At 34.6% G+C, this 119,179-nt stretch overlaps 4 protein-coding genes and 4 long non-coding RNA genes across 16 annotated transcripts; 3 read left to right on the forward strand and 5 right to left on the reverse strand.

Annotated features, from left to right (window-relative positions):
- The first annotated feature begins 984 nt into the window (after positions 1-984).
- On the forward strand, positions 985-7,834 carry LOC106064958 (uncharacterized). The gene is made up of 2 exons (XR_001217270.2): positions 985-1,101; positions 5,778-7,834. It is a non-coding gene; the product is annotated as an uncharacterized LOC106064958 (long non-coding RNA).
- Positions 7,835-8,721: 887 nt separating this feature from the next.
- On the reverse strand, positions 8,722-19,464 carry LOC129926542 (uncharacterized). Its single transcript, XR_008778251.1, has 4 exons — positions 19,333-19,464; positions 18,162-18,566; positions 12,104-12,265; positions 8,722-8,972 (listed from the first exon to the last, which is right to left on the reverse strand). It is a non-coding gene; the product is annotated as an uncharacterized LOC129926542 (long non-coding RNA).
- Positions 19,465-22,092: 2,628 nt separating this feature from the next.
- On the reverse strand, positions 22,093-38,877 carry LOC106064957 (RNA exonuclease 1 homolog). Of its 2 annotated transcripts, none has more exons than XM_056030144.1 (15): positions 38,622-38,877; positions 35,013-37,210; positions 34,722-34,802; positions 33,260-33,397; positions 32,485-32,799; positions 32,174-32,305; positions 30,515-30,785; positions 29,670-29,810; positions 28,809-28,901; positions 28,604-28,677; positions 27,800-27,904; positions 27,289-27,404; positions 26,641-26,779; positions 26,021-26,141; positions 22,093-24,385 (listed from the first exon to the last, which is right to left on the reverse strand). In XM_056030144.1, exons 1-15 carry the CDS (start codon positions 38,746-38,748, stop codon positions 24,288-24,290), a joined length of 4,149 nt encoding a protein of 1,382 aa, XP_055886119.1. In that variant the 5' UTR covers positions 38,749-38,877; the 3' UTR covers positions 22,093-24,287. The 2 variants fall into 2 exon arrangements, with proteins under 2 accessions (XP_055886119.1, XP_013079082.2); XM_013223628.2 differs by having other exon boundaries at positions 28,788-28,901.
- A 7,739-nt stretch (positions 38,878-46,616) lies between these two features.
- LOC106050390 (DEP domain-containing mTOR-interacting protein-like) lies at positions 46,617-67,578 on the reverse strand. Of its 2 annotated transcripts, none has more exons than XM_013205349.2 (9): positions 67,290-67,578; positions 60,217-60,395; positions 55,214-55,334; positions 53,519-53,694; positions 52,721-52,912; positions 49,444-49,581; positions 48,392-48,462; positions 47,943-48,047; positions 46,617-47,317 (listed from the first exon to the last, which is right to left on the reverse strand). In XM_013205349.2, the coding sequence occupies exons 1-9, from the start codon at positions 67,355-67,357 to the stop codon at positions 47,180-47,182; spliced, it is 1,188 nt and encodes a 395-aa protein (XP_013060803.2). In that variant the 5' UTR covers positions 67,358-67,578; the 3' UTR covers positions 46,617-47,179. The 2 variants fall into 2 exon arrangements, with proteins under 2 accessions (XP_013060803.2, XP_013060802.2); XM_013205348.2 differs by having other exon boundaries at positions 49,444-49,584; positions 67,290-67,577.
- Positions 67,579-74,588: 7,010 nt separating this feature from the next.
- On the forward strand, positions 74,589-90,087 carry LOC106068218 (uncharacterized). The gene is made up of 3 exons (XM_013227521.2): positions 74,589-76,794; positions 84,871-85,115; positions 85,330-90,087. The coding sequence occupies exons 1-3, from the start codon at positions 74,642-74,644 to the stop codon at positions 86,379-86,381; spliced, it is 3,450 nt and encodes a 1,149-aa protein (XP_013082975.2). The 5' UTR covers positions 74,589-74,641; the 3' UTR covers positions 86,382-90,087.
- A 949-nt stretch (positions 90,088-91,036) lies between these two features.
- LOC106068219 (uncharacterized) lies at positions 91,037-102,715 on the reverse strand. 7 transcript variants are annotated; one of them, XR_008777965.1, is made up of 5 exons: positions 95,571-95,619; positions 93,933-94,036; positions 93,638-93,840; positions 92,904-92,996; positions 91,037-91,150 (listed from the first exon to the last, which is right to left on the reverse strand). XR_008777965.1 is itself a non-coding variant. In XM_056029728.1 (4 exons), the coding sequence occupies exons 1-3, from the start codon at positions 102,490-102,492 to the stop codon at positions 92,912-92,914; spliced, it is 303 nt and encodes a 100-aa protein (XP_055885703.1). In that variant the 5' UTR covers positions 102,493-102,507; the 3' UTR covers positions 91,037-91,150; positions 92,904-92,911. The 7 variants fall into 7 exon arrangements, 2 of the variants coding, with proteins under 2 accessions (XP_055885703.1, XP_055885704.1); XR_001217863.2 differs by lacking the exons at positions 93,933-94,036; positions 95,571-95,619 and adding an exon at positions 102,553-102,715; XR_008777964.1 differs by lacking the exon at positions 93,933-94,036 and having other exon boundaries at positions 95,571-96,397.
- Positions 102,716-108,311: 5,596 nt separating this feature from the next.
- On the reverse strand, positions 108,312-110,791 carry LOC106068217 (uncharacterized). Its single transcript, XR_008777968.1, has 3 exons — positions 110,698-110,791; positions 109,355-109,444; positions 108,312-108,532 (listed from the first exon to the last, which is right to left on the reverse strand). It is a non-coding gene; the product is annotated as an uncharacterized LOC106068217 (long non-coding RNA).
- Positions 110,792-115,703: 4,912 nt separating this feature from the next.
- LOC129926357 (uncharacterized) lies at positions 115,704-117,295 on the forward strand. Its single transcript, XR_008777969.1, has 2 exons — positions 115,704-116,104; positions 116,767-117,295. It is a non-coding gene; the product is annotated as an uncharacterized LOC129926357 (long non-coding RNA).
- The last annotated feature ends 1,884 nt before the right edge of the window (positions 117,296-119,179 follow it).

Raw genomic sequence — 119,179 nt, forward strand, 5'->3', positions numbered from 1 at the left:
GGTCGTCTCCCATGCGGAATGGTAATTAGTGCTTCTATACTGTCAACACCGACCTCCAGCAGAACATTGTTAATGTAGTCTTGCCAGTGTATGCCCATTATGGAACGAAGGCATCTTTGGTGGAAACTTTCGAGGAGACTTAAATGCCTTCAACAAATCACCCAGGTCTCAGAGTCGTACAAAAATGTGGTGAGAACCATTGCTTTATAAACATTGGTTCTTGTTGCTAGATGAAGAGACCTATTCCATATTACAGATTTAGGCGACTAACATCGCTGTTGGCCTTTGTGAGACGGTTGTCTGTTTCTCTGGACAGTGACGCATCGTTGGACACTGTGCTTCCCTGCTAGGTAAAGCGGTCAACAACATCAAGGAGATAGTCATTCAAATTGATTTGTGGCGCTGGGTTAGTTCCGATTAGGGACCTCTGAAGCATGACCGTTTTTTTTAGGTTGATGGACAAACCAAACGAGGCAGTAGCCTCAGGAAATTCCCGGACGGCACGTTGAAGACCCTGTTCGTCGTGTGCCAGTATTTACAATAAAGGTCTAGATATTTATCGCCGAAACGTCCCGGCGCCAAAACGACCAATGCGCCAAAACGGCGTCGACCAAACGTACCGCTTCAGTCCTCGGCTTAATTTACGTGTGAACAGATTAAATTTTCGTATTTATCGTCCTCGGCAAGTCATTGTCAGTGAGTCAGTCATCCGGGCTAGGAATTCGTGTTGTAGAAAATAGTTTGGCTATGGTACATTTGTCGACTTTTAAATGGATTTGGGACTTTGGGCGCCCGCCAGAACATTTTAAGAAAAACAGGGCAGGGGGTCGAAGGCGGGACTTTTTCACCAAAATCGGATGTCTTCTTATTTTACGCAATGTATAAACTCTGAGACTGATCCGCCTGTGTGTTTCTTTAAAGATTGGAAAAGCCAGCGTACTGGAAAGATCCGGAAATAAAACAAAAAAACTTGCAACTAGTTTGCATCGTTTTAAATGATCTTGAAAGTAAAAATAAATAAATAAATAAATAATCAAATAAACACGTGACGTCATTAACCTGTGTATAAGAAGGAAGCTTGCATTTTCATCTGTTGTGGAGGTAAATATGAATACTATTATTCATTCATGAATAGTATCTAGATTTATATATCTATATCTAGCATCTTTTTCTACTAGATCTAGATCTATCACATAACTGATTTCGTAAATCATATAGAGATCTAGTTCTAGATTCTATATCTTTTATCTAGAGTATTAGATTCTAGATATAGATTAGATCTAGCAGGCTCAGTGTGCTTTGTGCTTGACATATCAAAGCCTATCAGTGAGTCTCAGATTGGGATGGGGTATCCCGGGAGAAGGTTTTCGTGCTGCCACTTGGTAATCAGGAGATTTATCTAGGTAGCCAAGTAGGACACACATGCGTTACTATTCAAACCTCATCTATGCTGTGAGCTTTTCTAAGCAGTGACCTCTTACCTGCAATTACCTCCTTTAAGCAGTCACCTCTTTGTTGCAATTACATCCTTTTTTAAGCAGTGACTCTTCCCTGCAATTATCTCATTTAAGCAGTCACCTCTTTGTTGCAATTACATCCTTTTTTAAGCAGTGACCTCTTACCTGCAATTACCTCCTTTAAGCAGTCACCTCTTTGTTGCAATTACATCCTTTTTTAAGCAGTGACTCTTCCCTGCAATTATCTCATTTAAGCAGTCACCTCTTTGTTGCAATTATATCCTTTTTTAAGCAGTGACCTCTTACCTGCAATTACCTCCTTTAAGTAGTGACATCTTCTTTGCAGTGACATTTTCTTTGCATGACCTCTTCCAAGCAGTCGCATCTTCTTTGCAGTGACCTTTTCCAAACAATGACCCCTTCTTTGCAGTGATATTATCCAAGCAGTGACCTCGTCCAAACAGTGACCTCTTTCAAGCAATGACCTCTTCTTTGCATTGACCTCTCCCAAGCAGTAACCTAAGCATATACCAGAATGAGTCCTAGAACGAACGAGTTCTGGATATTTATTTTGGCGACATGGAGATAGAATCCTACACTATTTGTGTCAATCGCTTTGCAGCATACAAGTCCTGGTTTTGCTCCCTGCATTTTCCCTTCTTTTGATGCAACACAAAAACATGTCCGATGTGCCGCTACCAGCTTGGAAGCCAAACTGACTTTCAGAAAGCACACTGCCTACTATGGAGTCAGTCTGTCAGGAGTAATCTGGCAAGGATATATTTGCTATATATTATAACACACCAACTAGGCCCGTTGATTTCTTCTTAGGCTTTCAATGGTTTATTATGTCAGTAGCATTCCTTCTCTTTTCGCCCTCTCTGGAACCTCTTTTAGTTTTTTTCACCCTGCGCATTATAATGTTCTCTGATATAGACTTTTGACTTGATTTGGAAAGACCCTCTTCATAAAGCCCCCTCCCACGACACACACACGCACACATGCTTTTGGCCCGTGAAATTTTAGTCAAACTTTCCCTTAGACGTTCCACCAACCCACGCACTCCCGCCCACAACAAAAAAGTTAGTCCTACGTACAATCTTTACTTCAGCTTCTCAATCCAATATTTAATAGAAACACTCAACAGTATCCCCCCCCCCCCCGCAAACTCCGAACACACAAACACACACCTGCTTTCTCAATTTCGGCCCTTTTTTTAAATTAACTTTTTGAAGAGAAGGTATTTTGGTAATAACAGACGAGAAACAACTACACACATATTATATATATATATATCGTTATAACTCTGCCATGCACATCGCCATCCAGGCCAATTTAGGATTTTATTTTAAAAATTTGCTATTGTCTTTTAACATCACAACATTTCACCACAAAGGTTACAGTGGTACTTAATGGGAAGTATTTCACTGTTTACACTTGTGCGTTATGTTCCGTAACTGTGGAACTAGCTTAACTAGTTGTTATACTTGTGACTGCTGTCAAATTACAATCAGTCACCATCGACATGTGATTACACTTGTTTAGTTCCAAAAAAAAAAATAAAAAATTTCACAAATGGATGTTTACCCCAAAAATAAGAAAGTTCAGTAGCAAAGTTTTTTAAAGTGTGGAAATACAGCTTCTGGCAACCATTGAACTCCCGCGGAAGTACTGCCTGGAAGTTCTCTTTCAGTTCATAATTTGCATGGAGCTGAATCAGTATTTTCGCTAAAAAGTAACATACTGGTATTGGAAACTGGTTCTTACGTCTTAAAATGTGCTTTTATAAATTCTATAATTAAGGAATCTAAATAACTCTTTAACCATTTCACTAGAATTCCCCTTTCAGCAAACGAAATTAACAAAACCTGTTTTCACTTGCTTGCCTGGCGAAATGCGAAAGTTTTGTTTGAAAAGGTTTAACATGCACTTACATTTCATTTGCAAACAACCCATTGCAATGGCTGCCATGAAAAACATCAAATCTGTCTTCCATTCTTCATTAGAAGTATTAGCAACAAGGTCACTGTCAATGTCCTTCAAGGAACATAACAATTTCTTCCTTAAGATTTTATATTCTTCTCATTACCTTGACCAAGCTAAGCTAGCGAATACATCGGAATATTTTGTTTCTAAATCTTAAAGTACTTTTCGAAACTGCCTGTGGTTATGACCCCTAGCTCTGATATCTTTCGTCGCTACGGAGAATTTATCAATAGTATGATGATAATTTATGCAGCTTTATGCAAACTTTCCTGTTTATAGTTAATGGTTGGAATATTCTTTAAAAGAAAAAAAAAATTCAGTTGTTCTCAGTTAAAGATCGATCTCCATCAGTTGTTACACTTGCTAGACTCTATCTTGTTCCAAGCATACCCAACACTCAACACAGTTCTTCTTAGCTTTGAATAAATACTGGCCTGAGATTGTGTCTTCAACTGAGTGTATTGAAGTATAGTCAATTAGCTTAATTTTCGTTTACTTGAGGCTGATTATAATAAGACCGTTTTAATAATTTATATAGATATTTAGAATTATTTTTAATATATTGGCATTTTAATATGTATTTTAATATGTATATACTGTGGGGGCACACCTTATTTCTGTAGGTGTCCGCGGGCCTCATAAAACACTCCGGCGGGACGCATGTGGCCCGCAGGCCGTAATTTGCCCACAAACACAAACACTCTATAACCCCCCCCCCCCTTTTTGTCAGGACGTTGCACCCTCCCCCCATCCAGGGGAGACCCAAAAGTTTGAGAAACGCTGCATTAAAAGTACAGATGATCAATAATGCAAAACGGACTAATAGTACGCCAATACGGCATACTCTTTTTTATATTAAAATACTAAAAAGAAATTTAAATATTGTTAGGCTATATATTGTTGTAACTCCAGTGGCGGACTGAAGGGTTAATGTGTGTGCGGCCTACTGATACACACGACTCAGGCCAATCACATGGTGAACGGGTCAACGGCTGTCGATGGCCAAGGGACAGTACTGCTAATTCACGCAAATATGACCCATGTTGTGGTCATGTGATCGAGAGCCTTCACGGACTAGTGACATTGTGTTTAAAAGGACAGTTGAGTCCAGAACAGCAAGGCAGTAAGGACTTGTGGTACCTTTGAGTCCTCGAAAATGTAGCTGTACGAGCTATAGAGACTAGTAATGTTTAGTTAGGTAGTTCTGTTAAGTACAAGAAAGCATTTGAATTTGATGTAGCTAAATGTGTTGAAATGGCTGTCGATGTATTTGTAATTAAACCGCCACTTTGTTACTTGAAGCTCTTGTTGTCAAGTTGATGTTTTAGTTGTGCTGTTGTGTTGTTAAGTAGTGTTTGCAGAAGGCCTGATTGAGAAGATCGTAACAATATCATTAAATATTAAAAAGATCTAAAATTAAATATTTATAAAACGGATACCATTTTAAACTGATTTTACTACGAAAAGAACTCAAAAACAAAAATGAACTTAATCTACATCTCGACTCTATAATCTAAACTAACAGCCATTTAAAATAAAAAGGCAAATGTTTTTAAGTTAAAATTGAATTTTTATTTACTTGATCTAGACTACTTACATGGCGGGCTATCACTCGCGCACCGCTTTTAAATCTTCCAAAAAAACTTCTTATTGTACGAATGTCCTTTTTTTCTCCAAAGTCCTCTGGGAATAAAAGTAAAGTTTCCCTTTTAAGGGCCTTGTGGTCTATAGGGCAGATGATGTAAAGGTCATCAGTGTCTGTGGCCCATATAAAATATTTAATGGAGTAGTAATTAGAACTCATATAAAATATTTAATGGAGTAGTAATTAGAACTCATATAAAATATTTAATGGAGTAGTAATTAGAACTCATATAAAATATTTAATGGAGTAGTAATTAGAACTCATATAAAATATTTAATGGAGTAGTAATTAGAACTCATATAAAATATTTAATGGAGTAGTAATTAGAACTCATATAAAATATTTAATGGAGTAGTAATTAGAACTCATATAAAATATTTAATGGAGTAGTAATTAGAACTCATATAAAATATTTAATGGAGTAGTAATTAGAACTCATATAAAATATTTAATGGAGTAGTAATTAGAACTCATATAAAATAGTTCAGTTTTTTTTTATTATCATTACGTCCTGCGTGTATCCATTGTCAATCTAGTCATGCTTGTTAATTCTAAGTGTCAAGCAAATCCAGAGATCTGAATGAATTAAAAGTCTTGACCTAACATTATATTTGACCTATTCCTTCACATTTAATAGATTAAATATATTTTCTAAAAAATAAAACCTTTTTTGTTTATGTTTGTTTCAGGTGCTTTAACGACCAAGTTTTTATATTCCAGACACTTCCCTAACATTTCATCATGGCTAAGTTTCAGCATGGCATCTTCGGTTGCTTCGACAACTGCTGTATCTGTCTGATTGCTTACTTTGTGCCTTGCTACATCTTTGGAAGAAACGCCGGAGCTGTGGGTGAATCCTGTTTCTTATATGGCCTGGTCTTCACTGTGCCCATCTTGGGCGTCCTTTTCCATTGGTCCATCCGTAGTAAAATTCGATCTTCACGGAACATAGACGGCAATTGCATAAAAGACATGTTGGCCGTCTGCCTCTGTCCTTGTTGTGCACTGATCCAAGAAGCTCAAGAGGTCAATGCTCCACGAACTCAATCTATGGCAAGATCATAAGAAAGTCATTACAGTGTCTGCCCTCCAAAAAGTAAATTATTTTTCTTGCTCGCCAAGAGAAAGGAAATGTAACATTTAATGGTAAACATTTTTTTCGTATGAACATCTCTCTACATGTAGGCCTATAAATATATAGAGAACTTTTATCAGCCGCATAGGTTTTTGTTTGATCTAAATCTCTACGTGATAGACTGTGTGGGACAGTAATAAGAATAGTTCTGTGCAGCTATTCGTATATCTTGGAAATATTTTTGCAGCTTATTTTTCAGCGTATTCATTTTTAGATGAGTCGGTCACGTCTTCAACCCAACCTGTTTCTTTGTGGTTTACATACTTGTTGACGCAAAGAAATAAGATCCGTGTTGCTGCAGAACGTCTAGAGCTGATGAACTAAAGTAAACTAAATAAACTAAAGCAGTTCAATGATAGAGGAGTGTGATCTCCGTGTCATTAGGAAATCTCAACGTGATCTCCACCCCAACATGAAACCTCCGTGTGATGCTGAAATTATGCTGAAATTATGTGACTCCAAGCAAATAAAAAGTCTGTTTTGATGATATCCCGTGATCCCCATGTAAATATGAACTCTTCATTTAATCTGACGTGATTCCCATGCTAATATGAAATCTTCATTTAATCTGACGTGATCCCCATGCCAATATGAAATCTTCATTTAATTTAACGTGATCTTTATGACAATATGAAATCTTCATTTAATCCCACGTGATCTCCATACCAATATGATATTGCCTTTTTATCTCACGTGATTTCCACGCCATTAAATCCATGTGATTATGAAATCACGTGATCTCCATGCCATTTTGAAATTTTCATGTAATGATGAAATCGTATGATATCCATGTCGCTTTGAAAAGTCTATGTGATCAACATGTGATGATGACACCTTCATGGGATACCACTCCCAATTGTATAGTCCAGCCGAGCTAGCTCCCTTTTGTAAATCGTTTTTGTCTTATTGTTTTCGAAATCAAAGCGCTGCAAGACCTCTAGCTAGTCCGAACAAGACCTCTATCTAGTCTGTACCAGAACTCTATCTAGTCTGCACAAGAACTCTATCTAGTCTGTACCAGAACTCTATCTAGTCTGTACCAGAACTCTATCTAGTCTGTACAAGAACTCTATCTAGTCTGTACCAGAACTCTATCTAGTCTGTACCAGAACTCTATCTAGTCTGTACCAGAACTCTATCTAGTCTGTACAAGAACTCTATCTAGTCTGTACCAGAACTCTATCTAGTCTGTACCAGAACTCTATCTAGTCTGTACAAGAACTCTATCTAGTCTGTACCAGAACTCTATCTAGTCTGTACAAGAACTCTATCTAGTCTGTACCAGAACTCTATCTAGTCTGTACCAGAACTCTATCTAGTCTGTACCAGAACTCTATCTAGTCTGTACCAGAACCTTGCAAACTTTACTTGAATGTGATTGTGTCTCTACATTCCCACCGTTTAAAGTGTATGCACTAATGCCTTATATGCAGGAAACTAGGAAATGCATCTGTCATGGAATTTTGTACTAATATTATTTTACTATTTATTACATGTATATACAAATAATGCGGTCTGATTTTATAACATCATGCGGTCTGATTTTATAACATCATGAATTGACATCAATACAAATCATTTTTATTTTAATAAAACTCTTTGCACAATGTCTGATTTTGAGTGTCTTTTACATTAAAAATTAAATATTACGCAAAATGCAGGGGCACCCAAAGAGGTCAAGCCCCTCGGGCCCCAAACGATTGAAAAAAAAACTAGCTACGCCCCTGCAAAATGTTAAGGAGATCATTGGCCATGTTTAACATAGATGTAAATCCAATTCACTAGATCAGTAATACCCAAACTAACGCCCGCAGGTCGCATCCAACTAGTACAGAATATTTCTAACAGCTGACACTTGCGGTAATACTGAGCTCGTCTAGTTTGGCCTTCCATGTTATGATTGGATGTGCGCTTACAAACATCACGTTCTATGAGTTTCTATCTATAATAATGCATTCACGCTTGTTTGTTATGCCTGTGTACATATTATTAAAACTTGTAGATCTGTTTCTATATCTACTATTCTCTTATACACACAAAAAGCTTAAAAAATGACTTTACTCTTTTGAGATTGCATTTACTATTATGTTGTTCTGTTTCTCATAAGCAGGTCTTTCATCATTAATAACCAAAAAATAATGAAATGCCATCGGCTTCATGATATCTGGAGGCGCGGTGGCTGAGTGGTACAGCGCTTAGCTTCCGAACGTGGGGTCCCGGGTTAGAATCCTAGTGAAGAATGGGATTTTTTATTTCGGGATCTTTAGGGCGCCTCTTAGTCCACCAAGCTTTACGTTGTGGACAAGTGCAGGCGGTTGGTCGTTGTGCTGGCCACATGACACCCTCGTTAACCGTGAGCCACAGAAACAGACGACCTTTACATCGTCTGCTCTATAAATTGCAAGGTCGGAAAGGGAAACTGTACTTTTTCCTTTGTAAAGCCGCCACAAGTTAGACATAAGATGATAACAAAAATGTAAAGGAATGTTTGAACTAGATTTTAAAGTTTATATACATTTTGTTTTTATTTTGCAACCTTCGCTTTATGTCTAATGACACCGAAAGATTTGTATAAAAATTCAGACCAAAGCAGTCAAAGTGAAGTGGAACACAATGGTAGATGTGGTAGAGGGCGAGTACTGGGTTGACTGGTGATGTTCAGGTTGAAGAATCACACTTCACGATGACACTTATCTGAGCTAAAGATCCATGAATTGTTCTTGCTTATCATGTTGTTGTTTTTTTCGATCTAGAAAAAAAAAGCATTTGAAAAGTAAAGCAACATACGAACGAGTCATACTTACAAAAGTGTATGTAATAATAAGAAGAAAAAGAAGAAGAGGAAGAAACACTCCAAGGAAAAGTCCCGGCTTTGGCCGATGGGGGCAACATTGACATGTCTCAAAGCAGGTCATCTCTACCCTGAAACAGAACGCTTTGTTACGGCAATATAGGACAGAGTAATTAGGACAAAAAAATTACGAGAAGCGTATCCTAAAACTCAATATTGTTGACATATGTCGAAAATATGGAAATGTGGGTGAGTCAATCGAACACATAATGGCAGGATGTTCAGCCTTATCAGAATTTGCCTACCTAGGTCGCCATAACCAAGTTGAAAAGTTAATACGCCAACTCTTGGCTTTGACACATAATTTGATCGGTAAGTATAGTTATCATTACAAATAGTAGCCACAAGAGGTTCTCGAGTCTACTGATCATATTCTGTACTGGGATATGCCTATTTTGACCGACAAAACGGTAGATTTTAAACGCCCCGATCTTGTGTTCGTTGATAAAAAAGAAAAAAAAAGCAGCTACCATTTTTGACATCGCCGTACCACTACCTCATAATTTAAGAAAAAACTGAAATGGAAAGACAACGAAAATATGGAAACCTTGCTTGGGGATTAAGCGTTTATGGAAGTTATCTAAAACAACAATATACCCCATTGTTATATCAACCGAGGGATACTAACAACTGACCTCACAGATACCTTCAAAGCCCTTAACATTCTTAGGAACATTCTCGTTGCCTGTTAGAGGTCGGTACTGCTGCAGACCTGCCACATCACCAGAAGACTCCTCAGTGGAAACTGATAAAGGGAGACTACAATTAATTTAGTTTCTCTTTAACGAAGCTCGACCCTGGCAGAGCCAGAGAATGAATACTCGTTCGTTTCTAACATAATAACAATAATTTCCAGAAGCTTATCTTAAAATTCAATTTTGTTGACAAATGTCGAAAGTTCCGAAGGCGAGTGAGACCATTTGTTTTAGTAGGCCTGAACACTGACCTGCAACGTCACAATCTGTGGGCAGTTTAGACCAATAGCTTGTTGCCCCGTCTTAAGACCCGGTCTAAACTGCCCATAGGCTGTGACGTTGCAGGTCTGTGTTCATGAATTCTATAACGATTGGTCTCGATTGAACACATAATGGCAGAATGTTCAGCTTTATCAGAATTTGCCAACCTAGGTCGCCATAATCAAGTTGCAAAACTAATACACCAACACCTGGCTCTGAGATATAATATTGATCAATAAGAACACTCCTCTTTATTACTAATACACGCCACAAGAGGTTTTCGAGTCAACCAATCACTTTTTTTATTGGGATGGGCCTATTCTGACTGACAAAGTGGTGGATTTTTAATCGCCCTGATCTGCTGTTGATTGACAAATAAAGAAAAAAAAACGCTACCACGAGTGGCATCAACGTATCACTATCCCATAGATAATATGAGGAAAACTGAAATGGAAACAAACAAAGAAAATATGGGAAACGTTTCAAACTAAGCTTGGAGATTGAACAGTTATAGAAGTCGTCTAAAATAACAATATACCCTGTTGTTCTATCAACCGAGGGGATAATGACAACTAACCTCACAGACACCTCCAAGGCCCATAACAATCCTAAGAAGATTCTTTTTGCCTATCAGAGGGCGGTACTACTGCAGACCTGCCACATCCCAAAATTTATCAGTGGACACTGTTAAAGGAACTTCAATGAATTTTGTTTCTCTCTAACGAAGCTCGACCCTGGCATGTGGTCCCTTCAAGAGATAGCTAAGACAAATAAATCATCAGAAAATGGCCTAGACAAGAATCGCAAAGCGAAGGCTAGAACAGCAAAGTATCCGGTAATACCAAACAATATCTAAAGAACAGCAAAGTATCCGGTAATACCAAACAATATCTAAAGAACAGCCAAAGTATCCGGTAATACCAAACAATATCTAAAGAACAGCAAAGTATCCGGTAATACCAAACAATATCTAAAGAACAGCAAAGTATCCGGTAATACCAAACAATATCTAAAGAACAGCAAAGTATCCGGTAATACCAAACAATATCTAAAGAACAGCAAAGTATCCGGTAATACCAAACAATATCTAAAGAACAGCAAAGTATCCGGTAATACCAAACAATATCTAAAGAACAGCAAAGTATCCGGTAATACCAAACAATATCTAAAGAACAGCCAAAGTATCCGGTAATACCAAACAATATCTAAAGAACAGCAAAGTATCCGGTAATACCAAACAATATCTAAAGAACAGCCAAAGTATCCGGTAATACCAAACAATATCTAAAGAACAGCCAAAGAAGACAATGAAGACTGCAGGACCACATCGCAGGTACAGTGAAAAATATTACCATCAGACACTTATCATCAGCCTGTGTGCTTTATTTGCAATACTGTCAAACCAGCGTATGAAGGCAACATGATGTCATAAAATTTCGCATAAGACTTTTCAATTGATTAACATTGAGACACCTCCCTATATTTGAAAGTGTAAAATTCGTATTCAAAATAAAGTTGAATTATTTATATATCCCAACGTCTTCATTACAGTGATAATGGTATTTCAGTTGACTGGTCTCCACAGAATGGCACTTGTTCAAACACGTTGGAAAAGCATTGGTTCAAGTGACATGCAAACACTGTTAGTAGAAGATGACGTAGGTGTATGGAAACACTGTTAGTAGAAGATGACTTAGATGTATGTATATACTGTTAGTAGAAGATGACTTAGATGCATGGGCTTATAGAAAATGACTTAGGTGTTTGAAAATGCTTTTAGCAGAAGATGACTTAAATGCATGGAAATACTTTTAGAAAAGAAGACTTAGGTACATAGATGATATTGTAAGATTGTCAATTTACATTTTTACTCTTGAGACTTAAAAAGCAAAGGAAAAAATTCTTGGTGTGTTGGAATGTTAGCTAAAGACAGTATTTTTTTTTTTTTTTGAAATTATAGTATGCGCTCAAGAAAGTAAAATGCAAGTTAAATTTTTACAGATATTTTTGTTTATAAATTTTAAAAGATGATTTCTGCCACATACGATGACAATCACATAATAATAGACTTACCTTATTTTCACAAATTTTATTTGTTTGTCAGTTTTGACGAAACTTCTCCCTCTGGATGCCACAATATTATGTGAATTCTAATTTGACGCTACTCTTAAGGGCTGTTCAATAATTGCTTGTGGAGACAAGACAGGAGACTGACGTTGATGTGAGCTTTGTTGCCTTGGAGAGGTGAAACACAAATATTAAGGAGAAACATTTACAAATAACAGAAATTAAATTTATTTTTATTTTTTTTTGACTTTTTTTATGCTTAGAAAATTAGATTTTCCATTTTAGTGACTGATCTAATGGTAATCATCCTATTGAAACGAAACTAGTAAAATAAACAAAAATACTTTCTAAAAAAGAACAAAGTTTATATGGAATGAAATAGCATCGATTATTTTGGAATCAATCATGTAATTAATTTAATCGATACAGGCTAATAACAATTTGTGCGATTGAAAAAAAATGAAATTGTTTTGTTTAGTGCACCTTTCATACTTATAGCATGGTGCGTTATGGCCTCATCACTTTTGTGGACCAGTTTGGGGGGTAGGGGGGGCGGAGAAGGTTTCCGTGCCGCTTTTTCAAAAGCTATTTAAAAATAAAAAGGAGCTCGAGTCTGAATTCGAAGTCTTGAGCCTCCATGGTGGAATGCCAACTTGTTAACCACTGAGCTATTCAAGTACTTTTAAAAATTTAAGGTTGGTGTGTCGTGGGTTTCACAGAATGCCACAAAGTCGTGTCCTACAAGACATTCTGCATTGTGATTTAACAGAAGGCTAGAAAGCCGCTGGTCGCCAACTTTTAAGGTAGACTAATGTATGCGAACGAGACACGACGCTATTCAAAATCGGTTGGGGAAAAGAGGCACTGGATAGATCCACATGGAGAGCATAAATTTGTCTGGATCAGTCATGTAATTAAATTTGTAATAGAATTACACCAACAACAATACATTTGTGCGATAGAAATACTTTTACCAATTGTTTTCTTAGCGCTATTTAAAGGCTTGTAGCAGATTTATTGTTGTTGGTCTAGATCTATTACATATTTAATTACATGACTGATCCAACTAATTGATACTACACTAATATAAGTTTTTTTTTTTTTCAAAACTTATATCAACTCACTCTGTCTTCTGTTTGGTACAATGTTTGTACATGTTATGCCTCCAAATTCCCATTCTAGGATCAAGTTGAAACTTTACACAATTATTCATTGTCCCTAGCAACACGTGGATTATTTTATCGATTGGTCTTAATTAATTAATTTTGTGTAGAAAATTAGGTCGTCGCCTAAAAATTTGAAACTAACAATAGATAAAACTTTCTATTTTCATAAGCACTTGTCTAGCTCAGAGGCTAGCATGTTAGCCTTTCGTCAAGGATATTAAAGTCCCCGAGTTTAAATTCAAGTCGAGCAGCCTTATTACAAAGCTTATATCAACTCATTCTGTCTGATAAAAAGTTTGTACACATTATTTCTCCCACACCCAGTCTTGGATCAAGTTGAAACTCTGCACAATGATTTTTTATACCTGACAAAACAAGAATCAACGCAAAAAAAAAAAAAAATAACCAATGAGTTAATTGCTAATTAATTAAGGGAAACAAATCGTTCTTGACTGGTGAGGCGGTATTGATTGAATTATTCCCCTTTATACGTTGTCGCTTAAAAGTTTGAAACTAACAATAGTTAGCTACGAACGCTTTGTAAGCACTTCGCTAGCACAGTGATTAGTGAGTTCTAATTCAAGACATTGTTTAAATGTGTAGAATTAAAGGACGTGTAGGAAACATTGTTTAAATGTGTAGAATTAAAGGACGTGTAGGAAACATTGTTTAAATGTGTAGAATTACAGAACGTGTAGAAGACATTGTTTAAATGTGTAGAATTACAGGACTTGTAGAAGACATTGTTTAAATGTGTAGAATTACAGGACGTGTAGAAGACATTGTTTAAATGTGTAGAATTACAGGACATGTAGGAAACATTGTTTAAATGTGTAGAATTACAGGACATGTAGAAGACATTGTTTAAATGTGTAGAATTACAGGACGTGTAGGAAACATTGTTTAAATGTGTAGAATTACAGGACGTGTAGAAGACATTGTTTAAATGTGTAGAATTACAGGACGTGTAGGAAACATTGTTTAAATGTGTAGAATTACAGGACATGTAGAAGACATTTTTTAAATGTGTAGAATTAAAGGACATGTAGTCATGGTTCAGGGTCAGTCCTAGCGATTGCGGGGCCCTATGTGAAACGGTTTGAGCTGGGCTTAATCTGGGTAGTGATTATAAAAATAAGTGAAAATTAAGATTTTTAAAATTAGAAAATAAATTCCTCTTTGTATTTCATTCATTCTTTACAAAATACAAAATCACGATCAAAATAAATTTACTTTTTTAGCCTTGCGTGTAGCGAGCCATACAGTATATCATCGAAATTCTGTTTCCTGCACAGAACACGCTCAATAACAAGAATGGCTAAATTGTGCAATCTATCTTCGTGAATTGTTGACCTCAATTAATTCTTGATTAGTTTGAAGCGCGAGAAGCTTCTTTCACCAGATGCCACAGTGACGGGTATTGTTAAAAATATTGTGAGTACAACAAAGTAGTTTGGGAAAGAAGTGTATCTTTCATTAGTGGGCAGATGGGGTTATGGCGGTATTTGGTATTCGGTAAAATATGCCTTAAAGATTAAAGATTCCATTACGTCTGCGTATTCTCGGCCACATATATCTGCTGACTGGTCTGCTGATGACGGCTCTTGGAGATGAAAAGAAACCCAAACAGATTGTGATTTGATTTCCGCTATTCAAATTTCGGCTTCAAAATTCTGTTGAAGCAATTTATCCTGTAGACATCTTCAGCATTTTCAGGTGTGAAGTTTTCTAAAGATTTATTATACTGCCTTTTTCTTTGACGTTTGGCTGGAACGATTTCAACAACTTCCATGTTTTTAGGCAATTCTTTTGCTGTAACAAGAATCTGAGCACAAGTCATCAAGTTGTAAGAATACATTGCAGTGCTCAAATCTACTGTTTCACCTTGCAGTTCTTTACTCAGAAAATTGACTTGGAAGAGCACAAACGACACAAATAATTTGTACTGCTGTAATATTTCATACAGTGTTTCTGCTTCACTTTTAATTATCGCATCATTAGTCTCTTCAGCTAAACCAAGTAGTACGTCACAAACTGGAGGCATTTGATAACGAAGTGCTTTGAAACTATCTATTCAACATTCCCACAGAGAATTTACAGACAGAATATAAAAATCCTTTCTAAATAATGACCATCTCTTTGTAGATGCTGAAAAAAAACAGTGTACAAGCGTTTGTATAGTTCCAAAAAATAAATTATTAATGCATCAGATCATGTTTTGACTGCTAGCACCGGATTGTAATTAGGACAAGCAGCACATGGAGTAAAAATGCTCTGCTGTTAATATTTAAAAGCCTTTTTTTGAACTCCAGAATGGACGCCTTTCATATTCGCACCATTATCATAACTTTTTCCACGAATATTTTCAACACCGGGTATATTAATTCAAGCTTCTCCAGCTCATTCACTAGTACATCGCACAAGTCCAGTCCAGTAGTACTTCTCCAGCTCATTCACTAGTACATCGCACAAGTCCAGTCCAGTAGTACTTCTCCAGCTCATTCACTAGTACATCGCACAAGTCCAGTCCAGTAGTACTTCTCCAGCTCATTCACTAGTACATCGCACAAGTCCAGTCCAGTAGTACTTCTCCAGCTCATTCACTAGTACATCGCACAAGTCCAGTCCAGTAGTACTTCTCCAGCTCATTCACTAGTACATCGCACAGGTCCAGTCCAGTAGTACTTCTACAGCTCATTCACTAGTACATCGCACAAGTCCAGTCCAGTAGTACTTCTCCAGCTCATTCACTAGTACATCGCACAAGTCCAGTCCAGTAGTACTTCTCCAGCTGATTCACTAGTACATCGCACAAGTCCAGTCCAGTAGTACTTCTCCAGCTCATTCACTAGTACATCGCACAGGTCCAGTCCAGTAGTACTTCTCCAGCTCATTCGCTAGTACATCGCACAGGTCCAGTCCAGTAGTACTTCTACAGCTGATTCACTAGTACATCGCACAGGTCCAGTCCAGTAGTACTTCTCCAGCTCATTCACTAGTACATCGCACAGGTCCAGTCCAGTAGTACTTCTCCAGCTGATTCACTAGTACATCGCACAAGTCCAGTCCAGTAGTACTTCTACAGCTGATTCACTAGTACATCGCACAAGTCCAGTCCAGTAGTACTTCTCCAGCTCATTCACTAGTACATCGCACAGGTCCAGTCCAGTAGTACTTCTCCAGCTCATTCACTAGTACATCGCACAGGTCCAGTCCAGTAGTACTTCTCCAGCTCATTCACTAGTACATCGCACAAGTCCAGTCCAGTAGTACTTCTCCAGCTCATTCACTAGTACATCGCACAAGTCCAGTCCAGTAGTACTTCTCCAGCTCATTCACTAGTACATCGCACAAGTCCAGTCTAGTAGTACTTCTCCAGCTCATTCACTAGTACATCGCACAAGTCCAGTCCAGTAGTACTTCTCCAGCTCATTCACTAGTACATCGCACAAGTCAAGTCCAGTAGTACTTCTCCAGCTGATTCACTAGTACATCGCACAAGTCCAGTCCAGTAGTACTTCTCCAGCTCATTCACTAGTACATCGCACAAGTCCAGTCCAGTAGTACTTCTCCAGCTCATTCACTAGTACATCGCACAAGTCCAGTCCAGTAGTACTTCTCCAGCTCATTCACTAGTACATCGCACAAGTCAAGTCCAGTAGTACTTCTCCAGCTCATTCACTAGTACATCGCACAAGTCCAGTCCAGTAGTACTTCTCCAGCTCATTCACTAGTACATCGCACAAGTCCAGTAGTTTCCACAGGAACAAAACGTTGATGTACAACCACATAGGCCTACTCTTTCTGTTAAGGTGTAATGGTTTAATTAAATAATTTACACCTAGAGTAAGAGCGGGGCCTATGAAAGTACGGGGCCCCTCTGCGGTCGTATATGTTGCATTGGCCTAAGGCCGGCCCTGTCATGGTTTTCATTCTAGTTAGATTATACTATAAATTAAATTGAATTTTTTTATGGAACCTCTGGATGGAATTGAATTGCTTAGGTGCACAACGTGATAATTGTTGAGCGCCTGAGACACTATTTAGGCTTACATTTTATGCATAAATATAGGTACACTAACATTACCTACAGCCGTTGATTTGTTTCCAGAATTTATATTGTTTATTATTTGGTACAATTTAAAATCTTATAGAACAGACACAACACGTATTTCACAAAAAGAAGGCCAGTTTCACTAAATCAAGGTTAGTTTCACTAAATCAAGGCCAGTTTCACTAAATCAAGGTTAGTTTCACAAAATCAAGGCCAGTTTCACTAAATCATGGTTAGTTTCACTAAATCAAGGCCAGTTTCACTAAATCAAGGCCAGTTTCACTAAATCAAGGCCAGTTTAATTAAATCAAAGCCAGTTTAATTAAATCAAAGCCAGTTTCACTAAATCAAAGCCAGTTTCACTAAATCAAAGCCAGTTTCACTAAATCAAGGCCAGTTTCACTAAATCAAAGCCAGTTTCACTAAATCAAGACTAGTTTAACTAAATTAAGGCTAGTTTCACTAAATTAAGGCTAGTTTCACTAGACTAAGGCTAGTTTCAAATGCCAAGCTCCGTACATCCACAGCCACGCTATTTCTTTTTGCCAATAAATGTGACTATAACTTGCAGTGTATCTCCACCCAACACGCGTACTTCAGAGAAGCTCCACCAAAACCTAAGGTTTTTGTTATATACGATAACGTGAAATCAACCCATGAAATCAACTGGGGAAATCAACCCATAAAATTAACCCCTGAAATAAACCCATGAAATCAATGCCTGATAATAAGCACGTGAAATTTACCCAAGAAATCAGCCCGTGAAATCAACCCGGAAAATCAATCCATGAACTGAACCCATGAACTGAACCCATGAACTGAACCTGTGAGAACTGCTACTCACTTTTGTAAGGATGGTGAGCTACGATTGCTATGCTTTGAGTCCTTGAGTTCATTCGCCGATTGGATAATCACACAAAAAGGACATATAAGAGATAAAATCAGATCACACAGAATATTTCCATCGATGTTTCTAGAGTGTCTGACTAAGCTGCGGATGTACGCAATAGATAATAAGCCGCAAGGCTGGAAGCACAGAATGAGGGCACAAATGCAGCAGTTCTCGCCAACAGATTCTGCGTTTCTTCCATGCACGTAAAATGGGCAACAGTAGCCTAGTAAACAGATTCCACAGTTGTCGAAACAGCCCAGCAGACTATGGTTGAATCCCCCCATGACAGTTTACGATGTTAGTATTAGGCACGTGAGGAATAAAAGACCGTTGACTAGCGGCAATTAAGACTTCTGCCTGAAAAAGAAAATTAGAAGGAAGTTACTTTTAAATTAAAATTGATAATGGGGAATTAGTTTCCATTACTTTGTTTACTTCTAATGACATTAAACGAATTAAACTCCATGTCTATGCAATTATTCTCGGATCATTTAATGAATGGCTCTGTCCTCTTTATATTTCTTTTCGTTAATGAACTTCTGTAAACATATGAAAAGGCTGTATGTGACGTTTTGGCGCAGCCGTTTTAGCTCCGGTCGTTTTGGCGCTGACCGTTTAGGCGCGAGAAGTTTTGATGATAATTGAAAAACAACAACACTGTTTTCTCTATACTACATCTATAAATAGCACCTATAAATCTCACCCCACCACAACCCCACTCCTATATAAAATAGTTTTAATAAAGGTTAACAATGGTGCAATATGTCGCTGAGAGGCCAAAAGCCATGGGTGTAGCCAGGATTTTTTTTCGACCCCCCCCCCCCGCACGCCATGTATATATATAATAAATTGTTATAATCTAATTGTTAAAAGTGTAATTTAATATAGATCTATTATCTAGCTCTAGTTTACATTCGGAATATACAAAATCGTTCATTAAAGTAATCTTCATTGGATTATCTATTGATTTAGATCTAGATCTATAGGCTATAGGCTATATGCCCTACTATATAGATTCTAGATCTAATTAAATGTACTTGGTCATGCGATAGATTACAACAAATTGCCTATTAAGTAGTCCTACGGTGAAAAGAAAACTCTACTGTAGTTAAGAATTACCCACTTCTTATAAGCTGCTTAACTGAAACAAAGTCTGGAATGATAATTGTATTTACTAATGATGTAATGAATAGTTTGGTCATTATATAAAGTGATGTCTCTAGGGATGAAGCTTTGAATGTAAATATAATAAAAGACGCCTCGTTCGTAAACACACATTTTAGGTGCATTCGTGCACATTTTTAAAAAGGCTATTTTAAAAAATTTAAAGTGTGTCTTTATTTGAAAAGGTCCAGCAGACTCTATGCAAATGTAACTTAAAGAAAGATTTAATGCAGGCATGTCAAACTTATTATTGGCCGCATAAAAACTTACAATGACCCGAAAGGCCGCAGTCAAAAATTGGATGCAAACATGGCCACTAGTTTTATGTAAATTAGAAACAATACAATAGAATATAATAATTAATGGTATACCTGTCCTATATTTATTATTTTTATTTTGTTCACTGGAAATTACTATCACTACGCATTATCTGCGTTGTCCTGATGCTTGACATCTTTTCTGGGATACAAGTTTATTAATGTCAGGTTGAAGTTTGTTGGCCCCTGACACTATGATTGCTGATGACAACTTTGATTTCGAACGGTGAGGTGTTTTTGTAGCTTTCATTATAGAAAAGAACTGTTCACAGTCACAGTGCTTGCAAACAGCTAGAATTCTGGCTGCGAATTTCCGAAATTTAAAGCCGTTCAGGTAAATAACTGTAAAACTTTGGTACAGCCACTTCTATATACTTTGCTTTCAATAAAGAATCTGACTGCAATTCTATCAGCTCTAGTTGCACATTACCAGCAGCATTTTCAGAAGCAAATGATAATGGAGATAAAATCAACGAAAATTCTTGCTCGTATGAAACGAAGTCACGAAAACGGTCATTGAAAAGCATCTACTAACGTTTCCAGGTGTAGGACATATTTACCAAATGTTGCAGTTTTTAGTTCCTGACACGTTGAGAAGTGAACAAGGTTTTTCTCTTCATATTTGGTTTATCCACAGTTGTAGGCCTAACTTTGCTTGAAGCACTTCACATCATTACACGCAGTTGTGACAATTTTGTCTTTACTTTGAAGTTTCAAATGTAAGTCTTGCAGGTGAACAGTGAGATCAACTTCAGATGCCAAATCCTGAACCCATTCGTCAGTTTGGAAATGTTCAACAGGTTCACCTTTCATGTTCAGAAATGATACAAATTCCTCACGCAGTGCAAAAAATCTCAATACTTTACGACAGGAGAGCCAGCGGACTTCTGTGTAGAAGGGAAGACAATCAAATTCGTGTCCAATGTCATCCAGAAACATTGAAAATTGGCGATGATTTAAGCCACGGGCACGAATAACATTGAAAACGTCTGAAACTGGTCTTTGCACATGTTGAAACTGTAATTGCTTTGCACTTAATGCTTCTAGGTGAATGATGCACTGAAAATGAGCAAATTTAAAATTGACATCAGTCTCTCTTATTTTCGCAAGTATCTTTGCACCAACACCATTTCTAACCCAAATCATGGTTGGTGCACCATCCGTTGTTAAACTAGCTAGCTTTACCAGAGGTAAATTGTACTGCAATATCACCTCCTGTCATTTCTTAAAAACATCCTTTGCTTGTTATGCATAAAACAGAGCTCAAGTAGTTCCTCATGTATCTCAAAATTCCAGTCACGGGTTCTTATGAATAGAGACAAAACTGTGTTACACCCTTTACATCAATTGACTCATCGAGAGCCAATGAAAAGAATTCAAAATCATCTATTTTGTTCTTTAATTGTTTACGCAAGCTGACTGACATATCACTTATTTCATCTCCCAGTATGTTCCTAGTTAATGTTATTTCTTTGAATGCTTTCACCTTTTCTGGACAAATTACTTCGGCAGCTTTAACGACACACTCCCTATAAAATCACCATCACTAAATTATTTGTGACAAATGTAAGTCTAACTCTTAACAAATTGGTTATTTATAACGAGATATTAACAATTAATACTAATTTAAAAGTCAACAAATCAACCCTAAACTTAAAAGATAACTTGAAAATTAATAAATAAACGAAATTTTCGCGAAATTATTTGCTTTTAAAAAATCTGATAGTTTAAGAATAGTTATTAAGTTCAACGAAGTTGATTGTTAGCCTACTTTTTTTTTATTTTTGCAGTAAATATTTTACCTGAAAAGTAGTGGTGACTGTGAACGCTATGTTTGACATGCCAGATGCAAGTGTATGGTTATCTGGACAAATAGAAAACTAAGAAGCTTATCTATCTTCAAGATCCTCCTGTAAGGATGGCTGCCTGGTTGGTGATTTCATTTTTGGTCACTTCATCCCCAATTAAATTTCGTTTTGTATCCTATCATAATCAGTATTTTTTGGTTAATCCACATTTTTTTTGTTTGGTCCACAGATCACAAATAACTTGTACCAGGTTTTTCTAAGTAATTTTTGTTTATCGATTTATATTTTAGCTAATTAAAAAAAAATTTGACATTTAGTGCTATCATGAATTAGAAGCTGAAACGAATCAGAAAAAAAAATCATTTTGTATATTTGTTATTCTTGATTCTCCTGAGTCTACATAGGATGCGTGGAATGATTTGTTTGAAGTCTTAGGTTCTATCTAGATAGATTTATGCTTGAGATACGAATGCTCCTAAAGTTTACCATATTCGCCAAGCTGTCTTACTAGTCATCTTTAAGTTGACATTCTGGATTAAACTAGAGAAAACAAGTTCCTTTAAAAAAAGAAATTCATTATTTTTCCCCAAGACTTGACAAATGACAGAAGAAAACTCCATAGACCAGGACAGTACAACAGAAATGGAATTTAAAAAAAAAAAGGGTTTTTAATGTCATCTATTTATTAGAAAAATGCAAACACGTATAACAATTATGTTAATTGACTGAGGTCATAAGTACTTTAATTGACATGACGTCTCCCAGCACTCACTTGGTCACAGAGTTACACATCAAACTATTTACAACTTTTTGTACACCACTGTTTCTTCTCATCAACAGTACAAATAAAAACTAGCCGACACATTAATCTATGAGAATAGTGTACATTACACTGATGAACGGGTTACTCATTTATTGAATTATGTTTCTTGAATGCCAATCGATTTTCTTATTCAATAGTACGAGTGTAAACTATGGCAATGTCCAATTCAGACATGAAAAAGAATAAAACTGAAGTCTAAACATAAATAAAAGATTAGAAAAATGACAACATAGTCCTCATTATCTGTCCCTTGACAATTCGTGTAAGTAATTCCCTCCCTTTTCCCCTGTCAACATGCCGAAGTGATGATAGGTAGATGCTATGCATGTAGACTAGCTCAAAGAACTACAGCTCAAGTTAGGATTCTAAACAGTCAATGAACTTTTACATCCTGTCTTAAGTTATGATTCTAAACAGTCAATGAACTTTTTCATCCTGTCTCAAGTTATGATTCTAAACAGTCAATGAACTTTAACATCCTGTCTTAAGTTATGATTCTAAACAGTCAATGAACTTTTTCATCCAGTCTCAAGAAATGATTCTAAACAGTCAATGAACTTTTTCATCCAGTCTCAAGAAATTATTCTAAACAGTCAATGAACTTTTTCATCCAGTCTCAAGTTATGATTCTAAACAGTCAATGAACTTTTTCATCCAGTCTCAAGTTATGATTCTAAACAGTCAATGAACTAGTTCATCCAGTCTCAAGTTATGATTCTAAACAGTCAATGAACTTTTTCATCCAGTCTCAAGTTATGATTCTAAACAGTCAATGAACTTTTTCATCCAGTCTCAAGAAATGATTCTAAACAGTCAATGAACTAGTTCATCCAGTCTCAAGTTATGATTCTAAACAGTCAATGAACTAGTTCATCCAGTCTCAAGAAATGATTCTAAACAGTCAATGAACTTTTTCATCCAGTCTCAATCTGTTCACCAACTTTTATGACACTTTAGTGACTGACAGCAAAGAAAACCAGCTTTACACTTTGTCATTTTCATTCTTATAACAAACCAACAGCTTGAAACTAAGGAAGTGCAAGAGAAATACAAACAAACAAAAAAGTTCTTGACACAATAAATACTATACATTTGTTGTTGTTTTTGCACCAAATTCTTTTTTTTTTAGTAATATTGTAGCTGGACATTTGAACAAAGAATTAAATTAACAAGTCTAGCAATACGCATCAAATTTCAAAGAAACTATTACATCTGTAAAATTGTATAAATAGCTCCAAGCCAATAATATCATTGGCTTACCTACCTCAAAACAATTTTATCCGACACAGCTATAGCCATTTCAACAAATATACATACACAGTATCAAATGGTTTCTTTCTTAACACACACTCCATATTTCCAAGGAACACAGCTATTGATAAATTAATGATGGTTATCTACAGAAGTCTAATACATGAAGCTCACTGAAAATGTACATTTATTGTTCTGTCAAGAGATTTGTACACTGAACATTTCAAAGAAAAACACAAGTATATACAAAATGAAAGCTTGGTACACTAGCATTAAGAACAATGGACAGATCAAAGGAAATACTGAGTAACATAACAACCAATAGTGTTGCAGTTAATGGGATATGCTATTTCATTTCTTAAATGTTTGACTGAAAATGGAAACAAATAATTTTTAACTGCTACTCTGAACCATGGGATTACAACTCTACAAGGGGGGTGTGGTGAGAATGTCTTCTGCATAACAAAGCTGAGGTCTTTGAGAACATAGTTGAACAAAGCCATACAATCATTTTATTATTTGGGTTCTCAAGGGGATTTTGACATACATTTAGAAACAAACTTAGAAATTTAAAAATAATTTGTTCCCATGTTTTTCATTTATTAGACAATGGAATTTTACAACTTTGTCTTTTCCCATACAATCCACAGGACGATACAAAAGTATCACAAAAGAAAAAGTGATAGTTCAGTACTAGAACTTTACTCTTGTAAGTTCAGATTCTTCTGATTTCTCTCTTTGCATCTTCCTTCACTTTGTGTTGCATCAACTGCATACATGCTGCAGCATCCTCTTTACTGTCATGGCCACCAGCTTTATTAACAAATGAAAAATGATAAGCATTAAATGACAAACTTTCATTACAGACAACAGCAAGTTTAAAGGAAAGGGCTTTCAGAAAATAATTGTAAAAAAAATTATTCAATTGCGAGTAGCTAGGCAAGAAAATATTTTGCAAAACATGCAAACATCAAAGTTAACAAATGAACTCTAGCAATGTCTGTCTTGCTTTAGCAAGTATTAGTTTGTGCACACACACATTTATTTCACATGCAAGTCCACAAAAGAAAACAAGATGGCCACTGCATTTCAGTTGTACAAGTATCACAACTTTACCCAATATGAGACCATTATTATCATATACAGGCTATTAGATTATTGAGGAATGCAGTATTTCCCATGGCTACGCAGCCCCAGCTGTGACCTACATTTTTGCCACACCCAGGACAAGCATAATCATTGTCCGCAGGTGGTCAATTTAGATTTTCTTTTTGCCGCCTGCGTCTGTCCTCGGCAGCGGATTTCCTTTTGGTCTCTAATGTGTATCCTGCGGCCTTCGTGAGTGACCTCCAGCTGTCTCATTCTGAGGCTGCCCGCAACCAGGTGCTCTCTTCTATGTCAGCTAAGGAAAGTTGACACCTAAGCTGGTCTTTGAAGCGTTTTCGTGGGGCGCCTCTGTTACGTCGACCACCTTTCAGCTCACCAAAAAAGACTGCCTTTGGCATACGTTCGTCTCCCATACGGGATACGTGCCCTGCCCAGCGTAACTGTCGGACCATAAGAAGTTCCTCTCTACTGTCCATACTGGCGTTCACAAGGACATTGCTGTTTGTAGTGCGGTCTTGCCACCGTATGTCCATGATGGAGCGCAAGCATCTTTGGTGAAAGCACTCAAGAAGTCTTAGTTGTTTTCTGTATAGTGTCCATGTCTCGGAGCCATATAGAAGGGTTGAGAGAACCACCGCCTGGTAGACAATGATTTTTGTAGGCGGAGCTATTTGTTTCGCCAAACTCTCGCATGAAGGCGTCCAAAAGCGCTACTGGCCCTGGCCAGATGGTTACCAACTTCCCTTGAAAGTGAGGCATCATTTGGAGCAATGCTGGGTCAAATGAGGCAGCGATTGCACAAAGGCATCTACATCCGGTTTCATTCAGACAGCAATGTGTTCAATCTTCAATGTCTACTATCCCATACAAAAACAAAGGAGATGGTCATAACGGAGCTTCTCTATGCCGATGATTGCGCCCTGCTAGCTCACAATGAACATGATCTCCAGAACACTGTAAAGGAATTTGCATATGCTGCCGCCTCTTTTGGTTTATCTATAAACCTCGGGAAAACAGAAGTCACCCAATAAAACATACTCAGCCCCAAGGATCACCATAAACGGACAGCCCCTTAACGTGGTAGACCACTTCACATATCTAGGTAGTATAGTGTCCAAAAAAAATATTTCTGCTTTATATATTAGATATAGATATATATATTATTTTTTTATGTTTATGATTTGAAGAGGGACCATAATTAGCCTTTGCACCTATATATGAAGAAATAGATTTGCAATAGTGCTATTGTTTTTAAACATTTAAACAAGAAGACAGCAGAACAAAAACAGTGTGGAAATGACTAGACTGTATGTAAGATAAGATATGGATTGTAATACAAACCATCGTCTTGGATGATCTTTTGCAAAATGTCAACCATAAGATTCCTAAGTGCACGCTTGTAAGGAAGTCCCAAACGATGTGGAAACACTAGAGATGTATCAACAACAGTACTGTGTATCAACTGTGGAGTAGAGTATTCCAAGACATAAAATAAAAGAAATGCTTTTAAAGTCAGTTATTAAGTAATGCACATTTGAGACCAAAAGGAAATCTGCTGAAGAACTTAAATAGGCTTTGTCTGTGTCAGATATGGTAAAATAAAGTGCTTGATTTGTGTAGCCACATTAAAAATGGCACTCAGCCTTAATCTTTGGACTTGAAGACAAGCCCTATAGATTAGAATATGTCTACTTTTTTTGTTTTATAATAGGAATTGTTACTAGCCTGAAAATGCAAACATTTTTATCTTTTAGGGGTGGAAGCTAAATAGACAGTTTCTGAGTCTTTAGCTTCAAAATTCTTTAACATAGGCCTGAGGTCTCTGACCTGTTTTAAAATTGAATTTTTAAACCACCTTGTCTAAGAAAAAAGTCATAATGAAATACAACCATGATAAAATATATAAATCTATAAAGAAACATTGTATTTATTGCAACAAGAGTTAAACAAAATCCTCACACCTTTAAAGCGACCAGATCACTCTCCAAACTGTGTCCAATGAGTATAGTCTTATCTGATATCAAGCTAAGCATGACAGCCTGGACACCTCTCAAATTAGTTGTGACACCTTTCATGTTTGCCTCAGTAATACCACTAAATCTGTGAATACAATTTTGTTAACCCTTTACAGTTTTTTTCCACAGAAATATTTTGTTTTATTGTTTAGTTTTTAAATAACTATCAATAGCTTCACACAAATATCATTTCAACAAAATGAAATGCTACACACTTGATTTCTTAACATTAATAATAATATTAACACCTTTAGAAAAATCCTGACGAACTCTCAATAAGGGAGATCCTTTTTTTTTTCAAGTTACTGAAATGATTATTACCATGAAAAGCCAATACAATGACTAAAACACAAAATATCATTTGTATTTAAATTATGTTATAGCTTAAGATATATAGTACTAGTGAACTTTTTTTAAATCCAGCTATTAGCTCTTGAAATGAATTCAGAACCATATTTTTTTAAATGTTTAATTTGGTCTCGATTTTAGTTGAGGTTGGAAGAGGTACATTTTATTATAATTTGCACCACTGGATTTTTTTTCTCATTTGCCCTCCATCAAGAAAAACCAATTGAAAAGAACGTTGCTAATCACCTGGTATTATAATCAATGACATCTGTATCAGGTTTGACAAGGCTCTCGTACACAGTGTTGCAATCCTCACCAACAACAGTGACTCTGGCCAGTTCTAGACCTGCTTTAGTGTAGACCTGCATATAGAAAAAAAGGTTATGTGAACTATCAACATTCTAACACATGACACTAGCATGTATAAATAACAAACTATATACATCTTTATGGATACCACTATATGTAAGATATTTAATATTTAAATATATATGTGTATGTAATTCTTATCAGCATTTTATGACAAATTTTGTTGACTAAAATTATGAATAAAAACTTTACATTTTGTAAAGTATTATAATGTTTATAAGATAATATATATTATTTAGTTCATGTTCTTATTAGATAAGAGTTAACAGTTAAAATGTGTATCTATTTCGAAGTTTAAAAGATGTATTATGCCAATGTTATAACAAGTAAATAGAATGTATACTAAGGTAAAAAAAATATTTAGGAAGGACCTCATTGCTTTTCTTACCATCTCACAGTCAAGAGAATACACTTTGTAGTCGTTATCAGGTGATGGTAGTGTCTTCATATAGCCAGACAGGTTTTCAGTCTTGTTTCTTTCATTGACGTGAAACTAAAGAAAGACAAAAAAGGAAACATATAGTTTTTGCTTATAATGAGAACATTAAGCAGTGAGTAAAGATTTACAACAGATACCAGTTTTTTTTTTAAATAATAAAATAAGATAAAAAATTAGGTAGATAAAAAGTGAGTTTTATAACATTTTTTTTTAAAGAACCGAAAAATGAAGTAGTTACTCTTAGTATAAATGATTATTTTAATTAAATAAAATAAAATGTTGCTACTACTAATTTTATTAACTCTAAGCATATTTATTTAACTTTTTGCACCTTTTTTTATATTTAAATTACTAAATATTTATAAATAAAATATAAATAGTACAAGTTTTATGTTGAAACAAATGATACATACATTTTGAGTCTTTTGATTTCAATCAAACATTATTTAATTAACTTTATTGAATATATTTACAATAATAACTGCGACATATGTGGATGGGAGAGTCTCTCCAAAATAAGGCTTTCCAGTCACATGAAAAAGTGTTTTATGAGATGAGCGATAGACTTTACGAATAAAGGAGGCCTACATAATAACTTTGTACATTAAAAAGTAATATGTGCCATTCAAAGTTTACTTAAATGCTCCAAAACAAATATAGTGAGTTAACAGAAACAACCTGGTTACAAAAGTAAGTGCACACAAGCAGCATTGGTCTGTAAGTCATTTAGTCAAGTACACAAAAAAATCTAACCTCGGCCACTTGACATCCTTGGGTGCCAGCTCTTTCACTACAACAAGAATAACGAGATTCCAGTGATCCTGCAACTGGTAGGGAAAGATCAAAACAAGCTCATAATGTAGCAGATAGATAACCTAGATAACAGAATAGTTAATACAAAGGTGAAAGAAATGAATGCAATGAGGGATAGACTTACTTTTCATTTTATAAGCACTACCGTAGTGATATATACACTTTTCTACAGATGCTGGGCTTCCATCTTTGTTGACATAATATCTCTTCCCACAGCGTCTGCAAGTTCTTTCATTATCTAGTGTTTCAAGGAGAGAGAAAACAGTTGTGATGAATTCAATGTGAGAAGAATGAAACTGATTGAATGAATCACTAAGTTTCATTGTTCAAAAATGTATCTTTACTAAAGCCTTTATCAACTGGGTATGTTCAGTTTTTTAAATACTTATGATTTATGTCTTGAAAATTCTTCTGTCTCTCCCCCACCCACTCTTGATAATGCACATTAATTTGTATCAATTTTTATAGCATTGATCTGTTTCTTGAAAAAGAATGAAAACTACTCTCTAACTAATCATTCCAAAAGCTACTAAATTGGATAAACCTAGACTTCAAATAAAAAAAAACAAGCAACACTTTTGAGCTTTGATAAAATAGAGCTATTAGTCGACTTGTAAGCGGAAAAAGGATTTATTTTAAAAAGAATATTTTCAAAGTTTCTTATTATATCAAGTAGATATTAGTGTATAATAAATATATGAAATTTTCAACAAAAAACCCCCCGCAATATTTAGTTAATGTCATTCTAGAAAAAAGAAATCTCTCTCTGTGTCACATATATCACCTTCACCTATATATATATATATAGGTAGAGGTGATATGATGCTACATGAATTTCTGATACAAGATTATGGCATACATCTATTGTAACCTTTCTATTAAAAAAAAAACAACCCCCCCCCCCCCCCCAAAAAAAAAAAAAATCTAATTTACTGCAAAAGCTGAGTATTGAGTAATGCGACTGATTTTGACAAATGTATAAAGAAATTAAAAGAAGTTAAATTACCTTTCAATAAGCTGTCCTTTGCATCTTCCTTATAAAAAATCACTTTATTGTTTCCATTTGAAGAAGGTCTAGGATATCCATTGGCTCTAAGCTGATCTTCAGTCAAAATGTATTTCACTAGACGTTCATATAATCCTTTGCCTGTTAGATTTCAAATGTGTTGTTGTTGTACCAATAGACATTTCAAATTAGCACTAGATAAAACAATATAACAATAACAATAAAACAGCTGTATATTTTACCTTTATGTGTTACAGGTATTCAATAGTTTTGATAGGGGATGACTAGTCACACTTAGTTCTGACTTCCTAACTATCTAAATCAGTTTTGACTTCCTATCTAAGTCAGTTTTGACTTCCTAACTATCTAAATCAGTTTTGACTTCCTATCTAAATCAGTTTTGACTTCCTAACTATCTAAATCAGTTTTGACTTTCTAACTATCTAAATCAGTTTTGACTTTCTAACTATCTAAATCAGTTTTGACTTCTTAACCATCTGACCCAAGTTTTACTTCCTAACCATCTGATTCAGTTTGACTTTCTAACTATTCGAGTCAATTTTGATTTCCAGCAGATTCAGTTTTGACAGCTGAACTATTTGACTACTTCAAAAGCCCATACAAAAAACTATTATAATATAATAACTATGATAGTGCTTATATTCCTGCCCACCATATCTAGCTTGACAGAAGCATAAAGCAGACTAGGTCAATCTTTCAATTTCAAGTTTTTAACATTTTTGTTTTTCTTACTATCAATATTGTTATGCAAGAATGAAAAGATTTAAAATCATATTTTACAAGACTAACTTACAAAAGCTAATAATCTATAGTTTTTTTTTTACCAGTAATATTTATTGGTAAATTTTTCCCTGGGACACCAGATCGATTTAAAGTAAAGCTGGTTTTGGCTGCATGAGATCCTCCAAGTGTGGCTGCATGGGACTGAGACATATGTGATGGCTGCGATGTAAGCCCAGGACAATGTTTCTTAGAGGATGAAGGTTGAGACTCAGAGGCTTTCTCCCTGATTTTTTTAACAGCATTTACCAAGAGGCGAATATAAATATTTTTATTGCAAGCTCTTTCATAAACAGTCCCTTCTTCCTCTTGGGCCTGTAGAAAAAAAGTTGGAATTTCAGATTAATTTTTTGTTTACAATACTACTATTTAATTCACACTTTTGGAATGGAAACCCTCTGGGTGGATGGACATGATTCTTCAAAACAGCTCTAACGATTTTCCTAGAAATTTTACTTTTGATTTATATTGTTGGGAAAAGAATTACTAGTTCGTTGGCCGCACTGGGAAAATTATAGTTTGACCATTATAATTTTTCAAAGTATAAAAGGAAACAATTTAAATTTGGCTACAAAACTAGAAAATCTTTATGTCTTCTGGTATTTCCGCTAGGTAACATTCATTAGTCGGAGGTGTTGTGGTTGAGCAGTAAAGTGCTTGGCTTCTGAACCAGGGGTCCTGGGTTCAAATCCAAGTGAAGACTGGAATTTTTAATTTTGAGATCTTTGGGTGCCTCTGAATCCATCTGGCTCTAATGGGTACCCGACATTAAACGGGGAAAAGTTAAGGCGATTGGTAGTTGTGCTGACCACATGACATGCTCGTTAACTGTGGGCCACAGAAACAGATGACCTTTACATCACAGCCCTATAGATCACAAAGTCTGAAAGGGGAACATTTAACATTCATTTGTTAAAACACCCTCTATAAGATAAATAAAGGAAGTATTGTCTTTTTTTAAAAGAAGTGTGTTTTATGTTTTTCTTGTTGGTCTTCCATACAATTTGTGGTGGGGCAGGCTGAAGGTATAAAATATGTTTACATGCTTTTGATGTTTCATCAAAATTGAAGATTATTACATCCTAGCCCAAACATCCAACAGAAAGGTGGAAATGGCACCAAGCAGGGTTTAAATCCGGAACCACCAAGATGACAGTCTAGAGTGCATACCACAAGACACCATCACTTTAGTAGTTTGTGTGAAATTGGGGTTATACTATGAAGCAAGGTGTCAACCCTCCACCCACAAAGTGATAAAATGAATGGCTTAAAATCAATTTTAAAAAGTGTTCATAAATAACCAAGAAATTAATACAATAAAGTTGTCACAAGCTACAAAGGCACTAAATAGTCAGACTGACCTTAAACTTTGTTTATTAAAAAATAAAAATTGCAGCAAGAATGATGCCATTTACTAGCAATACTTAAGTAATAAAAGTAGCTTTTTATGTCACATACTGTGTCTACAAATATCAAAGTTACACAAAACTTGTGAAGCATTCTTTAAAAAGATATCAATTATTTATTATTAATTAATACCAGTAAGATTTAGCGAATCTATTTCATGTGAAATCAAAGATATAAATATTCTTGTTGGATTTCTTTTAATTAGAGTGTTTGTATTTTCCATTCAATTCTTGTTTTTTTGTGCTGTATAAAATTACAGACTGTTTAGCGCTATCCCAACACAACACAGCAATTACCTTTTGAAATGCTGTTTCTTCTGAACTGAATTTCAGATATTCTTCTATGACAATATTGAGATAACGTTGACGTATGTTGCTAGGAACTTTGTCTCCAAATGAGGTAGGAATAATGGGACGTTTTAAATTAGTCTGAAAAATCAAATTAATAAGATCTTAATTACTTTTACTAAGAATTTACAATGAACATTATACAGTAGCATTAAGTACTACAAAAAAAATTTCACATTATTTTTTAATCAAAACATTATGGGCTACTGATGTTTAATCTTTTAATAGATGTAAATAATTAACGACAAGACATTTCTTACCATTGTTGGTTCATGTGCTTTGCGCTTCTCAGTCTTGGAAGCTGTGCTTGCTATTGTAACAAGCCTGCCTCCAGAAATTTCACAATTTCCGGGTGTATCACTTTTTCTCTTCTTGGAGTAGAAAGAATTGGGGGAGTAGACACTACTACCTGGTCGTGTTGTACCCAATTTGACTGGCGTCGCAGGCTTGGGAATGTGAGCTTCTCTCTTCTTAGAAGCAGCTAAAGCACTGTCAGCAGAAGATGTCAGCAGTGAAGGACTAGAGTTTGATTTATTTTCAGAAAGTTTGTAGCTTTTACCAGTTAAGTCTGATGGCTAGATATGCAAAAATAATAAAAATACAAAATGAGACATAAATACAAACACCTAGTTTTCTATAAAGATGCAAAGTAAAATAATTAATTCAAAAATCTGAATAAAACTATGAATAACAGAAAAAAGTAGAAAATGGTCTTAATATCTATTGGATTTGACAGACTACATAGATTATACACAAAATAATGTCTTTTTTTTTCAATATTTTTTTTTAAACCATGAATCTTTCAATACTAAATTACACTGTCAAAAATAATGAAGTAAATATTTCTATCATTAATACACTATATACAAGGTTTAAAAAAAAAAGTTAAATTTAGGTACAATTATTCCAGCAGCTAAAAGGGGCAATGAAAAAGACATTCATAAAATAATCACTGACAGTGTTCAACAGACTAGGCCTACAAAATGAACTGATCTACTATATTTTGCTCAGAAAGTTGTATGAACACAGACATACCAGTTCAGATTCTCTCCCTTCTCTAGCAGCAGCTTTTAGCAAAGCTCTTTTCTGCATCTCAACAATACGATTATGCATGACTTCAGCAGGACTCATTCTTGGTCTCATCTGTGCTGGGGCTGTTATTGGCTTTCGTATCTTAAAAAGTACAAATATAAAATGTTTCTAAATAAGTGAAGGTCCATAAATCAAGTGACCTACTGTTGACAATAACTTTAGTGAATAAAATGTATTGCGTTGCGACTCTGCATGGGGTAATTTACTTGAAATCAATGAATACATATATCCATTGACCCTAATCATGCATCTTCTCTCCACCTCCTTAGTTCCATGGCTAACTTTCCATTGCCCTTCTTCCCACCATTACTTGAAACATTTCCAGTTTCTTTCATAACATCAATGATTAAAAAATGTATAGACTTTGTTTTTAATGACCTGGTCTTATAATTATTATCACTTCTGTTAAACATAAAACATAATGCCCTATAGTTTTGTTGTCATGAAAAATATTTTTAATCCTTTTTTTTCTATTCGTATTGAGTCCTATAGATGAAAATCCCTTAAGCCAATACTAATAATATGAAAAGAAAAACTGATACAATAGCTTTACATCAACATCTGAATAAATCAATCTAAGTTAATAAATGTTGACATTCATTTTCACTCTCTGACATATAAAACATATTGAAAATATCACAACTGGAGATTTTCACAATAAATATTTTATTCTTAACCATGTTAATAAGGACACTCTATAAATATAGGTCACTGTTGCCAACGAAAGAATAGAAATAACTTTGTGCTACATACACAAGAGCTTAGAAATAAAAGTGCAAAAAAATTATTGTCTATGTCACGTAACATAAAGCAGCTGTCGCATTAAGTTTAGTTTTAGATTGTATTTATGCAGGTCATGGTTATATGTTGTTGAGTAACGACAGGTTTATTTAAAAGGATGATTGTTTTTCCATAAGCTCTAAAAATAGTTTGGACGTTACTAGAAAAACTGGCAAAAGTATTTAAAGAAGGGATATGTTCAGTTTAAGAGGGTGACGACTAGAGAAAATGAATTTAAATTAAATTGTATCATATATTTATGTTGTGTGTATATTATTAAAGTGATTCCTAGTTCCAGAATTAAAGCTTTTATCATATCTCCGGCATCACAAAATAGTTTGAGAATTCAGAAATTGTCTAAAGGAGAGATCTATATAAAATTATAGCATCAGAGACATAGTGTCTGATCAACATAAGCTCATTATAAAATCAATACATCGTTGTCATCTGGCACTTAAACATATATCGTCACAGTATACCTTATGATAAATTACATAGCTAATAAACACTTTCTGTACATACATACTACAGATACATCAAATATAGCTAGCTATTTATAGTTCCTGCAATAGATGAAAATCTCTTTAAAGAATGAAAAGACAATTTTAAAATGAAAAGTGTTTACTTTATTAGCAGCACTATGTGCCATCCTCTTCTTGCCAAGAGTAGCTAGGATGTTTTCAGGTTCTTCAAAACTTGTCTGAGTCTGAAAAACAAGTATATAGTTTCAGTAAGATTAATGTTCAAAGTTTGACAAAGTCACAAGCAAAACGATATAATTAAATTAAGAAAACTGTTGTTTTTTGGTTTAACACCATATAAAGAATAATCCAAAGTAGACTAATACCAAAATAAATATGTTGTGACAACTAGAAACAACTGTAATTCAAATGCAATGTAAAATCACATTTCTCACCTTTAATTTTTTAGATTGTTCAGGAGTTAGTTTGGCCAATTTAGCCTTTGCTGCTAACTGTCTCTCAGTTTCCTGAAAAATCCTGAGACATTCATCAAATGTATCTGAATCTGATAACATATCAACCTCATCAGAAAAAGAAAAATGTTTTTCTTCCATTGGCTGCTCCTCAGCCTCAGACTCACTGAGCTCATACACTTCTGGCTCTTTAGCAGGCATCTCAATAATTTGAACATCTGAATCATATCCATCATTTTCCTCATAGTTTCCAGGATCAACTTTTACATGTTGAGTTTTCTCTTTGGAGGATTTTCCATTCAGGCTTGTTTTAGAGCTGCTTTTAATACTTTTATTATGACTTTCAAAATTTGTTTTAGATTTTGAATTTTTATTTACAGATGAGGTGAAGCTACCATTTGTATGAAGATTGTTTTTCTCTGCCTTTATAACTATGTCTGGCTTTTTCTTTTTTTCACCACTGTGACTTACAGACTTGATCAAATTTCTGTCTTTGTGCAACATTTGATGAACACTTACAAGACTTTCTTTAGATTCTTTCTTAACTATTACATCTGATAAATTACTTTTAGGGCTCAAATCATTTTTAGAACTTTTACTATCACTTGAATTACTTTTAGATTTAGATGATGTCAAATTAGATGAACTCATAGTAGTCTTAATTTCACTACTGGAGGTTTCCGTTTTAGACTTTTCTTGCTGTTTTAATTTCACTTTATTTTCAAAAGATTTGTGTCTGTGATCATTCTGTACAGATACCACCCCATTCTGAAGTGAAGGATTGTCTGACTTGCTAACTGATGCTGTTGAAGAGGATGTCTTTGATGATACTTTACCTGAGTAGTCTGAATGTCTTGACTTTGAACTGTGCTTGTTTTCCTTTTCTGAATTGGAGCTACCCGCTCTCTCCGTGTGTTTTAAGGACTTGTGAGAACTGTCTTTTGACGAACTTTTCTTTTTGCTGCTAGTTGATGAGGGTTCTTTTTTATCTTTAGCTGAATGTGATAATTTAGAATTCGATGTACTACTGTCAACATGGGTGGAGGAAGTCTTTGATGAACTAGACTTAGAAGATGACTTTGAGGAGTGCACATGTGCTTTAGAATCAGGCTTAGAAAAGTCTGATTGATTCTTACTATCAGAATTTTTAGATCTGGAAGAACTTTTGCTAAAAGACTTTGAATGAGAATGTGAACTTTCTGATATTGAGCGGCTGGTAGAATGTTTTTTTCTAGAAGATTCTGATTTGTGAGTACTTGAGTTTGATGAGTGCGAACGATGAATATGAACTTTAGATTGGCTAACATCAGATGTTTTAGATGTGCTGTCAGGACTGTAAGGGTGCTTGGTAGAGGTGTTCACAATTTTGTCAGATTCTGAGGACTTTTTGGGGCTGGCTTCACCTGAAAGCCGAGCCAATTTACTAGTTATCTGGGATGATGGTGTGAGAAGAGATGCAAAGTCCATAAGCTTATCTTCTATACTGGCAGTTTGTTTGTCATTTCTACAGCTCACATCTTCATCAGAGTCAGTTAAATCATCATCATGCCATGATTCTTTGCATTTACCTGACTCCTCAGTGCATTCTTCTTCACTAAAATTAGCCTCAGGCAGAGTTTCTACATCTTTAGACTGCACCTGCTTCACAAATATTTGGTTTGTGTCTCCTTTGTCTGCTTCACCGCTGCTGTCCTCACCACTAGAAACTACTTGGGCAACAAAAGCAAAATTTTTTACAGGATCATATTCAATTGTTCGGCTAGGCCTTTTATCTGATATATTTTTTGGAGTTGGATTATATGATGGAACAGATACGCTTGCCGCTGACTGAAAGTGTAACTTGGGAGTTGGCACATAGCTAGGTAATGAGTCTGCACCATACACTGGCTTTGGCTTTGGGAGACCAGATATTTTTGGCAATGAAGCCAAATTTAATGGATCATCCAATGATTCTGGCAAGCTTTGATCTGAGTTTGTAAAATTGGGAATAGTGCAAGAATCACCAGTTGAATTTGATGCTGTTTTGTAGATTTCCACAGGTCCTGCTGGTTCACTGGGAGCCAATGTACTGTATTTTGCCACATCTGGCTGGGCATATGTACTTTGAAATAAACCCTGATTATATGTTGATGTATGTTGATACGGTTTTGAACCTGTAGTTGAGTAGCTTGGGCCATTTTCTGTTTTCAAATTAAAGAGAAAAGATACATAAAGTGACACATATATAAAATATACAAATACATATATATACTAATAAAACAATAAATACAACAGCACTTATAACTTGTAATTTTGCTATTTAATAACATCAAACAAATTTGATTGTTGGTTATTTATAATACACTTTAGAACCTCTGTGAAAATTACATCAACATAAATAATGTAATAAAAGGCTCTGGGTTAGTTTTCCTGAAAACTGAACAGGATAATCTCTGCCTGGATCTGTGGTACATAGTATGCACTCAGAACTGTCCTGTCAAGGGTTTCATGTTTGAACCCTGTGGTCATTTTGCATTAGGTTTGTGCTACATAATAATTTTCCTATAATTTCATAAAATAGCTAAAAAGACAAACTAGTCTAAAACGTTTTACACAGGTAAGTCTTAATGTTCTTCTATAATTTGCCTGTAGTGTGTCTGAGCATGATGAGCAAAGTTCCTAATCTTAGGTGACATTAGGACCATGAACTAAAAAGTCCTTCAGGCCATACGTTTTAAGGATAAATAATAGGCATACCTAGAAGAGATTAATGCATGAAGCTTGGCAAGTGATCTCTAAGAGACATATAGAATGTCTCTTAGGTACAAAGACATTTTACTTAAAATTTATCATTTATTGAACTGTTGACAAAGTGAGGCTACTTTATAATTGATTCTTGTACTCACAGGGAGCCAGTGGAATGTACAAAGGAAAGCAGCAGCACAAATATGTACTGAAAAGGCCTCCTTTTAAAAAGGAAACACTGATGTTAGTCATACCGATTGCATATGTGCGACCACAACATAAGCTCATTCAACTTATATTTATATTATAGTCTAGGCCTAGGCACTCTAGGTACTCAGTATTAATATTATTAAGATTACTTTAGACACTTTAGTCTTACTCTAAGTCTGACTCTGACTTAGTTCTAAGATACTTTTAAAGAGTTAAATTTATATAAAGAGTCTTTTACTACTTTTAGTTTTAAGAGAGGACAGTCAATAAATGAGTCATGATACTATGATAATGATAGGATCTAGATCTAAACTTAGAAATCTAGATTCTAGACTAGATCTATATTTTTATATTTTATAACTACTAAACTAGTGCGTGGCTAGTATAAGTTAGGCTAATAAAAAATATAAGAATGGTTATACTATATATTTATTAAGTTATAGTAGTATAGATTACCTAGATTAGATTATTAATAAATATTATTTTAATACTACTTAGACTACTATTAACTAAGCCTAAGGTTTCTAGCTCATATCATTCTACGGGGGCACGTCAGCCGTCACAGTGACAATCTCTCACAATCACATAGATCTACATGTCTACATCATACTACATCATACATGTCATGATGATACATTACATTTACTATTTACATACCTGCTTTGCCAGCAACTTTTTCATCTAATTTTATTGAATGGCGAAAATGACAGTAAGGTCTTTCACAAAGGCCGCTAAGAAAAAAAGGACAATTTACAGCTCTAAAATATCCAGATGTAGGGAACATTATATGGTCTTTTTAAAATTTTAAAATATTGTAATTGCGTTCTGCTCTTAATAACATTTTAATTTTTCTTTTTTTTTTTGTTTACATCAGTAATTCGCCATCTTTGAAGACAGAAATACCCAACTAAACTTATTGTACAGCAAAAAAATACCCAGATTTCTTTTATAGTCCATACTTTTTCTTGGCATTTAGATCTAGATCTATGGGAAAGGACCAATGGCGAACGCTTTTGTGCCAGTTTTTAGTTTAGAATTTATAACTCCGCAATGGTTCAACTTATTAAAAAAATGAAAACATCTGCGGACTCCTCAGCTATTGGGCGATAAAACTAAATTTGACTCTTTTTTCCATATCAGCTATTAAATTTATTATTTAAGTCAACTTTCGGTAGGGGTCGGACCTAATCAGCGAACGCAATTTTCGCGGGAGTCATAATGAGCGAAAGGCCGTAAAAAATAGCGAAATAGCATGTTAAAATATAGGAAATTATGCTTCAAATAGTTCTCTCATCTAACTTCTTCCATGAAGCATTATAACCATTGTCCTCCTTGTGGCATTAGGCCTAAATTTGTTTTCACTTTTCTCGTGCTCCACATCTTCTTTCTCTGCTTGTAACTGATGTCTATATATAGCCTACGAAACTTGCGATCAATTTTTTTTTTTAAAAGAAAGAAAGAAAGTACAAAATTCTATCTCGCCACCTTCCTATAGGCTAGTCCACGTCGTACTACTCTCCATTTCATAAACTCTCGTTACTGCAACTATTTTTTTTAAAGAACTTATGTTCAGTGCACTTAATCACAATCAACTCGATCTCCCCCCCCCCCACACACACACGCTGATTGACCCAAAGACAGATCCCGAATGCGATGGATTTATGATGCATGGAGACAGATCTACAACAGCTTGGGTTTCGGGCATGGAGACGAAAGGCTCAGGAGAGGTCTTGTATATTATATGATAATTCTTATATTTATTACTAAATATATATTTCGCGTTTTTTCCGATCCTGTAATCGAATATTTTCTCCTGGAAAACTCTTGGAAATCTCCTGAAATCCTAATCTCCGAATGTGGAGGAACCCGTGAAAATGAATTCTGCACTTCTTTTAAACATTTATACACATATTAATATCATTAATTAGTAACAAGATGTTAACCAGCCAGTTCAAAAAAAAAAAGAGGTCCCCCCCCCCCCGGATAAGCGCTGCTAACATCAACTGAAGCGTCATTTCACCTTTACTGGCATAGGGGAAAGTAACTGCCAGCATAAATGACCTCAGAGACTGTTGGAGAGCTGCGAGTCAAACATTTTAGACGGAAAGAAAATGCGGGAAAATATGCTGGTCGCAACTGGGCGTAGTCATGTGAAACATGTAGGCTACTGCACTCATCCTTAATCTCCGAAATCGAAGACATTGGGTTAAGGTTAAAAATAGGCCTATTATTTTAATATTTCAGTTTACAAACAATAACAATAGATAAGATAAAAAGAAAAACAGATTAAATCAGTAACTAAATTATTATTAATGGCTTTTTAAGAGGGGTTTCGCTGAATAGGTTTTCAGTTAAAAAGGTCATTTTGAGCGAACACCCCATAATATTTTTTTTTCAAAGGAATGAATAGCCTTAGCTATTCTAGCTAACTATTTACTCATCGATTTAGAAGCATAATATGCATTTTTTTTTCGGCCGATGTCCATTGGTGCTTTAAAATCGCCTAAAGTTCGGATCTACTCTCGTTTATCCGGAAACGTTTTGATAATGAAATTTCCATACATGTCAACTTTGACCTTCAGCTATGCTTTATTGTATTAGGGAAAACGAAAGTAAATATGTGGGAAATGTAGAAAAATGAAGTCTTCGTAATACCATTTTATTAGTTCTGCAGTTACTTTTGAAATAAATAAGAATTGATAAAAATTACGTGGAAGTGTTCGCTCTATATGCCATTTCGCTGATGGGCCTTTCCTTATAGTATTTATTTAATTGCGCAAAAACAAAGTTTCTTTTGCTGGAAAGTACTTTCATATAGTCTTTTAAATAAAACCAACCATTCATATTAGATCTCAATTTACCAGAATATTGATACCCGGTCAATGCTTGAAACTACACAGATCTTATTGAAAATACCAAGACCTAGATCTAGTATCGAAAGCACTTTTTAGCGTAGAACAGGGGTGGGCAAATTACGGCCCGCGGGCCACATGCGGCCCGCCGAAGTGTTTTATGCGGCCCGCCGACACCTATACAAATTAGGTGTGCCCACAGTATATACATATAAAAATGCAAATATTAAAAATAATATCTATATAAGTTATTGAAACTGTCTCATTATAAAAGTTTTAAGTAAACGAAGATTATGCTTGTTGGCTATACATCAAATCACTCGATTCAAGACACAATCTCTGAGTGTTGGGTAGGCTTGGAACAAGATGGCAAGTGTAACAACTGATGGAGCTCGATCTTTGACTGAGAAAAATATTTTTGTATTAATTAAAAAATATCCCAACCATAAACTCTAAACAGGAAAGTTTGCACAAAGAGGCATAAAATGTTAACAATACACATGAACCAAACATTCATAATAATCAAACTTAGTAGAGCTAGGGGGTGTTAACGACAGGGAGTTCCGATTTATGAACAAAATAATCTAATGTATCTGCTAGCTTAGCACAGGCAAGGCAAATGAGATATAAAATCTCAAGGAAGAAATTGTTATGTTACTTGACTGACATTAACTGTGACTTTGTTACCAATATTTCTAATGAAGAGTGGAAGACAGATTTCATGTTTTCTATCATTACAATTGGTTGTTTACATATGAAATATAAATGCATGTTAAATCTTTTCAAACAAGGCTTTCCCATTTCTACAAGCAAGCAAAAGAAAATAGTTTTTGTCATTTTCTTTTGCTGAAAGATAAAAATATTACTAGTGAAATAATTAAAAGTATAACACTTATTAAGATTCCTTAATTGTGCAATTTATAATAGCAAGTTTTAAGACGTCAAGAACCAGTCTTCAATACCATCAGCTCACCATTTATCCCAGAAGCTGATTCAGCTCCAGAGGACATAACTCCAAGCAAAGAGAAGTTCCAGTCAGTACTACCACGGAGTGGTATGGGTACCAGAAGCTGTATTTCCACACTTAAAAAAAACTTTGCTGCTGTTCACACTATTTGGGTACACATAACATCTGTTCTTCTTCTTCTTCGTTCTCATTTTACATGTTGGAGATTTCAGATCAGTAATTCTATATCTGAGATGAACCACGCAATGTTTTTTGGGATTAGGCAGTTCTCCGAGTAGTCTTTGGAGAGTCTTTTTCGGGTCTCTTGATTTAGTATGCACCATTGAAGAACATGGTCAGCATTCTCTGGTGATGCTCCACAAGGGCAGGTTTCGCTCGTCCCGACATTCAACTTCCGGAACATATATTATTGTCTCATTCAGAGAGCAAACAGTTATTTGTGAAAACTAAACAAGTATAATCACTGGTCAATGTTAACTGACTGTAATTTGACAGCTGTCACATGTTTAGCAACTAGTAAGCTAGTTTCACAGTTCCGGAACATTATGCACGAGTGTAAAAAGTAAAATACTGCACATTAAGTACAACTGTATATTTGTGGGGATATTGTGATATAAAAAGACAACAGCAATTTTAAAAGAATCGTAAAATTTGTTTCAAAAATTGCAAACTCTTGTTGTAATTTTTCAACGTAGAGTGTGAAAAAAAAAAGAAAGAAAGAAACGTGACGTGTAAATAGGAATTTAAAAATATTCTAAACACTTATCTAGCGTATCTTTCTAAGATATATTAATATCTGCGGCCCGCCATTCCCAAACTTTTTTTAATGCGGCCTTCGATACAAAAAGGTTGCCCACCCCTGGCGTAGAATATCCAGATCGAAATAGAGTTTTGAGCACATCCAAGTGTGTTTCGCAGTTTTTGACATGAACTACCAATTAATATGTATAGATACAGGTCTAGCGAAATAAGAAAGCAATAATCGTTGCTAGACAAAGTATTATCTTATCTTATATATTACAGACGTTACTTCAAAAAAGAAGATAATTACGTCCTAGGCATTTCATGTGTCAATCTAGTCATGCATGTTAATCAATGACTTTTACTCTGCTAAGTCGTTGGTTTTCCTGGCTGATTCAGTCAAACCATTCCATTCTCTAATGGCACTAGGGAAGAAGATCTTCGAAGCACTAGTACGAATTTTTTTCTGGCGTATGGAATAACAAATGTGCCTTTATCTTTGTGTCTTTCTGAGTATTTTATTAGGTTTTGTTTTTCTATTTATAAGTTATGATTTAATGTTTTATGTATTATAGCTACTTTACTTTTTATTCTTCTGTTCTGAAGTGTCTTTAAGTTTAGTTACTCTAATCAAATTAGAATATTCGTTTGTTATAAATCTCACTGCTCTATTTTGTATTTGTTCTAGTTTCTTTATGTTTTCTTGAGTTGAGGGATACCAAACAGCGGGTGCATATTCTAATATTTGCCTAACTTAAGTTAAATAGCATTTTAATTTTATGTTTTTGTTTGATTTGTAAAAAATAATTTTATTAATAGACCCTAATGCATCGTTCTGCTTGATTTTGTAATAATTTCATCAATATGGGGGATTCCATGATAACTTTTTATTTATTATTACAACTAGATATTTTTTAGTTTTTAGTCTATTTGACTGGTTTACCATACATAACGTAAGTAGTTTTTATTTGCTTTAGTTTTCATTATTTTATTTATTTTTTTTTACTTTTCATTCGGTTGTTATATTTCCTATTTATATGTGCGCATTGAAATTATCTTACCATTTATTTAATGCCTGTCCTTCTTCCTTCTTCCTTTTTTAAATAGAGGCTTCCTTTTGGCGAAAACCAACAAATTATTTTGTCAAAATCTCAAAATCCTAAAACCTTCTAATGCTACCTATGTATAAAATAAAACCTTCTAATGCTACCTATGTATAAAATAAAGCCTTCTAATGCTCATTCTCATTGGCCTCCTTCAGTCGTAGAACGACTATGGTTCATCTCGCACACTTCCTCTTGTGGCTGCGGAGCCCTATTTCGTAGAGACCCTCCCGTCCACAAATAGTGCAGGTTAAGGTGGCTTTTGCTTCGGTGGTAGAGGAGCTGGCCATTTTTCGCATTGTCCGTTTTTCTTTCAGGGCTGAAACCCATGTTCTTTCGCTATCCATAGCTTTCTTGGTCACTGTCTCTCTCCATCTCGTGCGGTCTAGAGCTATGTCTTCCCAATGGTCAGTATTGATGTTCACTGATTTGAGGTCCCGTTTTATTACATCTATGTAACAGAGGGGAGGTCGACCAGTTTTTTTTTTGAGCCAGTCGCGAGTTGTCCGTAGAGGATGACTTTTGGGATGCGTTTGTCCTCCATCCGGCGAACATGTCCAAGCCAGCGCAAGCGGCGTTGTCTGAGGGCTGTAAAGATGCTGGGAATACCTGTTCGTGCAAGGATCTCAGTATTGCACACTTTTTCTTTACAAGTGATTTTCAAGATCCTACGGAGACATCGCTACCTATGTATAATGCTACCTATGTATAAAACCTTTCATTGCTACTTGTGTAAGAACATACAGTAGGCCCCTACCTGTTCATTCAATTATTCCTTCTTACCCCCCCCCCCTCCCCACAACATTTCAGTACGTTGGGATATCACACGACCGGCATAAGAGGATGATAAGGACGTTGTTTTTTTTTTTAGTCGTTTCTTCCAACCAGCAAAAACATACCCAGATTTCTTGTAACCATTCTTCACTGGCATATTATCCATCTGTCGTACCTTTTTTTTTTCGAGCATCAGTTGTATGTGTGTGTGTTTGTTTTGTTAGCAAATGTGAACGCACCTTGGTTTCTATATTGCCTATTGTTTCGTGTCTATAGTGGAACAACAGACAAAGCTAAGAACGTTATTAGACCCACCAGAGGAGCCAAAAACATACGAGAATGCAAAAACCAGGATTTGTGAATGGATCAAGTCCAGATTGTACGATAGCTGTCACCATTGTAGCACGGGACGGGAAGTCTGGAAGGTTCTCAAACGCCCAAAAAAAAGGAAGGACGAATGGTGGCAGATAGACGGAAAGAATCAGGCAATTTTGGTACGCTTTCGCACGGGACACTGTCCTATAGGAGCCTACTTCGCTAGGGTCCGAGAGAACCACGATCCCAGATATCGACTCTGTCACACGGAAGACGAGACAGTAGACCACATCCTCAACAACTGCAAGATGCTCAGAAACACACTTGAAGATACGACTAGTCTTGGAACAGAAATAACTGGTGCATGCGGGGGTCTAGCCCTGTACTTAGACAGGCAAACCCCACAGAACACTACCTGAGATGAACTCCATTTGGTAGCAAGGCCAGAAACTCTGCTGTTAGACGTAGTGCCTTTAAGCTCCCATACAGGTCAAGTGACTCTGCAGACAAACTATCCTGCAGCTCTTGGAGCTGCGGACACTCCTGCAAGATATGCGCCACTGTTTCCACCGACTCTCCACTGTGTTGGCAACGGGTATCAAAATTTGACCGGAACCGGGCACAATAAACATCAACAGGGCAGTGCCCCGTTCTACACTGCGCAATAATGGATTGTTCCGAAGTTTTAAGCTTCCACCATGGATCGTCGCGGTCCGGGCGACGCAAATGCTGCCAACTCCATGGGCTTTGTTGGCGCCATCCCAGGATTTCAACCACTTTCATGTACCCACTCTCGGATTAATGTCGTAGCTTGGTTAAACGTACTTGGGGCCTCGAAAGTGGGCACGACCAGCGCTCCTTCTCGTGCTTGAGCATCATTACCCCCCTACGCCGCAGTGCGAGGGCACCCACTGCATAAAGATGACAGCTCCAATAAATAGGCGGATGTTATTTGCGGCGCCACGAAAGTGGTGCTATACTAAAACTAATTGGGAAGGATATGAGACAGCTGTCGACAATGCCCTTGAAAAAAATTCATGTACAGTCTAGCTCTGTCGACCTTGTATACCTTCAAATAACAGCAGCTATCCTGGGAATGGCTTAAAAGGTTATTCCTCGAACTTACCCTTGTAAATGGTGGATCAACAGTCCTGTCTGTCGGATAAAATTCTTTCCGATGGTTCACGGAATAAGGACACATTTGGCACCGATTCCCTACTGGACTTTCTTCAAAGTGAAACAGTTAGTTTACCTTCCCGTAAAAACTAAATTGATTTCAAAAAGTTTGTTCATTTTGTTTTTGTTGAAGAGTTCGCTCTCATGTCACGCGCACTTCCTACACAGAAATAGTTTCAGAGAGATGAAACAAAATGAACTGTGCACTATATCCTGTATCAGTTTATGGAGTTACACTTTGTATTTCATAATTATGTTTATTTTAGTCATAATTTTGCTTAATCCGAAATGGGTCCAGTCACAATCTTTTCGGACTATCGGGACTCCACTGTACTTTTCCTCCTATGGTAGGCAAAAAATATTAAAACCCTACCAATAAAGCATTCAATGTTAACAAGCAAATTCTTTAATGTTTTTTTTTCTAAAAAAAATTATCTTTTTTGTGTGTAAAGTCGTGGTTCAAGCTAGAAAGGAGTTGAAGTTACCAATGCAAACCTAATGCACACATTCAGCAGTCTAAGTAAATCTAATGATAATCAACAAAATGCAGACAAGGAGAGAGATCCGAATCAATTTTTTTTGGCAGAGAGAAAGAGATAGAATTTTATTTTTTCATGTGTTTATAACGTGAATACTTAGGAAACAATCATTAACGCTTTATACATAATTATATATACCAATGTTTAATATAAATAAACAATTACATCTTAAGTATTGCGCTCAAAATGGTTCGAAATGTATTTAAAATCAAACGTATTCACACTTCAAAAGAATTGAGTATTATGGATAATAAAATGAAGATGACATAAAACTACATATGAGATTGTAACACGAATAAATAAAAGCAATTACAGGCACCCAAATAATGTTCACGTTCAATAACAGCTTACAAAAATGTAGAAACGAATTTGACTAACTTTCTATCAAATTACAGGATGAAACACTTAGTTCTAAACTTTAGGCCTACTTAATCATTCTAGAATAGAACTGGACCATAGACTTATATATACTATATAAGTCTATGAGCTGGACCTATATCTAAATACAATTTATCTAAAAACTATCTTCTGAAGAAAAAAAAACGTAGAGGGAGGGGACGGTAGCCTACTAGTGTGTAAGCAAGTTCTACTGTATTTATCCTGACATTCAGTTTAGGAATTTTAAATGCATTCAGTGAGTGAAATCTAACATTACAAAAAAATCACGTGAAAGACTTAGTTTAGTACCTAAAACGCCACAAGATACATATACATATATATCTATATAAAGAATGTATTTGTTTGCATGTCACATCCGTTGGGCATCACTTCTGTACACTAAAACTGTGACATTGATTTGTGTTTGCTGAGCTATAAGTTGACCAACTTGACGATGGTCCATTCGAAGAACATTCTGACCATTAACAGTTGAAATAAATTGTCGAACCTGTTGTGTTGTGTTTTTTTTTTGCAAAAGAACAAAAAATATATAATTATTATTCTGTGGTTTAATAATTATTAGTCAAGGAGAAAAAAAAACGTCCCATCAGCTTCGTGACTTGCAGAAATTAATATGTAGGTAAAAAAAAAAGTAAGTTTCCTTTCAGATCTTACGATCTATAGGGCAGATGATGTTAAGGCCATCTGTTTCCATGGCCTACGAATAACGAGGATGTCATGTGGCCAGCACAACGACCGATCGCCTTCACTTTTCCCAAACTAATGTCAGGTACCCATTAAAGCTGGGTGGACTAAGAGGCGCCCTAAAGATATAGGAAATATAGTTTATCATAATAATAGTAATAATAATAGTAATAAGTATTGTCTTCGATTCTGAAGATTAAGGATAAGTGAATTATCACTTAAAAATACTCAATGTAGGCTGGAGACGATACAAGCGCATATGACCAAAAGAAAGCTTAAATCAAAATATAGCGACAATATAGTTCTATGTATATAGGAAATTAAGTCATTTTAGTAGTAGCCTAATTTTATTTATAAAAAATCTTATCATATAAATTTTAGATTTAAAATTTAGATTATCACTTAATATGAATAATATCAATAAGCACCTTCATGCCAGCTACTGCTGCTGGTCCAAGTGGATCGACGGTCTGGACATAGCAAGGAGAAGATCCTCTCAGAACAAAACCAAACCCCATTTCATCACACTGAATCTGAATATGAGATAATATATGATAAGATAATATATAAAAACGTAAATATATGTACAGATATAGACTAAAATGTATCTGCGATACTGAAAAGTGCACTTATTAAAAGCATTTTAAATACAAAGCTTATCAATATTTTCGTATTCTGTTTACCGACTACACCTTAAATGCCTTTTATGAAAATCCTCCAAAATTTAGAAATGCTTTACAGAAATAATTTTTTCTACCAAATTAAATTCCTCCATTTTACCAATGGGGAATACGATTATCTATGAAATAACATTCTATCGTTAGGAAACCCCATTACTAATAAATATCAGTGTTGGTATTTTGATTGAACTATTTACCTTGAAAGTTTTCTTCACATACGGAGATGATGTGTTTTCCAATTCTTTGACAGTTACTGGCCGAACCAGAACTTGAGAGATAAGATTAGAGTTGTAAGGAGAAAAACATTGAAAACCAATTGAGTTTAATCCTAAAGCCATTCTATGTTAATATAAAAAAGACATAATTCATCAACGAAAAAGCGAAGAAAAAAGAAAAACTAAGAAACTCTTTGCACCCGCCACTACTTACTAAACCTATCACACTACAAGTATCTACACCCATAACACTAAACCCAGCAGATGGTCACTACACCCATCCCACCATAACACCACACTTCAACTATCTCTCTACACTACATCCATCACATCATCACTCTACACTACATCCCTCACACCATCACTCTACACTATACTCATCACACCATCATACTAAGCAACATCCATCAGATTCACAACACACCATTACACTACATCCATCACACATCACAACACACTACACTCATCACACCATAGGCCTACTACAATCATAGCACAATTACACTACACTAAACTCATCACACTGCACTACACTCGTCACATTACACTACGCTCATTACGCATGACATCATCACGTTACACTACAATGTACACATCACATTACACTACACTCATTATGCATCTCATTATCACATTACACTACAATGTACACATCACATTACACTACACTCATTACTCATCTCATCATCACATTACACTAAACTCATCACATTATACTACACTACATGCCTCACACTACACTCATCATACTGCACTACACTCGTCAGCTCATCACACTACATTAAATACATCACACTACACTACACTCATCACATTACACTACAATACAAGTTTACAACCATAACACTATCACGAAACACTTCAGAAATCACACTAAAACAATCACACATTTTTTTTCTATATTTAAAAAAAAAATTAACTATTAACTCTTTTTATATTTATTAACAGTTATTATTTAATTTTTAAAAAATAAAGCAGCTAGTAATTAACCATAATTGTTTCGCTACCAGATCAAGCATAGTCTACCAGTCTACCTGATTTTGGCTCTTGGCCTAGAGATGCAAAAGAGTCCCCATCTGCAGCATTGCTCTCAGGGCTACTGCTTAGGCCGGACATAGCTGAATCTATTGATGGGCGTTGGGCAGGACTTATGGTCAAGGAACTGCTCATGTCTACTGTTGCCAAGAAGAAAACAAATCAAAACAAAATTGTGTAAAAGGGTAATAAATTGTAATAGTACATGAGCTTATTTTGTCTGGCCTGCAATGTTATTGTAATGTGGGCCTACTGACATCAGCGATCTTGCTTGTTGGCATATCGAACTAATGAGATGATGAAAGGGGCAAAGGTTAGTTAGTTGACAAAAGAGAGAGAGGATAGTAAATACGTGGTAGATCAGTCTAATGGACCAGTAGAAGAAAACTTTGGCTGTTACATAGAAATCAAATACATTGTTTGTGTATACTAGACTACTATTACACGAAGGATCTCAAATGCTCAGGAAAACTTGCCATAATGCCGATACACTTGAAAGCAACAGTATGAACATATATAACAAAGCAACTGTCGTCTCACTCATAATAAGCAGACCTTTGACCTAGTCTTTAGTTTAAATTTATTATTTATTTTTATACTAGTCATGATTATACATTAAACTAAAACTCTGTGCATTAAAAAAAATAAGTATTCAAATACTATTTCCTAATTAATTGTTCTAGTTAGTCCTGCAAACGTTCATTAAGAGACAGACTTACTCTAGATCTGCAACAAACAAACCATTTCTGGAAATGTCAACCAGTGTCATAATTTTAGCTTATCTCTTCTCCAAGATCCTACATTCCACATGTTACAGCGTTTCTCAAACTGTTGGACGGCACCCTATCCCTTTTTAGAAAATGCTGACAAGAAGACACGATGGAGGCCTTTTTTTTTAAGGACTAAAATCTGTTGTAGTTGCATGGTAGTTATAAATCCGTATTTGAGTATTAATCACGTAAAAACGATATTGCTTACTACCAACGTTAAAAATACAATGAATTGTTACACTAAGTGACGTCGTTTCGTCGTCTAAGTAAGACCTTTCATTCTGTTTTCGCGAGAGAGGCGTCTGCAAGAAAAAAAAATCGATTAAAAAAAGAAGACATTTCCATACGTTTTTACCAATGCGATTCTCGAGTCTACCATCTTTTTTTTTTTTTTTTTTTTGGGGGGGGGGGGGGGGGGTCAGAATTCTCCCAACTTTCTGTTAAAGTCTTTTGCGTGAACAAAAACAGGCCATCTATAAGCCGTTTTGCTTAATTCGAAGATGATCTTTATTCTTAAGACAACCAAAGCAATATTCAATTTACATGCTTCACTGTCTCGAATGTCTCATGCTTACTATCATACAATCCCACTCCTGCTTATTAATTTACTTTATTTAACTGCGTTACTGCGAGCAAGTGTGTTAAAGATTCCAGGAGAATGCATTTCTGATGCTCAGGCTGTCACTCCTTAATTTAAGATGGTTAAAGGGGCGCCAGTGTAACTTTTATTTTAGCACTAGTAAAAGTTTGAGAAACACTATGAGTGTTACAGTTCAGTATCATGCATTGTTGCTGGTTGACTAGAACAATAGGCCTATGTCGGAAGACATACCTGCAATGTGTCTATCATACAACAGTGTGTGTTTTTTTTTTATCAACTTAACATTAGGAACGACGTGCCAGAGTGTTCTAATCCTAGTCTAAAAGATATAGAGAATTTTTATATACAAATTTTAAACTTGTTTAAAAATATTAGATCTAAATGCTGAGAAACTGCAAGTTCAAATTAAATATCTGTTCTAATGCCTGTTGATACGTAACGTTATGTTGAAGACTCTTTATTTCCCTTAGCCTAATTAGAACATATGTTTAATATAGTTCGTTAACTAAATTTATGATTAAGTTTTTTGAAGTCTGAGTATTTTTTAATGTTGTGTATAGTCTGTGTTCACCTACTTATACTATTACTTATAATTGAGACTTTATTTACAATCAGGACCGGCCATAGGTGATTGGAGGCCCTAGGCGAAGTGAATAGGGAGGCCCTGGGTGAAGTGAATATTGAGGCCCTGAGCGAAGTGAATAGGGTGGCCCCTAGTGAAATAGAAAAACAAAAAATTAAGACCGAAAAATACGTATGGAATTATAAACCGTCCTGTAGCCTATCTATATCTAAATCAATAAATAAGTAAAAAATTTATAAGGCGCATAACACTAATGTGCTTCATGGACGATTCATGATCACCTACACAAAAAAAAAAAGACACAATGGTCTTCTAACATATGTAATCTAACAAGTAGATCTAAACTTAGTAGATATTCGAGAATAAACCTTGAATAATAGTACCGATTTAGAGCTTGGCTGGTAGACATAGAGTTCTGCTAGGTTTGAGATTTGATCCATGCTTCGCAATTTTTTCTCTAAAAAAAAGTTATTTCTTAGTCCTGCCCGTGGCCCCTACCGATCGGAGGCCCTACGCGGATGCCTAGTTTGCCTATACCTAAGACCGGCCCTGCTACAATGCCCACAAACAATATTTATAATATCTGCTATTTTTCCAGCTCGGAGAAAACAAATAGTTGTAATTAATATTGTTTATCTAACAATGGTTTTAAAGCTCGTCCTGTTTGTACCAAGGAGATCAATTGAAGTCTAAATAAAAATGGCGTCAGGAACTCGTTTCCAAAACACAAATGTTGAATGAGATAAGCGTGCGCTTAGAGAAAAAGGAGAAAGACAAGAATAGTTTTCTTTATATTATTTTATTGTAGACTACATCATTGCTAAATGTACATTATCACAAACGTATTTTAGCTTCGGAATGAAACAAAAAAAAAAGTCGACCTCTTTTGCAGTTAAACAACCAAATGTCTGGTTTAGATTTTGTGTGTATACAAAGGTCAACAGTTGGGGAAATGAGGCACTGGATAGATCCAGATGGAGAACAAGCCACGAGGAAGGGTCGTACACGTCTTAAGTAGAAAGAATGGTGAAAGTGCTAGTGATTACAGATACCCAACCTGTGACCTCAGTTCTGTAACAAATTGGCCTCTTTAGTTGAGAACGAAGAAGAAGGCCTCTTTCATCACTAGAAGTTGGGAAAAGATTGTCTCTCGAGACGTAAAATGTCACAGAGAGAGAGAGAGAGAGAGAGAAGAGAGAGAGAAGAGAGAGAGAGAAAGCGAACACCCTAAATTTGCCAACATTTTGACTGACATAAAATTGTTTTTTTTTACCATTAAAAAAAGAGGAAATGACGCAATATGTTTCCTGCACTAAGGTTACCTGGAAGAGATTCCAAATCTGGATTAGAATTTCTCTCTTCTACATCCTCCACTCCTGAACTGCTAGTTGTGGTAGTGGAGTTCTTGTGATCAGACGCCATGTCCAGGACATCATGCAGTAGACATGGTCTGTTGAAGTCCAAGCTAAACTCGTAGATAAGTCGGTCATCACTAAAGTGGTAGTCGTCGGTCACTGGGAATATTCAATAATATAACAATAGTATTGACACGTCATCTCAAGCGTGCTGAAACTTTACTAGCTCTGCAAGATTAGAGTTTGGTGGACTCATGAGCGTCCAAAAATTTCCCGAAGTTGAACATCTAAATCTATATCTTTGATTGAAAAGACGAGCGCTTTACCAGTTGGCCACCTCTGACCTTTGCTAATTTAAGCCTATTCTTTAACGCCCGTTTAATTTGTGTCTAATCACCAAGTTATCCTAATTTCGTAGCTGCTTCCTGTTAATAAATGGAGACATTATTTGAACTATGAGAATAGTGTTGTAATTATATTCTAAAAACTGTAGATCTCGAGTTTTCTTTTGAGTCATGAACAACCCACTTAAATGTTATAATCTTGATAGATAGATCGATCGATAGATAGATAGAAAGACAGACAGACAGATAGATAGATAGATAGATAGATAGATAGATAGATAGATAGATAGATAGATAGATAGATAGATAGATAGTGATGGTTATGGTTGCATGTAAACAACGGTTGAAGTTGTCTCTCTTAGATAGATAAACACTATTAGATTTCGCTTTCCAAAACTAGATCAAAAGTAAATCCACTGACCATGCTTGATGATGTTCCTTTCAAGAAGGTCTCTGAAATCTGCGACCACTGGTCCTCTGTCTCCATTCCCATTGGTGGCTACAATAAAGTCCACGGCGTCATTGCCATAAAAGGCTTCCGAATAGAGCACACCTTTGTGATAGAAGTCTCGTAATACTTCTGACTCGCTCTTCATTCTGTACAACGTACAATGTACTTTCAGTTTGTAGTGGATATTTATAGGCAAGTATAAATTTATGTTTTAAATTTTGTTATAAGAAATATTATTATTATATGCAACGTCGGGCTAACAACCTTAAACTGTTTAGTCTTATAACAGACGTTTCTTCAAAACAAGAAGACGCATTACAATTAGAAGTTCTTATCTTATCGAATAGATAGTGCTATTAGAGCATGGAATGAGATTACCTGTACCAGCCAGGAAAACCAGTGACTTGGCAGAATTTAAAGTCATTGGTTAACATGCATGACTAAATGCATGACGCGTAGGACGTAATCATCTTCTTTTTTGAAGTAACGTCTGTATTATATAAAATAAGGTAACATAAGTTACTTCGAAAAATAATATAATCATAGTGTTCTACCCTCCTTATAATGATTTAAACCACTTTAATAAAAAGCACAGAAGAAAAAAAAGTTGTTTTATTGTTTCTTAAGTACACTATAATGTTGCGTGGACTGTTTCTGTTTAACTAGGGGAGAAGTTGATCGATGTTCAGGACAAAGCCGGAAGTAGCCCTAAGTATTTCAGATATGGAGCCCTTAATGAGTCTTGCTATTATAAGCCTATATCATTGCAAAATAAGATTTTCGGATACCTGGATATGTAATTATGAAGTAGTGAGATAATGTAACTTATCATTATTATTTATTACAAACTTTCCCCCTAAGAAAAAGGAGGCCATAAGCTTTATTTATTCGTAAATCCTGCACTGGTTCAGGACGACAAAGTTGCTATGACTGTACAATCAGAAGCCATCTTCATAACTATATGGATGTATATGTCTTCAATAAATGACTAACAACCTATGTATAACTTAAAGACATGAAACATTAATTGCAGTACAAGACCATTCGACATGGACGAAATGGCTTTATGGGAGTTTGAGCAAATGGCGGGTGGGCTGGCACCATGTGGGCTGGTGGGTCTACCGTCGAAAGGGTCACTTGGAATCGAAGTATGGCAAGTAATGCAGTAAAATATTACTCTATTCTCCATTACCCCCATGACAGGCCCAGATATTACCATTTATAAAAAAATCTTTTACAGGCTTTAGAGATTGGAGAGTAATACTAGCCTAATAAGGGAGCTGCCTACATATGATTACCTTGCTTGTGGTCGAGCAACTGTCCTTTATACATAGAATCTATCTACTAACTAAGTGATCAATTAACAACTGAAGGCCTCGTAAAGTCTTATAGAATTAACGTTAGCGTGAACATAATCGAATCACCATAAAAAATAGTTCAAATTTATCAATCGTCTATACCAAGTGGTCTCGCGTTAACCCACGCATGCACGATTTCAGTTCTCGATATAAACTTTACATATTATGAGGACAGGTAACAATGGGTCATTAAAATTTGGCCAGTATTTTGTGGGCCGGATAGTAGGGCAATGCCAGGGTCGATTTCGACAGTCCGCCCCTGCCTCTCTTTAAAATCTAATAACCAATGTGTAGACTTTAACATTACTTGCGGTAATAGATGACCCCTCTGTATAAACTAACTAAGTCTTTGTTGAGTTTATACGTGTCGTCGTCAAAAGTAAATCTGTAGAAAAGATTCTGGTCTTTAAATTCGTGATCATCTACAACTGAAACAGAAAGGGAAAATAAACTTTTAGTGAGAAAATAGCCAATGCAAGGAAAGCTAGAGAATCTATCTTTTATGAGACTTCCCTTAGCACATTAGTAGTATGTAAAAACCATGGTAAAAACATACTTTAAACTAAATATAGCTATTTACATGGGAGACAAAAGTGCACAAATTGTTGAAGTCGCGGTGTACCATGCCCATGGGATGTACTTTAAAAAACAACAACAACATGAACAATGTATAATATCTCCACAATGTTGGTCGTGTTGTACTGTCTGAACGTCTTGCATAGTCGAGGAACCATACATTGTGTGTGTTTCGTCCGTGTTATTGTAGTTAAAATAAAAACTCAAAAATTATAACACGTTATTATTTTGTTGGCAATAATAATCGTTCAATTTAGCGTCCTTGACATTGTTTGGTTTAGTTTTAAATTCCGAAATCTCTCCCAATCTTTCTATGTCCTTTTCTTTCGTTTTCCTATTACTTTAACAACATTTAATCTGGGTTTTTTTTTTCTACAGTTATTGTTTGAATGTAAACATTGTCTTCAAATTAGAACAAAGAGGAGATTACTGTGTTTCAAATTTATCGTGAAAAATCCTCAATAGTGATTAGAGTCTTTATTTTTTTAAGTTGATTGAGATCCTTCGTAAGAGATTTGAGCCAGCTCGCACAATTTAAAGAGGTTCCTTCACTTTTACCATGAGCATAAAGTTCATAATAGGCCTACTTGTAGTTCACTGGACACCTAAAAAACGTTTTGTTTCATAGGACTGAAAATGCTATAAGAACTTAGTCCTTTATTATACCTATAATGCTTACTTGCTTCACCATTATTACATTGGGTTTGGCATCTAAGAGGCTCTCGGTTACATATCTAATCTTTGTAAATCATCACCAAAACCAGCACGGCCCAACATAGTCTGACCTCCAGCAAAATTAAACGAATGTATCTTATGTAATGATAATAAAAATAACAATATACCGGTATAGTCTCACGTGAGAGTGGTACAGGCTTGGACTGGGCCGCCGGGACACCGGGAAATTCCCGGTGGGCCGGCGGCTGCCAACTGCCAAAAGAAAGTTATTATATTTTTAATTTTAACTGAAATTACCGTTGATTATATGATAGCTTCAAATAATAGTTTGTATTGAAAATAACCAATCTGAAACAGCAAAATCATTACTTTACGTTACGAGATTTTAACCCGACAGCGTCGCAGCGACAATATTTTACTTGTATAACTTATTCGTTCAGATTTATTCTGTTTCCGTTTCAAACATATTTATGAAAGAATATCAGAACATGAAGGAAGTGCACTCTATGCAGCCTGCATGGAATCCTATGTTTTAAAATCAATGCCAAAGATATCGGTACGTGACGTTTTGGCGACGCCGTTTTGGCGACGGGACGTTTTGGCGCGAGATATCATTTGACGATAATTTAATAAGCACGTAGCTTTTTTTAATGAACCCTTGAATTCCAGCGACTTAGGCAAATAACCATGGTGTCTATGTAGACATCTATACTTAACTTAAAGTATTTTGAGAAACATGGTACATGTATTATATTTTTACTTATTATTAGCAAGTGTTTAGTATGTATAGCTGGAGATACCATACAGTCATTAAATAAACCAATGTTAATGTAAACAAATAATTGCATCAATTTTTAGTCTATCATCGGTTCATTTTGTTTTTAATTTTAAAGTAATATCTTAAAATTTTTTTTAAAAATAAAAATGTGCCTCTTAATAAACACACATACACAAGCCAAAATGTTTATTAAAGAAAATGATGTAAAAAACAAACACACATTTACATTTCCTTCGTGAAAAATATGTCTTAACACTAACACTCATGCAAAACATAGATATGAATAATTCTTTTAAAAGAAATAATACAATAAACGTACATAATGTATTTCGCGCCAAAACGGCTCGCGCCAAAACGTCCTGCTTCGCAAAGATATTGCCAGCATTTCTACACACCGACATGCTGAAGAGGTTCAAAAGAATCGTTTCATTTGAGAAAGAATCAAAGAAACTTTAAAAGTTATCGGTAAGCGTGGACTTAGCTACAGAGGGGCAGAAGAGTCAGGGTTCACTTTGCTTGATGACAGTGTAGATTACGGGAATTTTTTAGAAATTCTTTTGCTTGTTAGCCAATTGGATCCATTGTTGGAAGCGCCTATAGAAGATGTGGTTCGAAAAAGCCAATCCCGTCATGATTCAGTTGGCAACCGCAAAGGTCGTGGGGACTTGGTCACATTTCTGTCCAAAACGACTGTTAATAAAGTAATTGATGCTATACCAACACCTTTAACAAACATGATGGTGGAAGAGATTAGAGGAGCCGCTATGTTTAGCGTTATGCCCATGTCTTAAATTTAGTAATGGGTGACGTCACTAAAAAAGAGGTTGAAGTTGTTACTTTATTTGGGGTTTCAAACACATGTGCAGTCTTTCTTCGTAATTCATACTTTGGGTTTAATGTTTGGCGTGAATTTAGCAAATTGAAATACATATCTGTAATTGGTGAAACCCGTTGGTGAGCAAAGGACAGAGCTCTTACTAAAATATTTGGAAACTTCTTCATCAAACATTCCAATCATCGCAATCAAGAAACACAATTTATCGATTTTTTGTACATTGACATGCTACAAACATTTTATGATATTTCTACATCAAACAAATTCAATAATGATGTCCAATACAGAGCAAAAGCTCTGTTAGATTCATTGACAAGTTTTGAATTTATTCTAACGGCACAATTATTTCTGAAAATATTTGAACACACAACGCCATTATCTGAATATTTGCAAACAACTGGAATGGATATATTACGAGCCTATAAGATGTTCAAGACAGTATCAATGAATTAAGCAAAGTAGATAGAAATTTTGATTCTATTTTTCAAGCAGCTACAAATTTCTCAACATTAGCAAACTGTGAACTAGAAAAAAGAAAGCTCGACGGATTAAGTAATTAATAGTTTAAAACAGAGATTCTCTGAGCATGGTAGTCTTTACGCTGATTTATCTTGTTTAGATCCAAGAAATTTTGCAGAAATTCTGAAAAGAATGCCCAGTGATGCACTGCAGCACCTGAGTGGGTTGCTCAAAAAATTTGATGATACTGTTACGTATTTCTGAATCTTCTGGCTAAATGTACTAGTAGGCACACAAATAAAAACACTGCAAAGAACTTGACGACTAAACTTTCAGTTTCATATAACTTTAATGACTATTAACTCTAACAATTCGTCACTGTAACATGTAGCGTAGAAGACGGTACAATAACTGTCAGTTTACAGTTAGCTATACTTCGTTGCAATTCATCTCTTCACTTCGTTGCAATTCATCTCTACTCAACTTGCATCGAGCCGTATTCCACAGAACAGACCAACGACACACTTCCCAGTGTCGCTCCAGGTCTCCCAAAGCTGAACCAAGTCGTACTCAAGTCTACCGAATCAGAGCCGCACACGTCTTACATCGACTGTATCGACTGTAACGGCTCAAGTCCACTGTAGTTCACCGTATAGACTTTAACGACAGTAGTCCATTCCAGTTAACTCTACCCTAGTTAACTTGCATCGAGTCGTACACATCTCTCTTCTACTGTCTCGCACAGTAGACAACAGTACCGACGACTCACTCACGACTCCATACGACTGACTTTCACATTAACTCTCTGGCTTATATAGAGTCCCTAATCGCTTGTCCAAAGTTGCACAAACACGGCTAGTATCCTCTGGAATAACACGTGAGGAAACGTCACATCCTGTCTTTGTTTATACATGTAGATTCCAGAAAATATTGGCTGCAGTGTCATCTTGCCGGGGTCACAAGTTGTGACCTCTATCTGTCACTGGGCATTGCTAGTACCTTTTGAAATAACATGTAAGGACACGTCACATCCTGTCTCTGCTTATACAGGGAACACCCGCTGCTGTGTTATCTCGTCGGGGTCACACGTTAACCTCTTCCTGTCACTGGTCATTTGTAACAATACTGTAACAAAAGATCAGCTTCAAACTGAATTATTGGATTTTGCAAGGAAATGGGAAAATTTTCAAACAACTCTTGAAGATGAATATAATTTGATCTTTGAAATGGAAGTATCAGACTCTGTCTCAGACAACATTCAACAGTCCGAATCAGAAGAATTACCAGGCAACAACCACAGAAATAAATGCAAATCTTTCAAAAAAATGTATTGTTTGTTGTTATTTTGATCTCCAGAAGTTTAATTTGCATAGTCTTGCTTATTCAAATTTGTATCTGGCTTACAAATTAGTTTTGACATTATCCTCATCACAAGTTGCTTGTGAGAGGTCGTTTTCAAAATTGAAATACATTTTGAACAGATTAAGAAATTTGCTGAGCCAGTCAACTTTACACTCATTCATGCTGATGTCTTGTGAGAAGGACCTTCTTCCAAGAATCAATAAAAATGAAATCATTGATGTTTTAGCATCGACTAGTGAAACGATGAAAAAGCTGTTATACTGGTTAGTAGTGAATTGACATTAGTGTTTCTTATGTTTAGGTTGTTAAAACTAGAAGTTATTTAACTGTTTAATGTTGTTTTGCATAATTACGAATTTGAACATGTAATAAATAAAAACATTCTTACAACTTAAAACTTTAAAATTTCACTATTATTATTATTATTATTATTATATATGAAATAGTTATAGAAACTAAAGAAAAATATATAAAAATTAAATTAAATTAAAAATAAGTAGTAATATTATATTATTGAAAAAATGTATATGAAACTAATGATGAAGTGGGCCGCCGCCATTACCAAATTTCCCGGGCCGGTTTTTTAAGCCAGTCCGACCCTGGAGTGGTATATTAATTTACTCACCATGGTGAATCATTCCATTTTGCAACAAAATCTGCATAGCTCTGACAGCTTCCACGCGAGACTGAACGTGGTACATTTTCAGTAGCCAATCAATAGCATCACGCGCCACAAAACAGTTTTTAAACTTTCGAAGGTGGTATCTTCTGTCACGGATAAGACCCTGCTGCTGCATCTGTAGTCTAGGGAGAAAATAAATATAGTTATAATTTACTTAGAGCTAGGAGGCGCGGTGGCTGAATAGTAAAGCGCTTGGCTTCCGAACCGGGGTCCCGGGTTCGATTCGTGATGAAGACTAGGATTTTTAAATTTGGGATCTTTAGGGCACCTCTGAGTCCAGCTCTAATATAAAATAATGAGAATCATAATGACATAAGTTGGGGAATAAAAGAATAGTAAAGGCATGTGCTGGCCACATGACACCCTCGTTAACTTTGGGCCACCGAAACACGACCTTTACATCATCTGCCCTATAGATTGCAAGATATGAATGTGGAACTTTACCTTTAATTGAGCTAACACATAGACACCAGAGGCAAGGTGGACATTTCAGATTCCTAACATTGATGATGGGTTGGCATGGTGGCAGAGTGATTAAAGCGCTGGGTTCGAAACTCAGTGAAGGCTGGGATTTTGAATATAGGGATTTTTAGGTCGTCCCTGAGTCCACCCAACTCTAATGGGTACCCGGGGGCCCCGGGTTCGAATCCTGGTGAAGACTGGGATTTTCAACTTCGGAATCCTTAGGCGCCTCTGAGTCCTTCCAGCTCCAATGGGTACCTGATATTAGTTGGGGAAAGTAAAGGCGGTTGGTCGTTGTGCTGGCCACATGTAACTCTGCTCGTTAACCGTTGGCCACAGAAACAGATGACCTTAACATCATCTACGCCATAGATCGCAAGGTCTGAAAGGGAAACTTTACTTTTACTTTTTTAACATTGATGATGACTTTGTGGGTGCGTGGTCGAGAGGCTAAGTACGACATTGTGGATGCGTGGTCGAGAGGCTAAGTACGACATTGTGGATGCGTGGTCGAGAGGCTAAGTACGACATTGTGGGTGCGTGGTCGAGAGGCTAAGTACGACATTGTGGGTGCGTGGTCGAGAGGCTAAGTACGACATTGTGGATGCGTGGTCGAGAGGCTAAGTACGACATTGTGGAGGCGTGGTCGAGAGGCTAAGTACGACATTGTGGAGGCGTGGTCGAGAGGCTAAGTACGACATTGTGGAGGCGTGGTCGAGAGGCTAAGTACGACATTGTGGGTGCGTGGTCGAGAGGCTAAGTACGACATTGTGGATGCGTGGTCGAGAGGCTAAGTACGACATTGTGGAGGCGTGGTCGAGAGGCTAAGTACGACATTGTGGAGGCGTGGTCGAGAGGCTAAGTACGACATTGTGGATGCGTGGTCGAGAGGCTAAGTACGACATTGTGGATGCGTGGTCGAGAGGCTAAGTACGACATTGTGGATGCGTGGTCGAGAGGCTAAGTACGACATTGTGGGTGCGTGGTCGAGAGGCTAAGTACGACATTGTGGGTGCGTGGTCGAGAGGCTAAGTACGACATTGTGGATGCGTGGTCGAGAGGCTAAGTACGACATTGTGGAGGCGTGGTCGAGAGGCTAAGTACGACATTGTGGATGCGTGGTCGAGAAGCTAAGTACGACATTGTGGAGGCGTGGTCGAGAAGCTAAGTACGACATTGTGGAGGCGTGGTCGAGAGGCTAAGTACGACATTGTGGATGCGTGGTCGAGAGGCTAAGTACGACATTGTGGAGGCGTGGTCGAGAAGCTAAGTACGACATTGTGGAGGCGTGGTCGAGAAGCTAAGTACGACATTGTGGAGGCGTGGTCGAGAGGCTAAGTACGACATTGTGGAGGCGTGGTCGAGAAGCTAAGTACGACATTGTGGAGGCGTGGTCGAGAGGCTAAGTACGACATTGTGGATGCGTGGTCGAGAAGCTAAGTACGACATTGTGGATGCGTGGTCGAGAGGCTAAGTACGACATTGTGGAGGCGTGGTCGAGAGGCTAAGTACGACATTGTGGAGGCGTGGTCGAGAGGCTAAGTACGACATTGTGGGTGCGTGGTCGAGAGGCTAAGTACGACATTGTGGATGCGTGGTCGAGAGGCTAAGTACGACATTGTGGAGGCGTGGTCGAGAGGCTAAGTACGACATTGTGGATGCGTGGTCGAGAGGCTAAGTACGACATTGTGGATGCGTGGTCGAGAGGCTAAGTACGACATTGTGGATGCGTGGTCGAGAGGCTAAGTACGACATTGTGGAGGCGTGGTCGAGAGGCTAAGTACGCTCGAGCTAGGCTGGGCTACCTATGAAGTGGGCACAAGGTTCGACACCCGACTAGAGCAGAGTTGTGTTCTCCCAGATACCCCCCACTGGTCCACAAATGAGATTGGACCATAGCGCTCTGAGCATGCAATAAGCATGAAAGTAGCGCTATATAAAAGCTATATATTATATTATTATTATGAGCAAAACAGTGCGCTGACATCAGCGGGGTAGAGCTGTGTAATGATATTGTTTTCTATAAATGTTCCTTCAGATTACATCCAAACGTCCCGCTGGGTAGGCAGGGTTCGAATCCCCGGGTCCTTCGAGACAATCGAACGACAATTCAGAGTGCCTACTGCACGACGAGAGAGAGAAGGGAGAAGGCAAGTAATTTTGTTTTGTTTGTTTTTGCTTTGGTTCAATGCATTTTTTAAATTGTTTTTTTTTATAGATTTTAGTATGCCATTTTCTTTATTAGTATTGTTGAATAGTTGCTAAAATCACGCAATTAAATCTATTTAACAACTTTCTTTGCATTGATGTCCATCCGAGTTGCATTAGTTTCCAATATTTGAAAAGTTCCTTCTGAAATTAAGACTTTAACTCACTAGATTAAATAGACGTAATCATCTTCTTTTTTTGAAGCAACATCTGCATTATATAAGATAAGATAAGAGAGCAGGGATTGAATTATCGTAATGACAGATATAAAAGCGTAAACTACAAGACCAGTCAGCCTACGGCGTATACAATCCCTGACTACACTGAATAGGAATGAAGAAGACTATAATATTAATAAAATATTAATATCACTATCAATGAATTTACCTTTAGTAGGCAACATAAACTATAGCTTAGGGCCTTTACTTGTTCGCAGATCTCCTCCTCCCCCCCCCCCCCCAAAAAAAAAATAAATGGTTCTATTGATATTTTCAATCATTTTAATGAAAGAACAAAGAAAAAAAAAGCCCAATATTTGGTTACTAGGGGCCTCGTGTCTCAAATAGCTAAGTGCCTTATCAAGTCTAAATTCGGTACTAAGAACTATTCATCTTATTAATAATATTTGGATGTAGAACAATGTGTTGAAATTGAAACTGTGTCAGTGGGCCAGATATTTATCACTGCTATATCGTTACACTTAGTGTCACTGTCAAGGCTCTCTGTTTCCCTTTCAATCTATCTCGCTCTTTCTCTAATAGTATATCTACGATTAACCTCATTATTTTTTAGTTCTTGTAAGATCAAACCTGATAACTCTGAGACGTGCTACATAGGTGTAAGTGTAATATGTTAAAATAGGTGTATGTGTAATAGGTGTACGTATAATAGGTGTAAAATAGATGTACGTACAATAGGTGTAAGATAGATGTACGTGTAATAGGTGTAAAATAGATGTATGTGTAATAGGTGTAAGATAGATGTATGTGTAATAGGTGTAAGATAGATGTATGTGTAATAGGTGTAAGATAGATGTATGTGTAATAGGTGTAAGATAGATGTATGTGTAATAGGTGTAAGATAGATGTATGTGTAATAGGTGTAAAATAGATGTATGTGTAATAGGTGTAAGATAGATGTACGTGTAATAGGTGTAAAATAGATGTATGTGTAATAGGTGTAAGATAGATGTATGTGTAATAGGTGTAAGATAGATGTATGTGTAATAGGTGTAAAATAGATGTATGTGTAATAGGTGTAAGATAGATGTACGTGTAATAGGTGTAAAATAGATGTATGTGTAATAGGTGTAAGATAGATGTACGTACAATAGGTGTAAAATAGATGTACGTACAATAGGTGTAAGATAGATGTATGTGTAATAGGTGTAAGATAGATGTACGTGTAATAGGTGTAAAATAGATGTACGTACAATAGGTGTAAGATAGATGTATGTGTAATAGGTGTAAGATAGATGTACGTACAATAGGTGTAAGATAGATGTATGTGTAATAGGTGTAAAATAGATGTATGTGTAATAGGTGTAAGATAGATGTACGTGTAATAGGTGTAAAATAGATGTACGTACAATAGGTGTAAGATAGATGTATGTGTAATAGGTGTAAGATAGATGTACGTACAATAGGTGTAAGATAGATGTATGTGTAATAGGTGTAAGATAGATGTATGTGTAATAGGTGTAAGATAGATGTATGTGTAATAGGTGTAAGATAGATGTATGTGTAATAGGTGTAAAATAGATGTAAGTGTAATAGGTGTAAAATAGATGTATGTGTAATAGGTGTAAGATAGATGTATGTGTAATAGGTGTAAGATAGATGTATGTGTAATAGGTGTACGTGTAATAGGTGTAATAAGATAGATGTACGTACAATAGGTGTAAGATAGATGTATGTGTAATAGGTGTAAGATAGATGTACGTACAATAGGTGTAAGATAGATGTATGTGTAATAGGTGTAAAATAGATGTATGTGTAATAGGTGTAAGATAGATGTACGTGTAATAGGTGTAAAATAGATGTACGTACAATAGGTGTAAGATAGATGTATGTGTAATAGGTGTAAGATAGATGTACGTACAATAGGTGTAAGATAGATGTACGTGTAATAGGTGTAAAATAGATGTATGTGTAATAGGTGTAAAATAGATGTAAGTGTAATAGGTGTAAAATAGATGTATGTGTAATAGGTGTAAGATAGATGTACGTGTAATAGGTGTAAAATAGATGTATGTGTAATAGGTGTAAGATAGATGTACGTACAATAGGTGTAAGATAGATGTACGTACAATAGGTGTAAGATAGATGTACGTACAATAGGTGTAAGATAGATGTACGTACAATAGGTGTAAAATAGATGTACGTGTAATAGGTGTAAAATAGATGTACGTGTAATAGGTGTAAAATAGATGTATGTGTAATAGGTGTAAGATAGATGTACGTACAATAGGTGTAAGATAGATGTACGTACAATAGGTGTAAGATAGATGTACGTACAATAGGTGTAAGATAGATGTACGTACAATAGGTGTAAAATAGATGTACGTGTAATAGGTGTAAGATAGATGTACGTACAATAGGTGTAAGATAGATGTACGTACAATAGGTGTAAGATAGATGTATGTGTAATAGGTGTAAAATAGATGTATGTGTAATAGGTGTAAAATAGATGTATGTGTAATAGGTGTAAGATAGATGTACGTGTAATAGGTGTAAAATAGATGTACGTACAATAGGTGTAAGATAGATGTATGTGTAATAGGTGTAAAATAGATGTATGTGTAATAGGTGTAAGATAGATGTATGTGTAATAGGTGTAAAATAGATGTATGTGTAATAGGTGTAAAATAGATGTATGTGTAATAGGTGTAAGATAGATGTATGTGTAATATGTGTAAAATAGATGTAAAATTCAAATAGGAAATAATAAAAAAATAATAAATAATAAAAAGGCCCAATGTGTGATAGGTGTAAAATTGATGTACGTGCAATAGGCCTACGTGTAATAGGTGCACGTGTAAGATATGAACCAAAATAATGAGAGATGTATGTGTAATAGGTGTAAGATAGATGTATGTGTAATAGGTGTAAGATAGATGTATGTGTAATAGGTGTAAGATAGATGTATGTGTAATAGGTGTAAGATAGATGTATGTGTAATAGGTGTAAAATAGATGTATGTGTAATAGGTGTAAGATAGATGTACGTGTAATAGGTGTAAAATAGATGTATGTGTAATAGGTGTAAGATAGATGTATGTGTAATAGGTGTAAGATAGATGTATGTGTAATAGGTGTAAAATAGATGTATGTGTGATAGGTGTAAGATAGATGTACGTGTAATAGGTGTAAAATAGATGTATGTGTAATAGGTGTAAGATAGATGTACGTACAATAGGTGTAAAATAGATGTACGTACAATAGGTGTAAGATAGATGTATGTGTAATAGGTGTAAAATAAATGTACGTACAATAGGTGTAAGATAGATGTATGTGTAATAGGTGTAAAATAGATGTACGTACAATAGGTGTAAAATAGATGTACGTACAATAGGTGTAAAATAGATGTAAGTGTAATAGGTGTAAGATAGATGTATGTGTAATAGGTGTAAGATAGATGTACGTACAATAGGTGTAAGATAGATGTACGTGTAATAGGTGTAAAATAGATGTACGTACAATAGGTGTAAGATAGATGTATGTGTAATAGGTGTAAGATAGATGTACGTACAATAGGTGTAAGATAGATGTATGTGTAATAGGTGTAAAATAGATGTATGTGTAATAGGTGTAAGATAGATGTACGTGTAATAGGTGTAAAATAGATGTACGTACAATAGGTGTAAGATAGATGTATGTGTAATAGGTGTAAGATAGATGTACGTACAATAGGTGTAAGATAGATGTACGTGTAATAGGTGTAAAATAGATGTATGTGTAATAGGTGTAAAATAGATGTAAGTGTAATAGGTGTAAAATAGATGTATGTGTAATAGGTGTAAAATAGATGTATGTGTAATAGGTGTAAGATAGATGTATGTGTAATATGTGTAAAATAGATGTAAAATTCAAATAGGAAATAATAAAAAAATAATAAATAATAAAAAGGCCCAATGTGTGATAGGTGTAAAATTGATGTACGTGCAATAGGCCTACGTGTAATAGGTGCACGTGTAAGATATGAACCAAAATAATGAGAGATTACCGAATTTTTACGAAAAACAAGAAATAATCTAAACTAACAAATAGATATCACTATCGCTAACATATATATCTATATAATATTTTGATTCAAACAGGAGAACTTTATCAGATAGAATCAACTCACCTAATTTGTTCCCCAATTATGAATATTCCATAAAAATTTGAATGCCAAACATGTTTTCGACGACCCATGAATATGTTAATAAAACGCAACAATAAAAAAACAAACCAAACTCGTTTTTTTTATTATTAACTCGTGCGTTGCCGTTGACAATTTTCTACAATTAAAGAAACGCGCCTCTACACTAGTAAGATAATGTATATGCTAGGATATTAAAACTCTATTAAATGTGTTCCACTAGTCTCAAGCATCAGACTATTTTGATTTCCTAAATCTAAGACTAAGGTAATAACTAAAATCACCAGCTATCAGAGTAATATTTAGACCAAAACACTTCGTTAGCTTCAGCGGTTCCCTCTCAGTGGGACCACAATATACACAATACTAAAACAACTTGAGAAAATACTGAGAAAAAACAAAGATAAAATCACATTTCTAAATCAGTATGTTTGGACAAATTCATACAAGTACAAATTCTTTCTTCATGAAATTGAGCATGTAAACTTCACATGAAGTGTTTGAGTAACATTGTGGAGTTCGTTATCATTTGAATGTATTCTTTTGTGTAATGCACAATTGTACGACTAATTTACACAACGATAATAAAGACTCTTCTTCCCCCGTAGTATTATTCTGAACATTAATGACAAAGTAGAATTAAAGTCACTACATCTATGTTTTACATGTTTCGTATGTTCCGTCCTAGTCCAAACCTCCCGCAGGACGACGGGAAATGGCAGCGGGCAGGTTATGAGCCCAGGACCATCGAGATGACCAAACGACAGTTTAGCCTGCATACCGCATGTTCAGGCGTAGGATGTTCATATTGAAGGAACGTTTGTAATTTATAAGATAAGGTGGGATAAGATAATAAATGTTCCAAATGAATTCGTTGGAATAGAGCATGCTATGGAATGAAATGAGACGAAACTATAAATTGGATAATAGTTATGACAAGATCTCCAAGTCAATATCTCATTACCATACTCCTCTACATCCACACCGTGCTGTAACGAATTATGTTTTTAAAACATAATTGAACACCAAATTTTGATATGCCAGTGAGCTAAACTATTTGTGTTGGATACTGCTGATACCCAACGATGACGTAGACATCAGTTGCCATCATTTAACGAATGAGAGCCTTTCATTTAGATAATTCAAATCTTGACAGCCTTGTGTTAGTACCTTATCTGTGTTATGTCTATGTATAGTCTTACCACACCATCACATAGACAGTTAGCCAATGGAGGGAGTGGCGAGCATTGTATAGTGATCTTATCGATATTTTATAGAGATTAGTTTAAAGCTGGGAAAATAGATTTTTATCTTATTATTATGCATCCTAAAGATTCTCTTTTTAAACCAGTTCCAACGGGTTTTCGAACTTTGGATAGTCAAACAAATGCTTTATCACTATATCCATACCTGTTTAAAACAAGCAAAATCTAAAAAAAAATACTTAAAAAAACAAAGTTACATTGAGTGAAGGGAGACCACCGTTCAATTGTTGCCATATATATCTCTCAATATTGCAAAGGTCTATCTCCCTTTTCATAAAAACAATTATAATTAATTACAACTAATTGATTAACCTATCGTTTTTTTTTTATTGATTCTTGCGTTGCCGTTGACAATGACAACTAGTGCAAAATTTCAACTTGATCCGAGAATGTTAAGTGGGACAAAAAAAAAGTGTAAAAGAATCGAGACAGACAGACGGAGTGACTTAATATAAGCTTTGTTAAAAGCATGACAATTTGGCCTACTTTCCTAACAAAGTTTGCAGACAACGTGGCTCTCCTTGCCTTGCTCAGACCTTTTAGAGAATATAAAGGGGTCCTAGATATAAAATATAGATCAAGACATAGTTAAAAAACGTAAGTACCTCGGTACAGTTTTAGAAACTAAATTTGATTTCACTGTTAATAATAACTGCATTCATGCTTTAAAAAAAGCTCAACAATTACATCCATGTTTGACCAGGTAATATCAATTGAGTTTCAATATTTGTATCTGGTTCGGTATAAGACCTAAGACAAAACAAAAAAGTTTTCCAAGCCTTAAATGTTTCGAATAGCTTTAGATCTTGCACGACACACTCCTTGGACATTTTTTTACGGAAAAAACATCAAAACTTGTTAGGTTTAACTCATTATTGTCGAATTGAATTTCATTGGGAAAATAAAGTTTATTATTTTAATATTCATCATGAAATGTCAGTCTACGTTGAATTGTGGAGGAAGGCAATTCAACATAGTTTTGTAATATGAAGTTAAAGTGGTTGGATGTTATAGAATATTGCGTAGTTTTATCTTTTTTTGTGACATCGCGTTATGCGGGTTGTGCTGGTAGAGAGCAATGTTAGAGAGCTTTAATTGTTTCTATTAGAACTAGTTATCCCATTTTATATTTCAATTTGTTCTTCTATTTGCAGACCAAGCATGCAGCTTCACATTCTGTCTATTATGTGTAACTTATCTGACTGATAGTAACTGTCTGTTTATATGTTTGTTAAACGAAGCACATTGATCAGAAAACAAACAAAATGGAAAGTGCAAGAGGGCTAATAGCCAATTAGGGCTATTTATAAGAAGTGGGTCTATGATGATGTTATTTTTTAAAAAGGTGAAGTGTTTTAAAGGAAACTATGTCACATTTTATGTTTTACACTTGCAGGCTTCTAGGTTTTTATTTCATAATAGCTTCTTGGTAGGCTAACCCTTGACCTTTTGAAAGGAAATAAAAATGATTCCTATGTAGATCAAGACTTTTTTTTAATCGTATCATTCATTTGAGATTCAAAAAAAAAAAAGGGTCATAATGGCAATTAGATCCTACGATGAACTGCTGACTACTGGCAAATAAACGCAAACTGATATGGTCATATCACAAGGGCTCGCAAAGACCTTCCTTCAGTAAACAGAAACTGGAAAAAAAACAGGGAGGCAGAAAAAACGATGGAAAGACAACATTAAAGAATGGAAGTACATGTCATCGAGACTCTATTCAAGACATTGATCTCAGTACAAAAGACAGAGACGAATGAAGAAAGAAGGACGACGGATCATGTGTGGAGCCACAATAGTTAGAAAGGCCTAAGGGATAGGTAAAGGTACTTTACAAAATCTCGTTTTTTAGCAGCCTGGCATTAAACTGTTTTTTTTAACTGTCTCAGAAGTTAATAAAGTGTGACCAAATTAAATTATTTCTAGCATTCGTTTGACTTTTTCAATACAATTTTTTTTTTTAAATTCTTATTTCTATGCTGAGCGTAGGCCTACAAACTCCCACTTTTAAATAAAAACAATAAGCCTTCTCGTTGGAGCTTGTCCTCCTTTACTGTTACAAAATTCACCTAGGTCAGTGCTTTGGTTGGAGGAAAAGAAACTGTTTCCTTTCAATAAATCCCAACAATTTCCATTACATTTTAATTATGAGCATTTTGTCAATTCTTAATTTTTTTTTCCATATTTAGAAACCACATTTTCTAATGATCTAATTGTACAGAATCTTCTTAGAAAGGCCGCGGGATACATATTTGAGATTGAGAAAACCCATTGCCGATGACATACATTGATGGCAAAAAAAAGAACCTAAATCGACCACGATCATGTCTGCGCTGTATGTAGCAAAATAGGTATTTCGCAGAAGAGACACCTGAAATAATCATTAATCTTATTATTATTAGAATTTTACAATTAATTGTTTAATTTTTACTCCATTTGAGCATTATTTTTAACGTGAAAGACATCGCTAAATCCATAGTCCTTCTTCCCTGGAACGGTTTGATGAATCAGCCAGGAAAATGACTTAGCAGAGTTTACGTCTCCAATTAACATGCACGACTAGATTGACACATGGGTATGTGCGTAATTAACATTCTTAAAGGAATGTGTGTAATTCATCAGATAAGTGACGAACAGTGACATCCCTGTGTGCAAGACAAGAAAAAGCATCTAAGAAAACACAAACGTAATCATAGTTCTCAAGGAATAGCCAGACTTAGATCTAGAATATCATCCATTCATCTAAAGACACGTGCGAGCAGGACGTTACATCTAGACAACTCCAAAGTTACGATTCAAAGGTTTTGTTTTTATCGGTATACGGACCATTGGTATGGAACTCTCTTCCCTCTGAGATCAAATACATATTACATCCTTCGCTACATACATAATGAACATTAAGACTTTAGAATAGTTGCCTTTTTTAACTCCGCTCTTTGTCTGCTATGTTCTCTTTGCTAGGGTTACCAGACATTTCAGCATTTTTGGTGCGACAGGCATTGGCCTAATGCAGTGGTTCCCAAACTTTTTTTTTGTCTCATTGACCCCTTATCATGTTTTCTGGTTTTCCGTAGACCCCCTGTTTAAGTTAAATTGAATTTTTGAAAATTCATTAATTTCAAATTACACATTTTAATAAAAATAATTTCTAACCAGTAACACTAGGAGTGAAAAAGTAATTTAAAACTACATTTTAAGTTGAATCTATTTTTTTAAATAAATTTATTAAAATTTAAACCCATTATATAAGTGTTAATATGTATAGCATACAATCACTAAGCAGATTGGAAAATTTGTTTTTAACGGTTTGCAAGCTCAACATCCGTTGCTACGGAGATTATTTTTCATATAGGGATTTGTTGTTTTATGAAGTAGTTCTTCAAAACATTAAATATTTATGTGCCTTAAGTATCATAGTAAAAGTTTTCCCAAAGAGCAGTTTTTCGAGGATTTCTGAGCCATTATAATTTGAATAAAAAATACATCATTACCAGACAAGGTTGACTCAGCCAGCTGTATAGAGACATGTGTCGTTTGCACATATGTCGTTTGCAAAGACTTACATAAGAAGAAAGAAATATTTGACTAAATTCCAACAGAGCTCAAGAATTTAGTGAACTCTTCTACAAATCTATTGCCCTAACAACCAATGGGTCAGAGTTTGCATGGATGGTTCTCAGAAAGGCATCACAAACGGAGGAGCTGGAATACTCATTGAATGGCTCAATGGAGAAAAAAAAAATTAAAAATTAAGTTCATTGTAACTAATGAGCTCTATGACAACCACAGAGAAGAAATAGGAGCACTGGAGCTAACAGCAACCATGCTAGCGAATCAGCCAAGTTCACCAAACAGTTAAATTTTTTTCGTGACCAATATAAAAATAATCCTGCAAAGCTTGACAAACTCCTATATAAAACAACACATGATGCCTGAACTGACGTTCGGTGGTCACCTTGCCTGCTTGCCTCTCCCTTTGGGCTGATTGGGCTAGGATGTGATTATCCACATAATCTGAAGGAACATCCAAAAGATTATGTACAAAACATATTGTGTGACCTTTTAAAGCTCAACAACACTTCTCCAATGTTGAAATAGAAGGAAATAAAAGGCTGACACACTTGCCAAATGTGAGAAAACAAATACACTCTTGAACATCGCACTCTATCAGGAAGAAATGAAGAACCTAATAGTGAATTGTAAAAACGAGAAATGGACAAGCTCTCATTCGATATGCAAGAAAGATGACACCTATTATAAACTAATAAACTATCCCGATATGACCACCTATAATTTTGACATCAGAACCATACAAATACCAATGAGAAAACATACGTTCCGGAAGCTCAAAATTGGGACCATTGAAATTTGCCCTTTTGGAGTGTCACCAGAGAAAGCCGACCATGTCTTCAAAATTGCATTCTTCATCAAGAGGCCCAAAACAAGACACCGACCACAAAACCCTAACATGAAAATCTTTTAATGATATAAGTTTGTGTAAGTTTTCACAATTTCTTCAACGGCTGGTAAAATCAATATTTGCTTATCGTGTGAGGTTTTCAGTTTTTACAATAAGTAAAGAGATATAGTAATATGCTCACTAATCATTAGCTTTTCAATATCAGGCAAATGAGAGATTTTGTGGATGTATTCTGAACTTTATCTTTGAGTGTTTGAAAGCTTTGCAAATCTTTATCTTTTAATCATGGTGGCATCATCTCAAATGATCCTCCAGCTTAATTGGTTTCATAAAATCATTTAAAAAACGGCACATTAACACTTGCTTGTTTGACAAGGAAGTAATGAAGTTCAATTTCATATACTTAACGCTGTACAGTCTACATTTCTTTTTGTTCAAGTTATAACTAGACAAAACTACACTATTTAAATATAGTAATATTAAATAAAACAATTTTTCATTCAATCAGCAGGATGAAAATTGTAAGGTACAAATCATAAATGTGTGTATAAAAAAAATAAAATTGTCAAAATTAAAGTCACGAGATGCTAAATTGAGATTCTTTATCGTAGACCCCCGTGCACATCTCATAGACCCCCCTATTCCCTTTTTAACTTTCGTGTACCCCTTGGAAGTCTTTGTAGACCCCTGGGGGTCTATATAGACCACTTTGGGAATCAATGGCCTAAAATATAAAAAATGCCCGGCTTTTTCACAAGTTGATTCTATCCCTCAATTGGTAACTCAAAATACATCAAGATCTGCTAGTGTTTAGTATGCATTCCGAGGATTAATAATAAAATTATAAAGGCGATTTTTGCTAATTAATATGCAGTAGGCAAAATAGGGAAATAGAGTCTCCAGTGAGAGGCACTTTTCTCACAACGTACAAGATGAAAAGGCATCGCCAAGTCCGTAATCCTGCGTGTCATGCATGAAGCTCCACGAGTAATGATGTTCAACTGAGAAAAGATGTGTCTGAGAATTTCGATAGGAAATATAGTCAAGTTCTCCAGCCTTTGATTGGCTGAAATGTTTCATTCATTCAAGTGTCTTCTTCTTTCTTGTTTTTAAAGTTTACTTTGTCTATTTGTATGTCCTCGTTTGTAAGGCTTTGACCTCATTTTGTCCTCCTATGGGTCTGCTTGTGTCTGGTAACCCTACTCTTAGCGCCTTCAATCAACATTATGTTTGTTAACAGAGCTTTATAGATGATGCTGCCATTGACTTTAAAATGCTGGACTATGCTACTATGTGTCTCATCGTTGATTTAATAATGGTTGTGTTAATACTTAATAGATTACTATGATATTAATATGCATGACTAAATTTTAAGTAACGTCTGTATTATATAAGAAGATAAGATACTTAAACAGTTACAATAAAACTAGGTGCACATTTTTTTTTAGAAAAGGGGAGACTGTCAATGTTATAACACGCATAAATTATTAATCTAAATTTATCTCCCTTCTTGGGTGTCATAAAATAGGTCAAGACAGGTATATGGCTGTCCCCCAGATAAATAAATCAATGACGGTAACGACGCGCGTACCAGGCTTGTCCATAAAGCAGTGTGTAGGATTACGTTGTATTGTGTTCAGCACAACATGGCCGCCTGTGCGAATGGCGACGGGGACAATGCGGAAATAGGGCAAGATTTATCCTCACAAGTCTTTTGTTTAAGTGATTTCGTTAGAAGATGTGTTTTACCCGAATGTGTTAGTGTGACTGACGGAAATTTTCTAGGCAAGAGTGTGCAAATTTCTAAAGGAGATGTGATCTTATTAAAATCGGTTGAAGACATTCAAAAGATAACATTATCTTTCAAGCCTGGCGCTGGCCTTTCTAGAACAGAAATTACCGTTCCTTTGGATTACCCTCAAAAATTTTTCGTTTTACCACCAAAGGAAGCAACTAGTGAACGGCGGATAGTGTCTATTGTGACATATCCAACAATATCCGACTTATTGTTAGACTGTCCGACCTACTTCGAAGCGACAGCTTCTTACGACGACCCATATTTACCTGGGTGTTCTGTAAAAGCAGGAGATCGCTTCCGGTTCGAGGGAATTGTTTTGGATTCGAAAGATGGGGTAGAAAGACTGAAGGTGAGCGATGAAGATGGTAACTTTGTACTCTTGTCTTCTGACTGCAGGGGAAATTTCTGTCCCCTCAAAGACGACCGACAGTACACGATCAAGGAGCTTGTAGATTTGGCACCAGTTCAACGAAGATTGAAGCTCACGGCTGGTGACTCACAGGATGATCCTGGTGGGGATTGCCAAGATGAGTATGCACAAGTTATCAAAGCGCGGCAATCTCACAGCCCCACTGAACTAGCGTCTCCAAAGTCATCTGTATTAAGTAGTTTACATGTTCCTGCAAATTTTACTGGAAGCATTCATTTGCACAAACCAGAAACTATGTTGTTTATATCCCCTTTCAATGACCCAGACACCGTTTGGAACATTCCTGTCTCGGCTAAACTGTTTGTAAAGATGTACATTCTGGATGATTATGAAATCCCGGCTCCTAAAGTAATACCGAATACATCTCCGCGTGTTCCCTTGCCACTTGTTTCGTCAATTGCTGAAAACGTTCCTAAGCACATAGCACCATCTCCCCCACAAACATCCCAATCCTTGGTACCGATGAAAATCAACAGTTTTATAGACTGCCATTTGCCATCCTTTCCTGTGATCGCTAAGATATTAGATGCAACTGACACAAATCCTTTCTATCGTAAGTTATTGAAAGACGTGGATGAAGTCAATATCTACAGAGTTGAAGAAGCCAAGAGACTTTATGTTAAAGATGCTAAAAGTGACACGGTGTTCAGTTTATCCCACGACCTTGATTTGTCTTTTATTGAGTATCCAGAGAAATTCAAAACGGTTTTAGATCTTCTTCATTTGCCTATCGGCTCTGAAGTAAAAATATTGGAAGACATTGCTGCTGATTTTCCCAAACCTTTTTCACTTCGAGTAGGTGATATTATTAGAATAACGACAACTAATCCATCATTTATAAAAATGAAACACGCTCCTCGAGACTGCGAGGTGCTCAAATGTTTGAAAATAGTTCCTGAAGGAGGAGATCCTTCAAAACTGAAACTTCCACTTGACTTTGAAATGAATATGGTGCTCAATGTGGATCGTGGTAGTAGAAAAATGATTACGTTGCAAGATTTACTTGCTGGGTCAGTGACCATTCCTACCCAAGATGTTGCATCTATTCCAGCTAAGTCTGATACTGAACTGCTGAAAGAACTCCCAGTAGACGTTCGTATACTCAAAGTCATGAAGGAAACATTCCTGATCGTTGAGCCTACTAAGCCTGTTCATTTACCAAACATGCCAACTAGAAAGTTAAAACAATCTTTATCATTCCCAGTAAACAGTACAAGGTCATTAGCTTCTTCAGAAGCATCTACTTTAGCAGCTACAGCAAAAACTTTTTGCGAAGAAAAAGGCTCCTCTTCTAGTCAACGCCCACTAACTAACATTGGTTTGCCAGTGAGCTCGGGCATACTCATTGCATATAAAGACCGCTTGGATATTTACGATCTAAACTTCGAGTCATCAGAAGCTGACTATGTGAGGAATCCAATGGAAATGATGACCTATTCAGAGTTTGAAGAGCGAGATCGCCTTAGAAAGCTCAACGATGATTACGAAGACGTTGAGTTTGGTTCAAGTAGTACCATTGATGAGACGGGCTCATTAAAAACACTTCATTTAATGAGAACAGGATCTACTGGGTAGGCATTACTTTAACCAACATTTTTAAAACAAAATATATCGATATATATTGTAGCCGACATGTATTGTTAAATTTTTGTTATTGTAAACTTCAATCCTTGACTTCGTAGTCCTAAAATATGACCTAATTGATTACCTTTAATAGGAACTGTATTCTTAACCCAAGTTTGTTATATTCAACCACCACGGCCCACCATACACACATAGGCTACATTTAACCGTCTCCACTCCCCCTCTCAAAAAATCTTTGAAGACTTTGTCAGTGTTCACCATGCCCATTCATTATTTGTAGTATGACTATTTATTTATCAAGAATTGTGGACGTAATGTGGTTTCTTAAATTTGAAATAGGTGAATGATTTGCTTCTTATAAAAAGAGAAAACAAATCTTTTGTCTTCCCCTTTTTCAACTTAAATCTTGTTTGGGGATGTGGGGAATAAAGTTATGAGTCAAAATTTCTGCCCATGTGTTGAAAGTGCGAGGCAGAGACATTATCTAATCACCTAGATATAATTATGATCCATTACAACATAAAACTAAAATTTCTCATGTTTAAGACGGTTTTAATTCTATTGCAAGTTGAAGCCAAAATCGTCTTAAGTTAGGAAAACACTGAACACTTTTTGCCCTAGTAGAAGATATGTTCTTCAAGATATGTTGAAATTAATTATCACCCAGGGCTCCCATTAACACCCGCAAAAAATGCTGTTAATATTTTTATATGTTTCTGTTGACGGGTATTTCATTATCACCCTAAAACTATGACATTTGACCAATTTATCTTTTAGAAATAGTTGTCAGCTATTTTTATTATCAAAACGTGTTAAATAGTTCTTCTCTGTAAAGATCTATATTCGTAAATTATAGAAACAAACTTCATTGTATCGGTAGTGCTTCTTAGTATTGTACACTTCAAAATGGTTCTAATAACGTGGTGGGTCTACAACAGCACTGCCCTCTCTAACAAGAATCTTGGTTGTATATTCAGTGTCTAGTAAATGTCTGCCGCATCAGCCGTTGCCACCCTTTCGTCTGATAATTCATATATGTATATTGTAATTTTTATGAACTTCTACAGTCGCTCTCCAGGCATAGTATTTCATATTGGGGATTTTTCCTGTTCATTAATATTATTTTGAAATGGAAAGTCATTAAAAGGGAAGCTATTAGCCAGGTCGTTAATAAGTAGTCAAACATGTAAACACACATGACACTCAAAAAAATATAATAGGCCTTTGTCAGTCTACAGGTTCACAATAACGTGTCACGTGACTCATTCAGTAGAAAATGTGTCATTCTTTTTCTGGTAAATAACTACTAGAAAAAAAAATGATCATGCTCGTGTTTTGTTTTTGAAATCACTTTCAACAAAAGAGTTTTTGTGTCTGTGTCTTTGCTATCGGTGTCTTGTTTCTCTTTTGTGATGGTAAAGCTGGTCTTTCCAAATCAAGTCAAATGTTTATGTCCAAGAAATTAAGATGCGCAGGGTGAAAAAAAAATGTGTGTTCCAGAACGAGAGCAAATGACCGACTGAATACTGAATGTTTAGCTATCTAGGTATGTCTCTCTATTTAGCCGAATAATGACAAATGACCGACTGATTACTGAATGTTTAGCTATCTATGTATGTTTCTCTATTTAGCCGAATAATGACAAATGACCGACTGAATACTGAATGTTTAGCTATCTATGTATGTCTCTCTATTTAGCCGAATAATGACAAATGACCGACTGAATGTTTGGCTATCTAGGTATGTCTCTCTATTTAGCCGAATAATGACAAATGACCGACTGAATACTGAATGTTTAGCTATCTATGTATGTCTCTCTGTTTAGCCGAATAATGACAAATGACCGACTGAATGTTTTCTATCTAGATCTATGTGTCTCTCTGTTTAGCCAAATGACCGACTGCTAGTTTTCATGTTTTCTAGCATCTCGTTGACGTTCGCCTAACTTCGGCAGGATTAAACACAGGTGTAAGGACACGACCTTTATGGTTTGATATTTCTGAATGGTTCTAAAGTTGCTTCTTTACACACCTGCTGATACATAAATATTCCTAAAAACTATTTTGCAAACAAAGAATGGCTGCCTGGTCATATGGTCATCTCGGTGGTCCCAGGTTCATACCCTGCCCACTGCCATCCCCCGTCGTCCTTTCGGAATGTTTGGGTTCGGATGTAGATTATCTGAAGGAACATGCGAAACCATGTCAAACATTTCACAAAAATGTAGGTGTGCGTGCGTTCCATTTTAAGCGATAGTTTGTGAACAAAGGTGTTAAAAACTATCAAATCAATAAGTTATATACGATAATGATTAGCATAACAGAATAAATGCGGACATTTTGGGATTAGCGTGAGATTGAAACTCTAGTTATTTGTCTTGTTGAGAGTATTTATTTTTGACAATTTACACAGTAGATAATTGGTAATTAATGCAAACAAGATATGCTTTGTAAAAAAAAGTGTTTAAAACTAGTATTCACATTTCTGCATGCAAATAACGTGAAAAAACAAAAGAGTTAAAAACAACATTCAGATCTTGTTGATCTGTGTACACATTTTTTTAATTATTTAAAGCAGCAACGCTACAATTTTTTTTTTTTAATTGTTGTATTTATTTTGTTTTTGTTGTTTTTTCCAGCAGTACTTTAATATATCAGTAAAAAAAATCTATATGAGTAAACCTAAGAAGATTATTGCGATCCCTCGTTTAAATGAAATTATGATTTTAAATATTGGCATAGTGACGGCTTAGCCAAGTAAAAAAAAAAAAATGAGACAACAGTATGAATTTTCTAGTGTGGTAACAGTTTCAATATTCTTGTTAAAAATAACTATGATTAGTAGGCCTATTATGGAATTTCAATTACATAATATCGGTGTGAATAACAGGAATATTGTCAAGTTTCAAATGTTTTTACTTTAATGTGGTGACTCAAGTTTAGAGAACCACTTGGTAAGCGTGTAACAAAATTGTTAAAAGGCAACCAAGTGTGTTATGTCAGAAACACGTTTGAAATACCACGGGGAAGTAACTTATGGTGTGTAAAGTATACATAGGAACATCTTTATGACTAGGACATCGATAATGCAATTTCTGTAAACATCTATTCATTATTAGGCTTCCAAATATGTCTATCTATTAGGGCCTACGTAAATATTATTTCAAAATTTAAAAAAAAATAATAGTGTTTTTTGTTTAAATATGAATCTTTGAAATCGCATGCTTTCAACACATACGGTTACCACACAATATAACTCGTCCCAATTACAAAGCATGCGCCTTCTAAATGTCGTAAAGTTCGACTACCGTTTGTTACTGTTCGTGAGTAATTGAACCCAACATACTGAAACGTGCTTCAGATTCGACTTGTTAGATTTGTCTCCCTTGACTCGTATTCATTAAATGTTGGAATAATGAAAGTAAGTTCATCAAAATTGTTTTCGCCTTCCAAAAAAAAAAAAAAAAAAAAAGTTTCCTAATTTCACTCATTTCTGTAGCCCTAGTTGTTCCATTAGCTTTCTAGTCTAGTCAAACCAATGTTTCAGCACATTCCTAATTGTTTTTGTTTTTTTAATTCATGTTATGATAGGTTAAGTCAGTTGTCGACTCAGCTGAAAACAGTTGTTTCGCATTAAAAAGTTTAGTTGAAACAGTTGCTGTTCAGTAAAACTGTTGTTTAGTTGCTATTTTCCTTCAGTACTTATACTTGCCAACTTGGTCGAGGTTTTTAATGGAACTAAAATGAAGTGTCAATGAAGACCATTATATATTCTGTGTTCATTGATTGTTTATTTCATAACGAACTAGTGCATGTACAGATTATGTTGCGTTGTGTACAGTGTTTTGAGTTGCTCTTAAAATGATACTTTTAGTAGCTCCAATCCACTTAATAAACTTGAGACTAAATTGGGTAGATTTTTTAAAAATAAACTATTACAATGGATTGATGCTGCTAGTAGGGTGTATCGAACCTTTTTATCAAAACTGTATGGCCGAGCCTTTTTTTTTTTTTTTTTAGCTATTTACAAACAATGGTTTACTGGTCCAGTGTGCTTACACCTTATTTAAACGACTAACATAATGTTGGAATACTATCATTGTAATATATTTCTTATCTTATCAAGAGTTATAAGACTAATATATATAAAACCATTGACCTATTTTTGCGTCACTAGTCTTTGAAATGATTTAACAAGTGGGCGAGCAATAAATGGCGAGTTTTCAAAGCCGCCTTATCAATCGAAGAATAGCAGTACAGACAGACTCGAATTCGGTAATTTCAAAATAAAAAAAAAGCTTAAGTTAGATAATTAATTGTGCTTGTTGGGAAGTGTTCTGCGCAGGTTAATGCTGGTGTCTGATTTTTTAAAACTGCATCCTGTGTCTTTATCCAGTTCTTATATATAACCTAATAAACCAAAACGTAACATACTTCACTGGATGATTGTTTGGATAGAACATCGCCATGATTGCTGCAGTATGTCGTGCGGCACCACAGCCGCGCCCAAGACACGCCGTGTCCCGTGAACCATCTGTCAGGTACAAGGTGCTGCTACCCTCTCGTGTGAAGTACCCTATCTACTTCACCCTGTACCGCAGTGTCAGAGCCAGGTCAGTTGAAATGAACAAAGTTGATTGGTTCATTTTAGCAAACATATGAACGATTACGATGTTCAAACTTTATCCATAATTACATCAACCTCTATTCAAGTCAGAACTCTTTTTTTCCCCATTGTTTAAAGGTTTGGGAAAAATAAAAACTATAGATCATTTGTAAGACTTTAAATACTTTATTATTTTAACAAATCTTTGAGCCAGAGCCGTATTTTACTAAATGAAGGCTCCAACCCTCTACATTACTCCTCAAACTTCAACTGTTAATAACTTTAAAAGTATCAGAAGAAATAATTAAGCATGTTGGCTGATATTTGTAAAGAAACTGAGTATTTGAAAATTTAATCACCATCTCCCTCATTACATTCTATTATACATATTATTTTTATGTTATATAGGTTTTCGTTATATAGGCTTTCTTTAAGGATGAGACACTGGGCGGCCACATAGTCTTAAGCTCCGTAAATCCGTCCCTGCATTAAGTCATTGGGTAGTTATTGTTTTCATTCTGTTCTTTAACAAATTAACAAGAGTGAGTTAAGTCGTTGCATGATAGCTTAGTGGCTATATGATGACTTTTCAAAAGGTTCAGCGCCATCAGATGTCATCTTATTAGCCTTCAAGCTCAACACCAATAACTTTGCTTAACAAAAAGTAGTTCTAATACTTTGGCGTTTCTGGTTATTACATCAATAGATTCAGGATTTCCTAATGGGTAGAGGTCAAACTGTAATAATAAATAGCTACCAATCAAGAACAAAACTGTAGACCTTCTGTTTCTAATTTAGGCTACATAAATGACATAACTTCATTACTTTGGGAACAAATGTTAGACCAAAAATAAAAAAAGAAATAACAAGGTTACAAAGACAGTTTGTGTGGAAACACAAACTCAAAATCGGCCCCCGAAGTAGTCCACCCAGGCAGGTAAAAAGGCAGGTATCAATATTTTCAGAAAGAACATCAGAATTAAATTCGATCAAAGACAAATGACAGAGAAGAATGGAGAAAGAAGGTTGACATCTTGTGTGGTGCCCCAGCAAACCAAAGTATAGGTGACAGTGAATGTGAAGTTAAATGTGAACCTGGCCTGATGCTTTATAATGAATATCTAATTGATCTAACTGCTTTGTAAATTGTCAATCTCTAATTCCTCAAAGAAACTCCTTTAGTTATGTTGCAACCGTGATACAACCTGCAGCTTACGCGGTAATATGAAAAATTACTTATTAATTGTTGATTTAAATTATGTCTAACTTATATGCATACTACAAAGATTTTTTCTCTTTTAAAAAAGTAAACATTTTTTTCGTGTAAATGTAGTAACTAGTATAATAGAACTTACTGACCTTGACAATACACATGTAAAAAAAATAATTTTTTGGACAAAAAATCAAAAACCGTTTGCATAAATGTGTTTTAAAATATGGCATATAGTAATCTCCCCTACTAAAGAGCCTCCAGTGTTTGTTACTATTAATAGTGAATAGTTGTAAAAGTGGTGTATTTTTATGAAAAAACTGCTTGCATAAGTGATTTAAAAAATTAGATTTTTCGCTTTTAGAAAAGAAAAAAAGTAGTCGTTGCATCAGAACTTTGAATGGACTAAAATATTATGATGTCGGATTTTGACTATCTTTTCTAGTTTACGAGAGCTAAACGGGACGGACGGACAGACATTTCACACAAAACTAATAGCGTCTTCTTCCCTTTCGAAGGCCGCTAAAAATGATATCTATTAATGTTACTCAGCCCAAAAACTAAAATATCTATTGTTATAGGCCTAATAAATGAAAATAAATCGACATATTTTTAAAACATTTCGTACAATTGCTTTCTTTCCATTGGCCCATGTAACTGATTGCCTGAATCAGCCAGGAAAATCAATAACTTTTAGTTTAATTGACATGCACAAAAAAAGTTGACTACAGCTAGACCAACACATGAATAGGTTGACAATGAATACGATGTTGTTGTTGTTTAATGTCTTTAACATTAGGCCTACATGGATCTACATAATAAGACATTGTCTTTGATTCCAAAGATTTAGAATAAAGCAGTATTTCACATTAACAAACAAGGGTGGCTGACTGGTCGTGCGGTATGTGCTCTAGACTGTCGTACGGACTTGTCAAAGGTCCCGGGTTCATACCTTGCCCGCTGCCATCCCCCGTCGTCCTGCAGGAGGTTTGGAGTAGGAAGTAAATTTTCTTCAACTCTGACGGAACATCCGAAACATGTCAAACATTTGACAAACCCAGTTCCGACCTGCATTTTTTGCGACCCTGTCACATCTAATACAGTCAAAGCCATTGTATTTCTGGAGATAGTATTAGAGAAGAAGCAGGCTACCGCAAAATCGATCTCGTCTAGATGAGCGCGGAAAGCTTACCCAGCAGGGTCCGGGTTGCATCCCCGGCGCCAAGCGCGTTTTCTTGCATTTCCAGTGCCTTTTTCTCGTAGTAAGAAAAGCGCATGAAAAAAATTAAATCAGGAATAAAGGGTGGACCGGGGTGATTAGTTGGTCAATTTAAGTCAAATAAAGGAGGAGGCAACACTGGCCAATGCCTTTATGCGAGGCACATTAGAGTTAAGTCTGCTTGAATATAGCGTAGGCCTATATAGCGCATGTTCGTTTATGTCTGTATTGAGTGTGATCGTTGTAAGCTCATCTTCGAGTTAAGTAACACGTCTTGTCGCTGACTTTATAACACGTCTTGTCGCTGACGTTATAACACCTCTTGTCTCTGACTTTATACACGTCTTGTCGCTGATTTTATACACGTCTTGTCGCTGACTTTATAAGTAACACGTCTTGTCGCTGACTTTACAAGTAACACGTCATGTCTCTGACTTTACAAGTAACACGTCTTGTCTCTGACTTTACAAGTAACACGTCTTGTCGCTGACTTTACAAGTAACACGTCATGTCTTTGACTTTATAAGTAACACGTCATGTCTCTGACTTTATAAGTAACACGTCTTGTCGCTGACTTTATACACGTCATGTCTCTGACTTTACAAGTAACACGTCTTGTCGCTGACTTTACAAGTAACACGTCTTGTCGCTGACTTTATAAGTAACACGTCTTGTCGCTGACTTTATACACGTCATGTCTCTGACTTTACAAGTAACACTTCTTGTCTGACTTTATAAGTAACACTTCTTGTCTGACTTTATAAGTAACACGTCATGTCTCTGACTTTACAAGTAACACTTCTTGTCTGACTTTATAAGTAACACTTCTTGTCTGACTTTATAAGTAACACGTCATGTCTCTGACTTTATAAGTAACACTTCTTGTCTGACTTAATAAGTAACACGTCTTGTTTCTAAAAACAATTTCTTTTACTACACACATCACTGTATAGATAACATTACATTTTACATCAATTACCTTTTTTTTTTATAACCTTGATATCTTGTTGATTTTAAATAATTCAACAGATTACTGGAGCGAAAGGAAAAAAAGTCAAAAATGGACAAAGTGCGTAGATTCAGCAAAGCTCTTCATCCCAAGCATTGGCGTCAATCTAAAGCTGAGCCAGAACCCTTACCTCATCCGTCAGCTATGGGTCTAATGGCACTAGCAGCTCGTCCCCATGAAGGCCAAAGAAATGACTATGAAGCACAGAGTAGCTCTTTCATCCAAAATAAATCAGAAGTGTTAGAGGCAGATAACGATGATGAGGGTAAAAAAACACAAAGAATACTTAAAAGCTATTTAAAACCACTGTACACGTTTCTAATTAACGTTGTTTTTTTAAAGTTTTGTATCATTATTAATTTTAATGAAATGTTTCCTTAAAATGCTGATTTAATTTATAGATTTAAAAAAAATTATTTTTAATTTAATTTTAATTAATTACATCATTTTTAATTGTATTTATTTGAAAATGTTTTCAGAAACTCATGAAAATTTCTATGAAGATGTTGAAATTGGCCCCATCAAAGCGGCAACATTTGCTGCACCTACCAACAGACAAACAGGCGCTTTCTCTGGAGCAAGTCACATGTCATTGCCCTTACCAAGACTATCTTCACGTGTTATACAAAATAAAGCTGTGGGTTCAAAAAGCAAAGCTCAAAATGTTTCCATCGAGTTGGAAAATGGTGAAAGTGGTGTGGTAAAATCTGATGAAAAGTCACAGGAAAATAACGCTCTGGCCAAAGCAAGAAACTGGGCGACTAACTTAAGCTCTAAGTTCAGCAAAAATGAAGGACTAAAATTTAAGAAACAGAGGAACAACACAGTTGATGTTAACAAAAATGAATCATTTCCATCTTCAAGTTTATTAGAAAGCAGTATTCCTTCAGAAACTAACAAAGGTGCTTCAGTGCAAGAGCAGTATAAAGAAAGGATATCACCTAATGATATACCTGACAGAGATATTACTCACAAAGAACAAGCTGATCAAGACCATATTGTCCCAACTCAAAGATCAAACTCTATGATTGAAACAGATACAAAGACTTTTTCATTACTCTCCACAGACATCAGTAGTGAACCTGCACCAAAAGCTCCCAAGAGGCGAAAAGCTTTGCTGAAAGCAGCAATGGCCCAGAATGAAGTTTCATCTGAAGTTAGTGATCTAACAAGCAATGACATATTGGATAAGAATGTCAATGTTTCCATGAAAAATGATCCTATTTGTTGCAAAGACACAGAAATAACTGAATCTCAAAATGTGGAAGCAAGTTTCACACTTGCTAACAGTAATAAGGACTCTGCTTTATCTAAAACTACTATAAATGGTACAATTGAGCCTCCTCGGCCTAAACCTAGAAACCTAAATAAAATCCTCTCTGATAAGAAAGTTTCAAATGTACCAATATTACCACCACGAGGTGAAGCTCCTCCTAGAAAAAAAGCTCCTGAGACTTTGGCAACTGGTGATGTTAGTAGAAAACCAAGACCACCTCCAAAACCCAAAGTCTCACAGCAGAGTGATGTCTAGATTAAATTGGATTCTAAAAAGACTGTACCAAGTTAGAATCAATAGTATATTAATATAATATGTGAGTGATTCCAATAGAGCAGTGACTCCAATAGAGCCTAAAAAGTTATACATTATTTCTTCTTTTATTCAACCAATATGAATTATATGAATAAAGTGACAGGCATTTTTAACATATTTTTTTATCAGTCTTGAGGAAAAAGGTTATTGAAAAGTTCAATTTTTGTTTTTTTTTCTTGCATTGGAAAATACAATCAACACACATGTAGTTTTTTGGGGGGTTTTAGTTGTTGTTTTTGGCTGGTGAAACCCTCATGGCCCTAATGTTCTGGCAGGGTTACCAATATGTATGTTTATTGTATTTTCTAGTTTTTTGCCCCTGCAGCAGTAAATCATTGTTATTGCACTGGAAAAGGTTGAAATACTTGCACAGTTGATAATTAAATGTTATCAAGACATCTTATATAAGTGATGCAAAAGAGATATGCTTAGAGGGGATAAAACTTTTATTTATGCTCATGAAAATTGCTCCATCATTTTTTTCAAATTTTTGTATTAAAATACATACAGCTGTGATAGTAATTTCATCATTTGTATTTTTAGAAGCCCTGTTAGAATAGTTGTTATTGTTCTTGAGCTGTTATATTTCACCATCATTGTACAATGGCTAATTTAGGTCTGATGAAAGCATTCCCATTTGTTTTTACAATAAGGTATGCATATAATGTGCACATATTTATAAAAAAGGTAACTGAAAGGCAGATGATGCTACAAATGGTCTTCTAGACATGTACAAACCTAAATCTCATTTCACTTGCATCCATTTATTTTAAAACATGTTAATCTGGGCAAAGACTGCATATGGTCTTCCGCTAGCATACTTTTATATTTTAAAATGAAGTATGTATATATGTAAAAATCATTTTAAACTCAAGATAAAAAGGGGCATGAATGTTTTTTAATAGCTCTAAGGCAGGGGTCTCAAAGTCATATCGGCATGTGGGCCACAGTGGAAAGTAATAATGTCAGCGGGTCGCAACACGAAAAGAGAATATTTTTTCATTAAATTTTACAACAGTACTGTCACTGCAGTTAAATGCTAAAATAAATGTTTTATAATTATTAATTACATTTAGTGTAGTTTATACATGCACAGGCAGGTTAGTTTACTAAAAATAAGTTGTCACTTATAAAAAAAAGCAGAAACAGTAGTTCCCCACCAAAAAAAACAACAACTATAATTACTAGGCTTACTGCATGTTTCTGTCCACTCAGCTGAGAGCGTTTGGCAGAGACCAGACCATCGACGTTAGGCCTGAAGTCGCGTGTAGTGGCAAGCCGCAAGGTTGCTCTCAGATGCTTATCAGTCAGTCTTGGTCGTAATGCTGTTTTGTTGATCTTCATTCTGGAGAAAAACTGTTTGCAAACGTACGTTCTCCCAAACATTGCTAGAGATTCTAGCAGTTGCGCAGAATAATTTTGTAAACTTCTCTATGGGAAGAAACTGGTAGAAATCTGGAACGCCAACATCAGCGTATTTTTGCTTCACAACAGTGTCACACTGCAGGTCCAGTAGTTCCATCTGGACTTCCTCTGGAACGTTTTTCACGTCAACTGCGAAAGGAGTGGAAACAATAAAAAAAATGTTGTTCGAGAGCAGTGAATTGCTGAAAGCGGTGTTCAAAATGTTCCATTAGTTTGAAGAAGATGTCTACGTAGTTTTTCAGGCGCTGTGGTGCAACCGTTATGCTCTGTAGAAAAGAAAAATGAGCCAGGTTTCCATCTGCCAGCTGAGTGGCCACAAAGTCAGCTTGCATCTGAATGATTTGATGTGGTCAAACATCACGATAATCAGCTGCTTTATGCCCTATAGTTTTGAATTGAGTGCATTGAGATGTTGCGTGATGTCAGTAAGAAAAGCAAGATCCGACAAAAACATTGGGTTACTGAGCTGTGGTATGTCTTTGTCTTTCATTGCCATGAACAACACTATTTCCCGTCTAAGTTAAAAAAATCTCTGCAGCACTTTTCCACGACTCAACCATTTGACTTCTGTATGATACAGCAACTCTCCGTATTCCGTTTCTAAATCAGCTTACTCGGTGATCCTGCTTGCAACTGTGTTCGCTGACAAACTTATGCCTTCGAAGAGCTTCTTTTTCTCTGGGCAGATAAATTCACACGCCTGTAGCATACACTCTTTTACAAACTGGCCTTCAGTGAATGGTCGTGTTGCCTTTGCTATCATCTCGCTAACAACAAAGCTTGCCTTCACAGAATTTTGACACATATACCCCATCCCTCCCCATTTCCCTCTCTTTCTCCTGTTTCTCTAGCCGCTTGGCATGATTAGCCACATGGCCAAATGGTCGGAGCAGTGGTATAATGGTGGCCAGATTCTAGCCGCTAGCGTCAAGCGGTTAGAATCAGACCACCGTTCACCCAGCTTCTGCTGAAAGCCTAAGCGTTCGGTGGTCGACAGTGACGCCTCATTTACTGATTTGTGCAGTTGTAAATCATTTCACGGCTTATATGTGGTCATTGTAAATTTTATCTAATTTTTTTTAATTCGCGGACGTGGCCGCGGGCCACACAAAATAGTTTCACGGGCCACTTGTTTGAGACCCCTGCTCTAAGGGATGTAGATTATCCTGAACTACAAAAAATTTAACAAAGAAATGGACAGAGATCCTCAGTTTTCTTTATGTCTGTTAAGGATAAATGTAATTTATGTGAGTTTTCTGTGAAATGTTATGACTTAGTACAACTAACATACAAGTTTGTGTCAGACTCACTTAAGTCAACTTGTTTATAGTACTGTTGGCATAATAACACATCATGTGCATGTTTCTTATTATGTCACAATAGAGAAAGTGCATGCTTATATATATTAATATTGATTTCAAAATATAGAATAGCTGTATGTTTCTATACATTTTTACTGAATCAAACACTTCAATTAAAGATCTATTTTTTTACATTAATACATTTTTAACCTAATTTTTAAGGAATTACAGTATTTGAAAAGTATAGTTGTACTTCTTACTTAGATTTGTTAGACCTACATTAGCCGAAGCAGAAATTCCAATAGAAACACAAATGATATATTACATTACATTATACAATTGAAGGTGTAAATGTATATTTTGTGAAAAAGATATGGTCAGAGGGATTGGGTTATAATTTTATGAGATTCCACTGTACTAAGATAAGTGCATATTGTACCATCATATGGTATTTAATGATAATGATCTAAAGTCATGTGAAATATGACATACCCTGTATGTTAATAATAATAAGTATTTAGTCTACCTTATTAACTTGTTAGTTTTATTGAGTGGATATAAAAGCATATTATGAACCAAAACCTTGTTAAATTAGATTCAAGTATTTCTGTATAGAAGCATGGTGCTAAAAATCATTGTTCAATGTTATTCAAGATAATCCGCTTTTTATCCAACTTTCATTTGTGCAATATTTCTTAAATTTTAGATCATACATTAATATTTCTTAAGTACCTTTTTGTGTTACTTGAAAAATGTCATTAATATTGAATCTTTGTTTTAACATATGCAATATATTTTTCAATCTGTACATTTGTCTAAACTTATTTAATAATTACTGTTTGACTCATACAAGCAAAAAATAGTATAATCATGTGTGTATCTTCACTAGAGCTTACTGAATAAATTGATATTAATGATTGTTTAAATGTTTGTTTTTGTTTGTTTTTTTTATTTAAAAAATAATAATATACTAGCTTTTTAGTTAGTTAACAAAAAAAACAATGGCTGACATTTTGTATTATTGCATATTGTTTTTTATTTTTTTTACTAAAATGTTAAGTTAAAATATTAGATTAAGACTAGTTAATGCTAACATGGGGGCACAGTGGCTGAGTGGTTAAGTGCTTGGCTTCAGAACCTGGAGTCCTGAATTCGAATCTCAGTGAAGACTGGGATTTTTTGGGGGGGATATTTAGGGCGTCCCTGAGGCCACCAACTCTAATGGGTACCTGACTTAAGTTGGGGAAAGTAAAAGCGGTTGGCCGTTGTGCTGTCCACATTACACCCTGCTCATTAACAGTTGGCCAAAGAAACAGATGACCTTAACATCATCTGCCTTTTAGATGGCAAGGTTGAAAGAGGAACTTTACTTGATACTAATAATATTTTTATTTTGGAACAAATAAAAAATACCTGAACATTAGGGATCTATTCATATTTTAATAATTGATTATAGTAAAATGGGTATAAACTTAATTACCGGTAATTAATTTTATTTTTACAAATTTAACTATCTGAATTTTTATTCAGAAGCAAGTTTTGTTTTTTTTCTCCAACAAATCCTATTATGTATTTATATTTGGCTCATACTAAACAAAACAACTGACGAGCATTTTTTGGGGAGAACTACCCATCCACCTAAGTAAAGTGTTATTCTTACTCACTGCTTAACACAGATATTTAAAAATGGCTTACATTGTTTTTCTTTAACAGAAAACACCATCACCTTAATGTTCAGAGCATTCACTAGCTCACAACAAAATTAACCATTTTCATCAATTCAAATAGAATGTAAAAATATTCTTGACATAAATATTAATACTTTAAAAAAAGCATTTTTGTATTAATGAATGAAACTAAAAATTAATGTACACCATTTTCACCAGTTTAATATCAAATGTAAAATCATTACTAATACAAAACTTTAAATCCTTTCAAATTTATGAAGGATACAGAGATAAACAGGAAAAGGTGTAACATCACCTGGGGATATATGCAAAGCATTAAGTGTATTCGATATTCATACAACTAATTTATTATAACTGTATTGTTACAAAATATCTTTAAATAAATGCTCATTTGTTGCATAAGTAGATGTGTTCCTAGAAAAAGAAATAGAACACATTGAAAAATACTGTAAAGATAATTTTTTATTATTAAATGTAAAAAAAAACAAAGAAATGATAATCGATTTTTGTAGGGAAAAGAAGGAAAATGATATTGTTTCTGTAGCTGGAGAAACTATTGAAATTGTGCAAACCTTTAAATATCTTGGTACTATCCTAGACAATAAACTAAATTTTACTGCAAATACTGATTATATCAGAAAAAAAGGGCAGCAAAGATTACGATTACTAAGAAAACTGTCCTCGTTTAATGTTAGCGAAAAGGCCTTGGCTATGTTTTATTACACTCATATCTGCAATATTTTCAATAGTTTCAATATCACTGCCTGGTATGGCAATCTGAGCATTAAAAATAAAAATAAACTTTATAGAATCCTAAATGCTGCTGGCAAAAATCATTGGCAAAAAACAAACCCCATTTGGGCAGTTGTTTGATACAAACATCTATAAAAAAGCTAACAAGATCCTCGAAATAAAGAATCACCCTCTGTGTCAGGATTTTGTGATTTTACCATCACAAAAGGGATACAAGACACAGATAGCAAAGACAAACAGACACAAACACTCTTTTGTTCCCCTGGCAATCAAATCATTAAACAAGAACAACCTGGTATAAACTTTGTCACATGTAAATTATGAGTGAGTCTGGTGTGAATGTACACTTTGGTTTCTTATAGTTATAATGTTTTTTGTTTGGTGTAATGCACAAATTGTAAGACAAATTTCCATATGGACAATAAAGATTATTATTATTATCAAACTGACCAAACCGCTAGCAGTTATATGGACCCAAGCATTACATCCATTCCCAAGTATATCAAGGTTTTAATTCAATTGTTCACCTTAACCATTCCATTTAGGGATTGCCATGTTGAGTAGCTGGCATTTTTTAAAATGTTTCGTCATTTTAATATTTGAAATCAAAAGATCTTGAGAATAACTTCACAACCATTAGAGATGCTTATTTATGGCAGATCATTATAAAAAGCTAGATATTTGCTGGGTCCTTTGTTCAAAATTTGCATTTTAAAAGGTGTATAAGAATTTCTGTGCACTTTTTAGCACTGAAAAAAAAAATGTCTAAACTTTTCTGTTTGTATCATACCATTATTATAACAATATGGAAAAAGTTTTTAAGCTAGCTTTATAACAATGGCTATAAAAACTTGTTTAGAAACAAATAGGCAACTAAATATAGAAAATAAAGCAGAGTTGATATGACGTTCAACTGCTGCTCTTGAGATAGCTTATTGGCAACAATGAGCTCTCTAGTTAGTTTGACAATATTTTACCTATTTTCAAAATCTCTTTTTATATTCTTCTTATCATTTTCATATGTTTTTCTTTAGGTTCCTTAATACTGCCCATAAATTTCTTGGTACTGTTTTCTCTTCTGCTTTAATGTAACTGTAAAACATCTTAAAAATTAAAATGTGAACAAAAGAGCAGATTAATCCTGACATTAATGGGGAAAATTCCCAGTGCTATTAAATAGTAGACAAAACCATTAAATTCTCTATATCTGTGACAATATTCAACAAGAGTTTCTGACTTTGATAACAAAAACAACATATTTTAGAAATGAACATTTTACAATATTTGTAAATTACCTTGTTAATTAGGCATTGCTTTCACTTCTTTTCCGTGGTTTGAACACACCTTTGGCTTTCATTCTTTCATAAGCGGCATCAGCATCATATGTTCTGTTAATAAATTATGTTACATTACATTATTATTCAGAATTTTGAATGAAAAATCTAAATCTTTATTAATTAAAAAACATGTCTATTTTTATAGCTATCACATTCAATCAGGACGACTGCCTATATACACACACATATATATATATATATATATATATATACACACATCATAATTATATATATATTGGGCATTAATCTAGAACCAAATTTTTATGTTTAGGAAAAAAAATTGATAAGTATTTTGGGATAAAGATAAGAGAGGAACTTACTGGTACAGATTTAACCATGGATGTTCAAAAAGAACATTTAGGAGAATTATTTATGGTTATAGTTGAGCAGCAGTTGGAACCCCTTATTAAATATTGATTATATCAAAACAACTTTTAATATGAATAGAATGAAAGTATTATTATGGTTATTTTATTGTAACATTGTTGAGCAGCTGTTGGAACTCACTATTAAATATTGATTATATCAAAACAACTTTGAATGAACAGAATAAAAGTATTATTATGGTTATAGTTGAGCAGCTGTTGGAACTCACTATTGGATATTGATTATATCATACAAACTTTGAATATGAACAGAATGAAATTATCAATGTACAGAAAATGGCATTAATTTATTAAACTAATTCCAACCTGTGAAACTCTTCAAAAATCTTTCTTCGCTGGCGCTTCACAAAAATATAGTAGGAGGTAGCAATAGTTAATGCAACACTGAGAGCTAAAGCAAAGTCTTTTTTTGTTTTAGTGAGAAGAAGATTTCGAAGAACAGGTTTGGTAGATGTCTTAACAGTCTTGTTAGATGTCTTGGATTCTTTTGTTGCATCTTTAGTGGCCATCTAAAATGAATGTATTCATATTTGTTAAGCAAGCTAGTAAATCAGTATTAAATAATAATAATAACATAAGGCTGTTAACAAACATAACATACTATGAACAAGGTTACAAAGCCAGTGTGTGGAAACACAAACTCAAAATCGGTCTGCTCAGTTGAAAGTGTTGCTGATACTGTTGTATTGTTAGTTCAACTAACAACTTCATACCACAAGATATGGATATTTATAAATGTTATTATTATTACATTGTTAATATTCATATGTATTCAATGAACTGATAGTTATGAAGATATAGTTAAATCCTAGGCCTAGGTGTCGCTTACAAAGACCGCATCATGAATGAAGAGATTAGAAACATTATATTGATACAACAATTGAACCTGACGATGACCTGCTAACTATTGTTAAAAAACGTTAACTCTCTAACTCTATTGCCACATCACAAGAACCTCAACTTCAGGCTGGCTAAGACCTTCTTTCAGGGAACAGTAGGCCTATCAGTACTAAGTACTACCAGGAAGACGATGAAGACTGAAGAGGAAGACGGAAAAAGCGATGGGAAGACAACTAAACAGTCAGAGACAGTGAACTAGATTACTAGAACCTAGAAATAAAAGTCAAAATCATGATGTCACAATGTGTCGAAATTATGTGTTTTTGTTTTTTTTTCAAGTTGGAGGGGTTGAAGAAATGAGGTCAGACTATGACTCACAATAACTTAATAACACATCAGATGATCAGTAGTTAATCGTCAGGTTTGCCAGAGTGTAGCACTGGGTGCTACAAACTGCCTTAGGGTCACCAACTCCTGATTTTTCCTCAGGGTTGACTCCCGAAGCCTTTCCCATGATTGGGTATAGCTGCAAGGCAACAGAGGTTTGAATTCAGAGTTTTCCTTCTCTAAGACTTAAGTCAAAAAGTTAAGTGGGTAGCCAGCCATGGCTGGCAGAACCTGCGACGCTGACCCCAAACTGTATCATCGGCACTGCCGTTTCTTTGAATACATCAGCTGCGTGGAGAGGGGGAACTGATGTGTGGGCGACATCGTTCCGACTATAGCTAATGCCCAGGCATTCATCTCACCGAGATGATCCATAGTCACTTCGCGACTGAAGGAAACCATAGTCGCCATACTGATAGTAGGTATGGGAGAATCCCGAAAATGCAAATAAAAAAAATGGCATGAAAAGTTGAGATCGTTTTTTTCATAATTTTTTACATAGGCTTGGGTTTGAAATCGATTATGCTTTTAATATAAAAGATGCGCACTTGGTGTGAATGGTTTTATGTTCCTTAGATATTCAGTAACATTATTTGTTCAGTTTTTTTTTTTTTTTTAACTCTCAGTATTTAGCAAAATATAGCTAAAAATCGACCTCATTTAAAAATCTTATATAGGCTGTCCTATAAGATATAACTTAAAAAAGAAAGGTTTTTCTAATAGATACATTATGGTTCTGTATGTGTACCAAATTTCATTGTTGTATTCCATACTCTAGTCACAATAACCATGAGTCAGTATGAGGTACCTACTTAGTTTTTTTTTTTACTAATGCCATATAGTTGATATAGTACTGTTACCATTCCCAGGTAATTTTTTGTATGAAAATTTTTTTACATTACTTAAATTTTTTTTTTTTGTATGATTGGTAAACATATTAGGCAGGTTTCTGCTAAGTTTCAGATAGCTAATCTTTAATCTAATTATTTTATTAGCGTTTTTGTCAACCCACTGTGTCATGAAAATGAGCCTAAGTCCCGCCAAGTTACGGCGGCCATTTTGAAAATCTTAAGATGCACAGAAACATTTAAAGACCAACTGAAGAGGTTTTGGGGTCAGACGCGGAAACCGGTGTTATACTTTTTTTTAGATTCATAATGCTTAAAAAAACATACATACGAAATTTTAGACATATATTCTTTGTAATTATTTAGATATAAGCAATTTAATGTGAGTTTTAGGGACTATTAAATTTCACAATCTCGAAGCCATTCGAGATCAGTATTTCCCAGACAACCAAGGTCGATGACGTAGTTTAAGGGAAATTAGGTCAAATTTTTCAGTTTATGGCTTAGCGTATTTCCCTATTCCTTTTTACAGGAATGCTAGTTTCTAAAAACAAAGGCGACTAAAACACGCCAATTTATAAAAAGTGGATGTTAGAGTTGGGGAAATTAGGTCAAATCACGCAATTTATGGCTTTGCATGTTAGATCTACTGTTTGTCGGCTTATTCTTGATCTAGTCAAGCGAACAGCGTTTCACCCCACGCAGTACCGCGAGCCTCAGTTCACATGTTTCGTTTTAGTCAAGTTACGCTATTTATGGCTTATGTTACTGCTTCAGGCTTATTCTAGTTCTAGATCTACTGCTTTTGATCAAGAGCAGAGTTCTTTTCTCAGATCATTAATGATGTACGAAGTAGACCTAAATTTAGATCTAAATCCAATTAGATGAAGTCTAGATCTAGTAGTAGTATTGGATATTTAGAGATAAGACCTATCTATTTAGACTGATCCGATCGAGGTGCTGGGCCTAGATCTAGAAAAACAAAGTTTAAAATTATATACTCTATATATACACAGTGATTATTAACCTATAGTCGTCCCTAAATAGGCCCAATATGGGAAAAAAACAATTATTACAATGTGAATGTTGAGCTCATTCATTGTAGTTATTGTAGTATACGATTATATTTAGTTTGAATCTAGAGTCACAACCCCGTACAACACTAGGCAAATAGCTTTAACTTAAACCTTAACTTAGACTTAAAAGTAGTCTGATTTAGATCTACTAGTAAAAAAAGTACTAGATCTAAATTTCTAAAAACTAATCTATAAGGCAAAAATTAGACCTAGATCTACCAATTCTATAATATTATTAATATACGAAATATGGATTTTATTACACTCTTATTTAAATATATTCGTACCGTATATTCGGGCCTATATACTTACATAGTTCTATAAATATATATCTAAAAATTTAAGAGTTTTCATTTATCTCACGCTTGACTCATTTGTTGATTGGAATAGAATCATTAGATTATTAGATAGTTAAGTTAGCAAGTTAATCTGTAACTGTAGGTAACAAAGTTTTAAATTGTGTTTAGACTATAAATGAAAGAGATTATCCTACTGGAGAAGGAGTTGTCGTTTTTTTCTTTTCTCTGGGAAGTCAGGGAAGTGGAAAATAAATTATAGTATCAATATAATGTTAAGTAATGCATATAGGCTACTGTTGATGTAATTATGCAACTCATTTTATTAAATTTTAGTAACCCAATTATTGCCAGTTAATCACTGAATATATATAGTTTTTTTATTGTTATTAAAAAATGCAGAGCTATTCATTATTTAAAGTGTTTAATAAATAAGGCTGGCAGTCGAGCCGAAAGATTAATGAGAAATGCAGTATTTTCCATGGCTACGCAGCCCCAGCTGCTAACTAGATATTTTGCCGCATCCAGCGAAGACATAACCATATTCAGCTGGTGGTCAATTTAAATGTTCTTTACGACGTCTACGTCTTCCCTCATCAGTGGATTTTCTTTTGGCCTCTAATATGTATTCCACGTTGCAATTTCTAATAAATAGCATCATTCGAAGAATGAGATCCAACTTATTTTTAAAAAATGTAACTTCTTTACAGATCAAGTCATCATTGCAATGGACATTCAGATCTGCATTAACATAAAAATGATCAAAATTTGAATAGGTTTCGAAACGTAGAAAGTTGTGTGGTTTGCATTCCGAACTGTCTTCTCTGTGGTCTCAGGTTAAAACATTGACCACTGCCATTAACTAACATCCTGCTGGAGTTTTGGGCTATGACTTAATAATATTAAATCCTGATTCGAAACTTTGTCTAAACCTAGCAAGTGAAAAGGAACATACTAAAATAATGTTGTGTGTATAATGAGAAGAACTCTATTAAAATGTGATTTTGTATTTACATTTATTGCTATTTATTATATAAAATAAAATTGTAGAATGTTTCTGTGAATTGTTTCACAGGGAATATTGTATTTCCAAAATGATGAAAGATCCATCTAGTAAACTTGTCTGTATGCCACATGTCATATATGTTTTCTGTAAAATAGATTTTTAAAAATTTATTTATTAACATTTATACTTAATTATGTATACATATATAGAACTAGTGGTTATATATATATATATATATATATTATATATGTTATACTGATTATCTGATCTAACATCAACATCTAACTCTTATTGTTCTTAATAATAATAAATTACTCTACTCTAGGTCTAGGCAATCTAATATATATATGACCAGGGCCGGTCTTAAGCCACTGCAACCTATGCGGTCGCAGTGGGCCCTGCACTTTCATAGGCTTCGTGCTAATTCTAGGTGTAATAGTTAAATTGCAATATATATATATATATCGGTATATATAAAACCTGGAAATCTCATAAAAATCTTCTGAAAAATAGACAAAATTGTGGGTGTCATTCATTCCGAAAACACTAATCCTACGCGCGATAAACGAAATAAGACATTGTCAGCTTTCATGTACTAAAATGTAATAATCAGGCAAATTTTCACTTTAATCAGAAGTTTCCATACTTTATTTACTTTAATAGAGTGACTGGCATTTTAATATGCCATAGATTGCAAAGTTCGTAAAGTAAAGTTAATTTGATCGTAATCTTGTACTTAGTAAAGATTTAATAAAATTCAAAGTCGAATTTTTTTAAAATACGAAATCTTAATTTTCACTTATTATCCTTATTCCCACCCAGACTAAGCCCCGCGCAATCAGTTTCACATAGGGCCCCGCAATCGTTAGGACCGGCCCTGTTTAAGTTTAAGACTTAAAGAAATGTCACATGTGTTTAGTAAAAATCTGTATTTTATATTACCAATATAAATGATGACTTATTATTTTTTTAGATCTAAAGTTTAGCCTTATTAATAAGTATAGTAAGGGCTAGTAAAGAGTATAAATATATTCTATATAGATTTAGCTTAGGCTTTAGGTTTAGTCCTTGACTATTATAATATTATATTTATATCTATGAATAATCTTTATGCTATTGCTAGGACACTACTCACTAGGTCTTACTATTACAAACTATTACCAAAAAATGTTGGCGACTGGGCTTAGGCTTAACATAGAGGCTAGTCTAGATTACTCTAGATCTACTTAATTAGTTAAATCTACTAGTTTATAAACTATTAGTATTACTAGTACTACTAGTAAGTAGTATTACTACAATTAGTACAATAATACAAGTCAAGTATTTATAAACTCTAGATCTAGTGAGTGACTAGTAAAAGTGTTAGAAAAGAAGGCCTAGCTAGAATTAGAGATATAGAAAATAATATAGATAGATCTAACCATTTAGTTTTGTTATAACTATTAGACTTAGTATAGTCTAAGTATAGTATACCTAGACCTAGTCCTAGATGATCTACTAGTACTTGATGATACTAGAGACTACTACTAGAGTAGACTAGGTCTAGAGTCACTCTAGAGTCTAGATCTGAGTAGTAGATCTAGAGGTGCTAGCTGCTAGTATATTGATAATCTAGTGACTAGTCCTATTATTATAATCTATCTATAATTATATTAATTCAATAGTCTGCTCTAGAATATATTTTGAAAAAGTAGAAGAGTTCTCTTCATGGCATTTTGGTGCATCCCATGATAAGTATCATTTAAAATTGTTGGACAGCTAGATTTAGATAAATTTATCACCTGAATCGCTATCAATAACGTATCCAGCCATGTCTATTTTTATTTACATTTTCTCAGTCCATTACAATACGTCACTTCCGGTTTCGGCCATTGAAGCTGATTTTCAAATCTCGTTATTTTTTACACTTTCAAATTACTTTTTCTAATATAAATACGCTTTTCTAAAATCTCAAATATTTAGGAACTAACTTTGATGCTATCTACTATCTAAATCAATCGCTATCTCAATTTCGAAAAAAACCTCTTCAGTTGGTCTTTAAACTGTGGTTGTGTGATTTATTCTTACACTGGGTTAATCTTTAGAATGAAATTCAAGTAGATCTAGTCCTTCCATATGAAAGTAGATCTATATCTACTAATTTAGACCAATAATTAGATCTAGATTTATCTTCTAGACTCTTTATTAGTCTAGATCTAGCTAGACTAGACCTAGACCTAGAGTAGAGAGCTTAGCTAACTGAAACTCGTAAATAAAAGTGACCTGTACAAGCACAAGCTTCCAATTGCTCTTCTAAAGTTCTACTAATTGAAATCTTTTCTGCTACTAGATTCTATATCTAGTCATTATATAATATATTAATAAATAGTTTTAGATATGTATATAATATATTTCTATATATTAAGAGAAAGATAGAGTATCATAGAGTATATATATTTAGATCTATAATATTATTAATTATATATATAGACGTCTAATATATATATATTAGAGAGAGAGATCTACTTAGGCTGACTTAGCCTTGGCCTTAGCATTTTAAATATAAATAAATATAATTTTCAGCAAATTGAATCAGTCAAATCTTATTGAAACTTGAATTGTTAATGATTGTTCTCAGTCTTATCTCATAAAATACGGACATTAACTTCAAAAAAAAAAAAAAAAGATGATTACATCCTACACCTGTCCCAAGGTCAATCTGTCATGACATTAATCAATGACTTGAACTCTGCCAAGTCATTGGTTTTCCTGGCTGATTCAGGCAACCCATTCTATGCTCAAATAGCTCTTGGCCTATTGAAGAAGGAGCATTTGTACTTATTTGTCCTAGCATATATGAAACAAGGAATGTACCTTTATGCAACACCCATTAGGTTTTTTTTTTAAAGTTAATTAACACACAAGTTATATTATGACCTTTTTTAATAGAGAAAATATAGCTTTATTTAACTGTGTCCTTTTTTTAAAAAAATTTTGACTGTAAAGAAAAGAGCTTTTAACATTCAATAATTTTCCAATAATTATTACACTTTTAAACTAACAACATGCATACATACACTCAGGGCAGGATTTAAATAATGGAAGCCCCCTATACTTTTTTAAAAATCTTTAATAGAAAATCCACTTACAGAAGATATTAATTATATCTAAAAGCATGCCATATTTTAAAAGAAAGAAATAGAGTGATAGTAAATTTAATCTCATATTCCCATTAAAAAAAAAATTTCAGTTAAGTTTTTATGTATATATATATATATATATATATATATATATATATATATATATATATATATATATATATATATATATATATATATATTCTATATAACATGCACACACACACACTATATACATATATATATCATTTATGCATATATAATAAAGCTTGTCTTCGAGTCTGAAGATTATTGAAGAATGCAGTATTTCCCGTGGCTATGCAGCCTCAGCTGTGACCTACATATTTTGCCACACCCAGAGTTAGCATAACCGTTGTCTGCCGGTGGTCGTTAAGATTTTTATGATTTTTTTTGCACTTGTCCTCGGCAGCAGATTCTCTTTTGGTCTCAAATGTATTTAAGATAAAAACTGCTAATTTCTGCCTTTTCTGAAAAGGGTTTCACTCCCTTTCTAACATATAAGACTTAATTAATTAAGTAGTAGTTATTTACTAACTAATTGGTTAATTTTTGGATTGATTTGTGCATTATCATCAACTATGAACAATCATGCAAAATTTCAACTTGATCCGAAAATAGGAAGTGGGAGAAAAAATATATCAAAACGGAATGAGAGAATTAAATCCATATAACATCTCAAACAAAATAATTAATCAAAAATTATTAATTAACTAATTGGTTAATTTTTTTTATTCATTTATGTTGTGTCAGGTTCAATGAATAATTGTGCAAAGTTTCATCTTCATCTGACAAAGGGAAATGGGAGAAAAAATATTTTCAAACTTTTTTCCAGAGAGACATACAGAGTGAGTTGATACAAGCTTTGTAAAAATAGAGTGTATTATAAATATATATTTACAAAAAATTTTTACTTAAAAAAATTGAAACGCTGAGTTACATCTTTAAAACTTAAAAATCTAGATTCCTAAAAATATAATTTTAAAAGTGAAAACACGTCAAAAAAATATATTTTCTTCTAATTATTGGACCTCTTAAAATAATTTTATATCATTGAGAAAAGGAGAACTAATTACAACTAATTCTTTGCTGATTTACTATCAAAAATTTGATTTCAACAAAATAAAATAAACTTTTATTACAAAAATTAAAGGTAATAATGTCATGTTAAGTAAAGTAAGAAAAAAAGAAATTATGTAAAGAAATTGTATAAAACAATAGCATTCTCTTATTAAGCACATCCTAAGCTTTCATTCGATATATTATTTATAACTGTATGATAAAAATTAGCGAAATGGTACGCATTTAAAATAAATTAAAATTTTCAGAAAATTCAACCTCATGTTGTCCATTGTCGCCATTGACTTCAATGTTAAGCGAAAACGCGTAAAAAAAAAATGTATTTTTTTCATGGATAGTCCTATAACAATAATTTATATATCATTGGAAAGCTCAGATAGAGTGCTTTTAATAGTTTGGTATCAACAATTTTTTTTTTATAAAAAAAAAAAATTGTCACATACCTACTGATAGGATACTGAGACAGTTAATCGACTCACTTTAGACTTTATCATAAATAATCATAGGAGACCCATCTTTAGCGACTCTATTTATTTAGATCTAGATCTACTTACTAGTTAGATCGCTAGAAACTATAATCTCTTTAAAAATAGTTGTAGATCTGAAATCTAGAACTTGACGTCTAAAAATTTCTGCAAAATTTAAAACCTTGACGCTTTTTACTTTTGTTAGTTTTAACGTCCACCGGAAATCACGTGATAATGTGCTAACTCCACAATAGTGTTATAAAATGTAATCTACAGACCTAGAATATAATATATATTAATCTTCTATCTGTGGTCTTGACAAATACGTTTCAGTCAAACCTAGTCTATTAAAATGAAGATGATTAGTTAGACCTAACTTATTTTGATTCTAGCCCAGCGTTTCTACTGGATCTTGACAACGGGGAAGGGGGGGGGGGGGATGAGGGAGGAAGCGCGAGACTGCATTTTACTTTTCTGGTGACAAAGAAAAAATATTTTATATTTTCATTGCAGTTATAAATCCGGATTTAACCAAGTTAAATGACAACGTTCAAAAAGTGATATATTTTAGTCTAAGTAAGAGACGCTCTGTATCATCTTTCCAGAAGGACCTTTAAAATTTTAGGGTGGGTATGGCGTTTTCGGGTTTCTGTTTTTCTACAACGCTATCGACACAAAAGTTTTGAAGAAGACATTTAAAAAGGCGATTATTCTTGATTTTTTTTTTTATGTCATCAGAGGTAGCACTCCCACGTTGTTTATGACAGTGACTTTGTTATTATAAAAGGCTTAATCCATTTTTTTTTTATTTTTAGAAGACGCAGCAAAATTTAATAGAGGCGTGGTCGAGAGGCTAAGTACGCTTGAATCCAAGCTTGGTTTGGCTACCTATGAAGGGGGCTCGAGGTTCGACACCCGACTCGAGCAGAGTCGTGTTTACTGAGCGCCTAAAGGCAGCACGGAAAACCTACCTACTGCCAGATAGGCCTACCCCCCCCCCTCCCCTCCACAAATGAGATTGGACCAAAGCGCTCTGAGCATGCTATAGCCTAAGCATGAAAGTAGCGCTATATAAAAGCCATAATTATTATTATTATTCTCTGTATGAGATTTTAAAAAAAAGTCACTGCTTGAGAGTTGCATATAGCCAAGTCTCCTAAAACAAATGTCAGATTATGGCAGCCGCACGGAGTTTAAAATGCTGGACTGCTAATGGAGTAATGTGCGCCTTTCACTCGTACGTGCTGTCTCTTCATGTTCACACCAGTGTCATATCCCTGGCTACGACAATAGATGTCCAGACCAAGGTTCCCCATCACGGCGTGAAGAGCCTCTGACAAGCCCTTTCCTGTTGAGTTGTCAACAACGTCTCTATCTGATACGTCCACGTGATATAAGGGATATCTGCTTCTTGATTGGTTTTATCAATAATATTCCCGTTTAATTCTGATGCCATCAGTTCCATGAGCTTGTTTTGAATCCTATGTCCGAAGTAATGGCCGTGAGCCTCAGCGTTCTTAATTAGTCGAAGATGGTTAGGTCGACTTTGGCCAGCATCTCAACCAAGCCTCAAATTGACCGTTGTTTGGCGCATAAAGTTTAACTGATCTCCCATGAAATGCTTGTTATTAAGACTGCGCGTCAATGCAGTTTTTCTTTCGTAATTTGTTCTAGCGTCATGTTATCCATTGTGATAGGCCTACCATTGGACATTCTCAGAGCTAAATCCAACAACGCGGACACACACTTTACGTTATTTACAAAAACATCGTACTGCTCAAGTTTATGACAAAGATGCTACAGTACAGTAGTTCATTTCAATGACTTTCGGGAAGGGTTTTAAAAAATTAATGACAAAAATACTTCTGCGTTTTTATTTTTATAGCCTCTTAAATTAGAATCGGCAAGTCATAAGATGCTGTCTTTACCGAAATTGAACGGTATTTGAAACCAAAAATATCAAGCTAAGTGCTTACATAATAATTCGAATCATATCTAATCATATCGTATCAAATATCCTAGTTTATGAGAACTGATCTGGTTTTCGAAGCTGACTATGAAATCTCCGATCTCGGGGCCCCCTCAGGCGCGGGGCCTGGGGGGTTGCCCCACTTGCCACCCCCTAAGGCCGCTACACATGTATATATATATGCTATATGTGTGTGTGGTTTAAACATTGGATTAGGATTTACATGGGGTTAAGGTTATGGTTTATATTTAATTCGCCCCACCCCCTTTTCAACAGTTCTGGACACGCTAGTGCAATACCGTATGAGTTTCTTATCAATGAACATTCCAATTAAACATTATTAGTTTGTTGTCGGTTCCAATATAACCATCGCAGGTAATAATACTTTATCAAATCTTAATGTCAATAAGGCATACGACCAATAATGTAAACGTTATAATACATTACAGACGTGCCTTCAGAAAAAATAGGCTCACATCCTTCCAGACGACCGAGAAAATGAGGACATGTTTTCCTTCATTTTTGGGGTTGCGTCCTCCGTACAGCAAGCATTGGCCTAAATTGTGACAATGCCCGGATTCCATTCTGTTGTTTACAGCAATGGTAGGCCTATAATATCATTTATTCATCAATGGAATTATTTTCTTCATATTTTCTGCTTTAAACACGCAGACTCAACAAACATTTTGAATTTGGTGATTAGTGTGTTCACTCTTCCATATATCTAGTCTACGAAATTTTCTTTTGCATTCCCAGGCATAATTCTAATACGTTTTGTTGAAAGTGCGTTTTCGCAGATCAACGCACAATTTCAAATGTCGTGATGAAGTTCCAGAACTTGGCTTACGTTTGTGCTAATGATGCCCTAAGTTAGATGATAACTCGCTCTTTTTGGGAAGCAAGATGATTAATAATATAAGTTTTATTTATTATTTACTGACATATTTTATCAACTAAATTGCAATCTTAATTTTAAATTATATGTCCCTATTTGTTGTCTTCCATTGTAAGATTTTGTTCTTTTTGGCATACTTCATGATACTTGTGTCTGTTAGATTTAAATGAAATGAGATTCTGAACATCGAGAACAAAGGAGGAACTACACGTGTGTATTTTTGTCTGTTTGTTTCAATCCATTAGAGCTGATTTTTTCTTTTAATTGTTGCACACTAACTAAAAAAAAAAATAAAAACATCATTGTTATAAAAGATCGAGGGCGAAACTAATGACATTAGAATAAAACAATCCTACTAGATTTTTTATGTACCGGTAGCTGCGAAACCACTTGGATGGTGCTTAACACCCAGTAAGATTTAAAATTCTTGCTGCTACATGCTAAAGACGGACCAATGCAGTGTCAACAAAAACAAATGTAGAATATATCCTGAGCCAGCGATTATGTCATGGTCATAGAGACTTCATATCGAAGTTAAATGCATAAAATGCTTATCACAGTAGGTTGATATTGAAATATGAGCATTTGAAAACCTTGACTTAGAACATCAACTCACTGACTTCGTCAATAATACATAATGCTAGTGGAAGTATCTTGTAACATTGAATTTAAATAAAAAAAATTCAGATTATACTTTTACAATAACACACAAGACAAACAAGTTAACGCATCCACGTTCAGACCATATAATACCGGGGTAGGGCCTACTGTTGAGCAGTCAAAGTTATTGAGAAGTTGTATATATTTATGATTATTTACACTGTTCATTGTAATATACCTGCTGGAGTTCATCAATTATAAAGTCACAGTCGCAGGTATAGCAGCCTAAGCGAGTGGTCAAAACAAGATTCGTTTTCCATGTTCAGTACATTGAACGGAAATCCCATATTGTTCAAAGTTAGGCCTACTGATTTTGTTGGTTCGTTTACCCGCGGGCGCGTTGCCCTGCCTCATCGTGGCGCCCGCGTGGAAACGGCCATTTGAGGAAGTGGCTAGGCTAAATGGGTAACAACACAGGACTCCCGTGGGGATGCCCACGGGTAGACGAGAGTCCACTCATTGCACGGGCGGGGTTGTAACAAAGTCCCCACAAACATGTCACCAATCCATGCGCTGTTCCTCAAAGGGACCGTTACAAATGGCGGATCCCGCACAGTAAGCTTGGTACATTGAAGGAAAATGGCAGAAGTCCCCGGTGCATTCTCGGCCTTCGGCCGTGTATCTAGCCCACGTGTCGGGGGCCGAACGCATCGGTCAACAGCAATGCCTCACATAGGCATTGTCTAGGGTCTCTCCCAAACAGAACTGTGTGTTCACACAGGTTTTTTTTTTTTTTTTACTGTTTGGCGTCCAAACAGGTTTTTTTTTCAAACTTAGAGCTCGAAGAGCCTTCGGCTCAGCTCTTAGACATCAACAAGGTTCGTTTACCAGCTAACAGATCAGTTTAAAATCCTATTGTTGTGATGTTTTTACGTCCAGCACTATATACTTAAAGCTGGGCTAATCAACAATGTGGGGAGGCGGTCCTACTTTTATTTAGAAATCAAAGTTTGCGAACAAAATTAGTTAAATTACTATTAAAATTTTTAGATCATATCGCTACACTTCTGGTATCTTAGCCGATTCGGTGAGGTGGGATTGCTGCTATACTGCCCTCTTTACTCTAGCCCTCTGAGTGGGGGGGGGGGGGGGCGGGGCGGTCCTATTTTTATGGAGAATTCATAGTTTGTGAACAAAATTAGTTGAGTATCTAAATAATATAGGCCTAAGGTACATATTGATGTTTTAGTCCATTTGTATATTATGTCGCACACATTTATGTCGTAAATATAATAAGAAAAAGGGTTGTACCAGGTAGTAGGGGCGATACACGCAATCGCCTTCCGCCCATCGGACAAACCAATACTTTTTTCTTATAGTTAAGAAAGTACAAAATAAAAAAAAAAATGTCACTAATATAATTTAAATATGCTTTAAATTTAATTCTTATATCGAGTCGCCCCACCCCCTATTCTTTAATGTCAAATGCAATCGTTAGCAGAAATAATAAAAAGGAGCGAGGATTTACGTTTTCACTCTACCGACCTCTCCCCTTTCCAGACGAAAACATGCAGAATAGTCAAATATTACACACAAATTTATCTTAGTTATTTTAAGAAAGACTTTGTTTTGGAAAATTTAGAATTCATACCAAATTTTTCATTAGGCCCTCTATTAGAGTAACAATTGAGATAAGCCTAAGTTCTGAACCCAAATATTATTTTCTTAGTCACCATTTTCCAACCTTTACTCAAACTGATATTTTTCTATTGTATAAAAAATTTTGAGACAGTAACTGACAAATTGTTCTTGAATCCTAAAAAATGCAAAAAAAAATTTAGAGTAGAATCTGATTGGCCTACTTAATATCTCCTCCCACTTCCGAAATTTTTTTATTCAGAGCTTTGAATTATAGTTCTGTAACAAAACAAAGTTACAAACATGCCTATTGAACAAAATGTATCACTTACAAATGAGCTTTTTTTAAAAAATATTTTTTGTTGAATTTTTTTTTTCGGTGGCAATCCTCAAAGTCTTTAAATATGTAGGGCATCTTTTTTTTTAAATTTAAATTCTAATAAATATACGGCATATATATATAGAGAGAGAGATATGCTGTACGCACGTTTATTCTTAGGGTTAACTGGGCGTTAGGGTTGGGTGTGGAAACCCCCCCCCACTCCAAAGTTCTTTATCAATGTCGACCTTGTGTCTTATTTTACATCTGTGGATGTACAAAACACTAAATAATCTTGTTTTCAGTAAAGATATACAAGAAATACAAATACATGCTGGTGTTACTCTCTCCTTAATTATTACTATAACAATTGAGTATGCTACCAGACACATATTCTTTTTAATAAAGTGATAAAGTGACCAGTAGCCTATGTCTATTTTGTTTAATGTATCATGAAATATGAATGTATAAAGTGATACTGTTGGTAATGTATTGACATCATCTTATTCTTTTTAAACAACTGTCTGATGAGACCTAAATAAGATACAAGATTTGTTAAGTCATGTGTTTTATTTACTAAACAATTCTATAGAAAAATACATTCAACAAAACTTGTCTGCAATCTTGATGGCTCATTGGGAACTCACTGAGAAAGAAAAAAAAATATATATGATTTAAATTTATCTTAATTTGATAAACTGTGAAGCATTTAAGTTTAAGGCTATACTAGTATCAACAGGTGTAAAAGTTAACAGACCCAAACACTCACAATACAGTTAACAGTTATATTGGTCAAAACTATTATCATTGTGAATAATAATAATAATAATTCATTTGTTTAGATCTACATTGAGCTCAGCAAAGACTTCAGAATAACTTTTAAAAACTTGTCTGTAATCAATGGTATAGATTTAAATTTATAGATTTAAAGTTAAATGTATTACTTTAAAATGAGTTAATTCATATTAATATGGCTAGAAAGTTCCCAAGCAATAGTATTAAATAATGGAATTCATTTTTGAAACATTAAGATATAAACAAATTATATCTTAAATGAAAAATAAAAATGATAGTTAATTGTTATATAATAAATATTGCTTGACTCTTCTACATCAACTAGAGTTTTGGAATGGAGCTAGGGGAGAGGAAAGATATTTTAAAGCAGGTCAAGGCTCCCACCAGAAAAAAAAAATCCTTTGACTTGCCCGCTAGAATAATTAGTAAAAAAAAAGAAGAATGTGCAGAAGAAAAGTTTATGTAAATCATTCTTAACAGTTTTTCTTTCTTTACTGATTTCATTATACAGAATAATGGTCAAAAAGAACTATACTTTTTATTAATTTTTTAAAAATCATTCCATTCCTTTTCTGTAATCCTCATTTTAAAACATTTATAAAACTTGTAGTAAAGATTAGCATTTGGGGAATAGCAGTAATGGTTTCTTATTAACAATAGGCAAAATACTTACAAAATTAGGTAGGACTATTAGCTAGAGGTTAGTCCCCTAAACACCCCTTTACTCTTCATCCTCTGATAGGCTGCATCAGCATCATATGTCCTAAAAGATAAGTAAAACATGTTTTCATGTATTTATTTATTTTCATTACCATTTTTATTTATAAATATTAAGTTACGTAAATTAAGCTTAATGATAATATCCTAACCATTTTTAAAAAATGCAAACTTAGCTGGTACAGCTATGTTATAATTGCATCAGGACAAACAATCATGAATGGGACAGTACCCGGAAAAAAGAAGTAAGATTAGTTAATAAACCAGTGGGAAGATAACATTAAGGAATGGACACAACTTACAATGGATGAGACACTGTGGTAGACAAGAAACAGAAAAGGAGGGAACTGGTCCTATTACTAGTAGTGGCTGGCCAAAAACACATACAAAGTAAAATTAAGATAAGTAGTAAGTGCTGCATAATATTTTGAATATAAAAGTTTTCCTTTTTGTAAATGAAAAATTACATTTAAGATTAGCTTATATACAGATGAAACTTACACTTTACTAAGTCAAAAAAAAATTGGTTTAGCAATTTTATTTAAGTTGTACTTAATTTCATTAGCCCTTAAGAATAAAATATCTTTGCTTTGCGAAATAAAAAGTTATAAAATTTATTGTTCACTTTTCTTTAAATAACATTTTAATATCCCATACAAGAAAAACATAAAAAAATATTTTCTTAAATATTGTATCTATTAGTTTGGATCAGTCATGTAATTATTTGTATGACTGACCTAGACATAAATCTGTGTGATTAGAAATATTTTTACCATTTACTTTTGTTTAGCTTCTAGCTTTCTCAATACGCTATGATCCTATCACTTGTCTTGTGAAAGGGTAAGGGAACAAGGGGTTATCTTGGTGAATGTTTACATGATCGTTTTTAAAATGCATTAAAAAAATGTTCAGGGCTCAAGAGTTCTCAAGAGACTTATTCAGCTTGCACCAACACATCTGTCAAGTATGATTTCTTTCCCTTGTTCAAGATACGAAATAAAATAATTAATTACCAATAGTTAACTAACTAATTGGTTAATATTTGTATTGATTCTGTGTTGTAAGGTAAAAGAAATAATTGTGAAAAATTTCAACTTAATCTGAGATTGGGTGTGTGAGAAATAACATGTACAAAATTTTTACCATACAGACAGGGAGTGTGAGTTGATATTTAATAAGCTTTGTAAAAATAAAACTATAAAGATAAATTAAATGCAAAACAAGAGCAAACAAAAAAAAATTAAACACAAACTAAACTGCAGCCAACCTTTAAAAGGGCTGAAGGAGAACAAGGCTTACTTGGATCACATTGAAAAATGTACGTAAACATACATGTCATGGCGACTTAAATAAGGAGTTGCTGAATTCTTTGAAAAATATGTAAAATTAATTATATTGAATGTTTTATTGTAAACATTCACACAAAATGTATATAAGAAACTTTTGTTGTCAATGCTCTAGATCTATGTCTTTTTTTTTTTTTTTGGCGGAAATAGTGGATCCCACTAAATTTCAGGGAGATTCCTATCACAGTATAGATTAACTGCAATGGTTAATTCATTCATAAAATTAAAGGGCATTATCTTATCTGATAATATGTAAATAAATATATACCAATATATATAAAACAATGACTACCAGTACCAGTCCCCCCCCCCTTTCCTCATTGGATGATTTTTCTAATTACTAGCACAATACACACACATGCAACCATTTATATGTATATATTTTGGCCAGCTAATCTTTTGCTGCTTGAATTTTGCTATGAAAAACACTCTTTACTTGTTGATACACTATCACCCTTAGTCTATGATACAGATAGCATGGTTATCTTACTGTTGCTATTGGTTAGTTAGGCAATTTGGCACTGGGCAGAGAATGGTACCATGTACGTGACAAAAAAATTAATTTGTGCTAATATGCATGTCCCAAACATGTTCCATTGCCACTCAGATTGGCCATTGTTTTGTATCACTGACAGTTAAACATGCATTGCAATGTAATGAGTCTTAGACTAATGACTTTTAATTCCCAAAAAGGCATGGCTTAGATTTGATACAATATAGAGTATATTATTTTAACATTTTTTTAAATTTATCTCTATAAAAAGGATACTCACTTGTGGAATTCTTCAAAAGTTTTTTTTCTCTGCATTTTAACACCATAATAATAAGAAACTGATGCTACAACTGCTACAGAAAGGGCCACAACAAAGTCCTTTTTTGTTTTGTTTAAAAGTAAGTTGCGAAGAGCTGGTTTGGCTGTGGCCATCTAGAAGAAAATAGGAGATAATCAATATTAACAAATCATGGTTAAAAAATTGTACATACAGTTAAAAAAAACGATAAGGGTGGGGTGGACTCAGGGTAGCCTAAAGATCCTGAATTGAAAAAATCCCAGTCTTCAACAGGATTCAAATCCGGGACTTCCAGTTCGGAAGTAAATCGCTTTACCACTTAGCCACCAAGCCTCCTATGGGAGCATTGGTGAAATATGATTATTGTCTCACTTTTTATTACGAAAACTTCTTTATTTGAGAGTTTACAAAAAGGACTGCTATTTTGTTACTGAGCATGCATCTTTTTTCTTCACTTCTGACACATGTTGCTTCCTTTTCCTTGTAAAGGCAAAGTTCCTTGTGATGGTCAAACTCAAGAGGTATGGAATTTTTTTTTACTTTCCGGTAGTAAAGGAGATGGGTCATGGTCTTAGTGCTATTTTAAAGTCTGGTGACTCATCAGCACTAAGAGACTTTTATATTTGGCATATAGACACATAAGGAAAAACATGTGTTATATAAAATATGTTGTGCATCGAGTCAGATTTTTAACGAGGCTCTTTCCAGCTTTATGTCGATATGTTAGCGTGTTAGAAAGTTCGAGCAGCATAGTTTTTTCTATTTATAAAAAAAGCATCGTTTTTTCTATTAATAAAAAAATACCATAATATTGTAGAATAATAAATATTTATAATTTTGTAATTTTAAAATACAGATTAAATCAATATGCAAATCTAGTTTTCTAGATAGGAATAGTAGAATAACAATTATTGGTTGACAAGTACTATACCACAATAAAAAAATATGTGTGACGTCATTTTTTACACACTGAGAAATTAAACAAGGCAGAGCTAATAGTACACTAATAAAGACTTGTGTCTAACGGGAGCGATACTAGTGTAAACAATTATTGATTGATTGCTTAAAAAATTATCTTAAATAGTTTCCCTTTGCTAAACATGCGGAATTTCCAAATGAACTTTCAATGCATTTTTACAGTTAAAGATTTTTTGAAAGAGTGGGGTCTTAAAAAGGCTCTATTTTCTTTAGATTTATATTCTGGATCATAGTGATAGGGGATAATGAGCTCAGAACATTCATTTTATGTGTTTTTAAATGTTTTTTTTTTTTTTAATTTGTGGAAATATGAATAAATATCATAATTTTAATGTATTTTGTAATTTGAATCATAATATATTTCCTAGATCTAATATAGACCCAGATCTGTTGACTTGACCATGGTGGTCAATTTTTATTTTTCCAATAGTAGTGACATGGATAATTTGCTCAAAATTCCATTTTATGTGTTTTAGATATTTTCTCTAAGTTTTGTGACAATATCCAATGGATAAATATGATTAAAAAAATATTTATTTTCAATATGCCTTTTATATGGATCATACTATTTTTTCAAGATCAGGTCTAGATCTAGATCCTGGAGGCTTTTTGCAGTTGTTAAGTTTTATTTTTTTATTTCAAACATTAATATATATACATTTAAAAAAAAAAAAATTACTTTGTGCTATTTAATAAGCCTATATAGAGTCTACTAAGTACTATATAAAACATGCTTTTTAATTCTAATTCTATACTAGATCTAGATCATTTTCTAGGGAGGTGAAATAAAAAATTTATCTTTGAAAAAACAATTTTTCGTTAGCACATCATTAAAATGGTGTATAAATTATGACTGTATGACGTGTATGTTTAACAGTTAGAAAGTAATGATTTTTTTGTGGCATTTTGACCTAACATTGATTGACATGGAACAAGTAAGAGGAGAGCTTGTTGCTGGCTAAGCTGGGCGAGACACATTCCCATGTCAAAAGTTAAAAATGAGTTTCGTAGGCGATAAATCTACTTATTAAATAAGAAATTTAATAGTAGATCTAGTATTAGTAGTAAATTTCTAGCTCACAAAGCTGATTTCATTTATATTTATGAGCTTTACTTGTTTAGAATGTAAATATTGAAGGAAATAAACAAATTATACAAATCGGGTCTTGAACTTCAAGAAATGTCAGAAAGGTGTGGACAATATGGCCGCATATTGTGTTGGCAGAAAATAACAAAATATTTAATAAGTGGGATCAAAATCGTCTGAAACACAATTTTTTTTTTCAAATGCGCTTTTAAAACTATTAGAATATATGTGCAGAATATTAGGCTTTTCAAAGCCTGACATGTTTTTTTTTTTTTGGTTCAAAAAATTTTTCTATATAAATATAGACTATCCCCAAAACTGTCCATGACTTTATAAGCGCCACGTGAGACTTACAGCGATAAAACTTGGTAGAATTACGGCTCGGCATGATATCTAAAATGAAAAAAAAAATTAACCATGATTGCCATGATATCTAAATCTAAATGCGAAAAAAAATTAACCTTTGTACTCTATCCTAACTTCTGTATTGGTGAAAACAAAAAAAGTGATATTTTCATTATAAGTAAAAAAAAACTTTACTAACTTTAATTATAAAAAAAAATCCTAGATTTAAAGGGAAACGCCGATAATTTTGACAATTTTTGATATAATATGTGTTTTAATTTACAGATAATGAATATATGATTTTTTTTTCTTCTTTGCAATAATAACTTAGTAATTGATGTTTTTCCGACGTAATTTTCCTGCGCATCCAAAACAGTCAGACTTTCACCGGGTTTCTATGTGACGTCACAAATGTGTTTTAATCTATTGACTTATAGACCAAACAGAAAAGTTTACATTCTCGTAAAAGAAATATATCTTGGTCTATGCAGTTAGATCTTGTAAGCAAAGAAAAAATGCATATTAAAAGTAGATTTACATGCTTGACTAACCACGGCAGTCAGTATTGTCTCACCAGACCACTCAACACACAAACACTATCGCTGGGTTGTCTTGTCATGACCGACTACACATAGTCTCGACTAGCCTTACACTGACCAGTTTGTTTGAATCAGTCAGACACACGATCTATTTACTTCTTGGGACAGAGAAAGGCTTAGATGAAAATGTTACTCTTTTTCTCGAGTTGATTATCCTAATACTTTTAGATCTATCTATACATATGTGTATATATATATATATATATATATATATATATATATATATATATATAACTGTATCATAGCTCTGGACTAGGCCGTCACTAAGCTTAACAGCCTAACAGCTACTGTAAGAATGAAGCGATACGATTGGTCAAATTTAGTTTCTCTTTCAGTATTGTTGATGGAAGTGACGCATGAACTAGCTTAAAACAAAATCTCATAGAACCCCGTTTTTTTTTGAGATGTCAAGAATTTACTGACTAATTTATTAAATATAAATGTTTCTAAGCATTTAAATAAAAAATGGTAAAATGTTTACTATTACAACTTTTTACGCAGAATTTAAATATGTCAATAACTCAAATTTGGTTATAATTTATTAAATATAAATGTTTCTAAGCATTTAAATAAAAAATGGTAAAATGTTTACTATTACAACTTTTTACGCTGAATTTAAATATGTCAATAACTCAAATTTGAAAAACCATCGGAGTTTCTTTTTAAGCATTTTAAACGCCATCGTCTAAAGTACAAAGTAGTCAATAACTTTAAGCCTCTTATATTTCATTATAAAACGTAATCTATTAGTAACATTGTAAGTACAAATAGTGTAAAAAAAATTTATCTCAAGTAAGTTTTTAGTCATTTTCAACTCCACTTTTGACTTTACTGTTTTTTTTCCCTTATCACTTATCTAGACTCAAATCTAGAGATCTAGATCTAGATCTACATTTTCATTTTCTAATTTAAAAAAAAAAAGTTTTAAAAGTTTAATCAAAGCATTTTTTTCACCCCAAATCAAAAGGGCAAAAAACATTATTTCCGTCCAAGTGTGGAACATAATTCCAGACTCGTCCAGAGTCAAAAAGTTAAGGGGGTCAACGGGTCAAAAATAATAATTTTTCATGAAAAAAATCGATTTTTCAAAAGTTGCATATTATATTAGAATAATATCTTATAAATGATATAGTTTAGCTAAAATCACTAAAATAAAGGTATTTTAATGTAAAAAATGAGTTAGAAAGGGGTAGGGGTAAGCTAATTGTGCTCTAAATGTTGAAAAAATCGCCGTTTTACGATGCCGATTACCGCATAGCCCTCCATAAAAGTGGGTCATGTTTGGTGTCTTTGAAAAGCCTACAGTCAGCTCTACAAGTCCATTTCAATGACTCATTCATCTAAAAATAACATTAGCCTTGAAACTAGTTCAAACTAGACCACTACACGTGTCTCTATTCAAATCCGATTGGATCATGATGTGTATTTATGAAATAAACGATTTTGATTGGTTCCTTCCGGCCATGTGGTTCCGATGTTTACAGCAACAATGATGGCGTCCGTGAATCGATAGAAGAACCTTTTGGATATTGTATGCTATCTTTGCCATTATTATTTATGGTAAGTATATATTTCCTAATATTTTTTATAGATCTAGATATAGCATTATCATAAAAACATAGATCTAGGGGTCGGGCAAGCACATATTCAGTGTTTAGGTCGTACTAGATCTAGTTTTAGTTACTAGATCTACACTTTGACTTGGGCTTGAGGCTAGGCTAGTCTAAGGCTAAGGCTAAGGCTATCCTACTACTAGATCTAGATAGATCTAGATTCATATTCTAGATGCCTTAGTATTTGGATTGATCTAGTTCTATAAAATAGATTTAGAAACTTGATTTCGTTTTAGATCTAAGTATATAGGTCTATCTCTATCATCTATCTTGTCTACTTTAGTCTAGATCTAGATCTCCTTTTCATAATATATATAAATTCATGAGCAGTAAGATCGTATCCACTGCAAAAGAGAAGATTAGATTCTAGAATAGATATTAGATCTAGTAGATCTATACATCTAATATAGTCTAGATCTAGTTGATGCTTTTTCTTATTCTAGATCTAAAATAACTTTGATGACTCAAGAATAAATAGTCTGAGTAGTGAATAAATGAGTTATGAGTGAGTCCTGCTAGTGTAGATTTATTTACTAGATTTCTAAATATCTAAATTTTACTGGGCTACAATGGCATACATACAATAACTTTTTCCTTTTTTTTTTCCAGTCTCAGGTTCTCCTGACTACAATTAGAAGTAATGATCTACCTAATTTGTTACAAGGATATAGAGTCTATATTATAGACATTAGATCTACACACATTGGGAATTGTAGGTAAGAAAAAAAAGTTTTGTCCATTCATTTTTTTCTATCATTCTTTTTAGTTCTTGATTATATATTGAGTAAATAACACTAATGCTATATTTATCATTTGAATATTTTCATAATAGGCTATTTAATTTATATTTTCATTTTCTTTATATCAACAGATCAAAACAACACATGCAGTGTACACTGACCCTTCCTCTTGTTGGAAGAAAACATCACCACATACTAGTACCTCGTCAACCATCTACCCTGTCTGTAAACTGCCTAAATACTGCAGTATGACATAGAAGTACTTCATAATCAAACACCACATCACATGCTGCTTATCACATATATAGCAATAATTTCCACTTTATAGACCTGGATCTATATCATGTTAACAACCTGGGATTCTTTTCTCGTTGGATGCTGTCGTTGACCACCACCTCCAGCTACAAAGACTCTAACATCATTATAAAGTTCTACCTAACTTATTTCATTACAAGATTCATCATCAAGCACTGCATGGTTCCTGGTGAACCAATTTATCATCGGCTACTGTTTCAACATAAATAAGGACCAGAGTTTTTCTGTCGGTGTAGCTGTACACATGCAATGAGCTTCAGTCTCGCCATGTCACATTATATCAGCATTTCATACCATCTATAACATTTATACTGCACAGCATACATATGTGCATTATCAGCTCAATGGCTATATATAAAAAGCCATATCATATTACAATGAAGGACTATCTACTATAAAGGCACTGGACTCTACAATTATTCAGCCACCTAAAATATACAAGTTGCATTTATTTTCAAATACTGGTGCCATTCTATTTACTGGATTTATTATTGTATGTACTCTTATCAAACCTCTAGTATGAGTACAAATAACATTAGGTGCTTATGAAAAAAGTGCAGGCCTGAAACCTGAGAAAGACTAGATTCCAAATTATTTGAACTGGTGTAGGTAATTTTTTATTTAACTTTGAAAAACTTCTTGTGTAAACCACAACCATATTCATATTAATTTATATTTTAACTATTTATTTACTTATTATTTGCATGTATTTATAATTAAGGGATACTTTATCTTGATTTTTAGTTGTTTTGGGGATTACATTAATGTCTGAAAAGTAAAAATTGGACTTATTATGTCTTCCGGTGAATTTTTTTTTTGCGCCGGGGGGTGTGTGGGGAAGCTATCTAAAATAAAATTTAACAATATTTTAATAAATTCTGTGTTTGCTTCTATTCCTAAGTGTTACATGAGCTAAATAAAACATCTTTTTGAACAATATACATACATATCTTGTTTTTCTCACTCATTGAAACTTTAATTTTGATTTTTCTCAAAATGTCTATTTTACATGGGTATGTGATCTTAAGAATCACTTTTCTGAAAAACTATCAGTTCAATTATAATAATATTTGGTATGCATGGTTAAATATTAGCACAGGATGACAATAGAAAATGTCATAAAATGTTTACAGGAAAAGAGTAAAGGACATTTTGATTGGTTACAATGGCTGAAAACGCTGTCCGCAGAAGAGGGTAAAATTTAAAAATTTATAAAAAAAAAACTATATACATTTTTCACAATGTCTAATTGTCATCCTGTAAGGAGATAGGGTGTCTATCAATATACCAAATTTCAGACCTGTAGCTTTAATGGTTATTTCAGAAACACATTCTTAGAAATTACATGATTTGACCCCTTGACCCCCCCCTTATGATGAAAAAAAGTTGAATTTCATTAAAAAAATATTTTTTAAAGGTATATTATGTGTTCCTATGATCAAATACATCATTTGAATACATTACAAAGCCTAAAATGTTAAAAACAAAAAGTTTTCAAGGTAGATGACCCCCTTAAGTCATGCATTCAAATTAATTAATTAAAATTTCAATCAATGAATCACGTCTTCGAGTTCACGAATCATTTCAATGTTCAATGTCAAAGTTTACTAGACTAAGCGACTTGAAAAAAATTACAGCGCTAGACATCCAAGATAAGATCTAGACCTCTAGTCCGAATGATTTTTAAAAGTTGGAGTCTACAGATGTTCATTTTCTAAATCAAACATACTTTTAAAATTCTCAACAAGTTGGTAGATTAGATAGATCTAAAATATTTTAATCATACGTTTCTGCTGCCCTTCAGAAAAATCGGAAGCACAACTTTGTTGTTGGACGTCACGTGACATCAAAGAGAGGCCACTGTTAAAAAAAGAATTTGTCAATTAAACGCAGTTACAAACTCTTGTTTAGAAGAAAACAAACAACATGCGGCTCCAAGACTAGATCTAGATTCCAGATCTAAGCAT

This window comes from Biomphalaria glabrata, chromosome 5, assembly GCF_947242115.1.
Source record: "Biomphalaria glabrata chromosome 5, xgBioGlab47.1, whole genome shotgun sequence".
In the NCBI taxonomy this organism is placed as follows: domain Eukaryota; kingdom Metazoa; phylum Mollusca; class Gastropoda; family Planorbidae; genus Biomphalaria; species Biomphalaria glabrata.

Bases quoted from the DNA above. Each gene is read 5' to 3' on its own strand.
- LOC106050390 (XM_013205348.2), bottom strand. From the start codon at position 67,357: ATGGGTCGTCGAAAACATGTTTGGCATTCAAATTTTTATGGAATATTC. The intron at 60,396-67,289 runs GTGAGTTGATTC...TTTTCTCCCTAG, and splicing joins ATAATTGGGGAACAAATTAG to ACTACAGATGCAGCAGCAGG. The intron at 55,335-60,216 runs GTGAGTAAATTA...TTTCTGTTTCAG, and splicing joins AAATGGAATGATTCACCATG to TTGTAGATGATCACGAATTT.
- LOC106068219 (XM_056029728.1), bottom strand. The intron at 92,997-93,637 runs GTTGGAATTAGT...ATTTATTAACAG, and splicing joins ATTTTTGAAGAGTTTCACAG to AACATATGATGCTGATGCCG.
- LOC106068218 (XM_013227521.2), top strand. From the start codon at position 74,642: ATGGCCGCCTGTGCGAATGGCGACGGGGACAATGCGGAAATAGGGCAA. The intron at 76,795-84,870 runs GTAGGCATTACT...ATAATTCAACAG, and splicing joins ATGAGAACAGGATCTACTGG to ATTACTGGAGCGAAAGGAAA. The intron at 85,116-85,329 runs GTAAAAAAACAC...AAATGTTTTCAG, and splicing joins GGCAGATAACGATGATGAGG to AAACTCATGAAAATTTCTAT.
- LOC106064957 (XM_013223628.2), bottom strand. From the start codon at position 38,748: ATGTTCCCTACATCTGGATATTTTAGAGCTGTAAATTGTCCTTTTTTT. The intron at 28,678-28,787 runs GTAAGTCTATCC...TTTCCCTACCAG, and splicing joins TAGTGCTTATAAAATGAAAA to TTGCAGGATCACTGGAATCT. The intron at 24,386-26,020 runs GTTTGTATTACA...TTGTTAATAAAG, and splicing joins AAAGATCATCCAAGACGATG to CTGGTGGCCATGACAGTAAA.